The sequence below is a fragment of the Durio zibethinus genome, chromosome 24 (assembly GCF_047325235.1).
Source record: "Durio zibethinus cultivar Kanyao isolate XHJ-2024 chromosome 24, ASM4732523v1, whole genome shotgun sequence".
NCBI classification, from domain to species: domain Eukaryota; kingdom Viridiplantae; phylum Streptophyta; class Magnoliopsida; order Malvales; family Malvaceae; genus Durio; species Durio zibethinus.
The window spans coordinates 8,063,372-8,207,550 of NC_143185.1; the positions used below are offsets into that span (position 1 = coordinate 8,063,372).

The 144,179-nt window shown below is 29.4% G+C and overlaps 9 protein-coding genes and 2 pseudogenes across 16 annotated transcripts; 8 read left to right on the forward strand and 3 right to left on the reverse strand.

Moving 5' to 3' along the window:
• The first annotated feature begins 224 nt into the window (after positions 1 to 224).
• LOC111316045 (chitinase 2-like) lies at positions 225 to 1,046 on the forward strand (annotated as a pseudogene).
• Positions 1,047 to 2,064: 1,018 nt separating this feature from the next.
• On the reverse strand, positions 2,065 to 4,607 carry LOC111316353 (putative indole-3-pyruvate monooxygenase YUCCA10). Its single transcript, XM_022918334.2, has 4 exons — positions 3,999 to 4,607; positions 3,571 to 3,804; positions 2,766 to 2,888; positions 2,065 to 2,620 (listed from the first exon to the last, which is right to left on the reverse strand). Exons 1-4 carry the CDS (start codon positions 4,605 to 4,607, stop codon positions 2,438 to 2,440), a joined length of 1,149 nt encoding a protein of 382 aa, XP_022774069.2. The 3' UTR covers positions 2,065 to 2,437.
• A 30,248-nt stretch (positions 4,608 to 34,855) lies between these two features.
• On the forward strand, positions 34,856 to 42,672 carry WDR55 (transducin family protein / WD-40 repeat family protein). Of its 2 annotated transcripts, XM_022918985.2 has the most exons (16): positions 34,856 to 35,350; positions 36,186 to 36,397; positions 36,491 to 36,526; positions 36,667 to 36,731; positions 36,810 to 36,897; positions 36,986 to 37,058; positions 37,125 to 37,231; positions 37,712 to 37,754; positions 37,880 to 37,936; positions 39,939 to 40,015; positions 40,142 to 40,190; positions 40,281 to 40,327; positions 40,434 to 40,507; positions 41,367 to 41,422; positions 41,685 to 41,805; positions 42,318 to 42,672. In XM_022918985.2, exons 2-16 carry the CDS (start codon positions 36,303 to 36,305, stop codon positions 42,386 to 42,388), a joined length of 1,059 nt encoding a protein of 352 aa, XP_022774720.2. In that variant the 5' UTR covers positions 34,856 to 35,350; positions 36,186 to 36,302; the 3' UTR covers positions 42,389 to 42,672. The 2 variants fall into 2 exon arrangements, with proteins under 2 accessions (XP_022774720.2, XP_089609724.1); XM_089753598.1 differs by lacking the exons at positions 41,367 to 41,422; positions 41,685 to 41,805; positions 42,318 to 42,672 and adding an exon at positions 40,853 to 41,107 and having other exon boundaries at positions 34,891 to 35,350.
• Positions 42,673 to 44,058: 1,386 nt separating this feature from the next.
• On the forward strand, positions 44,059 to 52,340 carry LOC111316354 (eukaryotic translation initiation factor 3 subunit A-like; annotated as a pseudogene). The gene is made up of 12 exons (XR_016333164.1): positions 44,059 to 47,823; positions 48,362 to 48,577; positions 48,696 to 49,063; positions 49,159 to 49,188; positions 49,405 to 49,642; positions 49,776 to 49,927; positions 50,069 to 50,289; positions 50,392 to 50,599; positions 50,683 to 50,888; positions 51,194 to 51,274; positions 51,415 to 51,615; positions 51,723 to 52,340. The product of XR_016333164.1 is annotated as a eukaryotic translation initiation factor 3 subunit A-like (transcript).
• A 1,111-nt stretch (positions 52,341 to 53,451) lies between these two features.
• Positions 53,452 to 54,249, reverse strand: LOC111316048 (uncharacterized). Its single transcript, XM_089753533.1, has 3 exons — positions 54,017 to 54,249; positions 53,857 to 53,918; positions 53,452 to 53,735 (listed from the first exon to the last, which is right to left on the reverse strand). Exons 1-3 carry the CDS (start codon positions 54,108 to 54,110, stop codon positions 53,610 to 53,612), a joined length of 282 nt encoding a protein of 93 aa, XP_089609659.1. The 5' UTR covers positions 54,111 to 54,249; the 3' UTR covers positions 53,452 to 53,609.
• Positions 54,250 to 62,462: 8,213 nt separating this feature from the next.
• On the forward strand, positions 62,463 to 67,773 carry LOC111316827 (BTB/POZ domain-containing protein At2g13690-like). The gene is made up of 2 exons (XM_022918990.2): positions 62,463 to 63,455; positions 66,700 to 67,773. Exons 1-2 carry the CDS (start codon positions 62,736 to 62,738, stop codon positions 67,636 to 67,638), a joined length of 1,659 nt encoding a protein of 552 aa, XP_022774725.1. The 5' UTR covers positions 62,463 to 62,735; the 3' UTR covers positions 67,639 to 67,773.
• Positions 67,774 to 81,391: 13,618 nt separating this feature from the next.
• LOC111316828 (transcriptional corepressor SEUSS-like) lies at positions 81,392 to 92,245 on the forward strand. Of its 2 annotated transcripts, XM_089753364.1 has the most exons (11): positions 81,392 to 81,761; positions 81,998 to 82,284; positions 82,491 to 83,751; positions 83,834 to 83,953; positions 84,697 to 84,745; positions 85,829 to 86,043; positions 86,143 to 86,211; positions 86,692 to 86,789; positions 88,405 to 88,498; positions 90,148 to 90,217; positions 90,933 to 92,245. In XM_089753364.1, the coding sequence occupies exons 3-11, from the start codon at positions 82,723 to 82,725 to the stop codon at positions 91,871 to 91,873; spliced, it is 2,685 nt and encodes an 894-aa protein (XP_089609490.1). In that variant the 5' UTR covers positions 81,392 to 81,761; positions 81,998 to 82,284; positions 82,491 to 82,722; the 3' UTR covers positions 91,874 to 92,245. The 2 variants fall into 2 exon arrangements, with proteins under 2 accessions (XP_089609490.1, XP_022774728.2); XM_022918993.2 differs by lacking the exon at positions 81,998 to 82,284.
• Positions 92,246 to 97,780: 5,535 nt separating this feature from the next.
• Positions 97,781 to 104,023, forward strand: LOC111316829 (uncharacterized). 5 transcript variants are annotated; one of them, XM_022918996.2, is made up of 17 exons: positions 97,781 to 97,939; positions 98,012 to 98,164; positions 98,962 to 99,158; positions 99,357 to 99,436; positions 99,511 to 99,606; positions 99,721 to 99,844; positions 100,114 to 100,172; positions 100,273 to 100,341; positions 101,621 to 101,688; positions 101,788 to 101,884; positions 102,498 to 102,572; positions 102,731 to 102,829; positions 102,970 to 103,113; positions 103,192 to 103,221; positions 103,320 to 103,382; positions 103,481 to 103,558; positions 103,652 to 104,023. In XM_022918996.2, exons 2-17 carry the CDS (start codon positions 98,046 to 98,048, stop codon positions 103,727 to 103,729), a joined length of 1,476 nt encoding a protein of 491 aa, XP_022774731.2. In that variant the 5' UTR covers positions 97,781 to 97,939; positions 98,012 to 98,045; the 3' UTR covers positions 103,730 to 104,023. The 5 variants fall into 5 exon arrangements, with proteins under 5 accessions (XP_022774731.2, XP_022774730.2, XP_022774729.2 ...); XM_022918995.2 differs by having other exon boundaries at positions 98,025 to 98,164; XM_022918994.2 differs by having other exon boundaries at positions 97,781 to 97,922.
• A 10,807-nt stretch (positions 104,024 to 114,830) lies between these two features.
• On the forward strand, positions 114,831 to 119,111 carry LOC111316049 (DNA repair metallo-beta-lactamase family protein). Its single transcript, XM_022918058.2, has 4 exons — positions 114,831 to 115,277; positions 115,373 to 115,478; positions 116,412 to 116,623; positions 117,397 to 119,111. The coding sequence occupies exons 1-4, from the start codon at positions 115,089 to 115,091 to the stop codon at positions 118,672 to 118,674; spliced, it is 1,785 nt and encodes a 594-aa protein (XP_022773793.2). The 5' UTR covers positions 114,831 to 115,088; the 3' UTR covers positions 118,675 to 119,111.
• A 121-nt stretch (positions 119,112 to 119,232) lies between these two features.
• On the reverse strand, positions 119,233 to 123,862 carry LOC111316050 (NAD(P)H-quinone oxidoreductase subunit O, chloroplastic-like). Its single transcript, XM_022918059.2, has 6 exons — positions 123,604 to 123,862; positions 123,453 to 123,508; positions 120,968 to 121,033; positions 120,804 to 120,845; positions 120,332 to 120,391; positions 119,233 to 119,981 (listed from the first exon to the last, which is right to left on the reverse strand). The coding sequence occupies exons 1-6, from the start codon at positions 123,860 to 123,862 to the stop codon at positions 119,952 to 119,954; spliced, it is 513 nt and encodes a 170-aa protein (XP_022773794.2). The 3' UTR covers positions 119,233 to 119,951.
• Positions 123,863 to 127,153: 3,291 nt separating this feature from the next.
• Positions 127,154 to 130,673, forward strand: ABCI10 (ABC transporter family protein). The gene is made up of 6 exons (XM_089753632.1): positions 127,154 to 127,308; positions 127,427 to 127,597; positions 127,941 to 128,027; positions 129,433 to 129,611; positions 129,697 to 129,819; positions 130,242 to 130,673. The coding sequence occupies exons 4-6, from the start codon at positions 129,492 to 129,494 to the stop codon at positions 130,449 to 130,451; spliced, it is 453 nt and encodes a 150-aa protein (XP_089609758.1). The 5' UTR covers positions 127,154 to 127,308; positions 127,427 to 127,597; positions 127,941 to 128,027; positions 129,433 to 129,491; the 3' UTR covers positions 130,452 to 130,673.
• The last annotated feature ends 13,506 nt before the right edge of the window (positions 130,674 to 144,179 follow it).

The window sequence follows — 144,179 nt, forward strand, 5'->3', positions numbered from 1 at the left end:
TATATATGGCAAATCTAATTCTTTTGACGATTGCCGTCGGTTCCATATAGCTACATATCAATAAAATAGCAGGGCGGCTAGATATGCAATTTTCTAGAGAGAACTGCAGCACCAGCCTGAGCCTCGGCACTTTCACAAACTCTCGAGGATCAACATTGTGATATAAGCATCTAATGGCATCTGGGTCTAACTCCATTGTCTGATATGTTTCAGATAGCAAGGTGATAATGGAGTACATTGGAGCCACTGGCGTTCCTGTAAAATTTGATTCTGTTCCAACTGAAGACGTACGGCATTGACTTCCATTTCATACTTAGTTTTGCTATAGATGTTGATCCATCCGGAAATGCTCAGAACAGCAAATTCTCACCATGTTTGGCAGACACATTGACACCAGAAACCATCGCAGCAATCGAAAAGAGCCACCCCAATGTGAAAGCCTTAGCTAGTCTTTCTGGATTGTAGCCTGCCTAGGGGATAAAGTCCTCCGGTGATACAACCCTGTTGACATCCAGCTATGGATATCTAATGCCTTTTCATCATTGAAATCAATGGCAGAAGAATATCATCTTGATGGCATTGACATCGACTATTTCCGAAACAAAATTCAATCTTTGCTTATTGCTTAGGTGAACTCATCAGGCTCCTGAAGAACCAAATTGTCATTTCCATGGCCACCATTGCTCCATTTCATACTCCAACTACACCCTACATTGAGCTATTTGAAAACTATGGAGACGTAATTGATTTTGTTAACTACTAGTTCTATACTGATAAGGTTAGGAAACCAATTTAGTACTTGGAAGCTTTCAAGCTCCAAGCTGGACAATTCGACAAGGATAAGCTGTTGCCTAGCTAGCTATGAAATCAATGGAAGGGGAATTCAAGGTGATGCATTTTTGGATGCCTTGAGTCTTTTGGAGGAAAGTGGATTTAATGTTAATGGAGTTATGATCTTCTCAGCCGATGCTTCTTCCTCCAATGACTATTACTATGAGAGGAAATCCCAAGATTTCTTGCTAAATTAATCCGCTAGTGTGTGAAAACTTATTATCGAAAGTCGTTTCTAAAGTTTGCGATCTGCTATGATCCTGCAATAGGGAAGCAAACTATTTTGCTTAAAAAAATGTGATGGTGTGATTGATGATTAGTATTATTCACTTGGGCTAACAGTAATTAATTCGAATCCATTTTTATGTTATTTTTGCTTAATTGAAATTTTCTTTTTTTATTCAAAATAGAAACTAACTAAAACTAATTAGAATCCATTTTTTTATGTTACTTCTGTTACGAAAATGGGGTCCAACCTCATGTAAGTGGTTTTAGATCAACTAAAGGCCATGGGCCTTGATCTTTCATTTTACACAGAGCCCTAATTACTTAATAAAAAAAAGGTGGGGTTGTTTTAAGTGGGCGTCGAAAATCAAGTAGAAAAAGAAGAAAAGTCAGAAAAACCAGAAAGAAAAAGGAGAAGTGAGAGTTGGTTGAACGGAAGTCGCTCTGTGGTTCGATTGAGTTGGAACCCTGTCAGGAGGTTTATGATTTAGAGTTCTACATTCTGACCGGTGAAAATTAGGTTTGAAGCTCTCTAAGAACAAATCCATGGTGTATTTGTTGAGTCACTTATTTGATGAGATTTCTTCAATTATTTCTTTAGTTGTTAATTAGCTCTAATTTTAGCTAAATAAGAACTTTGTGTGCCTATTATTTGATAGTGAAGATTTTTCTGGTAGTCTATAATTTTTCTCTCTATACTGAAAGTTTTTTACGTAAATCTTGATGTGCTTTATTTTTTTTATGTTTTTTATTATTGATTGTTGTCTATTGCTTTTGTATTATTATGATTATTGCTTCAGGTCCAACAACTTTTGCTTAATTGAATTTTACTAATATTTTGCTTAATTGAATTGAATTCTCTTTCAAATAGAAGCAAGCTAAAGGCCGCAAAAAGAAAAAAAAAAAAAAAAAAAAAAAAAAAAAAAGGCACATATCTAAAAGTATAGTGTGATTTTACCTCCATATATACAATTGCGAATTTAATTTTATTTGAATTAACCGCTGATTTTTTTTTTTTTTTTTGGTTATTATTCTATTGCAATTTTTGAGAAAAATTAAAAAATAAATAGTAAATTGCATGCAATTAGAACAGTAACTATATATAAACAAAACAATTCTTTTTCTAAAAAAAATGGGTTTTATAACTATAAAAGGCCAAGTTCAAGAAAACTGAAATGAAATTCATTAAACTAACGAACAACAAAACAGCTGACAAAATTCGAAACATTACAAATTGGAATATTGAATTCCAACTGTTGTTTGAAAACTAGCACAATCAACATATATCACAAACATGAAAGGAAAATGAAAACACCAATAAACTACAATATATATCTCAGCAAGAAAGTGATAGATTTAAAGCCTAGCTTGGAAGACCTTTTCACTTCTCCATTTTTTCACTTATAACCCTCTTAATGTCATCGGCAATGGCCTTTGCATCCATTGACACACCAAACAGTCCCCTCCTTGATAATCCACAACAATACAGGTTCTTTTCTCCTTTCCAATGGTGTGGGAAATCAGTTTTAGGCATCCCATTTTCATTGAGAACATATTTAAAATCCTGTGGAAAAATATCGTTTTCATATTTTTCAGTCTATTAAACCAAATGGTTTTATAATCTTTTATGTCTAAACGTAAATAATCTGCAATACCAGAGAAGGGAAAAAATTTTGAAAAAGAAAGAGTGAGAGTTTAGAAAGTTTTACCTTCAGCCAATTATTAGCTATGCTTCTATAGCCAGTTGCAAAAACTATAGCATCAAACTCTCTCTCAGTACCATCCTCAAACAACACCTTCTTCCCGTAAATGCTTGATATGGCTGGAACAACCTATATATCAAGCATGAAAGAAAAAAAAAGAGCATGAGAATATTTAACTTTAATTTAATTTCCAAGTGATATTCCAATATCAAATCCATATCAATAATTAGCAATTGCATTTCTTATTTGGAAGAAAAAAAACACATACCTTAATTACATGATTTTAGTGTCCTTATTTTAATCATTTGAAGTAATAGGAATAGAATTTGATTCTAGCTTAGTAACAATAATATAATGATAAAGAGACAAAATTCTTTAGCCAATCAAAAAGGTTATCCCATTGATGGAATGGTAAAATTTGAAAATTTCTTGAATAGATTTAAATTTTAAATGCATGTCATGTTGCCGGCTTGTGAGAAAATACTCAATTAAATGCTTAAGAAAAAAATTATATACTAGTTCATACTATACGACTACAATTAGATAAAGTGTTTAATTAAAGAGATCCGATCCTATAAATTGGCAGTAAAATTTAAAAATTATATAAGCGGATTGATCAAATAAAAACTTTAGACATGTTTAAATTTTAACTACAGTGAATAGGGCAATAATACGTAATTGAATGGTTATGATTGGGAAAAGGATCTAGTAAATCAAATTAAGTATATTGTTTATAATCATCTTCTGATCAGGAATTAGGCAAAACACGATATTATTGGAATTAATTGGAACGGAACTTGAATTAATTGACCTTTATCTCTTTAGACTTGATCTTGTGGACGGTTCCAACATCAATTACAGGAGCTCTTCCCGTGGTTTCTTTGAGAAAGAAAGGACCTTTCTTTGGCCGACGGATTCCATACTTGGATAGATCGCCATATACCATTTTTGACATCAGTACGATCAAGAAATCCACCACAAAAAGTGGGATGTACTTGTAGAATATCATCCCTAGTCGCACCATTTCTTTGCTTACCACATGAAACTGCAAATTGAGAAGAGCCAAATTTTGAGATATGTCATCAAATAAAATTAATTAGATGTCCTATGAGGAATCATTGAACCAACATATTTTATAACCTTTGAGGAAAAAATTAAAGAACAAAATAATAAGAAATTAAATTTGCATGTCTCAATGTCCATTTTTGCATGCCAGAGATCAGAGGAATGGGGTCTTACAGGATTTCTGATAACAATGGAAGTATGAGCTCCAAAATTTGAGAGGTCATAAGATATCTCCATACCCGAATTACCGCATCCAACAACCAAAACATCCATGTTTTCATATTTTGCACCGGATTTATACTCATTGGAATGGATGATTTCCCCCTTAAAGGTACCTAACCCTGGCAGCTCTGGAATGTACTTGGCGCTGTTTTCGCCTGAAGCAATCACCAAAAACTCAGCAACATAAACTTCCACATCCCCTGATTGCATGTTCTTGGCTTCGATTCGCCATTTCCCATCAACTTCATGATACCAAGCCGATTCAACAGATCGATGATATTGAGGTTGGATGTTGAATGTTGAGACATATTCATCCAGATAGTTGACGAACATGTCTTTTGGTATGTAGGTTGGGCTATCTGGTGAGAGGGGCTTGAAGGGAAGGGAGCAAAATTCTTTGGCTAAATGGAGTTTCAAGCGATCATAAGCTCTTTTCTTCCAAAGAGAAGCATAAATATCCTCCTTTTCAAGGATGACATGGGGAATGGAATGAGCTGATAAGCATGCAGCAGTTGCAAGGCCAGAAGGCCCTGCTCCAACAATCACTACAACCTTCTGCATCTTCTGTGATCTTCGATATTTCTAGCGAACTTTCGTATGGTGAAATGACACTTCAAATTTCTGCTGTTTGTTAAATGAAGTGAACCGTGAAAGACAATTTATATTGAAATATAGGCTTTTGTATTTAATGGTGATGACACAAAATCTACGTTTCTTTTCCCTGGATTCTCAGTATTAATTGATTTCCATTATTGCAGATGCTGTTCAGTTCTTTTTTCAATCCTACGCCTCATGTATATGTTATGCGCCTCTACTGGAAGAAATTTGCAAGTTTTCTTACCATAGGGGGGGAAGTAATTAATGATATAAATATATATAGGGCTGTAAATGATTAGATGGAAAATTGTATGTGAATATATTTATTTATATATTATTAAATATATTTATTTAATATTCACAAATAAGTTTGTTTGATTCCAAATTGATCTCCAATGTTTTAATATCTAAATGAATTAAGCTTGAATATAATACAAAAATTCTTTAATGAACTCGAACTGATATCAAACAACCCTAGAAATAAATGAAAAGATCACAAATACAATAAAATATGCTCATGTTTAATTCATTTACACCCCTATATATTGATGTTTTTGAATTAAAATCCTACTTTTAACTTGATAAAAATGAGACTAGTAAGAAAAAGAAAAAGAAATAGATAACATATCAATACAGTTTTTTTTTTTTTTCCTAGCAAACCATATAAATTTATTTGAACTTAACATTCTTAGGCTAACAATAGGGTAGAAGAGTTTTATTAGCAAAAAATATGAAAATCATAATTTTGATGATTATTGGAAGTTTAAAAGGTTCCTTTCAAAGATTTAAATTATAGTCGCGATCACATTTTTGATCGCATAACGTTTATCACAGTTGCAAACATAATAAAGATTATTATAGTCATTACGGTCACTGCGATCGTAATTTTTTTTTTAAAAAATTTGCACAACTTAATACAAATATAGTAATTGTAATTATAATTATAAAAATTTTTATTTTATGATTTTTAAAGTAGTTTATGATCTTTTATTTACTTAGAAAAAAATTATTCATAATTTTGTTAAGATTATACAAAGTATTTATATTTGGTTGAATTATAAATCTTTACTTAAGAAAAGTTCATATTTAATATTAATTTTAAACAAACCAAATATATATTAATAAAATAAAACATGTTAAATAGCAAGTATTCATCTATAATAATATTACAAACTTAAAAAAATATAATTTTAATAAATTATAAAATATTCAATTTATTAAGTAATTTATTTTTAGCATATTAATTGATTTAATATTTTTATCATAAATTACTTTTAATTTATTCTATAATAAACAATATTTTAAATTATTATTTTATTACACAAAAAAAAAATAATCTACTACTAAAAAAATTAACAACAAAAAAAAAACCATTACTAAAATTTAAATACAAAGTCATAAGTTAATAAATTTTCCTCTAAATAAAAAAATCCTTATTAACCAATAAAGTTTTTAAAAAATACTCTAAACAAAAATTTCCTCTAAATTAAAAGAAAAAAAAATAGTTAAATCCTCCGGCCCTTTACCCTGCCTCATCATCGATCACTCTTCTCTCATTATTTCCCTTTAACTTTCCCCCAATCCCCATCCCGATTTCCCTCACCTTTTCCCCCAGGCGACAACCTCTCATCCCGATTCACACAAACACCAAATCCCAAATCCCAATTTCAAAATTCTTACACACCCATAATCCCAATTCTCACTCATAGTCCCTCTATTTGCCTCTCATCACTCGTCTCTCAAAAGCCTCAATCTCGCACACAGAGCGACTTTCACTAGCCGTCAATAATTTAGAGTCCAGTTTCATTCAACAAAAAATCACAGCAAGTAATAAATTGCTTGTGCTTGTTGTTTTATCGGGATGAATTTATGGGTTTGAAGACTCCATCAGCCTAGGGTTATTTTCTATTTGAAGATTTTAACCTTTTTTCTTTTTTTTTTGCATTTTACATAAAATGTTTGAACCAAAAATAGAGCAGCAGTTGATAGCGGGCCGATATTGCTGCTATTCACATATTTACCATTTTTGGCGGCTGTTATCTACCGCTACTATCATTATTCAAATGCTTGTTCGCTTTATCGTTAATAGCGTGGCGCATGGCAACATTATCGCGAAATAACGGCTGCTACATCACTACTTCACTGTTATTTGAATCGCTGGTCCCTTTGATGCTATGGAGTGCAGTGGGAAGGGAAAGAGATAGGAAATAGAATCAAAGTTCCGAAAGTGAGAAGTGGTAAGTAGTTACTTGAGGTCCTAGGAATAGAAGAGTGATAAGTGCGAATGTGTGGAATCAATTTGGGGATGTTGACAGTACAAACTAGGAGTAACAGGATTTAAATTGATAGATTGAAAAATCTTTTTAAATAAATTAAATATGTAATTTGACATATTTTTAAAAAATTTGTATATTTTTTAGATAAGCATGTTTACTAAAAATTTTGACAAATTTTTATACTAATGAAATTTAAATTATAAATGGCATTTTCAAAAAAAATTTTGCTTATTTTTTATCTTTTTCTTGAATTTTATCAATTTATTTGTTTAAATTTTTTATTAATATTTTTGTTAAATTATTTTTAACAGGAAATTTTACAATTTCACTTTAAAAATGTCATTTGTCTTGTTCTGCAAAAATAAGAATTTGTTTGTTGCCAAAAATAGTTCTCAAAATCTTATATATGGATTAGACGTGTAAATAATGCAACTAAAGAGAAAACGTTAATAAATTGCTCTTCTTAATTTAAAATGATTTATGATAGAAAAGCATTCTAACGAAGTATATATAAGAGCTACCTAGTTTTCTACAAATATTATATGATGAAATTTACCTACAACTTTTTCTAAGGTTAATAAATATTTCAACATGGTTATACGTGCATTGCATAATTCATGCGAAGATATAATTAAATGATATTTTCAATAATATTATTATGTATTATTGACTTTTTTATTGATTTAAATTTTTTATTAATGTTTTTATTTAGTAAAAAAAAATGTATAATTTTCACCTATATAACATCATCTAAATAGAAATTGATTTGTTGCCAAAAATAATTTTTTAAATTATATATATGAATTAGACGTATAATGCAACTAAAAAAGAAAATGTCAGCTGATCACTCTTAATTTAAAATGATTACAATAGTTTACGGTAGGAAAAGTGTTCTAACAAAGTTTATATCAAAGTTATCAAGTTTTTCAACGAATATATATATATATATATATATTATAGTAAACTTTACCTAAAAATCCCACAACTTGTTCTAGAATTAACAAATACTCCAATATGGTTATATGTTCAATGCATAATTTATACAAGATATGCTTAGGAGCGAAAGTAATTTAATAAATGTTTAATCGTCCAAAAATCATCATATACAATAAGTACATTTTATTTTTTTATAGTTTCGTGAAACATTTAATAATTATATATTAAGCTATTAGCAAAAGAATTAATTTTCTCTTAAAAAATTTTAAGTACAAAAAATTTAGATATAAAAAATTTAATTTTTAACAGCATTTTTTTTCTATCATTTAACAGCTTTTATGAAGCCCGTGGCTATTCACTAATTTTCATGTTAGAGTTATGGGGTTCAAATCTTAATTTGTCAAATTGGATAGAAGGCAACTGTATAATTGACCATGACCAATTTCTTTTCGAGTACATAAAATTTTAGATTATTAAAATAATAAAGCAAAAGATGTTAATTTTTTTTACTTGATAGTTCATACACGTTGTACTCCTGATTACTCTGCTATTCGTGATATATAGAAACAATTAGTCAACTTACAGCTGTTTATCGTTTTCCAACTTTCCAAAATTTTACACAATTAAGATTTTCCTAGTGATATGTACTGGCACCACTAAATGGGATACATTTGTAATTTCATTTTTTTTTTTTTTTTTTTGCTTGATGCATGAATACTTGCATTATAAATTAATTATATTAATATATAAATAAATACTATTAAATGAAACTCTAATAATGGTATACATATATATAATATATAAAAGGTAAAGAAAAAGAGGGAAATTAATTAAGATGAAAAATGTCAATCATTGTGTGAGCCTAAACAATTTTGTACACTTCCATGAGAATATATAGAAATTAAGTTGACCTGTGGGGACATAATCAATAATAAATACAAAATTTGGTATGATTTTGATGAATGCTCCATATTTGGGTATTTTACTACATTGTAATTAATTTTCAAATCACATTATTCCAGTTTTTTCTAGCACTGGAGTAATTTAAAATCTTTATTCTTTAATGGATGTAGTTTTAAACTTGTTTACCTTGATAAGGTATTTTAAATCAGATTAATGCCATCTCAGCATTCATCTTTGTTTTTCTTTCTTTATTTTAGCACAAAGGAAACCAAATACTTGAAAAAAAAAAAAAAAAAAAAAAAAAAACTGCTCTTTTCTTTAAGCAAAAGCATTTTTTTAAGATCTAACATTATTTGAAATTTGTTTAAACCAGTAAAAATATCTTCATGAGTTAGCACTACCCATCAAAGAAAATCGTCAATCAGTTGACAAACTTGACAAAAACAAAAAAAACAAATGTTTTGTAGTTCAAAAATAAGCTTTTTCCTCTCTTTGTGCTCTTGATGAAGAATTTGCTTGAATTTTTTACTTGAACTTTGATCCAGCTTTGAAGGGTAATATTGAACTTTTTAAGTGACCAAAGTTCTTCTAAGCATCTTCTAGTTCATTTCTTTCATGAATGTAAAAAAACGTACGTGGAGCATTGATGCTTTCTCGTGGACATGAAAAAATAAATAAAAATAAAAAATAAAAAACACACAACATGAAATGGAGGTCCACATAGGGAAAAATGAAACATGCTTTTCGAATTCCATCTTCCTCTCTCTTCAAAACAATTTTCTAGCAGTTTTTTTTTTTTTTTTTGTTCTCCAAGAAAACGAAAGAAAAAAGATTAGTTAAATTTACAGTGATCGAAGTCAACAACAAATTCATGTGTGGGTAATTAATGGCCATATTGAAGTTCGAAGACCAACGTAACGACACCTCTATTACTTGAGAAAGCTTTGTAGCTAATAAATGTTGGGCTAAAAACCTCCAATCCAATCACACACAGCAGAAACAAATTCAAATAATAAATCAAACATACAAGAGATAACAATTTAATGTGGTTCGGTCCAACTGACCTACATCCACGGATGAGAAATAAGATCCACTAGTTGTAGAGAATTACAAACATACATCAAATCATCAACCTCACTCAACAATCAATACTCATAAGACACTCTCAATCTCCTCTAGTTTTATGGAGTATTCTAAACCCAAACAAACACAAACCTAAACCCTTGTGCACCCTTTCAACATAACCAAACACATACCCATATGCTCCCATACATCATACCTATGTGGACCCTCTCAGTCTCCTCTAGTCCACTCATAAACAAACATACACACCTATAAGACGTAGAGCCTCAATACTCCTATGGGGTGTCTATCCCATAAAATCCTACAACTCTCTTACATCTTTTTCTCATACCTAACCTTGTAGAGACTTCACCTATTTATAACCATACAAACTTGCCCATTAAGAATCCCTTTCCTCTTAGAATTCTTTTCCTGTAAGTCAAACTTGCCTATTAAGAATCCCTTTCCTTTTAGAATTCTTCTCTTGCAAGTCAAACTTACCTATTAAGAATCCTCTTTCTCTTGGAATTCTTTTTTTGCAAGTCTTCTTGTCCATCAAGCAATATCTGACAAATTTCAAACAAATCTCTAACAAATCTCTTATGAGATTTGAGTCAATATTCCCAATAATCTCCACCTTGACTCAAATTCCATCAATCACTTGTCTTCATGCTAGACATGCTTGGCTCCACCTGTAATGGAAGTCTTACAATCATCTTCTCTTCTCTTATATCTTCACGCTTTATACAAACTGATCTTCAATCTTCAAAACTTGAACTCGAACTTTTCTCTCAGATCGAGCTCCTCTAAGCTTACTTCGTCCCATGTCTCAAATCAAGCTCTTCCCACATCTTAAACCTTTAACTCTTCCCACATCTCGAACTTTCAGCTCTTTCACGTCTCGAACCTTCAGCTCTTTTCACATCTTAAATCTTTAACTCTTCTCACGTTTCGAACCTTCAGCTCTAATACCACTTGTTGGGGAACACCACAGCTCTGATACTATTTGTTGGGCTAAAAGCCTCCAATCCAATCATACCAGCGGAAGCGAAATCAAACAATAAATCAAACATACAAGAGACAACAATTTAACGTGATTCAGTCCAACTGACCTACATCAACGGATGAGAAACAAGATCCACTAGTTGTAGAGAATTACAAACATACATCAAATCATCAATCTCACTCAACAATCAATACTCATAAGATACTCTCAATCTCCTCTAGTCTTATGGAGTATTCTAAACCCAAACAAACACAAACCCAAACCCTTGTGCACCCTTTCAACATAACCAAACACATACCCATATACTCTCATACATCATACCTATGTGGACCCTCTCAGTCTCCTCTAGTTCACTCACAAACAAACATACACACCTATAAGACGTAGAGCCTCAATATTCCTATGGGGTGTCTATCCCATAAAACCCTACAACTCTCTTACATCTTTTTCTCATACCTAACCTTGTAGAGACTTCACATATTTATAACCATACAAACTTGCCCATTAAGAATCCCTCTCCTCTTAGAATTCTTCTCCTGTAAGTCAAACTTGCCTATTAAGAATCCCTTTTCTTTTAGAATTCTTCTCTTACAAGTCAAACTTACCTATTAAGAATCATCTTTCTCTTGGAATTCTTCTTTTGCAAGTCTTCTTGTCCATCAAGCAATATCTGACAAATCTCAAACAAATCTCAAACAAATCTCAAACAAATCTCTTATGGGATTTGAGTCAATATTTCCAACAATAAAAAGCTTTTTCCTTTCTTTGTGCTCTTGAAGATGAAAAAACTCAATTTTTGATTGGCAAATGGAAAAGGAAATGATGATGCGATAATGATGTTGATTGAATAAGAGTTTTTTTTTTTTGATACATATGAATATTTGAAGGAAAGACAGTAACCATTCTGTATCACGACCATGGAGATACTACCATCTCCTCATGGTTTGATATATAATAAAAAGCCTTCAAGACATCAATTGAAGGCAACCAGTCTTGTTTACGACGTTCTATAAGCACAAAACCATTATCCGTTACCCGTAGCTGAAAGCGAGCTATATTCCACCCCTCTTGAACCCTATGAAGAAAAGATGCAAAGGAAGGTGAAAGCCACCTTTAAAAATGGATAAATAAAACACAATCAATCTCCCATTCATCCCGGTCAAACTTATGAGACAAATAGAATATGACCTCTGCATATCATAACAGTTAAAATCAAACCCATGACTGGCTAATGTCTCTCCGATCTCCTGAGACTTAATGGTATTGCTAAACCCATCAGAGTACTAACTTTCCATTAGAACACCATTACAACGTCTCCTCCTACCTAAGGAGTAAACGGACATTAGTGGCGACAAAACCTCCTTTAAATAATTTTTCTTAGCCATAATTTTTCTAAAAGGTTTCTGACAACGAGCCTTTCCCAACAATTTTTCTAGCCGTAGTTTTCCTGCCTATAAATAAAACTCACCCAAAATAAAAGAAAATCGATACGTGCATGAGTATTGACAAATATTAAGCGAACACGAAGGATAAAGCTTCCAAATGAAGCAAAATGCTAGAACCAGTGAAAAAGAGGTTGATTGAATGAGGTTAATTTTATTTTCTTCACAAAAACAAAGTGAGGAAGAAAAAAATGATGAATTGACAATTATGTTAATTGAATAAGATTGCTTTTCTATCTGTATTGAAACAAAGGAAAACGGAGAAAAAGATGGAGTCGTAAAATAACATTTACACGTTTTAAAATATCCTATTAAGGGAAATAAGATTAAAACTATCCTTGTTAAAGAATAAAGATTTTAAATTACTCGTGTTAGAAAAAATTCCACATTATTCTAATTGGGAGCAGGTAGAAAATCTTTTTTTGGAAACTCCTTTGACCATAAGCAAAAATTGACAAGGTAGCTTTGACCATTGTCCATCACTTTGGACTTTATTTTCTTCTCATTACTTTTTTGAGTTGCATAGCTTCATTTTTAGTAGGAGATTTTACCATTGCTCAACATTGTTTATAATTTTGAAAAATCTTTATTACATATTCAAAATACTTTTATGAAGATCAATTTATTGTTTATAAGTTTAATGAAAATCCACTTTCATTTGAAGGTTTCAATTCTGTCATACTGTTTGACAAATAAAAAACTTTTCATATAAACTTTCAGTTTCGTCTAAATGTCAAGAAAATACTTCTTTTTTTTTTTTGTTATTGTGCAATTTCAATAGCAAGGTAGATTTTTCTTTAAATGAACTCATCCTTGTATATTAAAGCCCTTGCGTTTGAGTTTTAAAACGTAGTTTTTGAATACAAAAATAATGCTAAATATACTATAATTTGGTTTAAAAGTGTTTCCTTAATCAATAAAAGTGAGCTAACTGCAAAAATTAATTGAGGGATATAGTTGTAATTTAAAATTTATGATTTAGAAAACAAAATGATAAAAACACACTCAATTATTTATTATTGACAAAAATTACATATTTTTTCCTTTCTAACATCATTTTTTTTTAATATTTTAATTTTTTGTAATAAATCTTCATAGCAATACCATACATTTAAAATTCATAAACTATAATTTTTTATATTAAGATTTTTTAGCGCACACTTTTTTCAAATCTGAGTTTTTTTAAGTCACAACAACAATGCTAAACTGGATCTAAATCAATTTGCCAAATGGAAGTATTTAAATGCCAGAAAGGAAGAGAAAAGCTGAAGGTTTGAAAGCATGGAATTACCAAATGCCAAAGAAACAAAAGTAGGTGATGCAATGCAACACATTGCATTGGCATTTAGCCACACGATTTCAGGCCATGAATGCAACCTTCTTTTCTTCAATTCAAATTTCTTGATAAAAGGAAATTTGTTAGAAAAAATAATAAGAGAATAGAAATAATTGGAAAAGAATTTTGGTTTAGAGGTGTGAAAAGTAATTTTTTAGGGCAATTATATCTCTAAGATACAACAAAATCTCAAAACTTTTCAGGTAAAAGTAGTAAAAATTGTTATACTAAAAGATCTCTTTATAAAAAAATAAATAAACATAAACTTCTATTCAAATGGTTATAACTTTTTATATAATCAAGACTTTTATAAATAATAATCTATTTATCTTCAAATAGTTATGATCATTTATCATATGATAATTGTTTCTGTTCAAATATAATTATTTAAAATATGAATAAAATTAATACAAAACTTAATTTTATTCATCAATAATTAAATCTTTCTATCTAATGTAGGGTGCACCTAGACCTAGAATTTTGAAACATGACACGATGACACGATACAAAAATGATACAAATAAATGACACAAAAATAACACGACTTAAATTTTTTTTAAAAAAATCATAAATCAATTTAATCAAATTAAAAAATTGTATTTTATGTTTTTGTGTCAACATGAACTGTGACACGTGATTTTCATACAAAATATGACACGAATACAGTATTTTACACAACACAATAACACAAATTGCTTGGTCACTAGTTTGGAATGTTGATGCTTAATTTTTAACCTCTCACACAAACAAATATTATGAATATAAGAAAATATCTGTTGATTTAAACTTTCAATTAGTGTATATATCTTAAAATTCAAATGAAATTGATAGTGTTTGCAAATTAAACCTCAAGTCCTAGTGTTAGAATTGAAGATATAACACACATAATGTTTATTTATTCTTCTGTCAGAGCTTTATAACCGCTTTTATATGGCTATGTACTTATCATATTCATAAATATTTATAAGAGAGAACCCAATTCTTCTTGTTCAAGCGGCAACACTTCTATGATTATATAAGTAGAGTTTTATTATATCTCCATTGTTTTAGACATTTAAATAATAAACTTTGTCATAATGTTTAGGTTGGGAAACCCTATCAATTAGATACAAAAATAATGGAGTCACCATCAACTTTTTATCTAGGTTTGATTGGCCACCTATATGAATCTATCTTTTCTATGGTTATCCTAAACCTAAAACAAGGGTCCCTAAAAAGAATAAGTTATGGTCGTATCAATAGTGTTAAGGTTCGGAAGTCGGTTTTGTGCAATGAAGGTATTAGCACCCCTTTACGCAGAAAATTGATACCAAATTAATTATGTGTTATCTTACCTAAGCCTTATCAAAGATGGTTTAACTCCAATCCTTTTATTTATTTACACAACATGGTGATAGAAAAATTCTATCAAAATTAAATCAAGAAATCATGCAAATATCATGTCAAATATCATGCGAATATATTATAAATCATACCAAATACCATGTAATAATATCATGCCTAGATCATGCTAAAATATTCATGCAAAAATGTCATGTAAATAAATGAATTATCATGCAGTAATAACAATCATATAAATATATAATATCATGCAAATATATTAATTATCATGCAATAATATAAAATGCCATCCAAATATATTAATAACCATTCATACAAATATATAATCATGAGATCACACAAATATATTGGTAATTATGTAATCAAATATAATCATGCAATTATACACACAATAAATATAAAAACATGCAATTAGATATCATTCAAATATAATATTAATTATGCAATAACATGTAATATCATATCATGCAATAAATATGAAATCATGCAATAATATTAATAACTAAATAGCCATGCAAATAATCATATTAATAATTATATTAATAATCATACAATCACACAACTAAATTAATTAATTAATAATCATACAAATAGACATGCAATTAAATATATAATCATGAAATTAACAATGTAAAACATGTAATTAAATATATAATCATACAAATAATAATATAAATCATACAAATAAACATGCAATTAAATATATAATAACAATTTTGCAATCACACAGATAAATAAATTAATAATCATGCAAATAAATTAATAATCATGCAAACATATTAATAGTCATGCAAATATATTAATAAATCACACAAATATATTAATCATGCAAATAAAATATTAAGCAAATATAATATTAATCATGCAAATATAATATTAGTCATGCAAATTCATGCAAAAATAAATACTGTGTAATAAATATAAAAATAAGAGTAAGCAATTAAATATTATAAAAGTTATATAAAAATCACAAAAAAAAAGAAAGCAAACATTACCTTAATGGATCATGGGTTCCAATAATTTTTTACTTTTTTAAAACAGATGCTTCCTACCATAAATCTTAGCCTTCTTTCCAAAAACTCAAACTAAATCTTCTTGCAAATTTTCTACTTGATTGTTTCTTCCTTGTTGATTCAAAATTTTGCCCAATTTTTTTCTCTTTTCAATGAGCTCTGTTTGTTCTTGAAGTGAATTGCTTTTCAAGCCCCTTTTTAATCACAAATGCAAGGTACTTATATAGAAATTTAATCCATTTCGATTAGGAAGAAATTAATTGGATCGAATCTAGGATTTATTTTCAATTTTTATTCTCTATATAATCTTTCCTTTTTCAATAGATTAAGCCCTAAGTCTTTCCAAAATTATTGAACTATTAAAGTTAAAATCTAATATAAAATCCATTAGTTGAATTTAATCCAAGATTTTCCATGCAAAATCCTACATTTTTCTTTCTATTTTTTACCTTTTTTATTTTTATTTCTTACAAATTGACTTTGACCCTTTTGACTAAAGAAATAAAAATTAAACTAAAAAAATTAAAATACAAATAAAATTTAGGACTTAATCTTTGGGTTCAAAATTTATTTTTTCAATTAAGGGCCAATTACATAATCAAATCAAAATTCAAAACCCAATGAATTTAGAAAAATCTTCAAACAAAATGAAGTGTCTACAAACTCCATTAAGAATATAAAAACTTATTTTTCACATACAATGGATCACACTAGTTTCTAAAATTTGAATGGATTTTATTAGTACTTAACAGACACATAATAATAACTTATTTTTACCCATTAAACTTTGTAATTCGAAGTTACTACTTCAAAGTTGGGTTCCCATTATTGGTGTCTAATAGTAATGGTTTAAATCCATTCTACTTGTAATACTACTAACAAAATATCTTGAAATTCAATTTTTTTTTATGGTAATTACCCCAATTTGAGATTGAATTTCTAATATAATCACTTCAGATTAATGTGTCTAAACTTTTCATTTTGCATATTATTTATATACTCTAGACATTGTTGCCTCATTGTCATTTTAAGAAATAGTTAGTATTGGTTGTGGCTACAACTCTATACTCATAATTTCAATCATTTTATTTTCATAATTTTATACATATTTAAAATCAATGAATAAACCAAACCATTTTAGCCCTTTTAAGATATGTAAGGACTTTTTTTATGGTTTTACTTTAATAAGTGTGCTAAAATTATTAATTATATAAAATTATACTAAAATCTTACAATACTATGGTGGTAATTTTTTTTTTATTTCTTTTGATTCTTATCACCCCCATTATGTGCAAATATGCATTCTTTTATTAAAAAATGTCCCATTTAATTATTAAGATAATATATAACTTAATCAAGTTGCCATTTCTTTTATCTTTTCACTATGTGATGGTTTTGTTTTAAGTAGGAAGCCTCCAAATCCCCCCTTAGTGAAAGATAACTAATAAATATTTTATATCTTAATATTTTCTTTTCATAAAAGTTTCAAAACTTTTATATTTTTAACTCAATATGAGAGTATACATAAATAAGTATGATATCAAACATAATCATCCTCAAAATTTATTACTTTTAGTAAACTCATGCTTTCTATAGTCTCTTTTTCAACTTTCATACCAACTCATAGATACTTATAAAATTCTTTTATCATGGATAGTAAAGCCATATCCACAATAGTTTATGTCATTAAAAATAGTCAAAATTTCATGTATAACCATATAATACTATAAATTATGTCCAAATTATAAAATATATGAAATATTTGCACCCAATAAACAAAAAGCATTTTAACTAGTTACAAAGAATTATATAATTTCTTCAATTGAATTGAAGTTATCTTAGATAATATGTTAATTTCTTATTGAAATAATATTATATAAATCAAATAATATGAATCATGCATTATTCTCTTGTCAATAAAATCCAATCATTGAATATGGACCATAAAATATGATTTTATGATAAAAACATATATACTTGCTTCTTTCTAGAAAAGATTTATAAATTCACAATTTTTTTATACCTTAAAATAATTCTAGAGAATTATATCATTTTGATTTGATTGCCATGGTCTTATAAAAATATAATAAAGCTACAAAAGATTCATAACCAAAGCTAGCAAGTCCTCCATGTCCATTTTATGCTCATGATCATTCAATACCATGATCAAGAAAATTCACATATAAGATACTATAAAATCATGGATCATAAATTAAATTCAGAATCAAAGAGTAAAAGAATAGTCAATAAAAAAAAAAAAAACAAAATTCAATGACACTCAATGTTACTTATGAATTATTCACCAAGAAACTATTTGGATAATTGAAACTTTTCATGCTTGTTTTAAAAGTCAATTTTACTAACTTTGCTAATTTCTTTTCTTTATATCTTCCTCATGCGAAATATGAATTTCATAATAGCTTTTAAATTGTTAGAAAAAAATAATAAGAGAATAAAAAATAATAGAAAAAATTTTAATTTTGAGGTGTGAATAACACTTTTTTAAAGGTAATTTTGCCTCTATGATATAACAAAGGCTCAAAACTCTTCAAGCAACAGTAGTAAAAATAGTTATACTGAAAGATCTATTTATAATGAATGAAAAGACATTAATTTTTAATTAAATTGTTATGACCTTTTGTATAATCATAACATTTATAAATAATAATTTATTTATCTTTAAATAGTTATGACTATTTGTTATATGATAATTGTTAATTTTCAAACATAATTATTTAAAATATGAATAAAATTGATACAAATCTTTATTTTATTCATCAATAATTAAATCTTTTTTATCTAAAGTGAGATGTACCATATTTTAAATTACCAATAAATTAAAAAATAAAAATAGCTTTTAGATTGAAAAACATTTTTATATGGATAAGTATGTAAAGTTAATTATAAATAAGTTTTCATACCATATGAAGGTGATCATTTTTATAATGTATTCTTATGTTCTCTATTTTTAATTGTCCCTATATTACCCTAAACAACAATCAAACAAGATATCGAAATTCAAAACCAACAATTAAGAAATTACGAATGATCCGTATTTTTTAGTAGAAACAATATAAACCAAAAAAAAAAAGCCCTCTTAAAATCAAACCAGACAAGAAAATTCAAAATCGAAAGAGTGAACGAGCAGAGTTAGCATTGCAAAACTGAGAGAAAAGCGAGCTCGAAATTGGAGAGAAAGATGCAGTTGACTGCCTATTTTATAAACGGGAGATTTTTTTTTCCTTTTTTTTATAACTTTTAATTAAGCCCTAGGAATTTTATGTATAGTTTAATTTTTTAAATTATTTCTTAAACAGCTTAAATGTTTATTAACTTCAAATCGTTTTCAAGTTAAAAAGAAATAGCATACGTTAAAGTAAAATGAAGCTTATATCCATAAATTACAGGCAAGTATTAGGTGATGTTAGAGAGTTTTCTTTACCTTAGCTATCTTGGAAATCCAGAAGCTACTAACTTTTCTAAACCTCGAGATTCATATGCTTTAGTTTAGTTCTTATCCAAGTTTGCATCATAATTTTTGTTATTACTTTTCTAATTAATCACTCCAAATTTCAAAATTTTAATTAAAAGTGAAACTAAAATTTTATTTTACCATAATTTATTACTGATTAATTTTGAAAACAAATTTAATATATATTACCAAAAGCATCTTAGTTACTTATTTATTAACGTGAGATAAATAACAATAAACTATTCGCATGTGTACTTAATCTAATCAATAAGGAGTTATATTTTTCACATAAAAATATTTAAATAATTTTATATTTTGTACTTACAAATATTTAAATGGGTAAATTTTATGATTAAAAATAAATCAAATGGACAAAAATTTAATGGTTTATTCGAATCAATAAAAGGCATTAAACTAAGTGTTTATCAAATCAATCAAATATTTTATTGAATCGAATTAAATCAAATCGAATTATTTAAATAAGTTTTAAGGATAATTTTATTATTCAAAAAATCTTTATAAGATGTAAGATTTGAACTTCAACTTTTCTATTTTTAGATTAAAAACCAAATTCATGCATTTAATACAACGTCTCTTTTCGATTGGATTGGTCAATTAGTCCGATTGAATCGAAAATTAGAGCTGTTTCAAAAACATTAAGTAAAAGTATACAGAACATCACATAGATTACCATCTAGTTTATTATTCTTATTTTATTAAATACTGAATTTTAAAAATTTGCATATTAAAAAATCAAATTTCAAATTAACCTCCACACAAAACTTCAAATGAATAGATTCATTCATCAACTCTTTACATTCACAAGTTGTTAAACTAACCTTCTTTTTCCTAAATGGGTTTTAGCTCAAAATGACAAAATCCAATCCAATCTCATTGAGTTCAGCTCCACTAGTCAATTAAAGTTCAAATATTCCAATACTTGACTCAATCAATTAGCAAGATTAATCAACTTCTGAATTTTTTTTTTTAAATTGAACTATATTTTATATGGTCAAATAAAAAAAAAAAACTATGCTATTTTCTATTAAAAATACTATTTTGTTAATAGGAAATCTTTATGGAAAATTCAGCCTTCCCAGTAGCCTAGTCGGTGCTGGAGGAAACTTTTTGAGGACTAATACTCTTCGTTTTATCAAGCACCAAAATGGGAAGATTCTTTGGATACGTTCTGCTCACAAATACAATGCAGCCAAATTATGGTATGAGATGAGTCATAAGCTGGGGAAAGTGGAGTGGCATATGCCTATATGGTTTAAATATCATATTCCTAGGCATGCCATTCTAGCTTGGATGGTAATTCTTTGATAGGCTCTCTGCTAAGCAAAAATGAGCTCTCAATAATATGTATCATGCTTATTTCATATCAAATATATATTAAACACGAAAATTATTATATAATAATTTATATCAATATAAAAATATGATACAAATTTTATTTTTATCAAACTCATAAGATATTTATCAAATTTTTAAATCATTATCACTTTTGTATTTTTTTTCTAGGTGTCAATGTTTTTTGTTGACACTAATTGTGCATTGTGACAAGGTGCTGGAAACAAGGGGCCATTTTCATCTTGATCATTCTCAAAGCAGAATTGGCAGCAGCTGCTCCAAATATGTGGTATTCGTACACAGATTGGATTCAACAAAGACTCATCAAACAAAATATCAATGCCAACAACACTTTTTCTATATGAGTTTCAAATGAACAGATTTCTCACTGAAGAAAATGTGATCAGCAATGATATGATACAATCAAGCATCCTTTATTGAGAAACGATGTAAGGGAGAATTGCACCATGAAACAAATGGAACCAAAAACCATCGCAAACCACCTGTATATTATCCGGGTCTAACCATGCTTTTATCTAAAATGTATTGTCCGTCACATGTACAAAATCATAAATGCTTAACTGCTTTCCATTGCAAACTGGTTCAAAATAGCGGTAACTGCAATTTCAACCTGCAAAGACCTATATGGGAGCCATCTCATGTCTTGATGCATTGTCCATGTTGAAATCACTCTGTACAGTATGCAATGTTCGGAGATGGGTAGAAACATTCCACACCAACTCCTAGTAACTTAATCACAAAGAGCCAGCAGAATTCATGACCGGAGGATGCAGGATGACAAACCGAAAAAACATGTCTGCTAAGGCGGATTTTGCCTGCTAGTCTTCCCGCATTTATATATGCCGATACAATTATGAGCTCCTCAAACCAAGGCAAGACATGCCACAAACTGTTATGAATCATCCTTCCCCCAATCACAAAAATATCTTGTAGAAAAACTCTCAAGTCATTATTCCATAACAACCATCATTGTATCAAACAGTGAGTATCTTTTCCTGTGAAAATCTTCACTAGTTTGGCTTTACCAAAGGTACAACAATGTGGCAACAAATCAGATCTGAATTCACAATATTCCATTTTGATAATAATCATACTGCCGTGTCCACCATGCATCTAAACTGCTGCTGATCAGGGAAAGCACCAATGACACACATTGCTTTAATATCTACTATTTTATAAAATATATAAAAATCATTTTTTGAATTATTTTTATCTTTTCCTTTATTTTTTGTACAAAATATATTTGAAAAAAGAAAATAAAAGGTATTTAATATTTTAAAATATATATTTTATGGATATAAAATAATATTTTTATTATGATTTATGAGTAGAATAATATTTTTAATAGAAAATAATTTTTTGTTTTTAAATGATATTGAATTTGAAAAAAAGAATTTGAATTTTTAACTTAATTTTAATTTTTAAAAAACTATTTTTATTAAAAACAAAAATATAACTAATAAATTATACTATAACAAAAAATATAAATATATAATTTTAAATTTAATATTTTATAAAATAGGTATGTGAAAATTTTAAAATTTTTTAGATAGTTTTGTTTTTGGTCCTTAAATTTTGAGAAAATTCTATTTTAGTCCTTTATTTACCACATGAGATATTAGCTAATGTCATTATGTGGCAGTTAGTATTTGCTATCAATTTAAATGGTTCTATAAATGGAATGATTAAAATAGGATAACTTTGGACAATTAGAGATTCAATTAGAATTTTTTAAAATTTAGGGACAAATAGAATTTGAGTCAAAGCTTTGGGATTACAAGTACTATTAACTCTAAAATATTCTACATTTATAACCTCCAAAAAAGTTGCTTTTATTAAATACTACAAGTTCCACTTGATAAGGTAATAAAGCTTCCTCTTTTTGTGTATACTTAGAGAACAATGATAGCATGTTGGCCTTTTAATGCATCCAAATATGGGTTTGCAGGCACGGGCAATCATGCACCTAGCACCAAATTTTATTGATTTTCTTTAGAACAATCTATGTAGTGGAAATGAAACCCTTAGGTCTTTTGGTACCATGTACAAGTAGCTTGTGACAAAAATGGTCTTACTATTTTTATTGCCTTGAACTCTCATACTGAAGGTACATGTTAGGTTCGAAATAGATATATTAATTATTTTCTTTTATCTACTACAAGGAAGCAAACTATAGTGTTTGAAAATTATCTAAGCTATAATTGTCTATTGCAAGGAACCAACCCATGTTTCGATATGATGTAGGTATTTGATGTAAATTAGTACTTTTCATTATGTGGTTAATGCTATTTGGTTAAGTTGTACAAATATATCATTTACTATGAGAATCTGACCTATGTATTCAACATTAGTTGAATTAAGTGTTAGAAAATCTTGTTATAATTTTTGGTGTTTGTGTATGTTTTATAGTGTATCTTTGATATATTTAACCTCACCTAATATAGCTGAAACTATATATAATATCGCAAAAAATCATTTGCCTATGGAATCCAATAGATAACTGATACTATTGCAACATATGGACATATTCTTTGTTAATTCTTTGCTCATCTTATGGAGTTGTAATTATTAGTTTAAGACAATTGATAAAATGCTTTTATTCCTTGAAAGTTTATACTAGAAAATTTTAAATTGAACTCTAATATCAAACTTTCAGCCAACATGTGTAGGTGGACAAAAAGCAAATATGCATATTTAAACAAACTAGCTGTTGAGTTCAAAAACAATCTAAAGCGAGAGGCATCCTTTTATATTTCCAAAATTTTCAATTATAAACCTATTCCTTTATATCCCACATCACTTCATATCTTTTAAACATAGGATTGCGAAGCTTTGTCAATTTTCAATTAATTACATTAACTTATATCAGGATGGATAATTGTTATGCATTGAATTGTTTGTGTCATTAAGAATTTTGTTTATTTATTTATGTGCTTGCAAATAAGTATGTTTAGTACTACTTCATTATGTTCTGTTATACAAATTAGTACTATTGTAGGTGTTTTATATTTCAAAATGTTATAAGTAGTTTTCTTTTTTTTTTTAACTTTTGTAGTAAGTCACTTCAGATTATATTTCAAAATCCAAGATTTGTAAAAATGTTTGATGTAATGCTTTTACATGATTGAGTTTATAATTTTTTTTATTGTTTCAAATTAAAATTAAAGTAAAAAAAAAAAAGCATAATTTATGAAACACAAAAAAAAAAAAAAAGAATATAACACCCACGGCAATGAGTGGGAAGTAATCTTGTGTTAACTGTTCTATCCAACATTATTTATAAAAAGAAACCAAAGTCAAATGTGAAAGAAACACAAAAATAAAAAGTTACATGTAAATACAATTAGTATGAAAAAAAATAAATCCAAGCATTTGTTAATAATTGAAAAAAATGAAGTCAACATTATTCTTTTATTTTAGTGTAACAATCATTAAACATGATAATATATCAAAACAATTTTGCTCTAAAAAAAGTCTCAACTAAATATATCACCATATTAGCCATCTATTTCTATATAACAATCCCTTTAAAATGTTGCCAATGTTATCGATGCAATTGCTAGATAAACTAAGATTATATATAAAATATAAAGGATGGAGTTGTTAGCAATTTCACTTACATAAAATCCTGGATGTACTTGATAAACTTAGGAACATCTTTTGTTTTGTTTTCAAACAAAGTTCTTGCAATAGATATCATTGATATTAATGCTACAATGAAATATAAAATGGTACAATATTTTTAGCTTGACTTATAAAAAGCAAATTGAAATGCCTTGAATAAAGAAAACAACTAACATCAATAATTAGTTAACACTAAAAATTAACAAATGTACATAGTGCTCTTCTACTTTGAATTAAAAATATATATGTAGTTCATTTATCAAAAAATTATAATAAAATTGTAAGTACAAATAATTTCACTTGTAAAGAACCACCTCAACCCTTGAAACTCAAATCATTATTACTCATAAAAATACCAAGTTTAGTGATTATGAAATCAATGCAAAAAACTACATAAGCAATAAAGGATTCTTTGGTTTGGTAAACATATAAATCTACTAAGCTATCATTTTATATGTTTAAACACATAAAAATGATTATGGTTGCATTACTTGGTAAACATGTCTAGCTATTAGGAACAATTTACTTCCATAACATGTCTAGCTATTAATAAAACAAAGTGGAAAAGGCCAGAAATTACAAAAGTATAATGAAACAAAAGCTTTTCTAAGTTTCACTATTAATCATTCATGAACCTTGTAAAACATTTTTTTTTCTAACTACTCATTTTTTCACACCCTTTCACTTTTCAAAATCCGTTCCTGTATCAAATCAATCCATCATTCATTTAACTTACTTAGAATTATAATCCTACATCAATGTCAAAGCTTATACATGAGTAAGAAATACATGAATGACAAATAAAAATGAATTTTGACCTTAGTGTCCAAAAGAAGAAAACAAAGATTTCCTAGAAATAAAGTTTAGGTTTACATGTCATTCCAAATGAAAAGCTACCATTTGGTCTAAAAGCATAATGCCCCTATAAATTTGTTAGGATCAAACTCAAAGTAAATCATTATTTTCTTTAATTTTCCATCCATTTCATTTAGTAACGTATTTAAACTTTCGTTTGACCCTCACAATGTTGAAAATAACTCATCTTCCCCATCAATAGAGAAATTTCATAAATGTTCTTTAAATTTAAGACTATAAAACTTTTAAAGAGAACAAATCGTAAACTCATTAGACTTCACTTCCTTAGAACCATCATAAATCCATTAAATCAAAGCCAATGGTTCTAAAGATCATAAAACATATGATTGGAAGACAAAAATTCAAAAGAAACCAATAAACATAATAGAAAATCAATTTAACTAAAGAATTTTGCATAAAAATTAGAAAAAATAAAATCTAACTCACTAGAGAAATTTGCACAACTCACTTATCATAGAGTAAAAAAGCTACAACATTAAGAGATGTTACCATAAAAATTAGATTAAATTCTTGCATCCACAAAAAATAAAAACATTAGTACTGTTAGCTCACAAACTTAAAATAAATCAAGAATTGGGTAAATTCGTTGATAATAAATTTTTCAAAATTTAATATCCAATAAGCACAAGTTTCACAAATCAATTTTTTTAAGCAAATAAACACAACAAATATGAGTGTACTAATAATCTTAAAAGCTAAAGATAGAGATTGAAATTAAACATTGAAATTTATAGTGGTTAGGTTTTTTCTTTTAGGCCTTTACATTCTCTCTCAGCCTCACTTGTCAATGAGTTCAATCCACTATTTGTTGAATATTACAACCTAACTCTTCAAAGCTCTATACAATCAACAATATAATCTTTTAAGGGTTATCATCCCCTTTAAGCTTTCAACCTCACAATATAAACTTTTAAGTATTTTGCAAACTCAAAGAACCTCTCTAAAGTTAAGTGTTTGCTAATTTGAAATACAAATTAAGAATAGAAAAAATGTTTAAAAAAAGATACAATATGAATTTTGTCACTTTTCTTTCTCACTAAAATGCTCTTTAATGCTTTGAGAAGGTGGTAGATGGAAGTAATAAGTTTTCTTAGCTTTTCATGCACTTTAAATGCAATTGGAAACTTTTATTTATATGTTAAGAGTAGAAGATAGCCGTTGCTTGTATTTAATACTTGGAACCTGTAAAATTTCAGACAAAATAATAGTAATTGAGCTTTTTTAGGCACTAGGGGATCGATTGGATTAGTTGAAATTAAAATCAATTTTGTGCATTATTAGATTACCCAATCGATTAGGTAAAGGACCTGATCAATCCCTTATCCCAAATGATCGATCCCTTGTATAGGGGGATCATCCATTTTGCAAACTTTGAAACTTGTTTTGTTTTTGAATAAAAAAATGGATGATCCCTTTAAAGGGGGATCAATCAGTTCACTTAGAAAACCTAACCAATCAAATCCCTACAAGGTAGGGATCGATTGAATTTTGAAAAACTTACACGAGATATGCTATTGGAAGAAAAATGGATAGATCCCTTTAGCCAGGGGATCAATTGGGTCATGTGTGAGGATCGATCCCTTTTATCCCTAATTGTCCAAAGTTCATTTTTGTTTCCTGAACATGTTTTGTTTTGGTTCAAAAACATTTTTGGCAAGATAGAAGGCTAGAAAAATGTTTAATTTGAGATAAAATAAATTTGATTCAAGTTAAGCAAATTTTTGTTTTGTCAATTCAAAATTTTTTTATAGTTCAAAGCTAACAAGAACCCAAAATTGCAAAAAAAAAAAAAAAAAAGATAAACAACCTAAGAAATATTTAAAGAAAAAAGAAAGTTATTGTGTTTTATTGCTTCCCATAATCAAACAAACAAATAGAAATTAATTTAAATCATAATTTGAAAGTTTAAGAAAAAATTTAATTATATAACATTGAAAAAAAAAAGGTAGATTTTATGAATAAAAAAATGAAAGGGAGTACTATTCTTCTCTCTTTTTGATTCTTTCTATAATTTCTCTCTTATTGCATTTTTTTTTTCTAATCTCTTCATGTATTTTCTTTTTTCTTCTTCAAATTTTATTTCTCTTGACACTCTTAACCTTTTTTTCTCTTTTTTCCTTTTTCTTTCTTCTTTCTTTCTCTTTTTTTGGATTTCTCTTGATCCTTCCCGCCTCTTGTATTCTCTTTTTTGTGTTTCAATTTTTCTCTGAAGCTTCCCACCCCATTTTTCTCTTTCCCTTCTTCTTTATTTCTTTTTTTTTTCTTTCTCTTCTCTAGATTTCTCTAGATCCTTCCTTTCTTTCATTTTTCTTTTTAATTGTAACAAACGAGAAATAGTAAAACATAATTTTACCATGTCTTCCTTGCACTTTCACTCTTTGCTTCTTTATCATTCTTAATGTTTCTTTTTCTTTTAACAAATTAATATCAAATTTTATTTAATTAATAAATTAATTTAAAATATTTAAGGTAGCTAATCAAATGCTGCCAAATGTCAAACAAAAATCCCTTAGGGGATTCTTTTCAATAGATGGTATAAATTTTTTTTCCAAACTTTCAAGTAATGATTGACCAAATTCTACTTTTATAAAATAAGTTTTTTTAAAAAATTAATAAATAAATCCAAAGACGATTTTAAAAAATAAAAGACCTAAACCAATCAAGAACTAAGAAAAAATAATAAATAATTAAAAAAATCATATTAAAAGCTATATTTATATTTAAAAGTTAAGTACATGTTACATGGTTCATCATTCTTCGATTGTCATTTGGCTCATAAGAGCATGAAAAATGATTTTCCTTTATTTAAAAGTTTTAAGAATACTGAAATTAGACTTATGTTTTGTTATGAGATTATTTTTTATTTTCTAAATTATGTTTTAAATATGAGAAAAATAAAACTTTTATGTCAAGTTTTAATGAATGGCAACTTACAGACAAATATAAGTGTATTTTTTTAATATAAATTATAACTTTGTTACATATAAATGTAGTTTTTTATTCAATGGGTATTAAATAATATTTGTATTAATATAATACATATATAAATATAAATTAAATATAAATAATAAAAAATATTTTTTATTTATCTCAAGGAAGATCGAGTTAGAGCATTCCAATTTTGATCTCAACTTAACCCATATTATTCAAAGAGACAAAATTTAAACCAATCCTTATTTTTAAAAAATCGTATCAATTGGATCATGATGAATCAAAATTTATCGAATATATGTTATTTGTCATCTATACATTCATTGACTTTTTGCTTTACAAAATTTATCAAACAAATAAAACTTTAAAAAACAAATAAAATAACCAAAAAAGAATTCATATGTGAATTTATTAAATTAAGATATTATATTTTTTTAATAAAATATATATAAATATAGAATTAAATAAATAATAAAATATATATTTTTAATATATATCATGGTCAAGATGTAACACCTAAAATCTTGCTCTTATCCTAATTAACTCGATTTAAGAAAAAATCAACCTTATAATTTTGATTTAAAAAAAAAAAGCATACCAATTAGATTGAGACAAATCGAAACTCATATAATGTGAATTATTTTTTTATTTCTATCTCAATTGATTTTTTATTACAAAATGTATCTAATAAAAAACAAAAAAAATTAAAAAATTAAAATGAAAAAAAGCAAACATAAAAAAAAGCTTTAAAATAAAAAAAAAAGTGTCATGTAGACACCCGAAAATGACGTAACACCTTAATTTCGTCTCTAACCTAATCTCATTAAAAAAAATTGATCTGATCTTAATTTAAAAAAAAAAAAACTCCTATGTTAAATTAGTATGAATCAAAATCAATTGAATACGAATTATTTTATCATTCCTATCTTTATTGATTTTTTTTTTTACAAAATTTATCTAATAAAAAATAAACATAAAAATCCAAATAAAAATTTTAAATTGTACAACTAGATTTTTTTCTTAATTTTGGATTTTATTTTTTTTACAAAAATGCTTCCCTCGCTTAGCGTGGATTATGTCTTCAAATATTCATATTTTTAATTAATAATAAAAGGAATAATTTAAAATTAAAGGATATTACAATTAATATTAGTTAATAATAAATAAAAAATAATTATTTTAATTATTAGTTTTTAGAAATTTTTATTGACGTATTATTGTGAAAGTAATTTTTTTAAACAAATTTATTTTCGAAAAAATCTTTATTTGTATGTATATTAATATATGCTAATATTAATATAATGTTTTATTTATTAATTATAAAAATTAAATATAAAGAAAATAATTATTTATAAATTATATATAATATATATGCATTTGTAATCGTATATAAATGTATAAAAGCTTTTATTTTTTCAAAATATTTATATTTTATTACATAACCTTCATTTTTCTTTTTTCTGCAAATTAATTTTTTCAAACAATATCGTTTTGGAAACGTAATATACATAGTAAAAATATCTAACCTAATTCATTGTTCCCTTTGTTTCCCCTTTTATAGCTTTTCTTCCTTCTCTAAAAAACCCCGAACTTCATGCTTGTGTCTTTTTCCTTTCTTCTTTTCATTGCTTCCCTTCATTCTCTCTCTACTCTCCTATCTTTCTTTGCTTTTTCTGTCTTTGGATTTTACTGATGAACTCATCTTTGTTTTCCTTTTGTCCTCCCTTCCATATAAGGTGTTCCCCAAACCTCTCATTTAAAAATATATATTTTTTTAAATAAATCAAGCCTAAAAAACCATAAAACTCTCCCAAAATTTCAAGAATCCCACTAACCACATCTATTTTTATGTTTAATATTCTTGAATTTTTTTAGATTTTTTTAGGATTCAAATAAATGGCTTTAAAAATATGAAACGAAATCTTTTTTGAAATGGTTGCTTTGCATTGTTTTTTTGCTGTTATTTTTTCAATTTTTTAAAAATCTAAGATCTCAAAATTTATAAATTTTTTATTTATATAGGAGACACATTTAAAAAAAATACTTAAGAATCTAGATACGATGGATTTTTTTAAAGAATTTTTTGTTTTATTTTTTAGAGATATTTCAATTGATTTTAAAAAAAAAAAAAATTTAGTTTTTTTCTATTAATTTTATCATTATTGTTTTTATGTGATTGTGGTTTGGCAATATTAGTTAGGCTTAGGGTTTTTGAGATTATGTGTTGATAATAGTTGTTAGATATATTTTCAGTGTTTTTTTTTATTTAACTGTTTGATTTGATATTTTTTGCACAATTTTTTTTACGATTTAGGGGAGGGTGGGTAGTATTATGGTGATCTAGTTTTTTTAATTTTTATTTAGATTAAAAGGTAAAACAATAATTTTGTATTATTAAGTAGTGCCATGGGTAAAATGATAATTTTGTTACGTAGACAGGTGTCAGTGCTAAAATCCTTAAAGAGATATTTTTCTTATATAGGTATAGATTATTAAGATAAATTAAAAAAAAAAAAAAAAAACAAAACAAAACCAGTTTTCATTTGTTAAACGTGAAAACATATAGATTTTAAAAAAAAAACCTTAAACATGATAAACAAACAAATTTAAAGAAAAAAAAAAATAAAACTAGCTTTACTTACAACTTAGACAAAACAAAAAAAAAAAAAAAAAAAAGACGCATAGAAAAATGGAGAAAAGGCAGAGAAAGGTGGTGGTCGACGAATGAAAAAAAAGGAAGGGTTTAGAGACTGATTGGCAACATGAATCTTAAGGTTAATGTGTAATTTGGTACTCGAATTATACATTTCTTTTACAATTTGATGCCTAATGAATAAAATTCATAATCAGGTTAAGATTTCTTTACTCGAATTATACATTTCTTTACATTGGTTGGAAAGAAGTGTAACAGGCTTTTGCAAAATCTATTTGGAGGAAAAAGATCTTCTAGAGATAAAAAAGAAAATAGGGATGGAAGGGATTGTCCTTAGAAGAATATCTAAATATTCTATTCTTATTACCTTTTAAAATATGGAAACATTTGAAACCATGAAGAAAAGACAACAACCAGCAAACGAGGTGCGTGGGTAGTTTGCTTTGGGATTCCATTTCATACCTGGTGTATAGATATGTTTCAGAATATTGCACATTGTTGGGAAGAGTTTGTATGTATGGAATAATGATACATTGAAGTTACAGTCTTAAAATGGGGGTTATATGTATATCATCACCTATTCGTTATTAAAAATTGAAGGAAGAATACATCTGAAAGGGGGCGATTTAATATTTCCAGTCAGTGTCTCAGAAAGAAAAGTGAGCTACAAGGGTACAGGGAGACGCCAAGAGAGCATAGCCAATCACCTGAAACGGTGCATAGTAGGCTAGAGATGGAAGAAGACAAAGCATCAGTGGAAGTTGAACGCAGAAGGAGGAAATGGTGCAAAAAGGAGTAAAAATCCAACTGGTAATTTGGAATCTGCTTCGGGATCTAGTAGTGAGTCGGAGGAAGGTGAAGAATCAAGAGAGGTGGACAGAGGATTGTCAGAGGAAGCAAGTGAAACACAAGTATTGAGCAATGTGGAGAGATTTTCAAAAGGCAATAATGCACTATGGAGGGATTTTCAGAAGGCAATAATGACACAGAACAGATGGGTGATAGAGACATTATAAACAATACTGAGGAGTTTATAGAAAAGCATACGCCGGTGGATGTGAGTTGTCTTATTAGGTATGAGATTTTAAAAAGCATGGAAGGCATGGGCTTGGATAAAATTGCTAGCTCCTCTATTAGGCTGGCCCAAAGCTCAAACCCATATTTAATTAGAGAGACAGAAGAAACATGTGAAGGAGGTAAGGGATCTAATATTTTTTCGAGAGTTTAAGAAATGGAAATACTTCGAAGCAATCGAGGAAAGTTGACCGGAAGAGTAAAAAGGAAAAGAAAGAAAATAGGCAAACAGAGCAGAAAGGGGAAAACATTAGCAAATCTACAAGAGGCTGAAGATCGAATGGTGAACGAATCAATCTCAGATGGAGATTTCGTCAACCATAACAGGACGTTGGCAAATAGATTGGTTGAGGAAGATATACGAAAGGAGGCTGAAGCTATTTGGGCAGTGGGAAGGTAGCTTGGAATCTCGGCGATTGGCAACGAAGAAGTCATTAGGAAGTTGCAATAGATGGAAGAATTAGCTCAAAGACAGAAGGCACAATAAGGTAGATGGCAAATGGTGGTGGAGGTACGCGGTGGGAAAAAAAAAAAAGCTCTATGGAGAAGACTTGTTAAGTATGGTGAAGATTTTGTTGAGTGAACACCCTATGTTTTACATAAAGAGAAGATGTCTAGTATCTGGAAGGATGCAATATCTGTTACAAGCATTGAAAACATTGATAGATTGGTGGGCTTTGGTAGTTGTTGACGAAATTTGAGGACGGTGTTTTTGTTACTTTTGACTAGAAAAGCAGGCGACTGTTTCTCGAAACTATCCCCCTTGGCTGTAGACAAAGAAATAAAAGTGACGGAAACCGTAAATGAAGAGGATAGATAGGAGATCAAGTTTTGAAGGCAATTGAGGAAATGGGCTAAAGAATCCTTAAAGGAGATATTGGATGAGCTAAAAAGCTTTCCATTACTGAGCAGTAAACGTAATAGGCACATTTAGGAGGTGCAAACCAATCGCACGTTGGAAATGCTTGATTTCCATTCTCTATCTTGGATCAACAGGCATGGTTTATTTCAATTTGGAAGTATATATTCCTCATAAAGTGCAATGCTCAGGAAAGTTTCATGTCCTTGTTCCTAAAACGTATGGTCTATGGTTTTTAAGTGGTAGAGCTTAGAATGGGTGATGCCTAACTCTGTTGAAGAATTTATTCAACAAAGTGAAGGAGTTTTTCTTCACTGTAACTTTAGAAGATGGTTAGCAGTTTATGGAGCTATATTCTGGTCTTTATGGCTATTTAAAAATGAGACTGTCTTTAATAACAAGAAATGTGATTGGGAAAAGGTTTTGTTCTTGATTGAACTAAGGAACTTACAGTGGATCAAAGCCATCGAAGGCTATTCAGAGATTGCTGAACCCATTTGGACAGCCCCAATTGAATTGGCTCCCAGTGCCCCTATTGGTAATTTGAGATTAGTTGTATGGGTATGTCCAGCTCCAAATAAATTAAAATTCAATGTTGATGAATCTACTCTTGGGTCCATGGCTAATAGGTGTTGAGAGACGATGCTGGTATGATTTTGGGAATTTTTTATGGTCCCCTTGAAATTTAGAACTCGAATTATGCCAAAATTGTTACTATCAAAGAAGCTCTAATGATGTTCCATAAATCACCTTGGGTAAAGCTTAAAAACTTAGTAAATGAGTCAGATTCAAAGGTGGCTTTATCTTGGATGGTAGCCTTGGAATTATTGGCAAATCTTCAATGAAGGGACGTACTCAAAAGTAAAATAAGAAGGGTTGAGATTAATCATATTTTCAGGGAAGCAAACTCCTTTCCAAACTCATTAGCTGATATGGGGCAACAGAACTAAGATGTATTCATGCTTGGATTTATATATCTATTTCTAATTCATGGATGTTTTATGCTTTGATTTAGATATGTATTTCTAATTTAGTGATATATGTTTTGAATTGTTTGTCTTTTTGGAGTGGTGTTTGTAGCCCTTTTCAGCTTTACTGATGCTGCTTTGTAATTCTCTCTTTATGAATAAAATTAAATCATGGATGAGGGAAAAAAAAAGGTATTCGAACTTTAATTCTGTCCATCATATCACCCCGCTGAGTAACACTGTTAATATTAAATTGAGTTGACCTCAAAGTAGTCAATAAAATTCTAACACGTGGTTAAAATCAAGTGAACCTTTAAAATTTTTATTTTTTGAAAAATAAAAAATTCAATATTAAAAAAATAATCAAGAGGAATGGGAAAGGAGAAGGGATGAATCCTGAGATGCAAGCTCAGGAAATGGGCATTTGGACTTATCATAAGAAACTAACTACTAACATTTATCATCAAACACTTTACCACCACAAAAAACTCCGAGGAGACTGCAGTCTGCAATGATTCCCTGAAGACCTTTCAACACTAAACATTAAGCAAAGATGCTAGACCTAATAAAACTCCAGCTCAATAATATTATAAATTAAAAAATATAATAATTTTAAAATTTATTAACTATAATTATTGATATATATTTTAAAATTTTATCATATGATAAAATAATGAGAGGATAAATTTATTTTTCATCATATTAATTGATTTAACATTTTTTATGACAAATTAATTTCAATTTATTATATAAAAAATGATATTTTCAATAATTACATAAAAATAATACTAATTTAATATGAATTAAAATTAATAGCAAAAAATTGATAGTAATACAAATATCAAAATAATAAAAAAATTATTACTAAATTTCAAATATAAAATTATAAATAATAAAATAAAAATATAATTATTTCTCATTAACTTATATAAAAAATTTACTAATTTTTTCATCTAAAATCTCTATATATCATATTTTTTTATTTTTTAATTATAAACTTTCTTAAAATTTCCTTTAATAAAAATTCTCATTAATTAAAATTTATCAGATTACCTTTTAATAAAATTATACACTAAATTAAAAAAAAAAAAAAAAAACTATGTGACTGCTACCCTGATCACCGCCGCCGCCAGGTACAAAACCTCAGGCTTTGAAACAAAGGACAGCCAGCCCACAACACCCCCCAGCCTCTGCCCACGAACGTTTATACCCTCCAGCCTTCACTCCTTCCACACGTTTTATTCTTCTTCTTCAATTTTCATTGCTTCTTTCTCTCTTCTTAGTCACTCTCTTGCTACAATCTCGCTCTTCGTCTCTCTCTCCCACAAAGAAAGAGCCAAACTCATATAACCCAAAATCAGTAAAGTGGTAAATCCCCTCTCCTAATCGATACATTCACAAAAATCTTTGCCTTTCTTGCCCTCCGCTCCTTCCTCCCTCACTGACACAAACTTAGGCAAGCCACAGCCTCTCTCAGTAACAAATTCAAAGATTTTTTTCCAACTACATTCAAGTTCAACAGCAATTTGTAGCAAGCCAGCAAATTTTTAACAAAAAAAAGGTAATTTTAACTTACTCTTACCTTCAAATTTCTTGTTCTTCCACATTTGATCTCAATTGAGGTTGACTTTGAGTTAATTGAATTGATTCAATTGACAAAAAGTAATGGTTTTGTGATACAAAATTTATAATAAAATATTTAAAAGTAAATGCTTTAATTAGTTTTATTAAATTATTATTAATTATTTTTTAAAATGATTAATTTATTATTGATCTATTCAATTATTTTATCAAATTAAAAAAGAAAATAAAAAAAAACTTTATTTATAATATACCAATAAACATTAAAATTAAATTGTATTGTATTCTAATGATAGAAATAATTAGTAATAGTGAAGAAAAAAAAATTTAAAAGATAATTTAAAGTTTTAAACTTAAAATAAATTAATAATTTCTGTTATATTTATTATTTTTATAAAATTAATATTTATAAAAATAAAATTATATGTAATTTAAGTTACAATCCTTTGGATTTTTTTTAATTTGGGTTCAAATCAATTTAATTTTTGGTTATTTTCAGATTTAAATAATTCAGATTCCGGTTGTTTTTAAGTTCGGATTGTACAAATTTGAATAATGAACTTTTGTGATCAAGATCAAATGAATTTAAGGAAATTTTCAAGTTAGTATAAAATAGACAGTCTAATAAAAAAAATTGGGGTGAGGGTGGTGGAGGCCGTTTGCCATTTGGCATGTTATTGTGGCGTCTTTCGTATTTTGGGCTTAACTGGAGTAACGGTGCAAACGGTAAAAGTTTCAATCTTGCATTTTGAGGGAAAAGGGCACTAAGTATTTTTTTAATGATTTAAGGGTTTGTTTTTTATTCTGGATTTTAGGCCTGAAAAGCAGTATTGCTTAAACCTTGGCGCAGCCATTGAAGGTCGAAGGAGAAGAAGAAGGGTTTAAGATTTTTTGCCACGTTCTTACTAGAAAGTGGTGAAATAATCTCTGTAATGGAGGCTAGTTTAGGAGAAATCCCCTTTGGTCTCGATTTTCATCCTTCAAAAGAACTTGTTGCTGTTTCTCTCATTACCGGCGACCTTCAACTGTATATTTTTCCTTTTTTTTTTTTCATTTTCTCCTCTATTTATATAATAATTCAAATTCAATTATCTATTGAGTTATACTTCGTCTTTTACAGATACAAATATAACATCGATGATTCCTCACTACAAAGGTACAAAATTTAAGTTTTTCTCTTTTTCTTTTTTATAATAATTTCCATTTCTAAGTTCTAACCATAATAAGTCAATACAGCTGAATGAAATTGACTGGTAGGGAATTTCTAAAAGTTTTCTTTGATTTTTTGTTGTTAAGATCGCTGGATGTTCATGCTCATACTGAGTCCTGTAGAACAGTTCGGTTTATCAACGGTGGACAAGGTAAAGCATTTACTTTTTTCATCATCATTTCACTCCGTGGATTCTATCAAATGATGTTGAGTGTGTCTGTGAGTTCAGCCGTGGCGACAGGTTCAAAAGATTGCTCTATTTTAGCTACTGATGTTGAAACTGGATCAGTAATTGCTCGTCTTGAAAATGCTCATGAGTGGGTTCTCACAGCTTCTCTGATTATGTTTTTTTTTTTTTACTTTTTTAATTAGTTATTGAAATATGAGTTTATTTGGATTGTTCAGGAATGCCATTAATAGTTTGATCAACCTTACAGAGTCAACTGTAGCCTCTGGAGATGATGAAGGCTGTATTAAGGTTCCCTTTTACTTCGTGTTGTTAATTTTATGTGGTTCTGTGCTTATCTGCTTTCCTTCTTTGCAGGTATGGGATACCAGGCAACGTTCCTGCTCGGGTTCTTTTAATGCTCATGAAGATTATATTTCAGATATGAATTTTGTATCAGATTCCTTGAAATTGCTAACAACAAGGTATCTGTTTTTCTCGTTTTATTGAATATTTCCCTTTTCAGTACTTCAGTTATATATTTAAAAAATTATTCTGATTTAGCTCTTTTGTTGATTACAAGGAACTTCTTTTTCTTCTGTTTTCCAAGTAAGAGTTACATGTGCTAAAGAAATGTCAAATTTTCAAATTATGTGTAGCTTAAGATGATGCTTGTCAAAGCATGAAATGAGCTTGTTTTGTTAGGAAGATTTTGCCCAAAAGAAAGAATAAAAATGATAATGTTATTGTATTTTGTTTCCTATGATTCCTTCTTTCATTACCTTCATAGCTCCTTTTGCAATAAACATGGTAATGAGTGTCCATGCATGGGCACATGCAAATGTCATAGAATTTCTTTCATTTTCCTTCTTTTCAGTGTTCCCTAGCCCTTGCTCTCTCTCTCTCTCTCTGTCTAATGGTTTTTTAGGTGAACCTTAACACATGTTTATTCTTTCATTCTTAAGTGGAGATGGGACTCTTTCTGTTTGCAATCTTCGAACATATAAAGTAAGCTCTTGCTTCAAACCTTTTTAAAGTTCTTGATACTTCTGATTGCAAAATTTTTTAAATAGACTGTGCTTGCTATGCATTTGGACAGTTGACTCTTTGATCCATTTCTTTGTTAATCGTAGGTCCAAACACGCTCTGAATTTTCTGAAGATGAGCTTACTTCTGTTCTAGTTATGAAGGTAGATTCATTTAATTGCTGAATAATCAGATTTTTTTTATGTTTGCATCTAATTTACTTTTGGCCAAACCTCTCTTAAACCCACACTACCTTTAATAAATTTGCATTTTAACCATTTTTCTTTCTTTTATTTATTTAATTTATGCCATCACACTTTCATAATTGGGTTAATTAAGCCGCTTGGGTAACAGAATCTGTTTAGCCTCTGCCAAATATGGTGGAGTGGATAAAAAATGCTATTTAACTAGTGACACGAGCAGGAAAAAAAAAACCTTTTGGCAGGTGATGTGGTGAAATGAGAAAGAAGAAATGGCATTAAAATTAAATTGTTTTATATAAAATAGGCTATGTTTATAATTTAATGCTTGTATTTCTTTGATATTCTTTTTTTGAAGTAATAGTCATTTAATCATATATCAACTTTATTTTTTCATTAAATAATAGTTTAACTTAATTAAATGGCTTAGTAAGTAAATCTACTCTAATTTAATTGTAATTAAAGGAGGGTTGGATTAAATTTTAGTTCATTAAAAAAAGTGAAAGGAAAAGTTAGAAAAAAGATAAAGGGATGAAGCAGTGGAGGGTAGCGAGTGAGAAGAGGGAGGAGGTGGAGGAGGTCCAATGCTGGACCAATGAGATCTTGCAAGATCTTGCATTATTGAGGTCTTGAAATAATCTGCTCTTTCACCAATGAGGAAGTGTGATGCCTTTAAGATGGTAGATAGCCCAGCCCCCCCCCCCCCCCCCCCCCCTCCCCCTTAATGCATGCCAAACTTATCCATTGCCAGAAAGAACAAATTAGCAATAGCAAAAGCATATATTTTCCAATCAGTGCAACAAATATAGAATCTGACTTGCAAAGATTGAGAGTCAGATTCTTGGAAGATGCGAGGCTTTATTCATCTTCAAAAATATTCCCTTTGAGATTCAGTGAGATACATGTTAGATCTTGCCAATTTTCATCCATTCTTAGGCATTGGTCACCTGAACAGATCCATTTCAGGCCCTTTATCACCCCCTTCTCTCTTTTCTCCCACAAGTCCTTCTCCCCCTTCTTTTCTCTCACTGATCCTCTCCATTTCTCTCTTTTCTGGCTCTTTCTCCCCCTTTTTAATCTTGCTTAAATTAGATTTACCTGTTAAGCTGTTTTAATGAAGTTTAAATAAAGACTATTCCTTTGTTATTGATTTATACAATATATAATTGCTATTTAGATGAATTTATCTTTTTTATTTTGCCACATCTATCAAAATTTTTTTTGAAGCTGCATCATCAAACTTAACGGAGAGTTAACTGTTTTTGTTTTATGTGGTTTAATTCACTTGTATATAAAAGGGTAATGATAGCTTAAATAAAAGAAATATAAGAGGGGTGGCATAATTACAAATTAATGAAAGTAGAATGGCTTTATAAGCGTTTAGCCTATACTTTTCATTGGGAGTATATCTAGAGCATATTATGGTGCCATAGTTGCAAATGTTAAAGGTATTGGTTTTTTGCACATTTTGCCACTGCAATTACCATAAAAGGATAAATTCTACTTTGTATGGAATCCTAATTTATGCTGTACATCAACATATATTTTTATGCAACTTAATTGCAAAGATGACATGATTTTTTCCTTTTCTTTTTTCTAGAGGATTATGACTGTAAGGTGGATAACAAGTTTGAATGGACAAAACAATAACTTTGAATGGACAAAACAAAATGTAGGATTCAGTTGTGACGAATCCATTTATGGGATTATTTTGGCAGTTCAACTCTTTCTCTGTCTGAAGATTAGGGAGAAGCTTTTTCCTTTCTCTAAGAAAAATTTTTTTTTTAATTCATCAGCAGTATGCTTCATGATATTTGCTGTTAGAAAGCAAAATAATGCAATTTTTGTAATAACTCATATTTTAATGAGACTTCATAGATAGTTTTAATAACCTTGCTCTGCTTTCTTGTCCTTACTTTTGCTTTCTTGTCCTTACTGTATCCTGGGATGCGTTGTATTTTGTCAGAATGGTCGGAAAGTTATTTGTGGATCACAAAGTGGAGCTTTGCTGTTATATTCATGGGGATTTTTTAAGGACTGCAGGTATTGTGCTTTGAAAATCACCTTAATTCATTTACGAGAATCCTTCATCATTTGACTTTCTCTCTTTTTCTCTCTATGATGTTTTCACCAAATGTTGTGCCCTGAATTTTTCATTGGGTTGTCTAGTGATCGCTTTGTTGATCTCTCTCCAAATTCTGTTGAGGCTTTATTGAAGGTAAGCTGGTTTCAAAATTCTTATAATATCAATTGGTTTCTAACAATCTAGAAACATTCTCTACTAAAATTTTTCAAATTATTGTGTCAGCTTGATGAAGATAGACTCATTACAGGATCTGAGAATGGACTCATCAGGTGAGAAATAAGCACAAAAGGAGACATTTATTTGGTGTTGATTTTCATCTTATCGTTGCCTACCTGCTCTAACTTTCATTTAAAATTCCTTTGATTTTTTCTCCAGCCTAGTAGGCATATTGCCTAACAGAATCATACAACCAATTGCAGAGCATTCTGATTATCCGGTTGAGGGCCTTGGTATTATATCCCTTTCCCCTTTTCTGATCCAAGTTTAAGTCAACTATGTCCACTTTGAGGTAGAATTAATAGGATTTTTTGGCATAGGTAACTTTTATGAAGGCTCCTTTAGGTTTGCCATTTTCACCACCTGCTTTTGCTTTCAAAAGCAAAAAGAAAAAAGTAGCATTTTGATACCAAAGGAATCTCTCTTTTTAGAATTTCAAATTTTAAAATTTGACAAAGAAAAGCACCATTTTACTTCTATCTGCAACCTTTATATTCAGGTTGGTATGCTTTTTTTAACTATTTACTTCCTTTTAGCTAAATATGAATTTCTTTTGTTTGCGTTTGTTTTGGAAAAAGGCAAATATTCAAAAGCTGGTGGCAAAAGCGACAACAAAACAGAGCCTATGCTTGTTATGCTTGTAGGCCGTTCAATATTGGCATGCTGTGTATGCTTGTTAATGTGAACAAATATCAGCTGCATTTGCTTTATCATGAAAACTAGGAAAGCAAAAGGCAAATATCAAAAGTTGGTGGCAAAAGTGACAACAAAAGAGTGCAATGCTGGTTATGCTTGTAGGCAATTAATATTGGCATGCTGTAAATGCTTGTTGATGTGAACAAACATCAGCTCCTCACACCCCTTGAACCTTACTTTTATATGATGGTATGGATGGTGTCATTGGTAATTTGTGTGGTGCTCCCTTGAATAACCAACTACCATTAGTTCCTAACTCAGATTTGTCCTTTAAACTTTGTTTTTATTGCTCTTAAAAAGGTTGATTATTGTTTTTCTGTGCTTTGCCAAGCTGGACATTTTGTTTTGTGATTGCTGAAGAATGCTTATTTGATGAAAGTTTGTTTGTTCTTGTAGCTTTTTCTCACGATCAAAGGTTTCTTGGTAGTATATCACATGATCAGATGTTGAAGGTGCATATTTCTCTCCATATTTGGTTGCCATCGCTTTTCTTTGTGAGATTGCAATGGTGTGGTGTATGAAATTTTAGAAATTTATGTGGTATGTTCGCAAGTGTACAAATGATTGCTTTTGTATGAGGAGGTTAATGGTACAAAAGTAGGCCTGATGGTTTGCAGTTGTATCAAAGTCATTTGGTAGATTGCTTGGGATAATCAAGTGCTTTGGTGCAAGACTTTACACTGATGAAGGTCCATTTATTTTTTTTTAATGCAGTTGTGGGATCTCAATGATATATTGCAAGGTGCTGAAAACACTGTAAACGATAAAGTTGCTATTTCAGACAGTGATACTGATGATATGGAGGTGGATGATAATCCTTCTCAATCCAAGACAGGTATGCTAGTTCTCTTTTCTGCCCTTCATTTAAGACTTCTGCATAAATTAATAAATTACATATCTCTGAGCAGTATTGCTAAATCACCCAGACATAATTTTGCATCACTATGAACCTTCAAATGAAGCTTTTTTATTAATTAACTTCCATAAGATTTTTTTATTAAGAGGAATGATATATAAAAATAAACCTTGAAGCATCAGCTTAGAATGTTGAGATTCGATTTTCCAATCAATTAAAGGTGGGTTTGCAGACTCCTGTCAACCAGCCCCAGTGCTGATTTTTCTTATACCAAAAATTTCTAAAGTTGGCTTTCAGTGCAATGAATAATTTCATACTATGTCTTTGGTTTCAACCGCAGCATATTATTTCAAATGCCATGTAGAATTCAATGGTCTTTCCAACTTTAATTTCGCCAGATCTCCAGCTTTTTATTACCTTTGGTAATTCAAGTTATGAAGGGTTGCCAAGTATGTAAGTTGGTTTTTTTTTCCTGGTTTCAATTTTTGCAGGGAGCAAGGTGAAAAATGCAAATAAAGGAGCTGCTTTTAGCAGTTCAAATAACTTTTTCGCAGATCTTTAGTTGGATTGTCAAATACTTGCAACAATTATAGGTAATTTGCACTGTTGGCCAGTGTGCATATCTTTTCATCTACCCTAAAAAATGTTAAAGGATTCAAATGAGTTAGGCAATTCATCTTGTTTTGATGTGAAGAGATCCTTGGTGAGGTTTGATGCATTATAGAGGCAGATTGATCCAATTTCAAGGTGCCATAAAATGATCTGTATGTTGGAATAACTCATTATCTTCTCATTGGAGTGGGCAAATCACTTCATAAATTTAGAACCATATGACAAAATTTTAAATGCCGACTATGCATGACAGCGCTTGATGTTTGCTGTAATTAAAATCCAAAGATGTTTGCTCTAATTAAAATCCGATGATTTTGCTGTAATTCACGCTCAGGATGTATGATATTTTGTTTGTTTGTTCTAATATTTAAAAGAATTTTTAGTTTTAGTTTACAAAATAGGAAAAATGAGAATTATTTGGAAATGACATTTGATTTTTTCAATTAGAAGAAAATGAGTTATAGGAGGTGATATTTTAGGCAATTAACATAAAATAACATGATTAATTCATGTTCTGTTATATAAATTAATGCCTTCATTAACCTACTGTGTGATAAACTGAACAAATTTAATATTAAAAATTAAATATTGAATTTTTAATCCTGAAAATTTTAATTTATAAATTTATGATATAAAAGTTTTTTGATATTTTATTGAAAATTAGATGTTAAATAAAATTTTTATTAATTTTTTTATAAAAAATGAGATAATTTTATAATTATTTTGAATTGATAAAATTTTAAAAAATTATAATAAATTGTTAAAAGCAAAGATTATGAAATTAATTGAATTATCTAACTTTTTTTTAAAATAAATTGATATAATATATTAAGCAGCAGCTAAAAGCTACTTAGATTTTCAACAATTTTTCATTGAAAATCTTCAATTAATTGATTTTTTTAAAATGATTTATCAAATGCATTAAAAATATAAAATCATTGAAGATTTTGATTGTCAACGATTTAAAATTTTTCACTGGTTTATCAAACACACCTTCCCAGGTTAAAGTAGCATTAATATTATAGAAATCTTTAGGTGGGTTTCATTCAAATTAAGGATGTGAATGATATATTAATACTCGTAAGTTATTCGAGTTCGATTTGAATAAAATTCAAATTTGAATCGGTTATTATTGAGTTGAACTCGAATAGTTTGACTCATCGATTGAATTGAGTTTGAGTATTTTTATATCCGATTCGAGTAGTTTGCGAATCTAATCGAATTTTTATATTTAAATATATTTTTATTATTTTAATTAATAAAATCTCTCAAATTCGAGTTCGGCTCGAGTACAAATAATCGAATTCTTATTGAGTATACAAATCGAGTTTATTTTTATATATTAATCGAGTTTAATCGAGCGAGTTCGAGTGATTCGATTTCGATCATGAATCGAGTTCAAGTAGTTCGATTTCGATCACGAATCGAGTTTGAACTAAGAAAATAAAATTTGATAAAATTTGAGCCGAATATCGAATCGTGAGTTAAGAGTCGAACTCAAACTCGAACTTCTCACTGTATTGATTTCACTCGAGATTGCACTTTTAATCCAAACTCACTGTTGCCCAACATTACAAAATAATCTAGCAATATTATGAGCTAGGTAGTTTGTAACTTTGTTTGCATGAATAAATTGGACAACTCAGAACTGGGATGCAACGTCCAAAATATCCACAGTTATTCCCACCCATTGCCAGCATGAATCACCAGCCTTATGAATCTCTTCTACCGCTAATTCGGAGTCACTTTCACCGAAACTGAGTCAAAACCCTTTTCCTTTGCCAGCCTAATTCCAAGAAGAATTGCTTTCATTTCAGCATTAAGAGAGTTTTGAACATGGATTTAATGCAATTAGCCAAACCACTCCCCTTTCGTCCCTAGCGACCGTCCCTCGTTTAGCTATTTCAGTTGATAAACTTGATTATGTAAAACACAATACAAATATAATACAAAAAATATATATACAATTGTGGCACGATTTAAAATTTTAATATTAGTTATATATAAATTTAATAAAATAAAAAATATATTTTATATGTTCAATACCAATTATGATATAAACGCATCAAATTGAAAGGCAGCATCCACATTTATTTTAACCTCATGAAACGAGGATGGCTTTCAGTTATTCACCGAGTCGCTCTTGTGCTCTCCCACATCATTTATCCTCAAGATATTTATATTAACAGTCATCCTGATAGCTCTGTTAATAATCTCTATTATTGATCTACAATTTGCTTCATGATAATACCAATTTCGGTTCTTCCACAATAGCCATAGGGCATGAAAAACAATTCCATAAGATTCTCTTGCTGTGATTATATGAAGAAATTTAACAAAGAGTCGGCAGGCATTGACCAACTTTCCAGGGAAGCAGTGACCCAATTGCACAAACTTTCCCACACCTTGTGACTGAAAGCACAATCGAAAAAGACGTGGTGAATTGTTTCCCTTTCTCACCACAAACACAGCATTTGTTATCCATTTGTAGCCCTCGACCTCAAAGCACATCTTTAATTGGTAGTATTCACCATAGCAGTCTCAATGCAAAGAGTTTTGTCTTTGGTATAGCATTCAACGTCCACACTGCCTTCCACAATGGAGAGCGTGGTCCCTTATCCATTACCTTTTTCCCTACTAGCCTCCTTGCTACAAAATAAGCAAATTTAACTATGAATTGTCCTAGCTGCAAGTCTATCCAGATCAACTTTTCTAGTGAATGACAGCCACTTAAAGGCACTTGAAGAATTAAATTGATGGCTTCGTGTCCAAACATGGAACACAGCATGTTTCCATATACGATTCACAGTTCGATATTTAAACATGTTTGTAGGTAGGGGGTTTGCTAAGCCATTTGTCCCGTAATATGTCAATCTTCATTCCATCACCTGCACGCCATCATGACCCTGTTAGTAGAACTTCTCTCCCGCCCATCAAGCTACGCCACATAAATGATGAATTGGTCCCTAACCGTGCATTCAAAAAGCAATCATGAGGGAAGTACTTAGCCTTCAGTACTTTGTGACATAGTGAAGATTCCTCATGTACAATTCGACAACATTGCTTTGCCAACAAAAGCTAGATTGAAGGCTTCAAAATCTCGAAAGCCAAGCCCCCATCAAGCTTGGCTTGATAGAGTGACTTCCTATTTATCCAATGATGAGTCTTTTGCCCTACCAAAATCTGGTAGTAATATGTCTAGTTCATGAAGCAAATTCTTTGGAAGCCTAAAGCAACTCATAGAATACAATGGCACTACTTGTGCAACCGCATGGATTAGGACAGCTTTTCCCGCAAAGGATAGTAGTTTACCTTTCCAGCCTTGAACCTTTTGCCAAACTGCCTCTGATTCTTTGAAAAGCTGCTTTTTTATCTGCCAATCATGATCCGCAACCCAAGGTATAAGTTTATAGATAAATCTTTAAAAACACCAAAACATGACTTAACCTCACGTTTTATCCTTTCACTTGAATTTGAGCTAAACATGATTGCAGATTTGGCAACACTAACCATTTGCCCTGAGAGGTCATAATGACGAAAAATGTTCATGATAGGCCGGCCTTCAGTTACACTTGCTCTGAGGAATAAGATACTATCATCAGCAAACAGAAGATATGACTCACGGGGAACCCCAAGAAACAATCATGCCATGGATATCATTTCTCTGTTCTGCCCTACTCAACAAGGAAGATAATCCCTTCACGTGAAAAAAGTACGGTAACAATGGATCTCTCAGTCTGAGTCCCCTCGTCAGACAAATCCGACCACATTGGCTTCCATTAATAACCACCGAATGTGAAACACTACGTACACAAGTCATTATCCAAGACATCCTTCTATGTGAAAAACCAATTTTCAGCATTACCCCTTCAAGGTAGGGCCATGCAACTCTGTCGCATGCTTTACTTATATCTAATTTGAGGGCCATATGACATTTACCACCACTTCTCTTATTAATCAGGGAGTGAATCGCTTTGCATTGTCAAAAATCATCCGTCTAGTCACAAAAGTACTCTGATTTGCCCTAACCATTTTTTTATAAATGAGGCTTCAACCTGTTCACCAACATTTTTAAGATGATCTTGTACAACACATTGCACAAACTGATAAGTCTGAAATCCTTCATGTTAGTGTTACCTTTGGTATTAGGACAACATCAGTGTGGTTTAAATTCAAAAGAAATCCATAATCCAAAATGGCATTTTTGGTAAAAATATGCAGTCATACCTCCGATCCTGGCGCATTGCTAGGATGAAATCCGTGAAATCCCTGTGTACCTGCAACTTCATATCATTTGTTACCCGTTGCTCCAATGTATCAATGACACAGTCCACATGTATAGGAGTAGTCGTAGAGAAGATGTTTTGGAAGTAATCTATCAGTTATTTGGGACACTCGTAGTTTCGAAATGAAATTATTTCTCCAGCGACTAGAGGAATGAAGCAGCATGGAAAAAACCAGTGTTTTTGTCATCTTCCTTGAGCCAAAGAGCCTTTGACCTTGGCCTCCACATGGTCTCTTCCCTTAAGAGTAAACTAGTTAGTTCTTGCCTGCACTTAACCAACTCTGTCTCCTTATAAGCAAAGCACGTGGCTCCTCCTTTTTACGCATAATCTGTGTTTAAACCTTCCAGCACCTTAGCTTACGATTGCAAGCTCTTATAGAATTCATCCCTTCCCCTCATTCAAGGAGTTAATATGTGTATTATCCCAACTTTCCTTTTTTCTTCAGGAATTTGATTCAAAAACATGGCAAATTTTCCCAGAGCCGAGAATGCATTAAAAGGAGCTGACGGAAATCAACCAGCCTCCTTTTTTTTTTCTTTAAATTTGCACATTGCTTGCAGTTTTACTTTCTTTATTTGAAATTTTTGAAATAAATTATTTTATTTTTTGATGGATGCAGAGTTGATAAATGTTGGGCAAAAGCATAATGCATTGCAAACTCTTCATGATTTAATTACGTCCAAAAGATATCGAGCTTGGCAAAAAACACTGGAAAGAATTATGTTTAAATGCATACAACTTGGTGTTGATATGCGAAAAGGTCGGTTTGCAAAAGATGGTTTGATTCAATATCGAATTGTTTGTCAGCAAGTGAACATTTGTTCATTGGAGGAAGTGATCAAACACTTTATGCATCTTTCCACTGAGAAAGCGGAGCAGGCTTGTATCCAGGCACAAGCTTTGGAAGAAGCTCTTGATGTGGATGACCTTGAGGCGGATAGAAGACCCAGGGATTTGATGTTGAGCTGTGTCAGTTGAAAGAAAGGAAAGGATAGGTCACCGAAAACTTGTTACACCTTGGTTTAAGTTTTTATGGGAGACGTATAGAACTGTGCTTGAAATTTTGCGGAATAACTCCAAGTTGAAGGCACCATATGCGGTATTTCAATCAATTGTTGAACTTTTATTACTTCTACTTACGTATAAATCATTGAGTTTTGGATATCGTGCTGATTGGTTTTTACTCTCCACAAATAACCTTGTAAATGGCTGAACGCGGTTTGCTTGGATTTATGTAGAATATCTTTGTGGGATGATCTGAACTGTGTAATTGATTCCAAACGCGAATTTACGGATCATTTTTTCAATTCCTTCATTTTTATATATTTATAATGGACAACGTAGGATTTTAGTTGTTTTCAAATGAATTGCCAAGACTTCCTTGATTGTGGATAAAACAAATAAAACAACTGATTTAGCATTTTGATCTTGGCCTGTAGACATGATCTCTGCTGGCATACATGGAGGAGTATATCATGTTTTGTCTTTTACCCATAGAATACTGCAACCTAACTTGCAGTTCAGGTCCTTGAGGAATTTGTTTGATTTATCTAACAATAGCAACATGATGTGGTTTAACACTGTTTACTGTTGCGATTCAACTGGTGGAAACTTATTAGGCTTTACATGTGTTATAGATGATAGCACACCGAGCATTCCAGTTTTGCAAGCAGTATAAACGAACAACAGAGTTCCGAAGGTTGTGTGAGATTATAAGAAATCATTTAGCAAATCTCAACAGATATAAAGATCAGAGGGACAAACCTGACCTCTCTGCCCCAGAGAGCTTGCAATAGTATCCTGATACTAGATTTGAGCAACTAAAGATAGCTACAGAACTCAAACTCTGCCAGGTCTCTGAATTTCTTAATCTCCATTTTTGTTTATCATAGTGGATATGCATTTCTGTTTGTGTCTTTTAATGGATAGATCTTACATGCTTCCAGTTATTGCTTGTCATATTTCTTACAGGAAGCTTTTCGATCTGTTGAAGACATTCATGGATTGATGTGCATGGTTAAGAAAACCCCTAAATCTTCATTGATGGTTGTTACTATGCCAAGCTGACTGAAATCTTTTGGATTTCAGCTGGCCATCTCTATCATGCTTATGAATGGTTTAAGCATTTTACACCTCAAAACAACTTCAATAAGAACTTAAGCCAGAAGGATTTGCAATTGATAGCATCATCAGTTTTTTTGGCTGCACTATCAATAGCCCCTTATGATCAAACACGTGGAGCATCACACGTGGAACTTGAAAATGAGAAAGAGCGTAAACTAAAGATTGCAAATCTTATAGGATTTAATCTAGATTCTAAAGTTGAGAATAGAGAAGTGGTATGTGTTGTTGCATTGAATTAGATTTTTTCCATGTTATCTTTCATGTTACTTTGATATTACAATTTTTTTCTAACACTTTGCACATCTTCCAGCTTTCAAGGTCATCGCTTCTCTCAGAACTGGTAAGTTAAAAGTTGAGTTGTTTCATGCTTTTCTTTGGGTAAAACATTTTTTCTCTAAGGATTTTGAAGCCTTCAAGTATGTACCATTAGCGTGCTTCAATCCTATTTTCTTTCCCATTCTATTTAGATGCAAAAGTAGTGTCGGCTTTATGCTAATTCAAATTAATGTATTTTTCAAGATGTGTGAAGGTTAAGACAATCTCATTCTTTTATTAGGTTTCCAAAGGTGTGCTTAGTTGTGCAACTCAAGAAGTGAGAGATCTTTATCATCCTTTAGAGCATGAATTTCTCTCTCTGGATATTGCATCAAAGATAGAAACTTTGTTGACAAAAATCTCAAAACTTGGCGGAAAGCTGTCTTCTGCTTCATCTGTACCAGAAGTTCAACTCTCCCCATGCATTCCTGCCATTGAAAAACTTGCTACTCTGAGGTTGCTTCAGCAGGTGAAGTCATGTGTTTGTTTGGCTTGTTTAATTTCATTTTATTTTATTATTTTCATTTTTCTCTCCATGTGCTATACACTTTTTGTCATTTATGTTTTTCTTTTTATTTTAAAAATTTCCCCTTGGCAACTTCAAGTCTCAAGTTTATCAGACAATGAAAATTGAGGGTTTGTCTCAGATCATTCCCTTTTTTGATTTTTCAATGGTGGAAAAGATTTCTGTTGATGCTGTGAAACATAATTTTATTGCTATGAAAGTCGATCACATGAAGGGGATCGTGGTTTTTTGTGATATGGTAAGATGGTATCTTAGGCTTTTTATGCATTTCTCTCTGTATGTTTTTATGTACTTGTTGCAGAGTTTTTTTTTTTTTATTATGGGTATTAGCACAACAGAGAATTCAATCACTTTTGCTCATCATTTTTTACTTTTTCAGGGTCTTGAATCTGATAGGCTCAGGGTTCACTTGACTAATTTTGCTGAATCTTTGAATAATGCAAGAGCCATGATATACCCCCCTGTTGAGAAAGCATCAAAACTAGCTGAAATCTTTCCAGGTTTGGGGGAGGTTGTAGATAAGGAACACAAAAGGCTTCTTACTCGAAAATCAATCATTGAGAAAAGAAAGGAAGAACAAGAACGCCAACTGTTGGAAATGGTAGGAACTAGGAAGTATGGATTTATTAGTTATCAAAATTCTAGATTGAATTAATGTACTTAAATATTGTTGTAACTTTTTCTCCTCATTTTGATCTTCTGGGAACGAGAGGAGGAGTCAAGGAGGTTGAAAATGCAGAAGATAACTGACGAAGCAGAACAGAAGAGGCTTGCTGCGGAGTTTGAGCAACGAAGAGCTGAAAAGATTTGTCAGGAAATAGAGGAGCGGAAGCTTGAAGAAGCACAGGCAAAACGAGAGGAAACTCAGAAGCGTATAAGAAAGGGCGGGAAGAAGAAAACAATTTTAGGAGTGAGTCTGCATTTGTTTCTTTTATATTTCTTTTTCATTTAGAATGATCTTTTTTTTTTTTTTGACATTGCATGTGGGTATAGGAGAAATTGACAAAATAAGTCTTGATGGAGAGGGCCTTGACTGAGCAGCTTAAGGAGAGACAGGAGATGGAGAAGAAACTGCAAGAACTTAATAAAACAATGGACTACTAGGAGAGGGCAAAGAGAGGGGAGGCCGCTCCCTTGATTGAAGCTGCTTTCCAACAACGAGTAGTGGAAGAGAAAGTGCTTTTGAACATGAGCAACAGGTAAATTATTGAATTGTCCTATTGTTATTGCATCCCTTGTGTGTGTGTGTGTATATATATATATATATACACACACACACACACATAACAAGTTTCAAAACTTCCCCTTTATTTTACCTTCTCTCAATATGACAGTGACCATTTCTCTTTTTTTATCTCTTTGGACTGCTGCTTTACCTTTGTTTTACATTTTCTGGCTTGTGCAGTTTATGAAGTGGTTTTGCTGTCTTTATGGAACTTGGTTTTTTGTTTTCTTGCTTCTGCATTTTACAATAGTGACTGTAATTCCCTTTCATGTCTTGCAGCTGAAAGTTGAGCTGAGCAGACAGTGCCATGATGGGGATCTGAGAGAGAAGAACAGGCTGGCATGTATGCTGGACAATAAGGTTAGAGGCAATTTAGTGTTCAGCTTTGTGCTTGAGGGAACTTTGCTTGCCAGAGATTTATTGCTAGTAGTAAGATTTTCTCTTTCAGAGATCACATGCTATCTGACATAAACTAATTTGATTTTGTTGTTTTACCATAGATAATATTGCAGGAAAGAGTGATGAGTCATCGGCAAGCAGAGTTTGACCGAAGGAGAGAAGAGAAGGAGGAGAGAATCAATTAAATAATTCAGGTTCGGAAGTAGGAAAGGGAGCTCAAGAGAAAGAAAATATTCTATGTTAGGTCTGAAGAGGAGAGACTGTCAAAGCTAAAAGAAGAGGAAGAAGCCTGTAAACGTGAAGTTATGTGTCTGTGTTTCTATTGATTATGTTTTCATATTGCCTTTTCCTTATAGAGCATTCTTTTCATACTTTGCTTCATTTATTGCCATTTTGAAACTTTGCAGAGGTAGAGAGACGAAGGAAAGAAGAAGCTGAATGCAAGGCAAAATTGGATGAGATTGCTGAAAAGCAGAGACAGAGAGAACAAGAATTGGAAGAAAAAGAAAGGCTGAGAACAGAAGCTCTTTTGGGAAAATCAACTGAGGGGCTCTCCAGGCCTTCTGAACTTCCTGCTGGGTCCCGCCCATCTGCGCCGACCCCTGGGAAAAATGTGCCTAGGTTCAAGCGAGACAGAGCTGAAGGCTCTGGTCCACCTCCACCTTCAGAACCTGATCTCTGGGGCAGGGCAACTGCCTCACCCTCACAATCTGATCTCAGGGTTAGTGTTAGCAAGGCTCCTTCTCAGGAACCTGAACGTGTAGGTGAATACTAATTATTACTAAATCGAGGAAATATGTTAATACTAATTATTACATCAAGACACAAAAAAAAACTACATTAATTAAAAAAAAAGCATTAGTTGCCATATTTGGCATACAAAATTAATTGTACATGTAATTTTCCTTTTTTTTTTCCTTCATCTATTTCATATTTCCTATTTAGCTTTTAATTGTTTAAAAAATTTTGTACTGCTTATTCTATCTTTAAAGAAGTAATTATTTACTTGAAGTTATTTTTTATTCAATCTTTTTATATGAATAACATGAATTACAATATGAGATTTATAATTTTTTTAGGAAGGAAGATTTGAACTTTAATCTTTTGAACAGGATATCATGCATCATATACTAAACCAACTAATTTTAAACTTTTGAAAAATAAATGTGTACAAGACTAGAAGAAATCAACTCTTTAATTAAATTGTTTTAATCGACAAATATTTTTTACCTTTTCGAATAATTACCGAGGTAATTATTTATGTGAAAGATCATGTTCTAATCCATAGGAAATCTTTTAATTTTTTGAAAAATCATGACTTTCATACTAAAAATTCGAATACTTTATATGGGTATTTAAATATCCTTTCTTATTCTTGCTTCCAGACTACAAACAGAAAGTTAGCATTCAAATGTCTATGTTAAGGCATTGAATTTCTCATCAAATAAAATTTAGCATTCAAATGCCTTAAATAGGATATTTGAATGCCCAAATTAGATTATACGCTCCCTTCAAACAAAAATGTAAATATCCAAAATTTTTCTAAGAACATTCGGATACCCTTATTAGAACTTTAAATCTAGCTATCAAGTTCGTTTCAAAATCTTAGGTTTTTTTTTTTTTATTTCATTAATTAAATAACATACTTATAAAATCAATTTTTTTTCATAGTCTGAAAATCATTTCTAAACTTATGCCATTAATATTAATGCGGCAAGTCAATCTAATTTACTTTTTGTTTTATATAACAAGTATTATTTATCCAAAAAAAAACTCAGCATATTACGGCAAATTTTTTTAATATTTTGGAATGATAAAAAATTGAAAGATATGATACAATTGATTAAATAATACTCTTATAATTATAATAAAAATAAATAAATAAATATTAATTGACATAAAAATTAAAGAAGATATTTTTTTCAAATAGAATATCGAACTTTTGTTATGAATTGTTTCAAATTATGTTCATTATTACCTTAAAGGATTTTTAAAAGGTCAATTCCTTACAATAAATATTTTTATTGTATATTATTTATTTAAAATAATTCTTTAATTAAATATTATATTATTGTATTTGTATAAATTTTTTTTTAAAAAAAAAGGACAAGTGAAGCGGGGCATAACTGAAGTTCACATGAAAAAAAAAAAAACTGAAATATAATTTTAGAGAAAAATGAAATGATTAATATGATGGAAATTAGTCAAAATTCCATCCTGTACAGTAACTGAACCCAAGTTACAGTAAATAAAAAAAAAAGTTGAAATAATGAAAAAAAACTAATGAAAAATATGACTAAAAAGGTGCAGAAACGACGTCCCGTATGCCTTGTAGTTGTTCTTGTAAATCTTGTAAGCACTCTATTTGTTTGAGATCCATCATGTTATCTCTTGCTGCCACGCTAACTACAGGCTTTAATCCCTGTTCTCACCCATTTTAATTATCAATTTACTATTCTAAACATACATTCATATATATATATATATATATCACCATAAAAAATAAAAAAAAAAAGAAACCAATGATACTAATTGATAATTACCTCTGTGAAAATACTCATGGCTTCTTCTATGCTTCTCGTACTCACCACATACATCGCTGCCTCTTGCAAACAATTTCTCAGCAAAACCCAGCAATTATAATTAATATCCAAAACTCATTAGAAAATAATAATAATAATAATTAAAAAAAAAAAAACCTTACTCTTGCACATTGAATTTGATCAATGGTCAAAGTCCTCGGCTCGCTTTCTATCGAAGATTTTCTATCAATCCCTAAGGCCGATTTCCCTTCCATTAATGATCAAAGACAGAGAGAGAAACAACCTCAAAACCAAAGCCCAAAACAAGGACACAACTTTCCTTAAATTTTGAAAGGTTGGCTGTCTGAAGATGGGACAGATCATGCAAGATTTTGTTGGGGAATTAAGACGAAGTATGGGGCTAATCCTTTAAATACAGGGGTGGGATTTTGGTTAACTGCACTACGTAATCTAACGTGGCAACCTTTGCATGGCTTGCGTGACACGTGGCTGTTGATGAAGAAACTCATGGTCACACATTAGATTAGATTTTTCCAATTGCGACATGTCTCGGTCGGTTCCGTTGGTTCGGTTAATTACGTATTGTTGTTTGGCTCTTGAACCAATGACAGACCGCCACGAGTCCTTGAGGTGACGTTGGGTGTCGAGGTTGGATTGACTGAAGGGGAATACGTGGATGGATCGGATGGGGATTTTGTTCAGTTGACGTGTTTGAAGAAGGGGTGAGGAGCATGGAATATTTTGCACGTGAGCAACATTTTGAGTGACTGTTTTTTGTTAAAGGACATGAGATGAAAGTAGGAATTGCGAGGGGAATTCTGGTAATTAATGTGAGGAAAGATAATTACAGGGAACATGTCACAGTTCGTGAAATTCTTGATATTTAATTATGAGCATATCTGCCATGAGATTCTGGATTAACGGTGAGGAGAAGGCTTTAAAATTTTGAGATTTTATATCCAGTTTTATAGAAAGAACAAGTTTTTTAAGTTAAATTCGCAAGTTCTTTTAAAAATAATTAAATAAAATAATTATTTAATATATTAATAATAAAATTTTTTAATTTTACATATAAAATAAAGATGATAACGTATGTTTTTTAGTGTGTATTTAAAATAATAAAAAATTAATTTAAAAAATAAGACATATGTCATTATTGTAATTTCATTTTTAGAGTTAAAAAATTTTATTATCAATGTATCCAATAATTTTTTTAAATAAAAATAAAAATTAAATTGAAAAATTAATAAATTAATAAATTGAAAATTTTTATTACATAAATCAAATATGAAAAAATTTTAATAAATTTTGATATATTTTTTAATTAAACATTTTAGTAAAAATATTGATAGACTTTTTTACCATTAAATAAATATATAACAAATTTAAATTATAAATAATAATTTTAATAATATTTTACATATTATTGATTTTCATATTAAATTCTATCAATAAATAGATTTGGATTTTTATTAAAATTTTTATTAAACTATTTTTATGAAAAAATTTCACAAATTTCACTTAAAAAATTTCAATTAAGTTTTGTCCCTCACGTTATATTGATGTAATATTTGATTATTATTATTATAACATGTATTTGTAGTTTCAATTAAAAAAAAAAAACCATAACCATATCTTAGATGCCAAAAATATTTATTAAAATATCATTTGCAAATATTTATTTAAATTTAATAGAATTTTTGAAATAGTATTACTTTCCTATATGCATATTTATTTATTTATTTTTTTCTAACTATAAAAAATAATCTTTGGTTAGTTGACAGTTTTTTACAATTTTTTTTAACAAATCTTATTTTAAAGTATCTTCATATATTACAAGTTTATTTATATTTATTTTTTCGTACATTGCACGAGAGATTAAAGCTAGTATGATATAAAAAAATAAATAATAATAAAAAATCTATCGGAGTTTATATTTTAAAAGATAATTAAATAATATAACAACATGTTATGACTTCTTGTTTTTCTTACAAATCCGAGAGGTGAAGTTAGCCATTTGAAAACTTTGTGCCATGTGTCTTCAATTTGTCGTCAGTCAAACATTATTTAATGATCCCAGGTTTGGATATTACAATTGGATCAAACAAAACCCAATTCTTTGTTTATGAAATTAAAGCATTATGTTGGCATTTTTGTTAAAAAATGAAAACGAAAAACCTTTTGCAGACCTCCTTCCTTTTGAAAAGGATTTCTAATGTCCAGGATTTTATTTAATGAAATCGAGGTTTTTCCTTTGTTATTTTGAAGTAAAAAAAATTCTAAGCTAAGGGTAATCGACAACATCCATTCAATTCCGATGACAATATTGATTGTTATGAGGTTTGAAATCGCTATTCTGATTACTCAGTGTCCAATAGGAATTTAAGCCTCTGATTATAGATTTTTTTATTCTTTTTCATTTCTCTTGACAGTTTGAATGTTATGGCTCAATACAGATTTTGTAAACGTGATTATAATTTTCAAGTAAAAATGTTTTATTTTTTTGGACAAAATATTTATTATTATTGATAATTCTTTAACAATGTTTTATTTTTCAAATCTGTAGAGTTTCATGGATTACAGGTTAGTCATTATTCCTAATAATTGCAGATATTACTGGTGAGTAGAGATGGTAAATCAACCCAAAATCATTGGGTTTCAACTTGATCTAATCATCTAGGGTTGGATTGTTTTTTAAAAGAAAAGGGTTTCGGTTCGGGTCGGTTTGGTTTTATTTTTTTGAGTGGTGGATTCGGGTCAGGGTCGGTTTATATGAAACCCAACCCGACCTAAGATATTTACCAAAATATCCTTGATATATGTATGTAATTTTTTTTTAAAGTTTTTCATTTTTTTTTGCCTTATTCATGATCCTTTGAACTTTCAAACCAAGGACACTCTAAGTTGGCAAATGAATATAAAAATTCATAAAAAACATAAAACAAACTAATTAAAGGATATTTCAAGTTCTAACAGCATTCTTCGTACATAAACCCCATAGCTTTTATGCATATTCTTTATTATTTCCTAATATGTTAAAGAGATCAAAACATTCATTGGTTGTCAAAGAATATACATATTTATCCTTTAAAGGGCATTTATTCCCTCAACAAAATTTATAAGGGATTAGTAAATGCATTTTTTGCTAAAAACTCCTTCAATAAATAATCCATACAAAAAATTTTAGAAGAGATTTGATTATTAAAGGTGTTTTTGGCATATTGAAAGTATTTTTTTGCCAAAAACACATTCAATAATCCCTTTCAAAAATTTTTGTATGGATTATTGAAAGCGTTTTTTACCACATACAAAAAATCCTTCAGTAAATAATTCATACAAAAAATTTTATAAAGGATTTGATTATTGAAGGCATTTTTTGTCAAAAATACCTTCAATAATCTCTCTCAAAATTTTTTGTAAGGATTATTGAAAACGTTTTTGGTCATATATGCCTTTAATAGTCCCCTTAATAAATTTTTATGAGAGATTATTAAAGATGTTTTTAACCAAAAACACCTTTAATAACCTGTACAAAAAATTATTGAAAGCATTTTTTATCAAATACGCCTTAAATAATCCCTCATACAAATTTATTGAGGGATTATTGAAAGTATTTTTTGTCACAAACACCTTCAATAATCCATTCAAACTCAAAAAATTTATCAAGGGCTATTGAAGGCATTTTTGGCAAAAAATGTTTTCAATAATCTCTTCAATACAATTTTTTGTATGTATTATTGAAGGTATTTTTTGTAAAAAAATGCCTTCAAAAATCCCTCTCAAAAAATTTTGTATAGATTATTGAAGGTATTTTTTGTTATATACACCTTCAATAATCTCTCAAAAAAAATTTTGTATGAATTATTAAAGATGTTTTTGATCAAAAATGCGTTCAATAACCCCCTAAATAAATTTTTATGAGGAATTACTAAAGGTGTTTTTAGCCAAAAACACATTCAATAATCCTTCATATACTTAATAAAATTTTTTGTATAGATTATTAAAGGGCCCTTTAATTATTATAAGATCGATTAATTCAGTTATCAATTTTAAAATTGATAATCGATCAATTTAACCAATTTAACCGATTTCAAAACTGACTATAACTGAAAACCAATTAAACCAAGCTAAAATGACCATATTTTATCGGTTTCGATCGGTTAAATCGATTTAAACCAATATCTGCTCACCCCTATGTATTTTATAATTCTATTATTTATGGTAAAAATTTGTGAGATTTTACTAGATAAAAAAGTTTTATGCACTAAGTTTGAATTTGTGAGTGATTTAATTTAATTTAATTTGTTAATGCTTGTAATATATTTAGACTATGATTTGTTAAGTTTTCAGTAAATTTAAATTGGTAATAAATTAAATTCGAACCGGGTTAATTTAGGTTGGATTTGGGGAAATAATATTCTTAACGAGTCGGGATTAGGTTTTTCAATTAAAACCTTTGAGCGGGACTAGGTTGGGTATAAGGTAAAACTATTAAAGCTTTGAGTCAGAGGTGGGAAAAACAAAAAATCAATTTATTTCACCTCATTGCCAACTCTACTGGTGAGTTTCTCCGAGCATAATCAATTTGATATGTGTAACTCTTGAAAATGAATAGCCATCTTTTCATTAATTTCTACTTAACTAATAAACACTTTTCATTTTTTGTCCAAATTCATTATTTAGGAGTGGAATTTATTACTTTATTTGTAATTGCTCGTTTGCCACATTTAAGTTTTATGTCATTTAAAAGTTAAATTTACATACCTTTCATCATTTTTTTTGCAATCTTTCCATTCTTTCCACTGGTAAGGCTCTTGTTTCATATTCTTATAGTTTTGTACCACATTTTACTAGCTGTTCATGATGTTCTTGATCTTTTCTAATTTATTATACAAATCTATTTCTGAGTAATTATAAAAGATTGTCTCATGTCATATATTCTTCTTATGTTGTTGCTATGTTTTCTATAAACCCCTATGTTTCTTTAGGTCTTTGAATTTGCTTGTATATAATGAAATTTTAAAAATACTTCCATTATCAAATCTTGTATTTTTTGTTATACAATTATGCATTTAACCAGTTATGAAAAATAAATGTTAAATATGTTATTTTTTAAAAAAATAAAAAAATAGACAATAATTACTAAGCATTTAAACATGTCGCTTACAACCATTAATATTTCACTAACCATTAATATTCGAAAATTGCCTCACTTCTCAAGCCATTTAGGTAAACAAAAAACTAATTTTCTTTTGCATAAACAAAAGGATTTTAAATTGTTTTCTTTACCTTAGAATAGAACGATTGTAATTATTTTATTTTGACATAAGCTTTGTTAAGATCTATTTCAAAGAAAACTTTGTTGTTTCTACATTAATCTTATTGTTCATTTGATTTTGTACTATACCTTAACTGTGTGTGATCTATCAACATCTTAAACTATTAAAATATAACTCATGAGAACAAGTCAAAATGAAATAGGATTGAATTCTAATAGATTTGTTCTACATAATGTATCTATCATTGTAGACAAGGTTAGTCACGATACTTTTAATAGGCTTTGAAGACTCAATAACATAAAACAACCAAGGGCATACTTCATATCCTATTCATACCCTAAAAAATCAAAGAAGTTACAATAATTGACGTTGATCCATCCACTAGACAATTTTATGCTATATGCAATTGATATTTGAAATCATTTTTTATGTATGCTAGTACATTTTGTTGCCCAAAACATGAGAAACGACATCAATACTTATGTAAGATCCATTTTTTTATTACATTTACATCAACTTATTTTTTAAAACAATAAAAAAAGAATTATTATTTGGTCTTATAAAATAGAATTGGGTAGAACATGTTGATAGAAGATTGTAATGGCAACATGGAGATTATGGCTTTTGCAAAACCAACTGAAAAGTTTATCAAGTTAACCATAAAAGAATTCACAATGGCAAGAGAGCTTAATAAAATGATATTCCATACACTTGTCAAACAGGTTGTTCACATTGGTCTAACATAAAAAAGAATCATAAAAAATGTGTTATCTTATAAAGTATCTGACTTAGAAAACCCATTGAAACCACAAAAAATTTAAAATTTATTGGATTAGCTAAAAGACATGACAATCATTCATAAACAAATTAAACTTCAATAGAAAGAGTTGAAAGCTCATTACTTTTACTCCCATCATCAGAACATAAAGAACGTCGAGCACCCAAAAAAAATGTACAATAAAATCTCTCTATTTCAAAAACAAAAGAAAATCTAACATGACTAGAAATCTCCACATTCTACAAGACTTATTTCCATAAGAAAGTTCAACAAAAAACCTATAGTATATATGAAAAAAAATTATCATAACTTTAATGTATTTAATATTAAAATTAATTTTTTTAATAAAATTAAAGTTCTATGATTTTTAATATCAAAAAGTAAAAAAAATTATAAAATATAATTTTAAAATATAAAAAATTAAGGGTTTTAGATGTTTAAAAAAATTAGGACATAAATTTGAAATATTCCAAAAAAGAAAGATGAACAAAAAAAATTGAACAGAGAAAATATTATTTTCTACATAAACTTTGCATGAACAATTTAATATTTATGGATTTATAGACGTGTGTTTTGCTTTTATAGTTACTTGTCTAATTAAGAATCAAGTATATATATTAAGGCTAAAATTACAAAAACATTTTTAAATTTCTTTTTTGAAATTTTATAGAATGAAACGATTATTAAAATTTCTAATATAATGTATTATTTTATTGTACTAATGCATACACTAATAAAATAAATAGTACATCCGTAACTATTTTTAGTTAAATTTAATGGTTGGTAGAATATGAAAAAAAAAATTAAATGAAATTGATTGATATTCCTTTTTGTTCTCAAAATAATTTTTAAATCATTAATTAATAAAATATAATAATATTAAAATTAAAATTAATATATTAATATATATTTTATGACTTTTCATTTCTCATTTTACATAGAATTCAGTGATTAGAAAGTACAAAATTAAAAAAAAATCTATATTTATTTTTAAATAATTAATTAATGAAATATGAAAACATTAAAATTAATAAAATAGCTTTAAAATTTTAGTTTTTAATATTAATTTATTAAAAAATTCAATCCTTATTTGTGTCATTTCCTTTCAAGGTTTTTTTTTTTTTTAATTTCTAAAAAATAAAATATTTATTAAAATGTAAGCATATATTTATTATTCAAATCTCGATTATATATGTAGTATATATATATTTTAATTTTACAAGTAAAATTAAAAAGTTATTATATGTCATATTTTTAATTATATCTTAATTTTATATTATATTTAAGGATTATTTATTTTTAATTATAATTATATTTAAAAAATTATATGTCATATTTTTAATTATATTTTAAGGATTATGTATTACCTTACTAATTTTGATAAATAATACAATAATTTTTCATATATTTATATATATATATTGTATAAATGATTCATTAATGATATGGATGGACAATAATTAAAGAGTGCAACATTTGCTTTGCCTTTATAATGTACAAAACAAAAATGTAAGTACCATGTACTTTATCTTAAATAGTGGTATTTACTTTAATAATTCTCATAGGCCAAATAAAAAGACAACCACCAAATGACCTAAGGACCTTGACCACCAACTTTTGTCGTTTGTGTCAATTACTCACAATTTTCAGATTTTTCACTTCTTCTATTCTTTTTTATTGATTTGGATACAAATTTATATATTTTATTAATTTTCTATTTATTTATTTTTATTGAAAATAACAATACTTATTTTTTTGGCAAATATTTGAGCAAGTTTAAGAAAATCAGTAGCTTCTACCTTGAAATTTTACACAACTCGATGGTGCACAGATGAAATATCTCCCCGAGCAATCTTAACATTTTATCATAAATTAATTAATCATATAATATATCCACAAAGTTGATACATTTAATATAAATTTTTATTAAATTAAATTTACTAAATATTTGTGATTAATTTATTATAAAGCCATGTAATGATTCGATTTTAATTCGATTAATGTATAATATTATAAATTTTTAAAAATTAATTTAAATTTATATCAAATTTTATTTAAAATCGATTTAAACGTAATTTTATTAATTTAGTTTAATTTATCAAATTTTAAAATTTTAATATTGAAATAAATTTAAATATAAAATAATTTTTACAAAAATTTAAAAAATTATCTAAAAATTTATAATTCAATTAAAATGTTTTTTTCTATTTTTTATTATTATAAAAATATAAAAAAAAACTAATAGGGAGACATTAATTATGAATATCAAAATATTAGTAATTTCATAAATATTGATGATTAAAGAATAACATTTTTAAAGATAAGTTATTAAAATAAAAATTTTTAAAAATTAAAAAATAATTTATTTTTATTTGAACTTTTAAAATCTGTTATACCACATTTACAGTACTTCATTTAATATATCAAATGATGTGATATTTGATGATGACATGAGAATTTCACGTTAGCATTAGTGTCTAGCGTTAATTAAAAAATTAAAAATGATAATATCAAACAGGAACTTTTCCTGAGTCAACCAAATAAAACTCAGTTAGAGTTGGAGTTGGATGATTAATGTGTGATTTACTCGGAAAAAAAATCAATTCATCATTCCTAAGAAGAAATTAAAAAAAAAAATCCGATATAAAGTATAAACCAAAGGCACTTTTTTATTTTCTTTTTCTCAATCATTGTACAGAGAGCAGAAAAAGAAAAAATAAGAGAGAATATGTTTGCTCTGTGCTGCTGTCTTCAGTCTCAACTCCACTCCTGACTCGTTATTCTCCTAAATCGACTCAGTTCGTAACTCAAGTCTTTCCAATATGGATGATCTCACTCGTCGGAGACACGGCTCTCGCCGCCGATCGTGGTGTTGCACGTTCACTGTACCTCCGTCGAGTCCTGAAAACCCTCATTTGTCTCGGCATTACCGTAACAATAACAGCAACTGCAAAACCAAACTCGGTCCACAAAAGGCCGACTCACTCTCCAAACTCAAAACCTCCAACTCTGTCCCCAACTCACCCCAGAGTTCCAAATCCGGGTTAACTGTCATGGGTCGGCTAGACCCGCGGCGAATCCTTTCACCCGGACGAGTCTCCCCTATAGACCACACCGATTCCTTCGAAGAAGATCACCACTCTTGGCACGCCATACCATCCGCCGCTTCCGCCGTTGATTCCCTACCCAGGTCACGATCGCAGAGTTTTAGGGCCAAAATAGAAAGCCCGGATGGTCATTGGGGTCTGGATCCAGGTCGGGTCCAAGGAGGGGGAGGAGGAGGGTACGATGTGAGACTGAATCTGAAAGGGAAAAATGGTGGGGTTTTGGTGTTGGAGCTGAATTCACGGGTTTTGGCTTCGAATTCGGATGTTTTTGCGGGTTTGGTTGCGGGTTCTTTGGGTAGCAAAATGTGTAGAATAGAGGTTCCTGAGGTGGAAAATTTAGGGGTTTTTAGAGAAACGATTGAGCTTATGTTTGAAGAAGATATAGCCAAGACGCTTGTCAAATTTGGCGTTTATAGAGCTATTGATATACTTGAGGTAAGCCTTCTTTTATTTTCTTTTAATTTTTTTTTCAAGAATTTTATCTAAAACTTAAATTTTTGGTACTTTTATTTTTATCTTCTTTCTTTGGAATAATTAGTATGTGTTGAACTGTTGATATTGTTTTAAGAAAAACATGTACCAAAAAAAGATCATTGTTTTAAGAAAATAAGAATCTTAGGAAAAATTATGTTCCTAAAAAAGACCAATATTTTCAAACAAGTGACCTCCCCTTGGAAAATCATGAGTGCTTGTTGAAATCAAACAAGTGAACTCTTTGTCATTTTTTTCCATAATATTTAAATTTTCAAGTTTGATCATGTTGAGGGGATAGAAAAATATGGAACTGTGATTCTTTATCATGTAGAAAATCATTTTGATATGATATTTGCAAACCCCTCTATTAGATCCATATATCATAATTGGAGGATTGTATAGGAACTCTCTATAGTACCTTTTGTATTGTTTTTGGATAGCAGATTTCCCCTGCTTCTTTGGATGATGAAATATTACTTGTCCGAAAAGATATTTGCTGTGCGAAGCCAATGACTTGGAAGTTCTTAGTTTTATTCTTGGTTGAACGTCCTGTCAGATTTCAAAGCATATTTTGAGCATTGTTTCATGTTCTAGTTTGACAAATCATGGACTTTTAAACAGAAAGCGAATAAAAAGTTGTTGTCTCTGCATTTACATCTTGATCAAGAAAATTTATTCTAGGGGCTTTCTCAAAATTTTGGAGATTCTGAAGCTCATTTAAGAGAACTTTGTTATTATTATCAAGTTTTTTCTATTCCTTTTTTTTGTCTCAAATTGGTTCCTACTGCTCAGTCTGCTATAGCCTTAGCTATTAACTAACATAGATATCAGCCAGTGCAGAAGATATATCACAAGTGTTTGAGTAGGATTATAATGAGCAAAATGTTACAGCATTCTACTTTACTGATTTCAAGAGAATTTGTAAGTTAAAGAGCATAAATTGGCAAAGTAACTTTATGAAAGATATATTTTACAAGGACCATCAAAAAAGTAATTCTTGATACCTAATTTTTACATAAAGCTCTAGAATATAGTAAACATTGATAGCATTGCTAATAATTTCCGTCCTCAAAAGTGTAAATATGCTAACAAGGAATTATTTCTCTTTACTGAAATATAATCCAGTGGAAAATATAGAATGCTTCTTCTCATGGAGGTTTATCAATGATACATGCAAAGGTTTTTTAAAGGCCTTTAGGTGACAAGATGAAAACAAACTTTTTCCTCCTACCTCATTGTCATGTAATTTTTATTTCAGCAAATTAATTTTTATTTTATGAGTTGTGCTTCTTATCTCCAATTCCTGTTACTTTTACTATATGGTCTATTCTTCCTTGCTGCAATTTTCTCTAGATGTCTTTGCATTCCTCCTTTTCCAAACCATGAAACCATAATCACTGATCATAATTGTCAAAGATCATTCTAGAAATTTCAATTTTCCCTACAAAACAAACCCCAAAGCCTATTGAATTGGTTGCTGTTCTTGAGTTCCAGAAGATATTTTTCTCTATAATTGTAACTGCCAGCAATTAAGTTTTATTTCATGTAAAATGCTTAATTGCTTTTTCTTGCATAACTCTAAGACCAAAACCTTAATTTTTTTTTTTAACCTTAGCCCACCAATAATCACTTTGGCAAATTAAGCCAAACAAGTTATTCCTTATCTTTGTCCTGTAAAGTCACCAAATAGTATAAGTTCACGCTTGAATGTTTCGAGTTTTTCTTTTGTATCTTTTAGTTGGAAAATTCAGAATTAATATTTTTAATTTATTTCGCATGTTATCTGATTTCCTGATCCCCTTTTACATTTTTGCTGCATTTTGACTCTTTTTCTAAGTGCCAGTTCCTAATAATATTATTTATACTTTACATATCACACATTTTTTAAGAATAAAATTAGATCTCGTAGGTATTTAGGATGCATGCTAAAAGTGTGACTTAGTTAATGACTACTTTTTCATGAGAAAGTCAAAAGGCTTGGCTCGCAATTTGGGAATTGAATGCATGCTGGTGCCATGATGGTAATAGATTTAGCAGCTGAATAAATTTTATCTAAATAGGTTTATTCTGTTAATTTGTATTTAATCTTTCCATTACCATCATCATTATACTATGGACTTGGCCTGCATTCAAATGGTTGATAAATCTATCAGGCTTATCATAATATTCATCAAGAAATATGGACTAAAAAACCTTTGGTTATCTTAGTTTGGGTGGTAAATAATTGGGCTTTAGGTAGCTGTAGCCTGTAGATCCCAAGTTGAAATAAATCAGTAAAAAATGGGAAGGAAAAGTGGTGCTGTCACCTACTTGGTGTTAACAAAGGAACCTGCACCCCATAGATACCTATGAGAAATAAGTTCCTAAGAACGTGTTATTTTGTTTTTATCTAAATAGGTTTATTCTGTTAGGATTTGGTGGTTTTTTATTTAATCTTTCTATTATCATCATCTGTATGCTATGGACTTGGCCTACATTTAGCTTAGTTTTCAAATGGTTGGTAAGTCAATCAGGCTTATCAATAATAACCGGCAAGAAATATGGAGTAAACCCTTTGGTTATCTTAGTTTGGTTGGTAACTAAGTGGGCTATTCTAGGTCAGTCAGCTTGGTAAAATGGTTGGCCATGATACTAAATTGGGTTCAGAGTCCATTAAGTATGTGAATCATCCTCAGAATAGAGCGAAAAGATTGGATATGGATCTAGATGGTTTACAGTTCATAAGATATACTGAATGGTTAGATTGGCTACTAAAATTGTCTAAAATAAAAGAATATAGTAACCGTTTAATTTTGGGTTCTTTCCCCTTTCTAGATTGCTTATTCATATATATTCATCTTGATAATTGTAAATGCCCTGTGGAGACAACTTCACTATCGCACCCTTATTACATTTAGTTCATTCCATTGGATTGAACATTTGTATGGTAATGATTTGCAAATGGAAACTTGAAAAATGTTGGCTTTAGTGGATTTTTCTTCCAAGAGACATAATTGTGGAGAATAAAAAGTTGCCTCTAAAACCGAGGCAAGATAGATGGTGAAAGATGTGAAACCATCTTTACAAAATCATTATTCTTTCTTTGGTATAAACTAATTTCACTTTGCTTGATTGCTGCAATGAGAACTTTGAGCCTCCTCTGTTAGATATTACTTTTTTTTTTCTCTTATCTTAAAATACCAACATCATTTGAAATTGCAATTAGGTATCAGCTAGCATTATGTTTAGCAGAGGTGTTCTGTCTTGTTTAAATTACCTAGAAGCTGTTCCTTGGACCGAGGAGGAAGAAGAAAAATTAAGGAGCCTGTTTACAAGGTTCAAGTTTGATGATGCAACAAGTAGAGATATCTTGGCTAGACTATATTCTCAGCAATCAACAGACACGCACCAAAATTTAGCCAGACGTCTTGTTTCATCCATCACCACCTGCTGTGATGCCAATGCAAGAAATGAGCTGAAGTCACTGGTCAAGGGTCTCCTCTGCAAAAGTTCAGTCTATGAGAAGGAGCAACCTGATGTCAACAAGGAGGATTTCTATGCTGTTTGCCAATCTTGTGTTAATGTGCTAGTCAACCTGTTTGAGGAGGCCTCTGATGCTATACCCCATGAAAGAATGGCCAAAAAGGAGATGGGTAAGCCTCTAATTGAACGCATCTCCAGACAGGTGGATAACATCAATTGGCTGCTGGAGATCTTGCTTGATCGACAGATGGCAGAGGAATTTGTGGATCTGTGGGCCCATCAAGGGGATCTGCTTAAAATGCACGAGAGATCATCTCCTATGGTTAGGTATGAGCTAAGCCGTGTTTCAGCAATTTTGTTCATTGCAATGGGTACACGAAAATTGCACTGCCACTCAGAGGCGAGGTCAGGGCTTCACCAAGCATGGTTTGGTCCAATGCTATTGGACTTTGGTTGGCTGCAGAGATGCAGAAAGGGGCTTGACATGAAGGCATTGGAGGAAGCTATGGGTCAGACCCTCCTAACACTACCATTGAAGCAACAATATGTTCTATTTATGGAGTGGTTCCGATGTTTCTCCAAGCATGGCACTGAATGCCCTAATCTCAGCAAGGCCTTCCAGATTTGGTGGCGCAGGTCTTTCCTTAGGGGCTCTGAAACATATGGCATTGAATCCAGGTAATTGAGTAATATTCTTTTATTTTTATTTTTATTTGTTTCCCACGTGTGTGATATTGCAATAATGCAGTTTGAGGTATTCACAAACATCTGTAAGTGAATAATGCAGAATCTATGTAGAATTGTTGTAAGAGGAAAATGGCATCCAATTTTCTGTAAGAGCAAAAATTGAAGCCTCAAGTCCAGCCTACCTTTAAAATCCAATTAGGTAAATGATCTAACAGGACTAATCAAAATCCAAATTACTCGGGACGAAGCATAAAATTTTGAATTTTTTCTGAAAGATTTTACTCGGGAATAAAAGGTCAAATCTCACACAACCTTTTTTTTTTCAATTTAATAATAATTGACAAAAAAAAATGTAATATCTTCAAAAATCAAATAAATAAATTTAAAAGCGTAAAAAATAATATAATTAATTTATCATGATTTTTATAAACATTTAATCTAATCATATGATATTTTATTTAAATGAGTATTTTTTATATAAATATTAAGATAAAAATAAAAAATTGAAAAAAAAATTTAGATTTCATGATTGTTAAACTTTAGAGAGAGTATAATAAGAAAGCAATTAAAATATTTATAAACTTTGCTTTGAAAAAAAAAAAAAACAATTATGAAAGTAAAAAAAAAAAAAAAAAAGCTAAATCCTAAATCACTAACAGTCAGTCCCTTAATCCAAAATCCCTACCTCTCAGCCTTAATCGTAGGTGTTTAAGGTGTCCGATTTTTCCCTGAAATCACCACTAGCGAAGGAAAGAGAGCTATTTAGACAACTTAGCTTTACTCAAGTAGGAAAAGGGAGCTGTTCGAAATCTTGAAAGTGATGAGAAGCCATTTCTGTGTTTAAGGTATTGAAGGCTTTTTTAGTCACCTCAACAAGTGACGAGAATCTCAACTAGTTTGGAGAATCTTAAAAGACGTTTCTTTGGCTGCAGCAATTAGCAGGTCTATATGAATTAAATGTATATTTTGTTATTTTGAAATTGATTCTAAGTTGTTGTGAAGTTTAAAACAATTTAAGAATAAGACTGTGCGAGTGAGAAGGATTTTGGATTTGGGAACTAAGTTCTAGTGATTTGGATTTGGGTGTTCTTTTCTTTTTTTTTTTTAAAGTTGTTTTTCCTTTTTTATTTATTGTTATTAATGATTAATAAAATAAAACTTGATTATAATGGCTTTAAAAGTTTAAATTTGACGTGGACTAAAAGTCAAATGACGCGGCACGTTATTTAATCTACATTAGTATCCATTTAAATATTCATTAATCAAAATGTCATATAAGCAAAGTTAATTGTTACATTAGTATTTTTATTAAAAAAAGTTAAATGGAGTTAATAATTTAACTAAAATTATTAAATAAAAATAATATAAATATTATATTTATACAAATTATAATATATTGATTAAATTTTAAAATTTAAAAAAATATAATAACTAATAGCAAACAATGTCAATGGTTATATCAATAAGTCAATGATTATATCAATATTTTTAATAATAAAAATTTGACGAAATTAATTATTATATTAAAATTATCAAAACAAAATAATATCATGATTATATTTATATAAATTATAATAAAAAAATAAATTTTAAATTTTAATAAGGTACAAATAACATTGGTATAATTTGCCCTTTACAATTTATTGTACTTGATGAGTTTTTTTTTTTTAACTAATTTTTAATTAAGTTGGTATCATTTGGTTGGATGTGACATCAATTCAATAAAAAATATAAATAATTTTGGGTTTGGCATTAGTTTAAATTAATATAGATGTTGTGAATAATATCTTATCTCTACTTTAGACAAGAGTTGTACTTTTTAGATTTTTTTTTTTTTTTTACATGTGATGTTTTGGTACACAACAAAAAATATTCTTTCCCATCTCACAAATCTTATTTTATTCGTATCAAAATTGAAATTGGTAATTTCAAGAGTCAATGGATGCGGTGTTCCCTTGAGAACTAGACGTGTCCAAGGGACCATGCATTTGAAATTAGTACTAAGCTACTAACAAAGGATGATTGCGGTGAATTAGGAGTTTAATTTCGTAAATTTATATAATTATTTATAAAAAATAATATTTAAGTTTAAATTTTGGTATTTGTTACTATTTCTCCTGTTAAAACTATAAAAAGATGATAGTAATATAAACTAAAGATCAATTGCTGTCAAGACTAAATGAATATATGTAATGTTGATTTGTATTAAATAAATAAATTTGACGTTGGGAGTTAAAACTTTTTTCTTATTACAAGAAAGGGAATTTTGAAAAAAATTTTTGAATAATTGAACTTATTTTTGAAAATAAGAAATGCATTTATATATGATTGAACCAAATGTTCATATATATTCAATTGAATAAATAAAAATAGAGTAAAATATAGATAATATCTTATATTTGAGTCATATTGTTACTTTTTTTTTTTTGCTAAAATAACAAAAATGCTTTCAAATTTTATCATCTTATTTTAAATAAATTTTTATACTTTTATTACACTCAAATGAGTTCTCAAACTTTAATTGCACTTAAATAAATCTTTAATTTTTAATTTTTATCCAAATAAGGCATTAACATTTAATTTATTGCTAAATAAACTCTTAATATAAATTAATTTTTTATTATGTTAATAGCATGCATAGTTCCTAAACTTTAAGACAGATTTTATATTGGTGCCTAAATTTTAAAAAGTTTTAATTGAATCTTTAATTGCTCAAACGTATGTTAATATGATCCATTCATTTGTTGAACCGTCTAAATTGACAACAAAACCTATATGGCATGACATAATCTTCCAAACTTTTATTATGTGAAAATTTTTTGTTATTTGAATAGATTATGTGGAATTTTTTTATGATTTTTAAACAAATCATAAACCAAAAAAGACAAAAGACTAAAAAATGAAACTTAAACCAAATTAAAACAAAAAAGACTAAAAAAAATAGTAAGTTTTACTATAAAAGAGAGAAAAGTCTGTGTAATAGTATGAAAGAGATACGAACACAAGAATGATAGGACCCTGCAAGTGTAAAGATTTTGCTTACCTTGTGAGAGAGGATGAATAAAAAGGATCACTTGTCAACAAGGGGATCAACCAAAGAAGGTCGCGTGGTTTGGGGTTTCAATAAGGGGATATCATGAGTTGGAGGTTGAGAGAGAACGATAGTAACATTGTTTATGGTTAGTTTTTTTTGCTTGTCTATTTATGATTTTTAATAATTTTGCATTGTTTTTTATTTGGGTTGTTTATTATTGCTGTTTGATTTGTGAATTTTTTTAGGGTTTTTCATGTTTAGGGTTCTTGTTTAATTTGTTTAGGGTTTTTCATGTTTGAAAATTGTTTGATTTATTTATTATTCCTATTTAATTTTTTATGAGCCTAGTTTAGATTTAAGGATTATTTTATGGTTCAAGTTTTAGGGCTTCATTATTTTAGGATCTCCTACCTACTTTGTAAACGACAAAATTTGACAAAGTAAATAACATACACTTTACATCTTAACCATTTGTCTGTCATTTTGAATTTACATATACTTAAAATTTGCCTCTCTTTGCATAAATCATTGACAATCTCATAAGTCAAAGGCTAAATAACAACTAATGTTATATAGAAGTTATTGCAAATGAAAAGATCTAAGTGGAAATATAACTCACAATGAATGAAAATAATATTTTAATTTTGTTTTGTTGACAAGAAATGGGTTGGAACAACAAAAATGCTCAGTGTTCTAGTACACTAGTGTCAGTCTTTACAGTCTTAACAAGTAAGAGTAACTTGATCCTTGACAAAACTAAAGTCCAATTAGTTGTATCAATTAGGATATGTTCAACAATAAAACAACAGTAATAAATATCAAGAAAACTACTTTGCTACTTGAATTATCATTTTACATTACAAATTTTGTTCATCAACCAGAGGAATAGTAGTAAAACCCAAACTCTAAAAGATTAATTAAACAAAATAACTGGTAAGATTAGCCCTCATTCCCCACCTCACAAAAACTTTTAAAAAAAATAATCGATAAAAGGAATAGGAATTATTGATAACTGTCATAATTGAATTAAAGATAAAGTATCATATATAAGTGCCAATAATTACCTATGCAAGAGCTTGAAAAGCAACAAAATGAAATTATTTAGTTGAGCAGTCCTTTAAGTCAGAACCTTTCAATAAGATCACCATTGCAAAGGCATCTATCAAAGATAATCATATTGACAATTGTGACCTACATACATATTAAATACAACTTCAATGAACCATTTCAACAAACACAAGTCATCATTCAATCTAGAATTATATTTTGCATAATGGATTTCACATCGTATAGAATAAACAACAATAAACAACACTTCTATGCAATAAAATCATACAACAAACAACACTCATATACAGGACCAAACATAAAAAAACTAAAACTAAACATATTGATACAATATCACTTAATAATGCTAGAATTTTTTCAAACTTACAATTCTTATTTACAGCCATTAAGGGTGAGAAAAAAGTCAAAAAATCTAAAAATCAATTTGAAACCATAATATTTAGCTTGGTTCGATCGATTTTCGAATTGAGAGGTGAAACATAAAAAAAAAATGAACCAAACTGAATTATATATTTTTTAGTTTTATATACTTTTTAAATTTTTATAAAATAAAAGTAATAATTTTATATCAAAATCTACTTAAATATATTAAAATTTTATGTTAAAATAATATATAAAAATTTAAAATTGATAAACCAAATCGAACCAAATTGGTAAAATTCAATTCGGTTTGGTTCAAATTGAATGAAGATTCGAATCAGATTTGAAATTTTCATAATATTATGTAATATTCGAAAAAATCGAACATAATTTGTTCAAAATCGAACCGTTATCACCCCTAACAGCCACCTCAACCTCTAGCAATTAAATTATATAATCAAACTTTAAATTACAAATGAAAACATTTCACTAATTCATTAATCGACACTACTGGTTTCTACTGAATCCAGATAAAATTTTCAAATTGACAAAAAGGTTATAACCTATACTAGTTACAAGCCATACAAAAACCAACTTGCTCAATGATTCTGTCTCAACTTTATAAACAATAAACTAACTTGCTCATTTATGTCATGACTTTGCTCAATGTTGATTTTGTTTTTAAATATTCTGTCCTTAATAGTGTTATGTCTTTTAACAATATCATTGTTGGTTTTATGCATGGTAGATGATTATTCCCCTTACTTCACTATAGTTATGCATTATGGGGGTTATTTTTTAGGTAGTCAATATAAAGAAGGACAAATAGCATATTTTAACTTGTGTGAGGTTAATAAAATGTGTTTGTTTGAACTTCATAGCATGGTAGATATGACAGGGCATATTGGATTTAATATGTATTTTTGAAAAATCCTTTATAGATAGCATGGATTAGTAAAAATTACCATTGATGTTGATGTGATGAAGATGTGTAAGCATATGCCTCAACGTAAGTACATTATTATTTACCAACAATCTAAGATATATGTTGAGTCTAATGTATAAAGGCCTAGTATCGGTACAGAAAGGTGTAGTGTAAAATAATTTTATGAAAATGTATCAAATGAAAATAAAACTAAGAGTGAGGACTTTGACTATATGGATATTGAATATAAGTTGGATCAAGATTAAGATGATGTGAATTTTAAAAATTATGTGGATCCTAGCTTTGAAAGTGATAGAGATACTAGTCATGAAGAGTTGAAAGAATTAGAAGTAAGTTTTGATGATGATCTTTATAGTATTATTGGATTTAATAATGATGATAATAGAAAGAAATGACCTAAATTTCAAAACACTAACATGGATGACCCTATATTCTGTGTTGGAATGTTATTTAGGGATAAGAAGCAATTAAAAGATGCTATGAAAAATGCCAACATTAAGGATAGGTGAACATTAAATTTAAGAAAAATGACAAAGTAAGATTGAGGTTATATGCAAAAAAAAAATATGAATAAACCTTATATGGTAAGAAATTTAAGCATGAACTAAGGGATCCTAACTTTCAGATTATAACTTACAAGTTCAAGCATTCTTGTTGTAAAAACTATAAAAATTATGCCAATAGGAATATGGATTATAGGTGGTTGGCAAATAGGTATATGGAATGTTTCCTTGCTAATACAAATTATCTTTTGACTTCGTTTAAGAGGCAAGTGCACAAAGATTATGTGTTGATTGTGTCCAAGTTGAAGTTATGGAGAGCAAAACAGTTGGCTCTGATAAATCTTAGTAAGACTTACTTAGAACAGTATTTCAAGATAAGAAGCTATAAAGAAAAAATTAGAAAAACTAATCAAGGAACTACTGTTCTATGTAAGTTAGATGGTGGTATCCTTCAAAGAATGTATGTTTATCTGAAAGCATGTGTTATTAGAGTTAATTATTATAAGTCAATAATTAGTGTTGATGGCTCTTATTTGAAAAAAAAAGTATGGAGGCCAATTGCTTGCTATTGTAGGACTGATGTTAATAACTACATTTATCCTATTGCATATATTATGGTAGAAATTAAAAATACTAAAACATAGACCTAGTTTATTGAAAGATTGATGGAGGATTTGAAGATGAAAAATCAATACAGTTACACTTGGATGTCTAACAAGCAAAAGGTAAATTATATGTTTTTGGTTTAACTTATATATTTGTTATATGCTATTTACTCTGTTTATTTATTATGTTATGTAATAAGTATCATCTAATCAATTGTTTTTTATCATAAGATTTGTTTCATTCGAAAGGTCATTTTCAAAATCAGAGCATAGATATTGTGTGAAGCATTTATATAACAACTTTCAAAATGATAGCCATAGAGGGAAGGCTTTAAAGGATATTCTATGGGTTATAGCAAAGGCAAACCACGTACTAAAATTCAATGTAATCATGGATAAGATAAAAGATAAGCACTCAAAAACATATGGTTGGCTTTTAGAAATGCCAACACAGGAATGGTCAAGGTTTTATTTCAGCACATTTCGTAAATGTGATATTCTACTTTACAACCCATGTAAGTGTTTTAATAAGTTCATTTTGGATGCTAGAGACAAGCCAATTTTGACTATGTACAAAAAAAAAAAAAAAGATGCAAACTGATGAATAGATTCTATGTAAAGAAGAATGCTATGGATAAGTATTTTAGATTGATTTGTCCAAGGATTTAGAAAAAACTTAACAAGAACAAAGAATTGTTTAGAAAATACTAGTCACAACCATCAACATAAAAAACATTTGAAATAAAAAGCTTGATGTACTAGTATATAGTTGACCTAGACAAATAGCCATGTGGTTACAAAAAATTGGAGTTATTTGGTATTCTTTTCCTACATGCAATTTCTGTAATTTTGTTCAAAAATGAGTGGGCTAAAGACTATGTGCATGAATATTACATTATTAACAGACAAAGAAAGATCTACAATGAAGTCATCAATCCAATCAGGGGTAAAAATTGTTAGTCTCCATCTAATTACAAGCCAAAACCTTCAGAGGTACAAATGAAACAACCCGATATCTAAGACCAAGAAAAAAAAGCATAATGAAGTAAAGACTACATATGCTAAGGTTAAAAAAATAGGAATCTCAATATCATATTCAAAATGTGGACAGAAGGGTTCACAATAAAAGGTTTTACAAGAACATTTCATAGGTACAATAAAATGCAGTTAATAGTTACAATTTCATAATTTTGTGTAAATGTTATTATTTCTCAAATAATCTTGAATTGATACTATTTATTTCTATTTTTTTTTTGTCTAATAGCAAGATATACCCAAATCTAACCAACAAAGCATATTTGTCCAACAGTGGCAAACCACTAACAGCACTAACAACAATCAGTTCCAATTCTAGCAATAAGGAATACCAACAGCAACAAACCATTAACAATAGTAACAACAATAACAACAATCAGTTCCATTGCATAATGTAACATTTAGATGGATGTTTGATGCAAGTGTTTATATTTACATTGGTTAATAATGACTTAGCTATATATTAATTTTATCTAATCATCATTGTTTGTTATATTTAAGGATTCAAGTCAAACTATTTATCATAACAATCCACCATAGGTACACAACATTCACAAAGTGATACATAAAGTACAATGTTTAATTTTACTTTAACTTTAGTTTCTAATGAAATAAACAATAAATTTGGTTTTTTGTTGGCTTTAGGGCTACTACCAGATTAATTTTTTTTTTATAATTTATATCTTTGTGTGCAGTTTAAGGTTTAATATCTCTTTCATATAATTTAGCTTCCATGAAAACTTTGTTTAAGTATGTTGCCTGGAAGCCTATGGCTAAGCAATATGGTGTCCAGAAGTTTGAATAGTGAATGAAGCTTGTTTTGTCCAAAACAGTATTTTTTGTTAAAGCATTATGTTTGATTGTGTTGGTAAATTTTAGTGTAGTTAAAACATTTTGTTTGATTTTACTAGAAAATTTCAATGTAGCCAGTTTAGAATATGAATTTACTGGCGATGAAGTGTACACAACTTTATAAAGTGCAACTTATATTTGAGTCATTTGAAGTGTAAAAACTTTACAAAGTGTACAAAACTTTACAAAGTGCACAAAGCTTGTTGGCAATGAAGTGCACAAATTTATATTTTGTTATCATTGAAAATGAAAATATGAAATTATTACTTTTGTATGAAAGTGTTATACAAACTTGTAGTCATTTCTACGAACTTATAGTTATTTCTACAAACTTGTTACAAAGTATTCTATTTTATATGAAAGTGTTCTACAAACTTGTTAGTAAACAATAGTCATTACTTATGTGATGTGAATATTAGTCATTACCTATGAAAGTGTTTTACAAACTTATTGCTAGCAAATAGTAGTCTACAAACTTGTTTTATTCTCAAGATCATTCCATTGATTTAGATGTGAACATAATCATATTACACAAAATATGTAAGTTTAGAAATATGTAACTTTAGAAACAAACTTGCATTAATACTAATGAAATATATTCATATTACACAAAATATGCAAGTTTAAAAATATAAACAACTTCCAATTGATAACATACATATTACAAGCCAATTACCCTTAATACTATACTAAATTTTATTCAATTTCTTTTTAACGATAACATAAAAATAACAAGTAATACATTGTAATCCACTTCTAGTTTTTATTATTGCAATTGTTATTGTTTGCATTATCTGAACGGACTTGATTTTAATGTTCCATTCTTCGTAGCCTCCTTAGTAAACTTAGAATGATTGTCTTGCTATGTTCTTCTATTAGAAGATCATACTATTGAAAAAAAATCCATATGCACCAAATTGTTGCAAATTTAAACAAAAATCATCACAAAATTAAAGGAATAAAAAACAATAAATTAAAAAAATAAAAATCATAAAAACAATAATTTGCTAACCATTGTTGCTACTTGTTACCCATATTTAAAATAATACACTCTAACTTGTTATGTTCTTAAATATCTACAAAGTTCAAAACCAATAGTTGTGTTCACATATTCTAAACCCATATTCAAAATCCATTGCACATTTGTTGTATTGTCAAAACCCTACTCTATTTATAAAACTTAAATTCTATTAATTAAAAAATAAAATATTATGTTCTTATCCCATAGTTGTACAATCAAAAAATTGACAGCTTATGTTATTGTCAATCTACGATGTGCTAATTCAAGCTTGTTAACCACGATGACAAACAGATAATAAGCCTATATCTTCCAAATGGTAACTCATAAGTCATCTTTTTCAACCCTTAATTCCTCATTTTCAAACCCTAGCTCTTCTCTTTCAAAATCCCTTTCTTTTTCTTTTCAACACTCGAAAAATTGCAAAAGTTTCTTTATTTTTTTAATTGGTTTAATTTTTTTAATGGACATTACAAAAATATCTTTAGCTTTTTTTTATTTGCTTAATGGATATTAAAAATTTTCACGTAATAAAAGTTTGAAAGATTATGTGTTATGCCACATAAGATTTATCATTAATTTAGATGATCTAGCAGATGGAGAGTTTATATTAACATACGTTTGGGTAATTGATGACTAAATTAAAATTTTTCAAAATTTATAGACCAATATAAAATTTGACTCAAAGTTTAGGAATTACACGTGCTATTAATTCTTTTTGTATTTGAAACAAGTGTTTATTTGGATACAAATAAAACAAAAGAGTTTATTTAGATACAATGAAAATATAAAAAACTTATTTAAGAGTCTTTTTTTTTAATATTTCAACTTTTTTTTCTTAAATAACAAACAAATATATATTTTTTAAAAAGTTAATGTTACAAATAATGAATGAATTATAATGAAGTATTTAATGTGATACTTAAATTTTAAAAATATATAATATGATATATGAATTATGAATTTATTAACTAATGTAGCATTTAAAAAATTGTTTATTCTTCATATATTATTGTTTGAAGCTAACCAATTAAGAGTAATTACTATTTTAATTAACATATTTATAATTTAGATATTACATTAAAAGTTTTAAAATTCAAGTATCGAATTAAATATTTTACTATAATTTAAGAATTATTTATAACATTAGCTTAAAAAAAATAACAAAACAATAATTTCATTTTTCTTTTATAAGAAATTGTTAATGTTATAAATAGTTTTATTTTACTATAATTTTAAGAATTATTCATAATGTTGACTTTAAAAAAATAATAAAACAATAATTTCATTTTTTTTATAAGAAATGGTTAATATTATAAATAATTTTTAAATTATAATAAAATATTTAATTTAAAAAAATTTTTAATATAATACTTGAATTATGAATTATTAACTAATGTAATATTCATTATCAATATAATAAACTTCAAAATACGTAATAAATAAATATTTTTTAAATATTATATTAATTAATAAATTTATAAATTAATTATCATATTAAAAAAAAAAACAATTCTTTTATAAAGACTAATAATATATAAAAAAATTATACACCAATCGGTGATTCGGTGTTCAGTATTATGATTAAGAAGTGTCACGTCAAAGTAGATATTTTCTCCGGTCGTTTTGTTCTGACTAAGGGCAATTATAAGTTGTTATCAAACCTCGAAATTATGAAGTTTATCGACCCTTCCGTTTGTCTCAAGACGCTTACTTTTTCTACAGCCACTAATCCAGCGTCCAAAAACCATTAGATGCAAACATTGGCTAGTAGAGATGACCGCACCGAAATGGAACCCAAACAGAATTATATTTTAATTGAGAATCTAAATTTAGGTTGCTGGAAAAGGGCTAAATGTCCCAAGCGTCGGGCTGGGGCCGTTATGTGTTTTCTTAAACGCTGCATGGGCTTCTCTGAGATTGACACGTGGCACATCAAAACAAAGGCGTGTAAGTTTGTGGTTGTGATTGTGATGCTGCGGGGACCACCTCATCATCTATGCTAGGCATTTATGCTTCACATTCACATGCATTCCCCATCCTATTTTTGATGTTATTATTATGCCATGCCAATGCATGGAAAATATTACTATGTTGTGATTTATCTTTTATATTTAAAAACAAAATAATACAAACTAAAAGTATATTTAATTAATATTATTACTATACTGTAATTTATCACTAGAAGTTTGTTATTTTTTTTTCAAAATTTTTTAATATAAAGAATTCGTAATCTAAAAATAAAAAAAATAATTATAGATATTAAAATTAAAATTTATTAAATTATTAAATTAAAAATTTAAAAATAATATATAATTTAATTGACTTAAAATTTGAATTTTTCTTCCAATTTTGAGGATAGTAGGAACTATATATAAAGAGAATTTTGGAGAAAACTATTTAGAAAGAGACAATAAGTACAATTTAAAAGCCTTCCAATCATGATAAAAAGGCAATAATTCCTTCAATAGGCCCATTTGATAGGGATCTTTATTTTGACATCCAAACTAAATATTTTACTTGTTTCAAACAGTTTCAATTTAAATTTTAATTTCTTATTAAAAAAATTTTAAGTCTAAAATTTTCTTGAAATTAGGAGTTTTATTTTCAATTTTCAGTGGCTCTTTTCTGGAAATAGAAGTTCAATTGGCAGCCTTATTTTGTGCACTTCCCTTTGAAAAACTTCAATTTGGTTGAATAAAGCAGGGAAAATAATTTCCAAGAATAAATGTATTGGTCCAAGCATCACATAATTTAGACAGCTTTTTCTAAATTATTCTGTTCCATTATGAAAGTAGTTCACAGCTAGAAAAAAAATCTAATGCAAATGGACCCCTTCTACTTTAATCCTTAGTTTTCTTTTTGATTATTTTCTTTGATGGATTGAATCTGCCATTTTTCCATTTAACTTTTCATTTTTGAAAGGAAAGGATTTTTCCTTGTAACTTAATATCAAAGAATATTTCTATTTTTTTTTTTTTAAATATACATCCTTGAGATTCATTTCCCCTTTGGGGATTTCATTTTATTATATTTTTTTTATGACCTTTTTGCATTTAGTATGGTACTTAATAATTTTTTTTTTGTTTTCTTTTTTGGTACAGCTAATTAGCACATTCTTATTTGAATTATTTTAGTTTATTTGGTGATTCATCTTTCATTGTTCTTTTCCTTATTTGAATTGAAAATGAATTTACATGCTCTATATAACATTTTGCTACCAATTCTACTAAGATTTAAATTAAAAAAGATTATTAATAAACAACATAATATAATACCAAATAAACCTTTTTTTTTTTTTACAAAGGTGTAATTGAAGAATATTTTTTTTAGAATGCAAAATTTGATTTAATTAGTTTATATGATTTTTAAATATATATATATATATGAAATTTAAATTTCAATATCCGATTATAACTTCTTTATATATATATATAAATACTTTTTTTAACATATAACTTAATAAGAGACATGCAATTATTCAAATATGATGTGGTAAAAGTAAAAGAGCAAAATTTAACTTTTATTTGGTTAAAAAAAAATAAAACTCTAACTTTACTCAGAATTAATATATGTTTTAAAAATAATTGTGGGGATTATTCCATTAAAATTAAGATTAAGAGTATTTTCATGCCAAAATTTAAAACTTTTTTTTACAGAACAAAATATTTATATTTATATTTACATTAATATTAATGAGAAGTTGATACAATAGTCAAGGTTTAAAAAGATTTTGACGATAAAAGTTTTAAATTTCAAAAGATGAAAAAAAAAATAAATTTATACGATTTTAATATTTAAGTTGCACATTTTGCAATTTATTTTTGGCCGAGGACACATTTGCAATTTATAAATATATATATTAAAAGGCAAAAATATTGAAAAGTTGCGTTGGTGAAGATGGTTAAAGCAAATGAAAAAGTATATTAGTTTATCAAATTTAAAGTTTGGCTTAACTGTATAATTATTTTAAAAAAGTGATGTTTTCGGTACTTGTAATTTTTTAAAATTTTTATTAGGATTTTTTTTAATAAAAAATACATTAGATGAGTGAAAAGATCATCTTCATCATCATCATCGATGGGTGATGATGATACGCAGCATGCATGCACATTAAAAACAAACATGACATGTGCTATGTTATATTAATATTTTAGTAGTACAAGTGAACTTCCTCAAAATAAAAAAGAAAAAAAATTGACTTTATGATATGAAATGAATGAATAAAAATAGAAAAAAACATAGAAACCAAAAATTGAATTCAATCCAAAGGAATTTTGACGTCCGCAAGAACATACATAAAAGCTACTCGTTACTCTCACTCTCTGCTTCCTTCTGTCTCTCCTCCTCTGCCCTTTCCAAACAAAAGAAAACAGAGTGAAAAGAAAAAGAAATGAAAGAGCAGAAACTGCAATAAATACCCAAAAAGGAAAATAAAAATAAAAATAAAATTGTACGGAGCTATAACTGATTACTATAAGGATAATCTTATATGACATTTTAATTCTAAATAAATCCAATGGGAAATAAGCTTTAAAACAAAATAAAAAAAATCATTACTTTTTCATAAAAAAATATACATTAAAATTATTATATTCGGCTTTGTTTGGAGTTGTGTTTGTTTTCTTTTTGGGCTTTTATAGGCAAAGATCGAAATTTTCGTCTCTCAAGAAATTTCAACACTGTCACTTAACACTGTAAGTTCTCTCTCTCCTTTCTCTTTTGTCAATGGGTTTTCTTTGTCTGGGAGAATTAAGAACAGAAAGTACTTCACTTTTTCCCACTCTTTTCTTCTATATATTCTTTTTTGGCTTTGGGTTTTCATTTCATTGTTGAATTATGGTTTTTTTTTCTGTGTTTATATGTGGGTTTTCATTGATATCAAGCCTCTTTTATTTATTATTATTTTTTTTTTTTGTTTTTGTGGGTGTAGGTAACTGGGTTTATAGAATGCGAGAAAGGGTTCAAATTTAACAGACTTGGGTTCTAATTTTAGCCTTAAATTCAAGGATTTTCTTTCTTTTTCCAACGTTTTCTTTGCAACCGTTTATAGATGAAAACTTCATTTCTTTTGTTTTGTGAATTTGGGAGATGGAATCATTTCAATTTGCTTTTTTTTTTTAATCTCATATTTTCACTTAGTATATGTGACTATCATTTTCTTTTAATACTATTATATGTCCATAGCATTTGTGCCAAGCAGAGACGACTTATTTGATGGTGGGTTGGCTTTGTGTTTTATGATTTTGTATTTCAGGCCTTAAATTGTTCTAAATATCGAATAGAATTTTCACTAAATAGTCTCAGGTTGTCACTGAAGTTCTTAGTTGTGAACAAGTGCTGAAATTCTTATAATGGTCATGGGTCATTACCCTATTGTCTTGCTTGGAATTAACTCTTTTACTCTTCTTGTGTCTATAATTCAGGTTTTAGTGGTCAGAATGAAACCGTTGTCACTTTTCTTCTGAAATGCTGACAAGCTTGAGTGTCAAGTGCTAAGTATGGCCTGTGTTTTGCTTATTGGTTGAATATAATTACGGCCTTTCTCTGTCAAGGTGCCTGGGGAGGCTCAACAGGATATCTGGGTATGGTGAATTCAAGCTTTGTTAGCTCAGTTTGGTGAATTTGTTGAGCTGTTGCAGTCTTAATTCGAGGGAAATGGTGCCGTCTGGGCCACCGACTCCAATTGGTGGTGCTCCATCTGTTTCACCAGCACTTATGCGAACAAATTCTTCTATTTTGGGATCTCAAGGTGGTTCAATGCCTCAGCAAGCAACATTTTCATCAATTGTCTCACCAAGAGCGCAGTATAACATGAATTTGCTAGGCAGCACAGCGAACATTTCATCACTTCTCAATCAGACTTTTGGCAATGGGGGTTTGAACTCTGGCCTAGCTGGCGTGAGTGGTTTCCAACATAGAGGTTTTGATACCACAGCTGAGTCTGATCCTCTCACTGCTGTAGCAAATGAGATTGGTTTTAATGCACCTTCTTCATCGTTCACACCATCAAATGTTGCAAATTCTGGGTCATCAGGCCAACTTCAGAATCAGCAAATTTCAAACTCTGCTGGAAATCCTGTACTGTCGGATCAACAGCAATCTCAAGTTCAACAATCTGAGCCGCAAAAGTTTCGGCATGGTCAGCTGTCAATGCAACAGTTCCCTCTTTCCCACAGTCAATCACAGCAGCAATTTCAATCAATCCGAGGAGGGATAGGGGGTGCAGGTGCAGTGAAGTTGGAGCTGCAGACTATGAATGATCAGGTTGGTCCTCAGCAGCAGTTGCAGTCATTCAGAAATCTTGGACCAGTGAAGCTAGAGCCTCAACAGAACCAAATTGGAAGAGGCATAGGACCTGTAAAATTGGAACGTCAACAGTCTGATCAAGCAATGCTTTTGCAACAGCAGCAACAACAGCAACAGCAGCAGCAGTTCCTCCAATTGTCCAGGCAGTCTTCTCAAACTGCACTTGCACATATGAATCTTTTGCAACAACAGCGTATTTTGCAGATGCAACATCAGCAACAACTTTTGAAATCACTTCCTCAGCAAAGGCCTCAACTACAGCCACAGTTTCAGCAACAGAACTTGCCTATTAGATCTGCTGTTAGACCAGCTTATGAACCGGGAACTTGCGCTCGGCGTTTGACTCAATACATATATCAGCAACAGCACAGACCTGATGTAAGATAATTTCGCTTGTGGAATTAATCATTCTTCTGGTGATTGCTGTTTTACTTGCTAGTAACACTTGTTCTTGATGCAGGATAACAATATTGAATTCTGGCGGAAATTTGTTGCTGAATTTTTTGCTACTAATGCAAAGAAAAGGTGGTGTGTTTCGTTGTATGGAAATAGTCGTCAAACTAATGGTGTTTTTCCTCAGGTATGTTGTCTAAAGAAATTAATTGACTTACACTTTACTCTCCATAGGGAGAGGAAAAGCTGTTGCTTTAGAAAAAGAAAGGGGAGGTGGTTGCAATGGAGTATCCTTGATATACTCTCTTCCAGGAATTTTAAATTTGCTAAATGATGTCTTGGAGGATCACTGTTTGTTAATGTTTGATGAAGTTGTGAAATGTCAGTAATGAGGATCACAGATAATTACCTTTGTGGTTCAGTTATGCTATTTTGGAAAACAGTCAGGCTCATAAAAAAAAAAAAAAAAGAAAAAAGAAAAAAGGGAAAAAAAACACTATCAGGTAATGTGCTGTAGCTTCCACTGAAGCCCTGGCCACATTCAAGGATAAATATAAAAAATTTATTTCCTGTTGTGAGATATGTGCGTGTTGTGCAAAGTTGTGCAATTTCAGAAGGGCTTTATATAAATCTCAAGTGGGCAGTTATCAGAAGTAGTAGTTGGTTTTGGGATGTGATAATAATTTTCTCTATATATGTTATGTAAGATTTGGATTTGTATGCTTGGCAAAAACAGGTTTCTATTGTTAGTATTTTGTGGTTTTTCAGGGTAGCATGCTAGGATCTTGTTTGCCTATCTTTTTATGTCTCATTGGAGTCTTGGCCAATTAAAATGATACTTTCCACTTTTTAGAATGCTTCACAAAGTTTAAGATTTCGCTGTGTTGCCATTGTGAGGAAATATTAGAAATTTAATTGTAGATTTTGCAGGATATATGGCATTGTGAAATATGCAACTGCAAGCCTGGTCGTGGTTTTGGTAATTTATTTCTTTCACCTCTTCAATTTGATATTTTTATGGTATTTTAAAGTTTCCTGCTTTTGAAGCTGACTATATCTTGCCATATTAAGTGAAGAAAGTGTTCTGTATTTTATGTAAATGGTCCTGCTGCTTAACTGATGTGTTTATCAAGTTCTGCATCTATGACTATTAGGAAAATATAGGAAACTTCTATGGATTCAATCTTTATTGATTCACTGTCCTTTGGCAAACAATTAGTGGCAAAGCCTGAATCTCCTGCTTATGCATAAAAACTTCATATCTGAATGCAATCATTTGAAACATATAATAAATACTTTTGATGTGTGCTTTAATCAATATCCAGGCTTTCTTTGCATGGAAGAAGAAAAATTCTAAACACTTTACCTAAAGAAGCAGTTAATGCTGCCTTTCTTAGTGATTGTCTCTTTGGATATGCATTGTAATTTAGGTACATAGGCTTCATTTAGAGAAAGAATAGAGGACAAGTTCGGTCTACAATCTCTACTTTTATGGTCTGAGTCTTATGTATCAGGGAGACTAGTCGATTGCACTATCCATTCTCTCTCAGGTGGTCTACACTTGAAATGCCATAAAACAATCTTATACATATGAATCAATTATAGGTGATTCTGTATTGTTTATTTAACTTTTCTATCCCATTTTGTAAAAGTTTTAGGAATAGAAAAGGAAGCAGTAGAATGGTGAAACTGTTGAAAGTAAGATAATTGGTGATTTTAAAGTAGTAAGTCTACTTTCTTTGGACTCCATGAAGTTGGTACCAATAGGAAAATGAACATTGTAGTGGTTTCTACTGTATGTCATTTTGGTCCATGGTGCAAAAGTGTATTACTATTCAATGAGTGGTTCATGTTGAAGGAATCAAAGATATACCTTCAAAAGTAAGCAGCTGAAAATCTAAGTAGAATTTCATTTGTCTTCTCTGAGAGAGTAAAGAATATGACTTGTAACTGTATGAGAAAAAGTTTTATTATTTCACGTCCCAAATTACACAAAATATAAACATGAAAAGAGAGTAAATGTCAAGTTCTCACTTTTCAAACGCTCTCTTTGTACTTTCAGAGACAACTGTTGAGGTTCTACCCCGGCTATTTAAAATCAAATATGACAGTGGCACTTTGGAGGAGCTTCTTTATGTTGATATGCCTCGTGAATATCATAATGCAAATGGTCAAATTGTCCTTGACTATGCAAAAGCAATACAAGAGAGTGTTTTTGAGCATCTTCGTGTAGTACGGGATGGTCAACTTCGTATTGTTTTCACTCCAGATTTAAAGGTTCGGAGATGCTAAATTTCTGTGTTAAGGGAGGTTATAACTTCTGGAACTTCTAACTGGTTGAAATGCTGTTTATCTTATCTTGTTTATGCTATCTAGATTTGCTCTTGGGAGTTTTGTGCACGACGTCATGAGGAGCTTATCCCTCGAAGATTGATAATATCTCAGGTATACAAAAAGATGTAGATTTATGTGCTTAAGTTGTCTTACAACATCCTCTCATGGAGTACTTATGAAATGTAAATTAACTTGATTTTGTTATGCCTTACTGTAATGGTGGCACATTAAAAGTCATTAGTAATTTCTGGGCAAGTTCCTCTCATCTTTACTCTAAAAGAACATAGATAAGCCCAATGTTTATTTTAGAAACGAGGGACACAGGGAGTAGGAGAAGGTGAAGGAAAAATATTAAGCATCTCACTCCCACTCCCACTTCCTCTCCACAGAGGATGTGGGTGTGATTTTTTCCACTGCTCTTTGTGTTTACTTTGACTTATCTTCTCTGCTGGAGGCATTAAGGGTGGTGAAATGGATTTTGATGAACTGAAGAGCATTCTTTCATAGATTCAATGAAGCCTTTTACCTGATACAAGTTGGGTTAGAGCTTCATTTTCATAGACTTCATTAATTGATTAAAGTGGATTCCAGGTAAGTCAACTTGGAGCTGCTGCACAGAAATACCAAGCATCGGCACAGAATGCATCATCCAACTTATCTGCACTGGACTTACAGAGTAACTGTAACATGTAAGTTTTATATTCTTATTATATCACTTATATTTAATGACTTACCATCTCTGTGGTCTCTGTAACATTAGAGTTATTAATTCATGAAAGTGACATGGATATAATACTAAAAAGTCTTTTAAATCATTGTAGAGAAATTTTGTTATAAAAAGGTATCAAAGTAATTTTTTATTATCTTGCAATTGTTGTAAAACAGCTGAATACCATTGAACTTTCAACTTTAAAGCAAGGAAAATCAAATATCAATATATGGCCTGATAGGCTTAAAAATCTGTTATTGGCTGGATCTTGCCCCTTGCCCTAGTTATATGCCCTAGGGTATATAAGCTTATTTTTGTGTCACTGTGGCCACTTGCCCTTCTCTTCCAAATCCTGCTGCCGCCTCAAGCATCTCTTCTCCCTCTCTTTCTCCTATTTGATTTGAGGCATAGATCAGCATCAATCACATGAGAAAAGCAACAATGGCCATTGTGACACCCTGGCCAGCCTCACTTCTTTTATTTCTTTTGCTGTACTTCCTCTTTGTGAATTCTGATCTTCTCATCTCTCAGGCCAAGTCAGCACCATCCCAGATGGCTTTGTCGTTGATGGTGTTATATTAGTTTCTTCCTGCTTTTGTTTTGAATTCCCTGTACCCAGCCATGTGTGTATTGTGTCTGAATTTAACAAAAAAACGTTAAGTCTTTTATTCTATGCTATATAAAACTGTTTTGATTTGTATGTTGGCATATTTGAGGCATGTCCTCATCCAACACAGACATGAGAGCTGTTTCCATTTGTGCTTCCTAAATTGGTTATGAATTGGCAATAAGAAATTCTTTATTTTTATTCTTTTTGGTAGTACTAAGGATTTGTGATAGAAGGTGTCATCCGTGGATTAAAACACCGGGTGAATTGGAGAAGTGCTATGCAGATGCCTGCCTGTTTGAAAGGAAAGTATAGTAAAATCATAAGGCCGTATAAGCTCTATGGTATTGGTTTCTGTAGGGTAGTTAAGAGGACAAAAATTCCATTAGATGGGTGGAGCTGAAATGGAGATGTTGAAATGTCATTAAGAAAAGCTGCACTGAGAAATGAAAATATTCATGAGAGTGTGTGGGTGGCATGAAATGAGGTGAATTAAGAGAAGGATAACTTAAATGTATTATTTGTGATCAATATAGACCTAGGGATGCTTCCATTCTCCCATTGACAAAAGTTATTTGAATCTATTAGGACTGAAGTAGAGGTACACAAAGGATGATGTTAGGGAAGTGATGAGAAACGAGTGTAGTGATGTCTTTGAATCTTTTGAAAATTATAACCTTAGATGTAGTTGGCTAAAGAAAATGAATTCATTTCTGTTATCTCAAACCTTTTGGAATCAAGACTTAGTCGGGTTAAGTGTAGATGATAGTTCAAACATGTTTGAATTATGCCCCCCTATGTTACCGAAAGGCGTTAAAAGTGGCGTACTTGGACATCTAACTGAAGATGGTGTAGAAGTGGTGTTCTTGCAATAAAGGCCATTCGATCTTTACCTGATTCACATATTTCATGCATGACCTTTTGTACATATGCATACTTTTCACATGTCACCTTAGTTTACTTTGTCAGTAACATGTGATTCTTGCAGGTTTGTTGCATCTGCTCGCCAATTAGCAAAGGCCTTGGATGTTCCTTTAGTTAATGATTTAGGGTATACAAAGAGATATGTTCGGTGCCTTCAGGTATTATAGGTTGCAACTTTATTATCTGTCATTATGAATTATAACAATTTTTATGGCTTTTCTTCTTCATTACTTACAAAAATAATTTTTTTTTGTGGTAAAGCCAATCACATGGAATGGTATGGCATTAAAACGTGAAATATTACAAATGCTTAAAACATCATATTATTTTTCATTTTCTCTGTATATTTTTTAATAAAATTCTTCTGTTATGCCTAGAAATATTTGTTACTTCCATCTTCCTTTTTTTCTTCTGTTATTGCCTTTTATATCTTATCTATTTTTTTTTCATACAAATCCAGTAGTTAAACAAGATCTAATAACTGAACGAGTAAATGTGACTTGCAACTGAATCAAGCCTTAATATCCCTTTTTGTCATGTATTAGAGCCATGTAACTAGTTTTTACTGTATAAAGAAACTTAGTGGTTTGAGATTTATGGGGGTTGGCAATTTTACTTTATTGTATGAAATTCTATAGTATGAGATGAAATTTTCTGTAATAAAACTGCAGGGACCGATCTAAACATTTAACATAATTAGAACAGCCCTTTGCAGTCATTTGACCAGAATTCTAGGATTGCCATTCGGAAAATAAAAAACCATGTTGTGATTTTTACTATAGAATGCACATGTTAGCACTGCTAATAAGTTTCCTTAGTGATACATAATAGCGGTGGCCTTTATGAGTAATTTTGCTGGAGTCCGCTAAATTTGAGAATACAGGGATGTGTTCTTCACAAATTAATGTACAACGAATGATCTGAAGATTTCCTGGAGTATAGAGACTAAATTCATAATGGGACTAAACCATACTAATTATATGTATATATACATATATACATATATATATATATATATATATATGTATGTATACACACACACACACACACACACACATATATATACATATATGTATATGATGAGGGATCCACTTACACTAGTGTAATTTTTTACATTTTTTTGGACCCTTGGATCAAAATTACTAAATTTAATGATATTATTTTGATTCAAATGAGTTATGGAATTAATTTTGATATAAGGATCCAAAAAAGTGTAAGAGTTACACTAGTGTAAGTGGATGCTTACTCTCTCTCTCTCTCTCTCTCTATATATATATATATATATATATATATATATGTTTTTGTATTTTGGTGGTGATATTTATTAGGTATACCTGTCAGGCATAGGGACATAACTGCTGTACTGATTGAAAAATGAATTACTAAACAGATGAGCCTTGTTATAATAACAGGGATTAAGCTTGATGAGATTTATAGGCCTTTTAATCAATGGAAATGATTAGCTGCAAAATTCTTTATAGGTTAATAATATATTATTTTTGCCCCCCCCCCCCCTCCCACCCCAACCTCCCCCTTCCCAAAAAAAAAAATTGTTACATGGGTGGTCACCCATAGGCTGTCACAATTCTATGAGATTTTAGACAAGATTAATAATATTTCTTGTTATCCTGCTTTTCTCTTTGTCCACAAATTTACCTTCCCTGGCTGATGTTTTCTCGATTCTCTATCATCTTACATGAAGCACAAATTCGGAGCTAATGGATGGATAGCTGATAGTTTACAGCTTAGCTTATGTGGGATTTTAAGTTACTATATACCTGATCTAACTTGTGTTTTTCAATTGCAGATATCCGAGGTTGTTAATAGCATGAAGGATTTGATTGATTATAGCCGAGAGACAGGCATGGGACCGATGGGTATAGTTCATAAATTCTGATCTTTCAATATTTATTATCATTATTCATGTTTGCTGATTTATTAAGAAGCATTCTTGTTGATCAATTGGTGTTGTGCTGATGCTGCTGATCTTCCTAGCCTATCTGAGCCCTGAAAATTAGGTAGAGCCACAAGAAACCTGGGAAGACATTGGCTCAGTTTGTCATCCCCTTGCAAGAATCCCAAAGACCCGCAGCTTAAGGAGGCACCAAATGATCCCCACCCAGATTTCAAGTTCTATTTAATGAACTTTGGGTGCCTCGTTGATGTGCCCACGCTAATGGGACAATATTCCACCAGAGAGCAGACACCTTGACTAGATTTTACCACTGGATCAATACTAGTTATTTTTTTTGAAATAAAACTCAATTCAGTTATAACTAAGAGATCAAACCGGCTTCATGGGTATCTTATACCAATTAAGAGGATTACTTGCTCCCGATTAACACTGACTGAGGTTGAGGCCGAGTAATACATCTATTGCACTGACTTATTTTATTTTTGTTTCTATATTTCTCTATAGTTTTCAAGACGGTTCTCATAAACTTCTCTTGTAATATGACTATGAATCAAAATTATTTTGGAAACCTGGAAATCACTAGTAGCATTGTTATTGATATGTCTCTTTTCTCTTTTAATTTGTTGTAGTTTTTCCTATACCTTGAAACATTGGTAATTATTTTGGTACATGTTCAGAAAGTCTGGCCAAGTTCCCAAGGAGGAGTTCCCCATCATCTGCACGGCATAATTCAGCTCAGCAAACTCAGGGGCAGCAACAAGTTACTGGAGAAAATGCAAATAATGATCCTCATTCAATACAATCTACTGTTCTGCAGCCTTCTTCAAGCAACGGTGTTGCCAGTGTAAACAACTCCCAGGATGCAGCATCCACTTTTACATCTGCGTCCACCATTGTTGGGCTTCTCCGACAGAATTCCATGAATTCTAGGATTGAAAACCAGATGAACAATCCAAACAGTCCCTATGCTGGAACCCCAGTTCAGATACCATCAGCAGGGTCCTCTACTTCTTTGCCACCCACTCAACCAAATCCATCTTCACCCTTCTCATCTTTGACGCCATCGTCATCTAATCTCCCTCTCCAAAGTTCTCATAATGCCATGGCTTCTTCAACTACTGCAAAGAATGTCAATTCAGCAAATTCATCTGCACAGATTCCACCACAGCTGTCATCTCAGTCAAGTGAGGTTGACCCAAATGAATCTCAGAGCTCTGTTGAAAAAATCATTCAAGAAATAATGATTTCATCACAGTTCAGTGAAGCAGGTAGCAGCGTGGTCAGTGTTGGTTCTGTAGGCAGTAACTTGAAGAACAATAATGGATTTCCACAGGTGAGTGGCAGCTGCCTGATGGGGAATAGGTTCATTAATAATAATTCGGGCACTGGAGGTGGAGGATTCGGGAATTTGAGTGATAGCATGGGTCTTTCTCCCAATCCCACTGCTATGAGATCTGCCATGGGGAACAACTTTATGAATTTCACTGGAAGGGTGAGCATGCCATTGGTGCCTCAAGAAGCTGTGACCCATCAGCAACAAGAATTAGCTTACAGATTACTCAGTGGACTTGGAGCAGATGGATTTAATAACCTTGAATTTGATTGGAAGTCCCCATAATTAGCTTTGTTGACTACTCTTTTATGAATTTGCTGAGGTTTGTGGTGTTAATATCAGATAGATTACGGAGTGCTTGTGCCATGCATCCTGGTTTGCCATGAGTTTGGGGTGGGTGATGCATAGTTAAAAGAGGATTTCTTCAATCCGGTACTGACTATAGAGAGAAGGATAACGTGTAACTCAGACCTTGGCAGTTGAATAGTTAATTGTTTGCATTTCTTATGATCCCCACCCCCCCTCCACTGTCTAGAGTGTACTTGTAGGGTACCCTTTTGGATGTTTGTGTCGTGTGTATATGGTCATAATACCATAAGGAATCTTCTTTCTGTGTAACAGGTGCCAAGGGATATGATTGTTCTCTTTCTGATGAAATTTTGTATACATAATTGAATACATATTGTATGCAGCAAATGTTAGAAAAAATAAAAACGAAAAGAGAAATAATAGAAAAAATTTTGAGAGGGGTGAAGAATACTTTTTGAAAAATAATTATACTTTTAAGATATAAAAAAATCTCAAAATTTTTAATAAGAAGCAATTAAGATGATTATATTAAAAGATTTATTTATAATGAATGAACAGATATAAATTTTTATATAAATAGTTATAATTTTTTATATGATCATGATTTTTATAAATAATAATTTATTTATATTTAAATAATTAAAGTTATTTCTCATATAATAATTGTTTAAAATATGAATAAAATTAATATAAAAATTAATTTTATTTATCAATAATAAAATTTTTTTATCTAGTGTGGGGGACATTACATTTTAAACTACTAATAATCTTTCACTATTTTGAAATGTTGGTGTTTAATTTTTACGTTTTAGACAAATAAATATTATGAATATAAGAAGATATTTTTCGATTTAAATTTTCAATTAATGTATATATCTTAGAATTCTAACGAAATTGATGGTGTTCGTAGATTAAATCTTAATTTCTAGTTTTAGAATTAAAGATATAACGCATATAATACTTATTTATTTTTCTATTAAAGTTTTATAATCGCTTTTAGTACTATTATGATCATGTGCTTATTCTATTCATAAACATTTACAAGAGAGACCTTAATTTTTCTTGTTGAAGTAGCACAACTTTTATGTTTATATAAGTAGAGTTTTCATCATATTTCCATTGCTTTAGACCTTTAAAACTTTATTAAGAGTATAATAGATCACACTAGTTTCTAAAATTTGAATGGATTTTATTAGTGTTTAACAAATATATAACAAAAACTTGTTTTTACCTATTAACAAACATATAACAAAAACTTGTTTTTACCTATTAAACTTTGTAATTAGAGGTTACTAATTCAAAGTTGGGTTCCTATTATTGGTATCTAATAGTAAATGTTTAAATCCATTCTACTTGTAGTACTAATCAAATATTTTGGAATTCAATTTTTTTTTATGGTAATTACCCCACTTGAGATTGAATTTTTAATACAATCACTTTAGGCTAATATGTTCGAACTTTTCATTTTGCATATAATTTATATGCTCTAGATATTGTTGCCTTATTCTCATCATTTTAAGAAATGGTTAGTTTTGGTTATGGTCATAACTCTATATTTATTAATTTCAACCATTCTATTTTCATACTTTTATACATTTTTAATATAATTATACTTCTAGTATAATTGGATAAACTCAATGAATAAACTAAACGATTTTAATCCTTTTAAGATTTTTAAAGACCTTTTTATGACTTTACTTTAATAAGTGTCTAGACTTATTAGCTTGTATAATTTGGTCATAAAATTATACTAAAATCTTACAATACTATGGTGGTAATTTTTATTTATTTTGATTCTTATCACCCTTACCATACACAAATATGCATTCTTTTATTAAAGAATATCTTATTCAATTGTCAAGATATCATATATACTTAATCAAGTTACAATTTCATTTATCTTTTCACTATTTGATTTTTTAAAGTAAGAGGCCTCCAAATCCATCATTAGTGAAACATAACTAGCTGATATCTTAATATTTGAATGGAAGTTTCAAAACTTTTATATTTTAACTCAATATAAGAGTTTATATCAACAAGCAGATTTTAAATATAATCATACTTCTATAATCTCCTTTTAAGATTTTTATATCAATTCATAAATATTTATATGAATCTATTTCATCATGGACACTATTAATAATTTTTTATTACCATGAATAAAACCATTTCATCACCCAAATGGATAAAATAGCATTCTTTATGCTATTATAAAATTTTTCAAATTCATAAGATCTTTGAATCTCTCATGGCTTCTAAAGTAAATATACTTTAAAATTTTCACAATATAAACTCATAGATGATAAATTGTTTGTACAATCTATGAATTAGACTATATACATAATAAAAAATTACCATAATATGATCAAGATTGTGGCATCAATTTTGACTTATGGCTATTCCAAGCCAACCATAATAATCCACCTCATACCTATAAATCATGTAAATTTAGCTATTGAAGTTATCTCATTTATAATGATAGATTTTAGTGTAAATCATATGTCAAATGTTATTACGAATTTTCCATGCATATAGTAATTACCCAATGACCACTTCCAAATTCATGATTATTGAAACATTTAAACTTGATTTCAAAGTTTTATGAGAGCTTTATTTATTCACCATTGTGTAGCCTATATATTTATGTTATTTATCACTTTTAATTAGTCATAACATTTTTGGATATATAATAAATTCAAACTTTTCTCATAAGAACAATATGCCTATATACAATAAAAGTCTATAATATATTTAACTTCAATTTAAAATACTTTCACAATCATTTTGTGATTAATATATTCATATCTAAATCACCATATCAATGCAAGTCATGAAACATGAATCCAAAGAATCATTTTCATAAAATAGTATAAACAACAATTATTATATGAGTTCTACTCATATGTCATGTAAAAATTCATAATGAATTTGCATTGGTTAAATCATTGATTGGCTAACTCTAAGGCTTATGACTTTTACAAATCAATATTATTATCTAAGCCCATATGTTGATATAGTATATAACCAGCCACATCCTTGCCATTGTCATAAAATTATTGAAAATCTCAAAAACTTGTTTACTTTTCATTTTAATAGCTTACAAAAAGCTATTTTTTTAGGTACAAAAAGCAAAAATACATTCATTGTCTTTAACCAATAATTTATTAATTGAGTGATGGCATTCTATCTCCATAGTCCATATATTTCTTATATGTATAAGAAAGAAAATTTCGTCCCATTCAGTTCATTTTCATAATATATGGTAAACTATACCAATGTTCTTCATGCCATCATAAAATGGAATTAAACACATGTATGTATTTGTGTCTTTAGAACATTGAATTTGCATGTTCTTTTCTAATTTATAAACATGCCTAATTAGACATGATAAGCATCCTTCAAAATACTAGTAATCGACAAATGCTTCAATATTTTTTTTTAATGATAAGCCTTTTCATTTAATCAATATCCCATGTGCAAAAAGCAACAATGTTTTTTTGTAACAATTGATTAACTTTTTGATAGCTTTTTATGATTTTCACTTTGTGATTGTTCACAATAAAATTTTATTTTATAAAATCACTTATAGTTTAATACACCTAGCAGGCGAAATACATGTTATATCGCCCACGTTTTTTATAATAACAATTATTTTGTTTAATATTCACCAATTAATCCATGAAACATTATATCTTAATAATAATTATTCACATACATCAATTTAATTTTAATTGGTTTTCATGAAAATTGAACCTAGTCAAAATTTGAACCAATAATAAATTTAAATATATATATATATATATCAACATTTGATTTATAAACAACCAACAAATATAGAATTATACAAATAGCTTAACTCAACTTATTATCTCAATTTTGGTACCATGATTTAAAAATAAAACTAATCTTACAGTCAAATCTTATTTTCTGCATATATTCTCCACTTATATTTAATTTTTTATGGTAAATACCTTTACTTATTTTTAATTATTTTTATAGAAACCATGGGATAATTTGCCTATTTTATATATAACAAAGACATGAGAATTAAATAATTGATCATTCCATTAGAACTTAATTTAATTCGTTGCTTTATAACAAGTAATAATTCTTTTGGTCGCAAATCAATTCATGTGTTTCTCTTATATATTTTCAAGCTATTTCTCATTTCAGTCTTTATAACCATCGATTTTTCAAATATATATAATATAATTCATTAAATTCAATTGTGAAATCAATTTCAATATATGTATAAGCTTATACAATGTAATCGATATTTTACATATTGTGTTTTGATTTTAGATACTAATAAAATAAATTATTAACGTGTTTATTTCATTTAGTCAATCCTTTTACCAATAATTATGCAAAAAATAAAATACATACCTCTAACGAAGATTTTTATGAAAATGAATATTTTGGTCCATAGAAACATTAATCATTTGATATCTTGAGCCTTCTCTAATATTGATTTTCAAATTATACCAAATTCTTTTTCTTGTATTTTTTTCATGTGAAATATAACTTTCTCATAATTATCATTAAATTATTAAAAAAAATAAATAAGAGAAGAGAAATAAAAAAAAAATTGGCTTTGATACCTAAAGAACACTTACTTAAAGGCAATTATGTCTTTATGATATAATAAAACCTTAAATTCTCCAATCAAAAGTAGTGAAAAATAGTTATATTGAAAGACTTATTTATAATGAATGAATAGATATAAACTTTTATTAAGATGGTTACGACTTTTTATATAATTATGACTTTTATGAATAATAATATATTTATATTCAAATAGTTATGACCATTTGTCGTATGATAATTATTTTTGTTCAAACATAATTATTTAAAATATGAATAAAATTAATACAAAAAATAATTTTATTTATCAATAATTAAATCTTTTCTATCTAATGTGAATGCACCCCATTTTAAACTACCAACTAGGGATATAAATAATATATTAATACTTATAAATTACTCGGGTTCGATTTGAATAAAACTTGAATTCAGCTTTATTATTATCGAGTCAAGCTCGAGTTCGAGTAGCTTGACTTATCGATCGAGCCAAATTCAAGCATTTTTATACTCGGCTCGAATAGCTAGTGAGTTTAATTGAGCTTTTATATTTAAATATATTTTTATTATTTTAATTAATAAAATATTTCGAACTCGAGCTCGAGTATAAATAATCAAATTTTGTCGAATATAAGAATCGAACTTATTTTTACATGTTAATCGAGCATAATTGAACGAGTTCGAACAGCTCGATTTTTATCTCGAGTTAAGCTCGAGCTAAAAAAATAAAATTCAATCGAATTTAAGCTCAATTTTGAACTTCAAATTTCGAATCGAGTTCAAGCTTAATATTGTATCGACTTGAACTTGATCGATTACACCTCTACTACCAACGGCTAAAACAAAAAGAATATTATTGCTGCTATATGTAATGGATGAAGTCTTAGTAGCTTGTTTGAATGATCTTTCTTAGCACTGACAATGCCAAAATTTGCAACAGCGCATAAAATGAATGCATTAAATTTAGAACTCATCGCTTTTATAGTATAAAATATTAATAATTTGTATATTTATATTATATTTTATAAATAATTGTTATAATTTATATTAATATAGAAAATATGATATATATTTTAATTTATAGATAATTTTAATTAAAATTTTAACTAGTATATCTGAATTACCAAAACAAATGAAATTTTTATGTTCATATAACTTATATGATATTATATTTACTATATGAATTCATTGGAATTAAATTTAAAAATTATTTATAATATTATATCATTAATTAACATTAGTCATATATTTTTATTATCTTCTCTATTTTATACAAAAACCCTTTTTTTTTCCCATTCAATTGTAGCGCAGGAAAAGTGAAATCTAAATAGTAGCGGTTCCGCCGCACGGTTAGGGTTTTAGCCTTTAGGCACAAAAAAGAACCCTTTTCAGCTCTCTCTTTCCCCCTCCTTCGCTCCTCTTCTGTTTCGTGAATCTTGTTTCAGTAATCATCTTCAACTTGTACGTATAATTTCTTCTGTTAGCTCTTTTAAATTTTGCGTTCTAATGCTTTTTTTTTTTTTAATTTAAAAGAAAATTTATTTAGATAAAAAGGCGAGTGCGAAGAATGATATCAGCAATCGCATGGGTGCCGAAAGGGGTGTCAAAGCCTGAACCCGCGGTAGCTGAGTTACCTTCCAAAGACGAAATTGAGGAGATGATCAAGTCCGGTGCCTTAGATAGAAGGTACTCTTTGGCCTTGCTGCTCAAACTAAACTCAACCATTTGCTAATATCATCATTCAATTTGAATATTTGCTTGTTACAACGTAGATATGAATTATTGGATTGATTTAATCAACATAAAGAAATTACTCTGCCCCTTTTTGTTGCATAAATTTGTGGAGTTTTTCAAGTAAAAGAGTATTTTTTCGTTAAAATCAAGCTAAGTACCATTGTTTTGTTTAATAATAGGTTTTCTTTGCATCAAAATACTTTTAGCCGCTGTTTGGTTTTTTTTTTTTTTGGTACTGGAGATTGTCAGGATTTGAACCTGGTCATTGGAATTAAGCATCCAGCACTCTACTGACAGTCCATATGCGGTTGGCTGTTTGGTCGTTGGTTTTGCTATTTGTTTTTTATGTTATTTACTTCTTTAAAAGTTGCTAAAAGTAGAAAATCATAATCTGATTAAAATATAACACATATTCAAACATAATTGTTCCATATAAATGTGAAATCATATATTTTTGTTCACAAAAAATAATTATCTTTACTTTTAATTGTTTCAAAATATTATTTGCATCTATATCCAAACATGCTTTTTACTTTCTACTTCCGGAAGAAAAAAAAAAGGCTGAAGTAATGATGAAATGTAGCCTTAGTTTATTGTGTCTTTTTTTATCAGATATGAGTATATATTTCTCAAGTCATATGCCATTAGAGTGTTTGCGAAATATATGTGGAAGGACCTAGCCATTTTAGGTATGAAAAATGAGTTCATTGGCATAAACGAGTTAGATTCATGCAGCCTTTTTTATACAGTGAAGATAATCCCAGTGAGGAAGAAGATGAAGATATGGATGCCGGAGCTGAGAATCAAACCAGGGAAGTAGCCCAAGCACTTGCTGTGGCAGATGCTCTTGGAAAAACTTCCAAGAACAAGTCAGGGACTCATGTAGAAGATCTTGCAGATGGGTTGAAAGAACTTGACATGGAACGTTATGATGAAGAGGATGATGGTATCTCTCTGCTTGGATAATGTACTGGTTTTATTTGCTTCTTCCATTTATTTTCTTCTTGTTGAGAATGGATGACTTGCAGTTGATCTTCAAACATGTCCAAATTCTAGAGTTTGATTTTATTTATGGCTGGCTGTGCCTGGCTTTATGTGTGTTTGATATATATCTAATGAAGGATCTATTCATTGTTGGTGTTAGGTATTGAGCTATTTAGCAAGGGGCTTGGTGATCTTTATTATCCAAGCAATGACATGGATCCATATTTAAAGGATGAGGATGTAAGAATGAGAACTTCCATGTATGTCCTGGCTTTTATAACTTTTTTAGCTTCTGATGCTAGAACAATTTTTAGGATGATGACTCAGAAGAGATTGAGGACATGACCATTAGACCCGTGGATGCTGTCATAGTTTGTGCACGCAATGAAGATGATGTCAGCCATCTTGAGGCATGTTGCCATCTCTCTCTCTCCCTCTCTCTCTCTCTCTCTCTCTCAATCATTCTCAAAAATCAAGACACAAACAGCCCAGGCATTAATTGTTCCCTGTTTCTGTACAAACAGGTTTGGATATATGAGGATTTAGGGGAAGTTGAATCCAACATGTATGTTCACCATGATATCATCATTTCAGCATTTCCGCTTTGCAGTGCATGGCTTGACTGCCCACTTAGAGGGGGAGAAAAAGGTTAGACGCTTATGCCCGTTTGTACTTTTAAATTTTTTGTGGGTGTATTTTTCTGTCTTTGTGTGCATGCATGTGTGCTTTCAAGAAGTACTTCAATTTTTTAGGCTTGTTCTGGTGAATTTACATCCTCATTTCCAAGGGTTTTAGCTCAAGTGGACATGGTCGTATGTTGGTATTTTTTTGGAATCTTAGAAATGGGAAAATCAATGCACCCATATGTTGCCACTTTTTTCAGGTACTAATTCACTTGATACCCTTTTTTATTGCAGGGAATTTTATGGCTGTTGGTTCAATGGAGCCATCGATTGAGATATGGGACCTTGACATTGTATGTTATTACAGATTTTAGTCTTATGTAGCTCATAGATTATAAAGTTACTGAATGATGAGTTTATTCAAAATCCCTTATCATATTTTACTCTTCTCAGATTGATGAAGTACAGCCATGTGTGGTATTAGGTGGCACTGTGGAGGAGAAGACAAAGAAAGGAAAGAAGGTTTACTACTGAATTCTTTCCCGATTTGTTGCCCTTAAAACTTCTAAAATTTGATCAGTTTTCTCTTTTGTCAAAATACTTCATAAATTTATAGTGGAAATACTATTTCTTTTTTTTGGTTGTTTGATGAACATTAATTCTTTTACTTCTGGATATCTTAATGCATGTTAGCATTGGCAATGTTGAAAGTGGCAAAGAACAAATTTTTGGTCCATCTCTAAGTGTCTACTTTATTTTAGTTGAAATTCATTGTATGCAACTCAGAGGGTGATTTATTGTCATTTAATGTTATTTATTTTATCATATGATCTTCATAAATATGACCACATAGTGGTAGTCTGTCCTTTTTAAACATTTTTGAAAAATATCACTTGAGGTATCTAGATGAATGTTATCATGTAATAGAATGGATAGTTGTGTATAAGCATCATTTCTATGTTGGATGTATCATCTATAGATATTAAGATATGACTCCAAGTTGTCTTTCTAATACATGTTCTTATATGAAATGATATATATGTGGTAGTGGGGTTTCTTTTGGTGACGGACATGTCAGGGGTAGTATTATTGTCTTCTTTTAATGGGAACAAAAAGGGGAAAAGAAGGTGGTTGTGCTATGGTGGTGTGCTTATGAAGGAACGTTTTTAAATAGAGTGGGGTAAAGCTTTCAGTGCCTGTACAATCAAGTTCAGCAGGTCCTGTAATCATTAGCTAATATGCTTTTCTCATTCTTCCTTGCCCTTTTTCTTTTGTGGTCCCTGATATTCAATCCTAGGCATGGTGGAATAACATCATATTATCAGTTCATTCTGAACTTAGTCGCTAAACTCTAGTACTGTGACATTACTATGAAGAGGTCCTGAACAAAAATAGCTCGGAGCTGAGATGGTAGAAAGATTATGACCTTATTACCTTCATAAAAATTGCTGTGAGTTCTTTTGGCTTCAGTTGCTGCTTAGTAAAAATCTCAGGTCTATTTAGTTTTTATTTTGAAGAAATTTGACTTGAACTAAAATGATATTTATGCCATATTTAATGTGGTATAAACATAATTTTAGGAATTTGTATCTGTATAGTCTTTGTATAAGCTATAACCTAAGGTACATATATATATATATCATACTATACATATGATTTATAATGTGTTAGGAAATTAGGTGATGAGTTTCCCCTTTTCTGTAATAAATCTGTTAAAAATATTCATATCAGTTAACTAAAGTTTAGATTTGAGAAAAGCAACTTATTATTTATTTCACTCCCTTGCCTTGCTTTGTGTTAGAAATTAAAATACAAGGAGGGCAGTCATACTGATGCAGTTCTTGGTCTAGCTTGGAACAAAGAATACAGGTTATTTTGATCTTCCTGGTTTTTCTTGTTCTTACTTAATAGAAATCTATGATGCAATTAGTTGTTCTTATACTTGATGTTTTCTTTTAAAAACAAAAGGAATATCCTTGCTAGTGCAAGTGCTGACAAACAAGTTAAGGTTTGGGATGTTGCTGCTGGAAAATGCAACATAACCATGGAACATCATGAGGGCAAGGTAAGAATTCAGTTTTACTAGCACCAAAGAAGTTGTCTTCCAAATAGATTTGGATTATGCATGGGAAGAAAACAAATCTCCATCTGCACTTAATATTCATATATGCTACATATGTTGTTTGAATCTAGGCTTCATCTCCACATCTCATTGTAGTGGCAAGTTGAGTAGATATTGCCTATGCAACTATTAGATGAAAATTTTAGGATATTAAAACAATTGAATGAATATTATCTACAAGATAGGGTCAAGCTAATGCTGGGCCTGTATGTGTGTGTGCACCTGAGCAGAACAAGCATTGAGATGATGCAGTGCTCATGTGTGGCGCATGCTGATTTCATCTTCATTGTAAAGCTTTAATAGATATTAAACGAAAGATGGTCGGAACTTTGGAAGTGGGTAATTTGTAAAATTTGTTTATTTTTATGTTTGAGTACTCTTAATTTGTTCTTCATCCTTTAGATTGTTATATTAGATGAAAAATATTATATGAAAACCACCATTGTAATTTTGCCTTCTACAACTATCTCAGTTGTAACTTGTAACTACTTAATTGATGTTGAATTTTGTTATTAATTGTTGCTCTAAATTTAATTATTCTTTGTAAACTTTGCAGGTTCAAGCAGTTGCTTGGAATCATTACGTGCCACAAGTTCTTCTTAGTGGATCTTTTGATCGTTCAGTTGTCATGGTAATTAAATTGTTTTCTTGCTTAAAATTTGTGCATGCTTTCAGCTGTTCTGCCGAGGCAAATTGTGTTTGGTTTATGCTGTTTTGTTTTTGGTTTTTCTCCTTTAATTGCTTTCAAGGTATTAAGACTTACAGTTTTACCTTGGTTATACATTGCAGAAGGATGGGAGAGCACCGTCTCATTCTGGTTTCAAGTGGTCAGTCACTGCTGAGGTTGAATGCTTGGCATGGGATCCACACACTGAGTACTCATTTGTGGTGTGTGCTTCAGCCTTTTACTTAGGGCTTATGTCTTAGAGATGCTGCTGCATTTATTTATTTATTCCATTTAAAAACCCATAGGAGGAAGGCTATCTTTGTTAACTGGATGCATATTAAGGTATTTTTAATTTTAATAGGTGAGTCTTGAAGATGGTACAGTCAGAGGTTATGATATTCGAGCTGCAAAGTCTGATCCATCTTCCAATTCAAAACCTAGTTTTACTCTCCATGCACATGACAAAGCTGCTTCCACCCTTTCATATAATCCTGCAGCACCAAATGTACAAACCTCTCTCTTTCTCATTCGTTGTTCAGGTTATTAATTTCCTGTGCGTGACACTTCTTTTATTTTCTCACAGCTTCTTGCAACTGGATCCATGGATAAAATGGTAAATTAAGATTTTTTTTTATTGCTTTCATATCCTATATATGGAAAGTTATGAATATAGTTTAGGTGGTTTCATTGGTTGATCTTCATTAAATATAGGTAAAACTTTGGGATTTGTCAAACAATCAACCTTTATGTGTTGCGTCCAGGAATCCTAAAGCAGTAAGTGTGATTTAGAGGAGGCATTTGAGAAGTCATGTGTTGTTTTTTTACTACTCCTATATGCATTCATTCTCATACGCTATTGTGAATGTTATTAGGGAGCTATCTTTTCCATTTCCTTCTCACAAGATAGTCCCTTTTTGCTGGCTATTGGAGGCTCTAAGGGAAAATTGGAAGTGAGTGGAAAATCTTGCAATATTTATATTTTACTGTTACTGAATTTGGTAGTACTAAATGGAGGATGATTAATATTACTAGCTGTCATGCAGGTTTGGGATACATTATCTGAAACAGCTGTCTCTGGAAAATTTGGGAACTACAGCCAACCAAACAGACCCAAAACTTAACTTGGAAGGTGAAAGCTTTTGTGGTTTCTTTTATACGAGTTTCATGGGTTGCAAGAAGAGTTTTCAAAGTTTTAGAATCATGTTGTTTTGTTTTAGGGAGCGTAAATTTTGTAATCCAATTCATGGAAATCTTATAGCTTTATTATGCATGGTGAAGTTGAAAAAAGAGGAAATGAATGATTTGCTTTGAAGTTGAAAGGAACTCTCTTAGATGATCCAGGAGGTTTTATTTCTTAGCGTTGTTGAACAAATGATCAACATTTGCCTGATAATGTGAAAATCCTGCAAAGTCAACGAGGGTTTCTTTATTTTTTTACCAGCTTTCCATCATTACGCGTCAGAGATACTAAGAAAGGTGATGAAGCAGGTTTATTGATAAGAGTTTCAAATTCTTAATGTCAGTGATTAGGATTAGATTCAAATTCTGGAAACTTTAAGTACAGAAATAATGCAAAGCTATTTCCCTCACATTGCAAGAACAGCACGGTTCATTTTGAACAAGCGTGAGACCCTCAAAATTTAACCTACGATCAAGAATCTTCCGATCCACCTTTGAGACTCTAGATATGGAGCCAGAGCTGAAGCAGTTCATAAAGGAGGACCTTGACTCTTTATTCTTTGTTGCAAGCAAGGATCGCTTGGCGTAGACACCCCAATTCGTACGGAGTTTATTTGTTTTTGTTAATTAAAAATAAATAAAAAATAAAAAAGGTGGTTGAATATGTGTTGGATTTAAGGTTGGAAGTAAAAATCTAAAAGGAATCAAAGTTTTTTTTTTGAATTAGGGATTTTTGGTTTTTTAATTTTTAAATACACTCTAATCAAGCCTTAGAGAACATAACAAATAAGAGAGAGAGATACACACAAAAAAGCAGAAAGCAATCAAAAAGTGTGAAAATTTTTAAGTGAATTTTTAGGGAAAAAAGGTTTTTTTTTTGGAAATTTTTTGAAATTTTTTCAAATTTCAATAAAATTTTTTCACGAGTTTTGAATTTTTTGACGACTTTTCAATGAGATTCCCAATTTTCGACAAAGTTCTCCGTTTTCAACAATAGATTTTCAGAAATCGTTGAATTTTCGGCGAATTAACCTAGATTTCGACAACTTTTTTCAAAATTTGGTGAAGATTCCATTGGAGTTTTATGGTTGGTAGAGAGAGATGAAGAAAAAAGGGAAGAGGAGAGAGAGAGAAGAAGGAAAATTTGAAGGAAAAAAAAGAATTCGACCTTTTATACTACTGTCAAACAATGTTGTTTTAGGTGTTTAAAAAATTCAAGATCTGCCTGTTTTGCATTCAGGTGACCCGACACGTAGCGTCGACTTATTTGTGACTCGCATCACTGTCTTTGGCTCGAGTCGAGTAGAGCTGCAAGTCGCGCCATTCCAACCGCTTTTCTTACCTACAATCGAGTTGAGTTCTCTAGTCGAGCCGAGCTGTTTTTCTATTTGGTATTTTTTTATTTTTTATTTATATTTTTAAGTATTTTTGTTTGATTAAATTTTTAAAAAATATAATAAAAAAATTAAAAAATAAAAATATTTTTTTAGAATAAATAATAATTACCCAATGATGAAATTTTTAAAAATTTCAAATGGTAAATTTATAATAAATTCTTAGGTGAGAAATTTTTTCTAAATTTATTTTAAATGGTGGAATAATTTAGATAAAGTTTCAATAATAATAATAATTAATATTTATTTTCAATTAACAAAAAACTAAAAAAATAAAAACTAAAAAAATAAAAATATTAATAAAAATTTTAGAATTAAATACAAATTACATAAATATGAGATTCTTAGAAATTTCAAATGGTAAATTTCTTAAGAAATCTCTAGGTGAGAAATTTATCTAAATTTGTTTCAAATGGTGAAATAATTTAGATGAAATTTCAACAAAAGTAATTGTATTCTTTTGCAAATAAAAAATTTTTTGTTGAAAATATTTGACTATCCAATGATAATAATCATAGAAATTTGAAACAGTAAATTCATAAGAAATCTCTAAGTGAGAAATTTCTTTAAATTTGTCTCAAACAGTGGAATAATTTAAATAAAATTTTAATAAAAATAATTGTCATATTATTTTCTTTCTAAAGATAAAAAACAAAAAAAAAATTTCTAAATAGGTCCAAATGGTGAAAAATTTAGAAATTAAAAAAAAGAATATATTTTTAATTTGGCTTAAATGGTGGAATAATTAGATATATTTTCAATAAAAACCAAAATAAAAAATAATTAAACTTTTTTCGCCAATGAAGTCTCTTCAAGAAAACAAATGGGATTCTTAAATATTTTTGAGATGAAAAAATATTTTTAAAAAATTTACCAGATTTATGAAGAATCCTAAAAATAATTTTCAATATTAATTAAAACCATTACAATCAAGACTTTAGAATAATTTAAAATAAAATGGTACCATCGTTTGGGTGGGCATGTGGAGGTGCTATAACTTTTTTTACATGTAATCGAACTCTCGAACTCTATTCTAATTAGTAGACTAGAACCTATTCTTTTGAGGACCTTTAGTCAAGCTTAGGAGTTTCTTAAAAGGATAGATTTATTCGGTACTCAATCACACATAGTTAAAAAAGATTGGTAGCGACTCCATTTGTTAAGTCTAACTATATATTTTTGGATCTATATGTTATAATAGTTGTTAGGGTTTGGAAATAAGGATACCTTCTATGTGGTCCACTAGGGATAGGGAAATCTTCACTTGTTGCAACAAACTACTTGAGATACAATATAAATGATCTTCAGGTCCAAATTAAGTGCTCGAAATGATGCTGACTTAAGGCATATAGTAACCTTTACGACAAACTGGTCTATTCTCCGTATTGGGGACATAAACTGTGGCACAAAAGTCTCTCATGATCGTTCTAAGCTTCAAGATGATCAAAAAGATAAGAATGAAAAGCAACTAAATCACATTTCTTTTAATGATCCTGGGGTAACTATTTGCATGATTCCCTTTCACTGCTTTTTCATATAAATGTGTGTATATATATATATATATATATATATGCTTACAAAGGAGGCTGAATCTTTATAATAAATGAAAGCTTATGGGTGTTAAGGATACTTACTAGATGTTGGTGGCCTATCGTATGAACTAACTAACTAAGTTTTGGATTCTTACTTTTTTAATTATTATTTCTTTTTCCATCATTTCCTATTTTATGTCCTTTGTAACTTATGACCTGTCAAGTCAGGAAAAAAGTTAGGCTGAAGACTTTCGAGATTTTTAAAAAAACTTTTTTATTGTAAAATTTATACAAATTTTGAATATATTCACATCCAGATTTATCATTGATGAAAATAAAATGATAAACCTCTAGGATTTAGGCAAGAACCACCTTGGCCTAACTAGCAAGATCAGCCTGATCAGCAAATTAAGCATGAGGCTAATTATGTTTCAATATGAGTAATATCTATATTTATTGCTATTTCAGTGACAAGTTTACTTTTCGTGCATGATTTTATAGGTAACATTTTCAGACCTATTAAACTTCCTTTATGGCTTAGGTTGAGTTGTGAGGATGAAAGGATCATCATCTTCACCATAAAATCATAAAGAGAAGTTGGATCTAGCTCTGTTTCATGCACCCAGGATAAATGGATGTTCACATTTATATACATGGTCTATTGCATTCTTGCTGGATTTAGAAAGCCTGCAGCCACATATCTAATTGGAATCAGAGAACATTCTTTCCTTCTTACTAATGAAAATATTTTAGAAAGTATGATAGTCATATTAGTAGAAGTAGCACAATAGTTAGTGAACATGAAGAGTAATGATTCTAAAGCTATACTTGAAAGTTTCATTAATTGAATTTTATCATATGAAAAGAAATGAAGAGATTGGAGAAGCTGTAGCTCCTCCAATTCGAAAACAGGATGGAAAAGAAAGCTAAACATTTTTTTTTATTAGTATTCCAAACGTAAAACCTTGATTAATTTAGTTGTTCTTAAAGATTGTAATAAGAAAATTGTAATGATTATTTTAGACTATACTAAATTACAAAAGATACAAAGTTGCAAGTCTTACAAACAAGTTCAAATTCTATCAATAGAGATGAACAGTTGGAGACAAGTTATTACTTTTAGATATTTATAAAACTCAAGAGATATTTTAAGGGTATTTTTTTATCATAAGGGTATAATTATCTTTTATCTTAATAAAGTAGCTCGCAATTGGATCATGAATATTTTGATCATTTAGTCTTAGCTAACTTATATAAATACCCCCACTCTTAAGTAAGGGGGGTCAATCCTTCTTCCAACTCTCTCATTTTTTCTTTTGAGCTCTTCTCCTCAACTCTTTCTTTCTTATCTTTAAGCTTATCTCTAAGCTCTTCTTTTAGTCCAAACTTAGCACAAACAAATGGTACGTTAAATAGTGATTTTTCTCAACTTGTAAATGCTTTGTTCAACCACCTTAGCCAAAAAGCTTATTTCGATAAATTATCTTCGTAAAGGCTTAGTTCGGCCATTTTGACCAAAGAGTTCATCCCAATAAAATGCTTTCCTAAAATCTTAGCTTGATCATCTCCGCTAAAGAGCTCTTCTCAACAAATTACCTTAATAAAAGCTTAGTTAGGACACATAAGCTAAAGAGCTCATCTTAGAAAATGCCTTCATAAATGTTTAACTCGACTACTTCATCCAAAAAGCTCATTTTGACAAAATATCTTCTTAAAGGCTTAGCTTAGTCACCTCAGTCAAAGAACTTATCTCGATAAAATATCTTTATAAAAACTTAACTCAATCACATTTGCCAAAAAAGTCATCTCGATAAAATACCTTTCTAAAGGTTTAGCTTAACCACCTCGATTAAAGAGCTTATTTCGGTAAATTACTTTCATAAAAGCTTAGCTGGGTCACCTCGATCAAAGTGATAAGCTCAGCCAAAAGAGCTTAGTTTGATTAAAAGAGCTCAACTTGATTAAATTTTTTGACAAAAGATTAATTCGACTAAAAAGCTTTAATGATTAGCTCAACCAAAAGAGATTAATTCGACCAAAAGAGTTCAAGATATAAAAAAGCTTAGTTCAACCAAATTTTTTAGATACATTATTAACTCCATCAAATTTTTTTCATAAAAGGTTAGTTCAGTTAAAAAGCTCAGGTCAACTAAATTTTATTAATAAAGTATTAGCTTTGTCAATTTGGTAAAAAATATTCAACTTGACCAAAAAAGATTAGCTCCTTTAAAATAAATTAACTTAACTAAAAAAGCTCGGCCCAGCCAAATTTCATTGATAAATTAGCAGCTTTATCACATTTTCTTAGAAAAGAATTAGCTCGACCAAATAGCTCAAGTCGGTTAAAAGATTTTAGATTGACCTAATTACTTAATTCGATAAAAGAGCTCACTATAACAAAAGTTACCTTCAAAAGAGCTCATATTGATAAATTTTTTATAAAGCTTCACTCAGCAAAATTATCTTTGCAAGAGTTCAGATTCACCATATTCACTTTGGTGAAAATCACTTCAACACAAATTTATCTCGATAAAAATCACTTTGACACATTTTTTTTTGTTGGCTATATCAATGTCCTATCTAAAGTTAAAAACATGAAAAAAAGTACCAGACTACCTATAAGTGATATATGTCTAACTTGAAACAAATATGAATAAAAGGCCTTAAGCTTTTCCTATTTTCATAAATCATGTAAACTTATCTTGACATGGATGATGTTTGCCTAACTTGTTATCATATATTACCTACATCTCTAACAACTCGCATGTAAAAGAAATGAGACAATGCCATATAAAGTGATGAAGCTTTAGGTTTCAGTACATAATAATAGATAACTGACCTCATACAGAAAAAAACATAAACCAGATGCATGACCCTAACCAAAGCCTTAGGTTTTCACAAATAAACCCATTTGGACAATAAATGAGAAAACATACAAGCTTTAAACGCTTCATAAATGGACCTCTATCATTTTCTATTTGTGGATCCTACTTCGGCTATAAAAAAATTTTTTTTTTTTTTTTCATACGTTAAACTTGAGAACTTAGGTCTAGAAAATGCTACTTATAAAGCTTGAAAACAAGGATGGACCATGACTGAAAGTTATAGGCTTTCTATACATATTTTTTTATTCATTCTTTCTAAGTACAAACAACATTTATATTTCTTAAATCGGTTAGTTTTGATTTTAAAAATAGTATGGGAAATGTATATTAGCTATCTATGAAAGGTAAAAAGACTTATCTTTTTTCAAACTTCATAACTCATATGCAAGAGAAAGGAGACAATGTCATATGAAGGGATAAAGTTTTAGGTTTCAATACATAACAGTAAATGATCGATCCCATGTAGAAAAAGTATGAACCAGGTGCATAACCCTAATCTAAGCCTTAGGCTTCCATAAATAAACCCTTTCGGACAACAAACGAGAAAATATACCAGTACCAAACCCTTCATAAACGGATTTTTATCCTCTCTTGTTTTAGGATACTATCTTTGGCCATAAAAAAAACTTTCTTTTCTCTTCTTTTCCACTTTAAACCTGAGAACTTAAGTATAAAAAATGCTACTTATAAAGCTTGGAAGTAAGAATAGACCATAACCAAAAGTTACAGCCTTTCTATACATGTTTCTTTATTCATTCTTTCTAAACAAAAATCATGTTTATCTTTTTTAAACCAACTAGTGTTGATTATAAAAACAACATGAGAATTATATATTAGCTATTTAAGAAAAGTAAAGCAATTACCTTTTTTCAAACTTCATAGCGGTTGTTTTCATATTTTTAATAAGTTTCCTACTTTTTTTTAAAAAAAAAAAATCTTAAACCCGTTTAGTCCCTTAGATTTTGTCATCCTTTCCAAATCCATTCTTTTTTTTTTTTTGTTTGTAAGCTGCCTCATCTTTTTTAGTATTCTTTTTTCTCTCCTTTTATGCCCGAATGCTTTCCCTTCAAGTTTCCTCTTTGTTTGTTTTCATCTTTCTACTTTTACCAGTTGTTTTGTCAGCCACTAAACTTGTCATTTTCTTGCAAGAGGTTGGTACTTAGGTTTTCAACTTATCTCACACTGAAGATTTTCTTGCCTTTTTTTTTCTTATTTCTTTTTGCCTTTGTTATTAAATCCTTGTTTCATCAATTTTTTTTATTACTTTTTTCTCATCACGTAAACCTTCCCTCTTTTCTATTATCTAATGAAAAACCTATGAAAATAAAAATTATACAAAATCTTTTTAAAAATCGAATAGCCCCTTCATTTTTTTTATTTCATTTTGTTTTGGTCTTTTGTCTTTATGGTTTGGGTTTATACCAATTTTCCTCTTGGACCAAGTTGGGTTTTAGATCTAGGCTTTTGTTTTTGCTTGGGTTCTATTATTTGGACTATCATTTAGGTTTAATCTTTTGGATCATTTTGGGCTCATACCTTGAATTTCTAAATGGGTCATTTTATAGACTTCAAATAGGGTTTCATTGGGCTTTTCTTTTTATCAACTCTAAGCCTTATTTGATGGTCAACTTGGGTTTTTAATCTGACTAGAAAATGAGACGTTTTAAAACTTATTCATTTTGATGTCCATTTTAATATTTCATAAAACAAGCACAATTTAATGGTGTTAGATCATTCCGAACAAAATTTTGTGTCTACAAAAAGTTATCTTCATTTGAGTATAATTTTTATATATATGATTAATTAATTTATGTGTGCAAAAGATATTAGTAAACTCACAGTATCAATCTAAAAATGACACCAACTAATTTTATACCCTATCTAAATGATTTTTTTATTGTTAGTTAAATTTTCCATTACTAATAAACCTATTTAAATTTTTTAATTCAATTTTTTTTTTCATGCAAAAAACTTTAAAAATAATTTTTGATAAAGTATTTTTAACGAAAAAAATGTAGTGCTTTTTTTTGTCAAAATTCTTTAAAGCCAACTATTACCAATCTTGATTAATTTTAAGTTTCAAATAGACCTAACAATTATAAACATGATATGATGACACGATAAGACACCACATTATTCATATCGTATTTGTGTCAAACAGCGATGACAAACTTAAAATACGATATTGTTTATACAAACATATATATAACATATAAACTATAAAAGTTATTTTAATTTATTTTTTAAATATATTAATAATCGTATTTATCATATCATTTCAATGTTTAAATAAATTATAAATATTTAATTTTTAAATATTTTTTATTTAAATTCTAATTTAAATGTTTTTTTGTTTAAATAATTATGTTATTCGTGTTTAATTATATTTTTAACTTTAAACATATTAATGGTATCATATCACATATAATATGTATAATAAATATATTATTTTTATATTTAAATTATTTAAATTATTTAAATATTTATATCAAAATTATTTATATGGTGTCTTAAATTATGTTCGACACCAAACACATGCAAATTATCAAAATTGGACTTCAACATAGTTAAATGGCAAAAAGACCTATCAACTCATATTTAATGAGTTTTTTTTCCTGTACTAAGGTGGATTGAAATTTTTATTCCTAAATTAGGGTTCTTTTAAACTTTTTTCTCTAAGTGGGACATTTAAACCACGTCATCATTATATCACTCCTTAGATGGGTAAAATTTCCAAATCGACTGAATTTTTCTTCTCAATAAAATTGCATTTAAAACATTCAGCTCTGTCTTCAAATCATACAGAATATTTTTCTCTTTCTCTTTGAACCAACATATTAACAATCATAAATAGGTTTTTTTACAGACGCTCGATATGTGACTTGTAGTTGATACCGCTGAAAGTATGAACTAGGGGTAGTTTTAAACAATGAGGCAGCAGATACCGGCAAAGGCGTGGCTTCCCTGAGTACTGGAAGCTGATATTTTTTCCCCTATATCTTATACTTTGTGTTTCTTTGCTCTTCGTCTCACTCATCTCAGCCATAAGCTCTACATCTTGTTAAGAATCATCAATTCTTATAAATGCTACCACTTGGTTTTCGTTATTGACAGCTGTAGCTTCAATTAAAAAGGTTGTTACATATGACTAATTTTCCAACCTTTTGTTTTTATATGTTTGTCAGCTTGGTTAAAAATGTGTGTAGCTCCATCTGTAATATTGTACTATGAGTGTTGTGTGAAAAACACCTTGTAACTATTGTGTAAAGTGTTGGAAGCCTTTTTTGTATGTACTAAGGGTATTGTCTTCGCAATGTTTGATAAAATGGCTAAATGAATGTATAGCACATTATATTTGCAGTTTGCTAATATGCTCAATGTTGAGAATTGTGTTACTTTTTGAAACCATATAAAATATGTAAAAGTGACTAACCAACATAAAATATCTCATAGTAGCGGTATTGAGGCTTCCTTTTCAAGGCATTTTACTTCAAAGAGTAGAATCAAAACCCTTTTCTATTTAAGGCATTTTCCTTCAAAGAGTAGAATCAAAACCCTTTTCTAATAAAACAATTGGTTCAAAACTTGTTATCAATATTTGAGCATAAACTTCAGAACTTGCGTTTATACGGGTAGTCTGCTCAAATCTCCCAACATGTTTCAATTCACCATACTTCAATTATAGTCTCACTGAATCGAGTCTAAATATCGCTGCCTCCATTCTTCCCTTTTTTAGCATTTGCAATTTGAAATTGAACCAAAAAATTATTAAAAAAACCATTCCATAGTTTTTTTAAGGAAAAAATAAAGAAGTGACAAAGAGCAAAAGATGGAACTATCATGTTCAATATCAGGTCATAAAGTTACTTAAACAAATGAAAGAAACTCCATAAAAGCAAGGTTCAATACAACACGCTTCGTCACCCTTATGATCAAATACTTAATAGATATAAAGAGAACATTTATATCTATTAAAATCTTGTTCAAACAGAGGACAAAATTAAAATTTCGGTCAAAATTTTCAATTCATCAATAGCTATCTCTTTCTCTAAAACCCAGATTTCGACTATCTCTTTCAGCCTCCAACAACCACCGGTCGTCACACTCCACCGTGACAACAACCAAATCCCTAATTTCTCTCCTCTCACTCTCCTAAACCCTTTAATCGACTTAGATTTTAGAAAAGCATCTTAAATGTTCTAACGTATCTGGCGAGTTGAAAGGTTTCAAATGAAGATTTTGATGGAAAAAGATGTGGAATTTTATGATTTTCTGGCATCTCTCCCATGATCTTGTGAAATTTTACGTCTTCGAATATTTGTTTGTAAAAGTTCCTCTGACCATGACATGGCATAAAAATTTTTAAGGATATGACGTGTCATTGACATGGCATAAAATATCTTATTTAAGTAAATAAGTTAAAAGAATAAAAAATTAAAATACTCAATATGATGATTTGCCAATGGATTTATCAAAACATACCATTTAGTCAAAAATATATCATGTCATTTTTTTTTTAATTTAATGATTAAAATATACGTGATAAACAAATAGATCTTCTTTAAAAATTTTAATTGTTTAATTTAAAATAAAAATTAAAATAATTTTTTAATTTTAAAATAAAATATTTGTTTTTGACAATTTGAAAACTTTATTAAATAGAAATAGATACTTTTAAAAATTGTTTCCTTTTTTTTCAAAATTTAAAATTTTATTACTTGTAAATTTATAAACCAAAATTTTAAAAATATTTTTTACAAATTAAAAATAAATTTTGAAAAATAAATTTTTATTTTTATAATAATTTGCAAAAAAATAAAAATAACAAAATGGAAAGTAATAAAATTAAGCAAAAAAGTAATTAATTATCATTCGAATAAAATCTTAGTATTTTTTTGTGTAAAACGATGAGATTTTGTTTTATTATATTTTTTCTGTATCACAATTAATGTTTGAATATAATTTTTTTAGTTCGACCATTTGTATTAATTAATTTTTAAAAGTATTTATTAAAATTTAATTATATAAGATATTTAAAATAATTAAAATGAAAATGAAAAAAAATCAAACTATCTTTTTTTTTTTAATGAAACCAAATAAAATCAAATTATCTTTAGAACAAAGAAAATATATCTTTAATTAAAAATTAGCCAATTTTTTCATAATAAGAAAAAAATTATGAGTAACCGGCTGCAAGTTTTATCATGCAGCCATGTTACAATTAGTTTGGATTATGTCATTCAAAAAAAAAAATTCATGTTTTTTTTTAAATAATAAATTATAATACTTAAAGAAAGTTGGTTGTAAGCATCTACAAAAGTAAGCAGAGCTGATCACTGCTCTGCTTCAATGCTTAACTCCAGTTTCCCACCCAATTCCGAAATAACATTTTCTCACTTTTTCTTCCTGCCTTTAGAAGCTTTGAGGGAAAATCCAAATAAAAAGTAACATAATTTTTCTCACCCAAAATCAAATAATCATCAAGAAAAGATGCCAATTGAAATGCCTAAAGGGCTGCCTTTCTCAGTGGACACATTCAGTCCATCTTCGAAGAGAAAGAGGCACCATTTCTTGACCCATGCTCATAAAGATCATACTTCCGGCATTTCCACTCATTTTTCTTATCCAATTTACTCTACCCATCTCACCAAATCCCTTGTTCTTCTACACTGCTCTCAGGTTTTGCCTTTTTTTTCATAGTTTTGAAGGAACTTATTTGTTTTTTTCTTTTTGTTTTCTGATTTTTTTTTTTTTTTTTTTTTTGGGATTGGCAGCTTGATGATTCTTTGTTCGTGGGAATTGAGGTGGGGGAATCGGTTGTTATTGATGACCCAGATGGAGCATTTCATGTTACTGCTTTTGATGCTAATCATTGCCCTGGTAATTGATGCTTTAAAAAAAAAATAACTGTTTTATTGATTTCTTGCTGTATTTTGTCATTTTCATATTGGTTTGTTATTTGGGGATTCTTTGTTGATCACTTCTTTGGTTATTTTAAATTTGATACTTATGATATGTTCTCTCATTCAAGCAAACAAATTATTACAAGATTCTGTTTGATTCTTTTTTTTTTTAATTTCAAAAAAAAAAAAAAACAAGTCACCTATTGTGTTTGGATGCTAGAGTAAATTCTTGTTTTGATTATTAAAATTTAATTGTCTTGCTTACCAAAATCAAAATGTATGTTTGACTTTTATTTGAAACAATTATGTTACAATTGGTTTTATATTTGTCCATGTTCATTTTTAATCAATTATCATTTTGCTTTTTACCATTTGCTTTTGTTGTATAGCAAACTCTGAAAAATGTTACAAGTTAATAACAACAAGCATGTAGCAGTAATAATCAATGGGAATTTATAATGGGTTTCATCTTAAACTAAAAAAATATGCTTTGAAGAGGATATTGATGTTTGCAATATTCCCCATATGTTTTCAGTATAGTGTGTCATCTTGTTCATGATTATTACTCTAATTGGTTTTGTTGATGATAAAGAGTATTGGATTTCTAGAATCACAGACAATTCTCTTTGAATTAAAAGGAGAATCTCTTCATCACTTACTGATAAACTTTTCTATAAGAACTGATCAAAGCATCTGATCTGTTCACTTGATGGTATTCTTTTTTCTCTTATGAGATTTGCTTGTTGATTGTGTTTGACTTTTAGAAATTTAGACATTTGAAGCTGGTCCTTTCTCCTTTCAGGAGGAAGAAGTTTGGGGCGTGGGTTTGGTTTGGTAATTTTCTCTATGTTTTCAGCTGTATGCATGTCCTATTTGAGAAAAGTCTATTGACAGATTGTGTGAACTTCAGGAGCAGTTATGTTCTTGTTTGAAGGCAGTTTTGGTAACATCTTGCATACTGGAGACTGTAGACTCACCCCTGAGTGCCTCCAAAATTTACCTGAGAAGTATATTAGCAGGAAAGGAAAAGAACCACGATGTTGTCTTGATTATGTTTTTCTAGACTGCACTTTTGGTACCTTCTCTCGAAATCTACCCTGCAAGCATTCAGCAATTCGTCAGGTAGTCCTGTTTTTTAAGTAATGTTCATTTTCGTTATCTTGTCAATGTAGGTGTAATGGGATTTTAGAATGTAAGCAAGCATTCAGTAATTTGTCAGGTAGTCCGAGTCTTTTTTTTAGTAATGTTCGTCATCATTATCTTGTCAATGTATGCCTAATTGGAGTTTAGAATGTTTTCAGTTTCTTTCATTTCTCATGAATGCATATACCAACTTAAGAAACATCACTAAGGTTGGTCTATCATACTGTTTTCTTTAGTCACTGGCATTTCAATGGTTTGTCTGTGCTGGGGGGGGAGGGGAGGGGACAATTCCTCTGCATCTTTTTGTTGTGAATTGTGATATATCTTAACTTAAAAGAAGGAAATAATTTACATTGGATGTTAGAAATTGCTTTTATTGGTAAGGCACTGAAGCAGGAAGAAGTAAATGTAAGCAGGTAGTCTCTTTGTATTTATATCTTAAGAGTAAAAGAGTGATAAAAAAACTAATACCGTTTGACCTAATTCCTTGACAAGCATGATATCATCAAGATAGATAGTGACAATATGTTTATAGCAAAATAATTGGGCTTTATTTAAAAATATTATTATAATGATTATCTTTAATTAGTTCTTTTATCGTTACTTGGATTAGTCTTAGCATGTAATAAGTTCTTGAGGTTCTGTTTATTTGTTGATATTGTTCTTATCTTCTGTTTGGCGTTTCTACAGGCTAACATATGCATGCCTGATGTTTAAGTTGATATAATATATATTTGTCATCCATGAATTAGGTTATCAATTGCATATGGAGGCACCCAAATGCACTCACGGTGTATCTGACCTGTGACCTTCTGGGTCAGGAAGAGATTCTGACCAGTGTGTCCAGAACCTTCGGGTCCAAGATATATGTTGATAAGGCAACCAATCCGGATTGTTTCCAATCACTGAAAACCATAGTTCCTCAAATCCTTTCGGAAGATCCATCTTCTCGTTTCCACGTTTTTCATGGTTTCCCTAAACTGTCTGAAAGAGCAACGGCAAAGCTTGCAGAGGCCCAAGCTAATTTTCAGCATGAGCCCCTCATTATACGACCTTCAGCAATGTGGTATGCTTGGGAGGAAGAGCATTCGGAAACAGATAGTCAAAGGAAGATAAGATTGAATGAAGCAATAAAGGATCAGTTTGGTGTTTGGCATGTTTGTTACTCAATGCACTCATCTAGGGATGAACTAGAGTGGGCTCTGAAACTTCTTGCTCCTAAGAGAGTTGTGTCAACTACCCCCAGCTGTCGGGCTATGGAGTTGGATTATGTTAAGAAGCATTGTTTTGATTCCAAAATAAGTTCCAATGATCCTCTTTGGAAGCTTCTGGACATTGACGTGGAAGCTTGTCCACAAGTAAACTCACCTGTCAAAAGTGTAGCTTGTTCTCCCATGGTTGAAGGGCCCACCCAAACTTATGCAGAATCTGAACTGCAGCCTATTAACGTATCTACTTGCAAGAAAAAGCTCTTGACTTGGTCTCCTCCAAGCAAAAGGCCACCTGTAACACTGTTTGGTCCAGCAAGGCTTAGTCTCATTGATTCAAATTTTCCACATAAGGAAAAAATCATATCTACAAGAGACAACCCTCTTTGTGTCGTCAATAAAATAAAGCAGGTATTCATAATCCAGGACACCAATGAAGACTCTGAGAATAGATTAGAAAACAAACTGGAGGCAGAAGATTCTGCACTGCAATGTAAGAAGTTGGTGAGAACGGAAACTTGTGAGAAAAGATTAGAAGACAAGCTAGATGCCAATGATACTTCTATGCAAAGTGAGGAGATGAGTTGGGATAATTATCATGAGTACAGATATGAAAACAAGCAGGTGGATGAGACTGCAATTCAATGCGAGCAGTTGACGAGAAAGGAAACTCGTAACAAGTGTTCTTACTCCATTGGATCTTCAAAGAGCTATAGTGACAGCTTTCGACACTTGTACAGGTCAATGAATGTGCCTGTGCCTAAACCTCTTCCCTCTTTGGTGGAGCTTAGGAATGCCAACAAACGGTCCAGGAGAGTTTAATTCTTTATGTCCTAGTAAGACACCATTCTACTGGCTTTCAATGCTTGCTTGCCTGGTGAAAATATTTGTTACTTGCAGAATGTTGCAGGTACTCATCACTGCCCAAAGTAACACTACACGTTAGAAGCAGGGCAAGCTCCCATGGGGTCACCATTGTTGTTACTCAAATTCTTTCCGCTTAGAATAAAGGGCGTATTATTTGTGATGATACTCCTGAGTGTTATACTACAAAGTACAAACACGTGGTAGGAGAAACTACTCCCATACTGTTACTCGTTTTTTTTTCTTTTTTTTTTTATGTTTTCCTATTGATGGAACAGACTTCTTAATAATGCTATGTTGTTATCTATACCCTCCCAGAAAATGTAATGTTGTTATTTTTTTTATGAATTTGTAAAAGTATAAATGTAAATTAGTTGTTGATTTTCATCTCTTCATCATAAGAAATCTTTTTTTTTTTCTTTCAATTGATTTATCCAATGCAATAATAGGCTATGAATTAGGATGACCAAAGGAAATAAGTAACAATGAGCCACCGTTCAGCTCCAGATGCATCCACTTCAAAAACATATTATTTATAATTATTGTAGTATAACTCAAATTGAATGAGATTTATGAAAATTTTATATGGATCTCATGTTTATAAGTTGGGCGTCAAAATGACCCACCTTGGTGAAACAGTGTCTTTTCTTTGACAGTAACTGCAGTAGCATCAACGCACCTTGGTGAGACAATTCTTGAGTTGTGCCCTGCTCTTTTAACAATCGGCATATTCAACTAAGAGATAGATAGCCATCAGGCATCAGCTCATCCAATAAGTTCCTTCAACTTTACCTTTCACTTATAATCCTTGTAAGCGCAGCATTGGTTGGTAGTACTATTATGTCAAAGTTATTGCTACAAAAGATTGCGCGGGGAGACGGGAAACTATGACTGCCAATGCTTCTTCCGTTGTCAATACCATCAACAGCTGCAGTACCATGACTAGTCTCCTGGTTTCCAAATATCTGCTTGGCTAATATTAAATCCGGAAAGCTTTTATGTTATACATTGAATTGGGATGCTACATGCCTAGATTTTACAGTAGTTCCCTTCAGGTGGGGTGGACATTAACCAAACTAATTAATGAACGACACAAGTCTATTGCATTGATACTCTCACTCTCTTGCTGTTGTACGATATTTGTAACTAAAGGTGAGTTAGAACCATGTTATACCATGGAAATGGAAATTTAATGGTATATATGAATCATTGAAAGTGTGGAATTGAAGACTGGCTCACAATCTCTCATAGTTGAGCTTCTCAGACTGCAAGCAAGAAAATGATCCAAGCAACTGCTTTTACTATAAATGCTTCCAATTAAAAATGTGTTCAACCACCGTTTTACTTGAGCAGTTTCGTTATGTGTGAAGGTCAAAAGAATAACAGGTCTGACAGATGAGTTGATTTAACTTAGCCAAGCCCATATGGTAACAACTACCAAGAGTTTTTGAGTCTAGGCAGGCATCAAGGTTATTGGATCTAGAAATGTCTGATTTTGAACCTTTATTACTTAACAGGTATTTAATTTGAATGCACTGTGGTAGCTTATTAATGGTATAGTTTTCTGACATGCTGTATATTTGGAGTGACCAATGAAACAAGCGGTTAACAGTACCTTGATAAGCATGTCCGTGGGAAGCCAAGCAGGTGCTGTTGGGATGCCAACCCATGCAACCTGTAAAATGGTCATATGCTTAGTCAGATTTAGCTTTAACTGCGCTATCTGCTAAGTTCATAATGGATCAGAATCTAGCGAAATGGGATTGAACAGAGTTCAATTGTCAAAACTAGCAAAAACGGTAATTTGTCAAAATTGGCTTGAGCTTAAGAAGGAAAACTTCATAGACAAGGAAAATTAATTTACATGATTCTGGTAGAGAACTAGCCGTACGTTTTCTATAATCATTATAGTCTAATAAATGAAAGCGAACCGTCCCCAAACTTTTAATCAAGTGATTAAAAGCATTTGAGGGGACATTAAGAGCTTAGTCTCTCAATTTTCGTTTACTTGTATTAAGATTTTACCCTCTTAATATAATAAAAGATAAAAAGTGAACCAAAGTAAAAAATGAAGGAAAATTTCTTACTAGTGCATATTCTCCGGTCTCAAAAATACGTAGATCCAGGACCTAAAATCATCAAGCAAGTTGCAAAAGATTTAATGGCCTCTGATGAGATGTCCTATAGAAAACACGAGGGGGGTGGGGGTGGGGGTGGGGGAAGATTTGGTACTCAATGTTCAAAATAGCACCTCACCACGGTCTTCGTATATGTAGTCCAAGCCTTTGTAATAGGGGGGATGCCCTACAGGTAGATACTAAAACAAAATCAAACATGCCAGTATCCCTAATTTTGTACTGATGCTAAGCAAAATTCGCTAGCTGAGGTGTATGTAGCTTATATATATTGATTTTGTGAAACCAAAAAAAAAAAGTTGTTACTCCCTTGTACTCTTTGTTTTACAATAAGGGAAGAAGTTGCTGATGCGAGAACCCTATACCTGTTAGATATCATCTCTTTGGTGTAGTTATATGATCCAACTGAGGTGAGATCAGAGAGTTCTGTAAATGGCCTAAACAAAGCAAAATTTTCATACCTCAAAATAATCCCTCGTCCGTAAAAGTAATTTGGCAAGCAAACCTAGTTACAGACTCTCTTTATTTTGATCACAGTCCTTGATAAATGGTGTCTGCTTTTTGTGATATATACAGTAACATTGGAAAATGGATTTCCTCAATTTGGAGTTAGGTTTCCAGGAAAACTACTGGGTGGAAAAAGATTGGCTGAGGGAACACCTATATAATCTCAGATTAATTAGACTTGAGACAAATGAAATTGAATATATAGTTTGTAAAAACAGACTCGATGATATATTTTTTTTTAAGGGTCCAATTGATTGAAGAAGCCATCAGCCTATATATATTGAAGAGAAATACCATTCATGTGCTATAGAGGAAACTCATCTAGTGTGGTGTCAAAAAAGGTTTAAGGTCTCTGCATCCAATTTCTTACACTTTTGTATCCTCTACCTCCTAGTATTAATTAAGCTAAATACTCAATTTGTGATTAAATATTTGAATGGTTGCTCAATTCAAGATTAAATATTTTAATTTATACTAATAAAAATTAAATATTATTAACTTATAATAATATAAAATTTTTTTAATGAAAACTATACTATAAATAATATACGTTGTTAAAAGCTCACGTGAAATGATAAATAAAATTAAATTTCTCACGTGAAATGACAAATAAAAAGGTTTTTGCCTTTTTTTCATTTCATTTCATTTCTTCTTTATCAAATTCAAAAAACTTAAAGTGTACGAACTATAAATATGTAAGTCTACAAAATGGATTATTTAGTAAGCACCCAATTAAAGCCTCTATGTTGCTGATTAGGGATATCTTAATATATTTTTTGCTTGTTTAGTCATTTCTTGTTTTGGGTTCTTCACCAGTGAATCCAAGCAGGAGTTGCAAATGGTCTACTAAAATTTAGCTTGATTAAAATCAGGTTTATTACTAGTTTTTAATCTCTTATTGTTTTCTCCTTCCAAATGATCTAAATGGGGGTCTAGTTGAGTAAAAAGATAAAGAAAGAAATGGAATAAAATTGATGTGAAATTGAAGTGGAAGATACTATAGATAATACATCAATTTAGGTAAAGCCAAAAGGATTTTGTTTAGGCTTAAAGTCATTGATAAATGGATTAAGATAAAAAGAAAAACCAGATTGATAAGAGAAATAGTGAAATAGATTCATAAAGATAAAAATTTTTGTTTTATGGTAAAAATTCTTGAAGCAATCTCTATGAAGAGCAACATATTACTATTTGTTAAAAGAAATTACAGCTTGCTTGATTGTTGGAAATATATAGAGCAGCAGGAAAAGTTGTTCTTTTTTTGTTTGTCAGGAAATTAAAATAAGAAGAGAGACAAAGAGAGAATGGTGTTGCAAATCTAACCTCAAAACATATTAGAGTAGAGACAAAGACTCAAAACTGACAACATCAAGCAGTGAACAGCTCCCATTTGACTCCCACATTCCTTCCTATTTTTGCTTTTGGCCAATCTGGAAACTAGCAACAACCACACTATGTATAGAAACAACCACAGTCGCAGCAATAAATTAATCCATTACACTGACAACAACAACTGCAACAAGTTGTTCAACAACTTGAGGTTCCAAGGCTCATTGTTTTGGGAAATCTACGATCTCAAGCACCAAGATTAAGAAAGAGGTAAACGACTAGGCCCTGTTTTTTGGGGTTCATTTTTCTTTTTTTTTTTTTTTTGTTCAAAAGATTGAATCATATGCCATGAAATAGCAGTCAGTATTAAAGTGCCAGATCAACTAGCTTTTAAGTTTTTTATGTATCTTTCATAGTAAATTTCTTATTAAAAAATATTTTATAATGTTACAAGTATAATGCTTAATTTTTATTTATATAAATTAAAATGTTTTAATTTTGATCATCCAAATGTTTCATCCCAAATTGAGAATTTAGCATATTAATTATCAATGCAAACTTAAATTTGAGAAGATGTAATGCAACAATCAGAAGAAAAGAACCGAAGCTTAACCTAATTGATTTGTGTAGCTATTTTTAATAGACAACGTTTAATAAATTTGAATTCAAATACCATTTTATGCAATCTTTTTTTTATTGACCTCCTGTGTACTTCAAAAAAATAATAAAAACACCCATAGCAAAATTTATCTCCTTTCCACTTACATTAATACCGTTGAGATACTTATCTTTGTCCACCCTCACAATCTGACCTTTCTTCTCTGCCCAAAAAACCACGAAATAATTACATCATTTCAAACCCAAGTAATTTACATCTTAGTAAACCATAATTGAAGGAAGTTTCGGAGAAACTCACTGGAATGCACAAGCTTTTTGGAAAATGGCTTAGTAGCTGTGCTTTGAGGTTGAGCATTGCTAGACCCTTCAGCTTTTTTGGTCTGTGTAGTAGCAGTAGTAGCAGTAGAAGTGGCAGCCTTTTCTTTTTCAGGTTCAACAGCAGCTTTTATGAGTGTAATTGATGAAAACCGAAGATGGTTTCTTCTTGTTAAGGATTGGGGGAATGAAGAGAGGCATGAGAAAGAGGTGTGAGAGAAAGCACCAGCAGAGAATGCCATGGAAACTGGACTCCTTCAACGGCGAGAGGTGAAGATGAATAGGTGATGATGCTTGTTCATCTTTTAATTTCTAACGGCCAGATTTCCAAAGACAAAAGTCCGTTGGTTCCTGGCAGAGGGAATTCTTTTTTTTTTTAAACAAAGTACTGTAATTTAAAAAATTATTCATTAGTTTTGTATTCTTATTTATTTATATATATTTATATTTATATTTATATTTATATTTATATACTAATTTTAAGCAAGTGCATAGTACACATAAATTTTATCTTTAAAATAATAATAATAAAATGCTAATAGTTTAATTTTGATTTCGATATATATAAGTAAAATTTGGATAATTTTTAATATAATTTTGATTTTGATAACATTTGATATGTTTTAATAATCTCTATTAAAAGTTTCATAACCTTTAATAAAATTTTGGTAACTTTTTTTTCATAATTTTTTATATTATTTTGATAACTTATGATATAATTTTATAACCATTGATATAAATTTGATAATTTTTTTATAAAATTTTGGTAAACTCTTAAAGTAATTTTGGTAACTTTTCATATAATTTTAGTAATTTATAATATAATTTTGGTAATAATTGAAATATTTTTTGTTATCATATATCTAATAATTGATTCCCATAGCAAAACATGAGTTTCATTCTAGTATAAGATAATTTGTTTTCATATAATAATATTATTATTTCATTCAAATTTAAAATTTTTTTAATGAATAGATCCATGATAGGTTTTTCTTAACATCTCAAGATGAAAGTTTTAGTTTCCTTTTTACTAGTAAACTAAAGTTCAATCCTTAACAACTTCAAATATAAAAAAATTATTAATGATTGATAATTAAATTATTATTGATTTACTGTCATGTTATCAATTATATACTACTAAATTATCAATAATTTACAATTAAATCATCAATAATTTACTACTAAATTATTATTAATTTACTACTAATTTATGAATAATTATACTAAATTATTAATAATTTATTACTAATTTATTGGTGATTTATTATAAAGTTATAATTTATTTAGTATAAATTTATCAATGATTTACTTTATAGTTATCAATGTTTAACTAATTTACTATTAAATTATCATTGATTTATAACTAAGTCATTAGTGATTTATTATTATTAAATTATCAATAATTTATTACTAAATTATTAATGATTTATTAATATATTATTATGCATTTACTACTATTATAACATTTATTTACTATTTAATTTTTGATTATTTAGTGCGAAACTATCACATATTTATATTAAATTATCTATAATTTACTGTCAATTTATCATTGATTTATATTAATTTATTCGTCATTTACTATTAAATTATTATTGATTAATTATTAAATTATCGATGATTTATTATTAAGTTATATTGATTTATTTTTAAATGTTTAATGATTAACTACTAAAATATTATTAATTTATTACTAAGTTATTTATGACTTACTATTAAGTTTATCAATTAATTACTATTAAACTGAAATTTATTTTTTATTAAGTTATTATTAATTTATTACTAAGTTATCAATTATTAATTACTAAACTATTACTTATTTTTTATTAAGCTATCCTTAATTTACTAATATATTGTTATGCTTTTACAACTATAAAATTTTAAATTTTAAAAATTCACTCAAAATATATGAGATAATTTTTTTATATAATAATATTATTATTTCAATCAAACTAAGAATTCTTTACTAATTTTTTATTGAATAGGTTAATTGTAGATTTATCTTAACTCCCATGATGAAAGTTTTGGTTTCATTTTTGCTAATAACCAAGATTAAATTTATGATAATTTTAAATATAAAAAAATTATTAATGATTGACAATTAAGTTATCATTAATTAACCACTATATTGTCAGTAATTTACTATTAAGTTATCAATGATTCATTAACAAATTATCTATAATTTACTACTAACTTATGAATGATTTACCATTAATGATTTATCATTAAATTATTGATAATTTACTACTAAGTTATTGATAATTTATTATAAAGTTATAATTGATTTACTATTAATTTATCAATTAATTTATTATAAAGTTATCATTGATTAACTAATTTACTATTAAATTATTATTGATTTACAACTAAATTATTAGCAATTTATTACCACATTGTTTGTAATTTAGTATTAAGTTATCAATTTACTACTAAATTATCAATAATTCACTATTAAATCATCAATGATCTACTATTGAATTATTATGTCACCACAAGAAAATGAAAAAAAAGTTATAGTCTTTTAGTGATTTTTCATTTAAAAACACAGCTAACTTATATGTTCTTATAAAGGTTATGATTTTTTTTATCAAAACATTATTAAATATTCAAATAACGATATTTGTACTGATATACATCACTACAAACAAAATTTAGCAGTATTTAGCCACAAAAATGTTGTAAAATAAAATACAAAAATTAATTAAATATAAACATAATTTTTTTGGTGACTTTTTTTTATAAGAAATATCGCTATATTGGCTCTTAAACTAAAAACACAACGTTTAAAAAATATTTAATGATATTTTAACTAATATACGTCGTTATTAGGAAGTAAATAGTAGTGATTTAGAAAAAAAAAAAAGTAGTGGCATTTTTTAAGTAAATGCCGCTAAAAAGAAACAATTAATATCATTTTTTTTAGATAAACGTCACTAATTTTCCTTCGAAATTGAAACTCAACCCTTTTTCTTCTCTTTGCCCGATTTCTTTTTCTTTTCCAAGCTTTTTCTTTTCCTACAAACTCAAGCCATTTCTTTTTCCAATTTGCCGTTCATCTCCATTTTCCTTCCATCTACAACAGTGGATTAAGGTTAGTAACAGAGTTCCTTTCATTTATACTAAATCTACTATTTAATGGCAATGAGTTCCTTGATATGTTTGTGTAATCTATTGATTAAAGCCATGTTTCAATATTTCTATACTAAAAAGTGCTGTATTAAAGAATAACACAATGTATGATAAATTTCTTTTATCAAAGTTTGAAAATGTGAATCAGGTCTGCAATATAAATCTATTAAAATCAATAATTAAAAGAATATAAAACTTTTTAATTAAGTTGATCCTTTCCAGATATATATATGGGGACAGGTCGCACATGACTGGGCTTAAAGTCAAGCCTGGTTAGTCCTGACAACGGGCCAATGCTGCCCCATAGACAATTGTCGCGCTACCCTTCAGTTTAAAGCCCAAAACAACAACGGTTTTGATATTAAACTAACTTTGAAATAATAATAATAATAATAATAATAATAATAACGATAATAATGTAAAAACGCATTCAACATAAGCATAACATGTAAAAAAAAAAAAAACACATAAGCGTAGCAGAGAGCAGCATGAATTTGTATACTCTAGTCCGTACCCCTATGCCTAATTTTCCCCCTCTTCACTCAACTTCTTCTACCAGGTTCAGCGCCCGCTCTCTTAGCTCCTGTTATGATAAAATTCTTTTCAGCTACGCATTTTCTCAAACAGTTTATGTTTTCTTTCTTGTGGATATTTCATTTTTTGTTGTTTGGTTGCAGGGATAATGCAACTGAAAATGTTGCTATCGAGAGTCGTAATATTAACTTCTCGGTTAGTACGAGGCAGGGCAAAATGGCGCCAATTCTCAAGGATTGTTCAATTCGGATTCCTTCGGGACAGTTATGGATGCTTCTTGGTCCCAATGGCTGTGGTAAATCTACCTTTTGAAGGTACATTCAGTCTCAAAATTTCTTTTTCCCTATTAGAAAACCAATAAAGGTATTGATAATCTAAAACAGAAAATGCTACTTGGTCCACCTGGCGCAATAATGGATCAACTTCAATTTCCCTACGAATTTGTAGACTTCACCATTAAAATTTTTCAATAACTATTTGCGCCGATAAGAGAGTGCAAATAACTTAGAAAATAGCTGCTTTTGTGGTGGGCAACTAGCATTGCTCATCCAAGAAAAAGTGTGCTGCCATTATTGGTTTGATAAACTATTGGTTTTCTTTTCGTTCTGAAAATGTAGCCTGCATTATTATGAGCTGCCTATATTGTGAATCATGCAGATCTTGGCAGGTCTTTTGCCCCCAACAAATGGAAGTTTATTTATTCGGAGTCCAAAGAGTTATGTATTCCAAAATCCAGACCATCAGGTTGGTTCTTTTCCTTGGGAAAAACTATTTATATTATTATATGTTTTGGATTTTGTTCTTGAATTAGTTTGTTACATCTATACTTACAGTGGTTTGAGGTTTTGGGTTGCTTATCATGTGGATCTTATAATTATTCTAACCTAGATTTGACCATGGCATTGCAGAAAACATATTGGTGTTTTTAGATGGTTAAACATCACTATTTTTGTTCATATTTGGTAACTAAAACAAGAAGAAGTACGCTTAGTTACTCTTTTGTGACAAAGGAATGTAAACTATTTAGGAATTTCTAGTTTAAGCTGGAAGTGGTTTTAGACTTCTAAGGGTTAACTTAATTTCACTTGTTTGAAGCTTCTGTGATTGAGGGTGCACTTACTTGCAACTATTATAGAAGGCGTGTAGGTGTTTTGAGAAAGGTTATGGACTAGGAAGATATATTTAGGAAGATATATTTTATATAGTTTTCTTCCCATATCTACTTAATCTGAAGAATTTGGGATCAGTTTTTAATGGTACTTCAATCTATTGTACTTAGTTGGGTTTCAGCAGATACAAGAGGGCCATCCCATTCTATGCCAGCTACTGAACCTGTTGTACCGATTATTATCTGATTTATTACAATGATAGCTTCTATAGTTCATGGAATTTTTTTTAAGTTTCTTTTCTGCTATTTCTAATTTCCTGCTTATCTTTTCCTTTGTTTGTCATCTGTTTTTTCTACTTAACTTTGTATTCTCTCTTTCATCAATATAAATCCCTCCTCCTTTAAAAAAAAAATAGGTTTTTGAAATAGTTTCTCACTTTTTTTCTTCATTTTAGGTTTCCATTTTTTCTCACTGTAATTGTTGCAGTGACTTACAATATACTCTGGTAACTGAAAGGACAGAGTCTGTTTTCTTGTATATGATATGATAAGATATGCTAGGTGTAATAGGCTTCCATTGTTTTCACAAGAATATATGACCTTTGCATCCTTTTTTCCATCACTAAGGAGCCATAAGTGAGCCAGCAGTGATTTTCTTTTCTGCCATCACCATCACCATTGTTACTAATGGAGCTACTACTCGTGCTCTGTTGAATAGCATTTCAATAGTTGTGTTCTGGGTTTTTATCTTCAGGATAAAATGTAAAACTGTGGTTGTGATTCATTTTTCCTTTACAGAAGAAATAACTTTTAGTAAATATGCAATCTTAATAACTGCTGCTGCCTTTTCTTTGAAGTTCTGCTTCCCTTCTGCTGCCTTTACAACGAATATGTGTGATCTTAATAACTACATTTAGTTCCATGTCTAATTTTAGGCTTTTGGCTTTTCAAACATGTCAATGTGTTGGAAAAAAATTTATGCCTCCAATGAATTTGTTGAGCTATAATACTAATATGATCAACTTTTTATATGGGTATTAGAGTTCTAAGAGGAACTATCCTGAGTTACACCAGTGGCATCTCTCATCAAGCAGGTCGTGATGCCTACGGTTGAAGCTGATGTGGCATTTGGCCTTGGTAGGTTAAACTTATCAAATGCTGAAGTCAGATCCAGGGTGTCAACAGCTTTGGATGCTGTTGGCATGTCTGAATACCTCCAGGTAAGATTTTGTATTCAATAGCTTTTGGATAATTGTACTGTATGTTGAATATTGTATGTTTTCTAATTATCGTGTTGCCCTTCAGAGGCCAGTTCAAACTCTTAGTGGTGGTCAGAAACAAAGGGTCGCCATTGCTGGTGCTTTAGCTGAAGCATGTAAAGTTTTGTTGCTGGATGAGCTTACAACATTTTTGGATGAAAGTGATCAGGTATGTAATAGTAGACACATGATAGATGTATATTAATATTTACTGGTATAAGTTTTTGGATACGTGTCCAACGTGTTGAAATGTACAAGGAAGAAAGAAAAACATGTGATAAGAGAAGCATTGTTAACATCGTAAATTTCTTTTCTCTTAAAGTCTTTCCCTTAGTTAAGATTTGTCTTGATAATTCTATGAGGGGACTAAAAAAAAGGGAAATGATCTGACATCCATAGTCTTCTTCTGGTCCATTAGATTGCAATTCAGCTTTAAAACCCGCATCTAATAGATGATGATTGCAGATATACTTCAATTTGAAGTTTCTAGATAACTACTTATGTCAATGAACATGACATTTGGAACAGTTTCCGATTCCTGTATACTTTGAGCTTTTTTCTGAATCAAAACTCTTCGCTTGAACTGAATAGATTGGAGTGATAAAAGCAGTTCAGAATCTTTTGGATATATCTGGAGAAATCACAGCATTGTGGATCACCCATCGATTGGAAGAACTTAAGTATGCCGATGGTGCTTTATACATGGAAGATGGGAGTTTGATTATGCATGGTGATGCACCAAGCGTAAGTAAATTCATCAAGGCCAAGCAATCTTCTTATATTAACCGTATTAATTCTTGAATATATATATATATATGTATGTATCTATGTATGTATGTATGTATTAGACTCTTTCTCTCTACCTTGATTCTATTTTGTATAATTTGTTTACAATGCCATAACTTACATTCTTTGGTAAAGGAAATCTTTAATGTGTTGCCCCTATCTTGTAAGTTTGTGAAGCTAGAAACTTCATGTATCTGTATTATATATCAAACATAGAAGATTTCTTTTCTTTTGAAATATTGCTGATTCTTGCACGTACCAAAAAAAATATAGAAATCAAAGCTTTGCACATTGTGCACTTGTTTTGAGTCCTTTGATAACTTTTTTGTTTGACATACAAGGAGTCCATGACCTAACTATTCTAGTATTCTATTATTGAAATGGTAACGTATCTAAATGTGGTCTCATTAATTTTCCAGTCACCCATCACCAAACTTCCTTAATGTTTGTATACCTAACTTTACTCATGCAAAAAGACCTTGGTTTTTCTGATATTTCAGCTCAAGGTGAGCCACACAACAGTCTTTAGGAATTAGAACTGCCAACTTTTCATGTTACTATCTGGAAAGTGGATTCTGCTAGCTCCATAATCCTGAATTTTTTTGGTCGTGGCCCCCGAAAAGCGGCAAATACTCCATTTTGAATGAGAAAAGAATAAGAGCATGTGCTTAAGAGATATTGGTTAAAAAGAAATTCAAAGAATATGTACGTTATATGGCCGAAATGTGGATTTCATGCTCTTCCACAGTTGAATGGATGTTTAAAGATAAGACTAACCTCATACCAAAAGTCCCGATTCCATGTATGTATTGAAATACCATTCACTACTTTGCCAGGAAAAGAAATTAAGGAAGGACATGAAAAAGACTTTTTTTTTCTTACTTTGGATGAATAAATTTAAGTTCTTTTCTTTATTTTTTTTCGGTTTCTGGGTGTGTAAATATCAATTTTAATATTTTTTAATACAGGGAAAAAAAACTAAATTTTGGGTTGAAGTTTGCAAGCATTGGCTGTAAATGAATTCGGGGTTTTGTTATTAGCATAGAATAGAAAGTTTCGTTGCTTTCTTTCTTTCTGCTAATTATTATTAATTTAAGATAAATAAAATCAATAATTAATGCCAAATCAAACATATTATTTAAACTATTTGTGAAACTAAAATCTAATTGGAAGACAAGTATCCTTTAATTGAACTGGGGTGGATAATTAGGGTATTGAATTGTGTTTCTGGGATTAGTTTAGACCTTCAGCTCACTTTGATTCTATCTGGCTTTTTTAAGGATTGAAGATCGACAAAATTTTATTGTCAGGATGGTGGGTACGTGCCTAAATAATGGGCACATGGCAAATTTTAGTTTTTAACCTGCCTGACCATTTGTTATCACTTGGGTTCATATGGGCTGTACCCTTTTCACAAGTTATTATAATTTTTAAATTTGTTTAATTGAGAACGACACAAAAAAAAAAAAAAAAAAAAAAAAAGAAGTCGAGCGGAGAAAACAAGGCGATCCTGTTTTAATAGTCATTGTTATTGCAAAAATTAAATCTGTTATTTATCTTGACAGAAAAGTTAAATTAAAAATTTCAAGTTTAATCCAATTGATTTCAATCATGAATTCATATTTAATAAATTTAAATTTTAAATTTTAATATTTAGAATTATTTTTTAATTCTAATTATATGTATATATAAACCTCAAAAATTAGGGTTTTTTTCTCATCATACAAAAAAAAAATGAAATTTTTATGCAAATCTTCTTACGTGCATCATTCAAGTTTTGTCATTATTAAAAACATATATATTTTTAAAGTTAATTGAAACAAAAAGAATTCATACATAGGATAGGAATGATTTAAAGCCTATTGCAGGACAAAATAAATTCTTCATTCTCATACTATTTATTTTTTCTTCTTTTTAATCATGAGAGATTAATTTAAAATCTATTGTTAGTATATTAATTTCTTATTTGGACATTTGCCCTAATGGGTATTTAACATGTGATTATTTTTTGAATGGTTTAATAGTAAAAGTGGATAATGAATTTCACCTAATTTAATTTCTTAAGAAAGATTTTCTTCCAATACCAATATAGAATTGTTCTAAATTGTCTTGATAAGTAAATTTATAAGAAATCAAAAGAAATTGCAATTTATATTTAGTGAAGTTTATGCAGTGTTTGGGCATTGTTTGTCCTTGTTTTTTTTCCTTTGAGCTTTATATTTTAGTATTTAGTGAGTTGCAAATGTCTTATATGTGTTATTTTTCTTTTATCTTTACGCTTTACTATTATATTATGAGGCGGGATCGAGTTATGTAAAAAAAAAGTTTTACACTTTTTATATTTTTTTTAGTCATTGATTTTAATAAATCTAAAAAATGAGATCAAAATTTTTTTTATTTGTCTCACTCATCTTTTGAATCTATTAAAATTAATAATTAAAAAAATATAAAATTAAAAAATTTTACATAGTTGTAAGTCGATCCCTCCCTTTATATTATTATGCATAGACATTCTTGCTTTACTTGTAAGATGAGGGATTTAAGATTAACCAATTCGTTTGAATAGAACTAAAGCTTCATTGCTTGACTTGATAGATTGCAATCAATAGTTGGAGATAATTTCTCATCATAAGTACTTTATGAATTAAAAATTTTGGCTAAAAATGTCTGTAGATATTTATGAGAAATTATTTTATATATTATCAGTGAAGTTTTTTAATTTCAAAAGTATGAAATTAAAAAAATTGATATATATTCTATTTTTAAATTAAAATTTTTTTTTTGTAATATACTTTAAGGTTGTATTTGATATTTTTTATAAGATGATTATGGTAATGTAATCATCGAGATAATCTTATTATCAAGATGATCTTATTACTTGTGATTTGATATTATTTTGTTTGATTAATAATTATTAATATATAGTAAATAAATATATTTATGTTTGTTATTTTATTTAAAAGTACAAAAATAACCATATATATTGTAATAGTTATACAAGTTAACTATTTTAATATATAATAATGTGTAAAATATAAGTAATATTTTATTTATTTTATAATAAAATATAATTAAATTATTAAATTAATAAATATATTTATTGATAAATAAATTAATTTTTATAATATAAATTATTTAAAAATATTTGAATTAGAAAATAAAATTAATGTATTAAATTTGAGATAAAAAATATTATATTATCTATAAAATATTAAAAAATACGCAAATTATTTTTTAACTTATTACAATGAATATTAGTTTTAAAATATAAAAATTTATAATAAAAAATAATTACAATTTAAAAAGGAAACATATTTTTAATTCAAATATTAAGTAGTTAATATTAATTATTGTTAATTTTACGTATAGTTTTACCTGAGTGATAAAAGTTTTTCACACCATTGGATAAGAATTAAATCACTTTCCAAAATTGTTATCTTATTACTTTTGGTGATTTTCATAATGTTTAAGTCGGAGAAATTGCCTATTAGATATAAAAAATATTAAATCGCCACCAATATTTTTTTTATTTGTGTGATTGATTATCTAAATGAAGTTATCTTTTTTTAAGATTATCTTAAACTTTAAACTAAAAAACCCTAAAAAGAATAAGTTTTGTTATATATCAACAGAACTAAATTTGAAAGTTAGTTATATGTTAAAATGATTTGGGAGTTAGTCATGTGTTGAAATGGTTTTAGTATCCCACAACGCTTACAAATTAGTACTAAATTAGTTTTATGTGTTCTTAAAGCTTAATTAGAATGACCTTTTATTCTTTATTTATTAATCTTAATATTTAATTATTGGAAACAAATCTTTAAGTTTTCCCTAATAAATAAATTTTTATTATCTCAAGAGTATTCAAGATAAACTAGTTGTTCATTTAAAGAGGCTCTGTTGTTGAATTTGTTTTTCATTTAATGAAAAGCAATGTATTTACATCCCTTTTATTTATTCACAAAATAATCATACAAAAATATTTTACATATATATTACAAAATTTAAAATTACTTTTTTTTTTTATTTTCAATTCAAAAGTAGATAAAATTATATAACATCAAATAAAATTTAAACCAAAATTAAAGCAATAAATATTTAAGGAAAAAATAAAAAACTAAAAAGAAATAGAAAACAAAATAAAGAGAAAATTTACAAATATAAAAATAACATAAAACAAAAAAACTTATAGCTGCTAAACGGGTTGGGTCACCTATGGATCAACATATAGCATGAAGCCAAAAAGCCTGCTTCTTCTTCTTTCAAAATGGTAGTGTTTTGCTTCTATATAAATTATAGTTTTTTGATTTTTTTTTTATTTTCACATTTGCTTTCTCTATCTATAAAACGATCCTTTCCTTTCTTTGTTAACACTCTCTTAACTTTTAACCGCTAGTCAAGCAATACTAAACCCATAATCCCATGACCTCGTTGTTGTTACTTGTCGAAGATTACCATTTGCCATCTCTTTCTTCCTTTTTTCCTTGTTCTACCAATTCTTAAAAAAACAAAATTTCCTAAAAGCTCTTTTCACCTAAACCCAAATATTTCCTCATTTTTATAATTTTATGTATATTATGCTCTTTTTTTCTATCATTGATTGATGTGTTCGTCTCTCTTTTAAAGGTTTAGGTTTACTGAGAATTAGGCTAGAAATTGCCTATAATGCTTCTGGTAGTTAGTTGTTTTATTACTAACCAAGGTATGAGTTTTTAGGTATTGTTTCTTGTTGTTACTCTATGTTTTTTTCTAAATTCTTGATTATTCTGTTAGGATAACTATGTATGATTGAGATCATTAATAAATGTCTTTATTGTTCAGCTTCCTCTAATTTTGCGCTAGAGAATTTTCCTCCTCAATAGAAATATTGAAACTAAAACAAAATTAAAAATCAATTTGGAGATCCTTCACAAATTTCACCTTGAGATTTTGACAATACATTTCAAATTATACCAGAGGTTTAAGGATAAGATACTCAAAGATTTTCAAAAAAAGATACCCAAAAGTTTTAAAAATGTATTTGGAGATTATAGAAAGGAAATACTTGGAGGTTTTGAAAAGGATGATACCCGAAGGGTTTCAAAAAAAGATACTTGGAGGTTTTGAAAAGAATACTCAAATGTTTTAAAAATGATATCCAAAGGTTTTCAAAAAGAGATACTCAAAGGTTTTGAAAAGAATACCTAGATGATTTTAAAACAGATACTTGAAAGTTTTAAAATGAGACCTAGAGGTTTTGAAAATGGTTTTCAAAATTTTTTAAAGATTATACTTAAAGATCTTACAAATCATACTCAAAGATTTTAAAGATTGTTCTAATTTTTTAAGAAGCCGTTCCTTAATAGAAGTTTTGAAAATTTTAAAAATAAAGGTACCCGAAAGTTTTGGAGATCATGCTTTGAGGTTTTATAGATCATGCCCAAAGGTTTTACAAATCATTCTTATCTTTGAAAAAGCTCCATTTCAATAAAGGTTTCAAAGGTTAAAAAAAAAAAAACTTAAATAAATGATCCTCCTCAATAAAGGCTTTGATATTTTAAAATTTTTTATTAAAACTCAAAACCATTAAAAATCTTATCTTGGAATGTTCTTGTAAGATAAATTCATGAAAGATATATATAAACAAAATCATATATACTTACTTGTTATGTAAAAGCAGAAGCGAAAAAGAACCTAGCTTAAATTATTGGTTGTTAAACAAGATCATAATACAAAAACTGTTCAATTTTACAGCATAAGTCCTTCACACCAAATGCAAAAATTCCTCATTGAAAGTTGTTTAAATGCCTACTTGACTCTTTCTCTCTCTTTTCTTTTTTTTTTTTTTGTCGTGAGAGACTTTTCTTATAATACTTTATATTATATGTTAATGGCTGAATGCTTGTTATTCAAGCACCAAAAAGTTGGTAGCATGTTTTACTTGTAAAAAGGAAAACTACCTAAGGCAATTTAATAATAAGAAAATAAACTGCTAAAGCAGTTGGTTTTATGGAGTTAAGCTCATTCTTTGCATCAAGTTTATAAAAAAAAAAAATAAGTCATGCGTCCAGCATACTTTGAAAGCTCAGTTGCTATGTGATTGTCAGGTGCATATACTAGCTCATAATCACATATAGTCATTTATATAACTGTTAAGTCTATAATAACTCTTAAGTATAAGTAAAGTAAGTAGGCAACAACTTAGACCTATTCAATCACATTTCAAGTTTCTTGTGATCACTCTTTTATCATATTGTATAATATACTTGTGTATTCACAATTGTATTTGATGTTTCAAACATAATTGGTTGACCTGTGAATACAACCAAATGTAATGCCAGAATGATTTTCCCTTATTCTAGAATCTCTTTATTTCAATGCAAATGCTTTCCAAATATGTCATATTAGATTGAATCATCCATAACCATTAGCAACAATCCAAGATAATTAATATTGAATTAAAACTTTAAAAAATAGTCGAAGGTCATTAAGGGTACTAAATATGAAATCCTTTAATCTCAAAGGTCTTATACAACAAGAAATAGAGACCTATTTTTTTTACCCTTATTGGTCGAATAATACAATGTGGTATGAAACACATGCTACAATATTACTCTTATTTTCCTAAGGAACGTATGTTTTTCCTCATTAATTTATCAATACCGTACAAGTAATAGTTTAGAAACTTGTAGTATCTAACTTAAGTCCATAACTCTACTTGATTTCATTTAATCAATAAAACTTCCACTTAAAATATTAAGACAGATAAAGTGAATTATGGATTTACTTACTTACGATCACAAATCCAATATCAAGTGATCTCATCTTAATCCCTTATCAAAATGATTTTGTTTTAAGCTTGAGCTCTTGATCCATAACTTAAAACTAATCTTATCTCCATGGTGACAAATCGTTAAAGCGATTGTATGTGTAAGAAGGCCAATCATCTATCTAACATGCTTTTCGAATCATATCGTATATATATATATATATACATATACATGTGTGGATGCATCTTGAAATAAAGTACTAAACTTAAATAACATTAATTGTATTCAATATAAGTCAACTCAAATGGAAAAATATCATACATTGTTCATATAGAACTATTCAATCAATACATGTGCTTCAACATCTACGAAATCCTAGAGATTTCATATGACCATTATACACATCTCTAGCTATGGGCTTAGAAAATAGATCTGCAATCATCTTATGTATAGAAAAGTACTGCATGTTGACTTTTTTTTTATGCAACCATATCTCTCACATAGATATACTTGGTATCCATATATTTAGTCTTAGAATGATATTTGGGATGCTTTGTAAATGCAATTGCAACTTAACTATCGCAATTCACCAACATTGAGTTGGACTTATCCTTCTCAAATCCTAATTTATTCAAAAATATTTTAAGCCAAACAACTTCTTGTACTGCCACTAAAAATGCTACAAATTTAGCTTTCATTGTGGATAGTGCTATACAAGTCTATATCTTATTGCTCCACAAAACATCCCATTATTCAGCTAGAGAATGCAACTAGAGGTAGATTTTTTTTCATTTAAATCTTATCCCTAATCAACGTTTGTATAGCCAACCAAATGTATATCATTTTATTGATAGCACAATGAATAATCCATAGTGCCTTTTAAATATCTCAATATATTTTTAACAGCTTTCTAATGGGTTTAACTTGGATTGGATTGATATCTGCTTACCATGCCCACGACATAGCAGATGTACACATTTGTGTATATCACACCATACATAAGGCTTTCGATAGCACTAAAGTAATGAACTCTTACCATTTGTTCATTTTCTTGTAGAGTCTTAGGATACATTCTCTAGCTAAGGCCTTCACCTTTCACCATAAGAGTATCTATCAACTTGTAGTCTTGCATATTAAATCATTCTAAAACTCTCTTAATGTATTACTATTATGAAGAGCTAACAACTTCTTAAAACAATCTCTCATAATTTTTATACCAAGTATGTAAGCTACTTCGCACATGTCCTTCATATCAAAATTTAAAGACAACCATGTTTTCACCTTAGTAATATACTCTTTATCATTGTCTGTCAATAGTATGTCATCTACATAAAGTGATAAGATCACAAAATTATCTTTATTTCTTTTGACATACACATAGTTGTCCTCATCAATCATGACAAAATCATATAAAATTATCGCTTAATGAAGTCTAATATACCATTGCCTAAAAGATTATTTAAATCTGTAAATCGATTTTAAAAGCCTGTATACTTTGTGCTATTGACTTTTATGAATGAAACTTATAGATTGTTTCATGTAGATTTTCTGTTCTAATCTTCATTTTAGAATTGCAGTTTTCACATCCATTTGATGTAGCTCTAAATCTAAACTGGCTACAATGATTAAAATTAAGCATATTGAGCTAAATTTCACAATAGGAGAGAACGTTTTTTCATAATCAATTCCCTCTTATTGAGTATAACCTTTTGCTACCTGACGAGTTTTATATGTTTCAATTGTCCCATTTGACTTATGCTTAATCTTGAGAACCTATTTGTTCACAATCGCTTTGCATCCTTTGAGAAGATCAACCAATTTCCAAATATGGTTTGATCTCATTGACTCCATCTCCTCTTCCATTACTTTCATCCATTTTTCTTTTACAAAAAATGAGAGAGCTTCTTTAACATTTTTTGCTCTTTTTCATCTTGTGAGGTAATAAAAAAAGTTTTCTTTTTTATGTCAAAATGATAAGGAGAATATTTTCATGATTACTTCGCTTGATTTATGATTCTTGAAAAATTGATTCACCAAATTCATCATTTTTAGTCATGCTTCTACTTGAATGAGATACTGTTGATTCTTGATCAAGAACATGCATTAATTGATTTAAAACTAACAAATCATTTGCTTTCTCAATCTCATAAAGAGACATTTCTTGATCTATCTCACCTCTTTTTAGAAATTCACTTTTAAAAAATGTGGCATCTCGAGATTTAAATTCAGTTACACTTTCACTTGGCTGTTCACCAATGAACATGTATCCCTTTGAATGCTTAGAGTATCTTACAAATATACTTTTTTTACCTTGAAGACCTAGCTTACCATATGGATTAACAGCCTTATGTACATAAGCAGCACAACCCTAAGGTCTCAAGTTATGGAATCAAGTTTTCTCCCAGTTCATAATTCATAAAAGGTGGACATAACCGATTTAGAAGGTACTTTATTAAGTATATAGGCAACAGTTAACAATGCATCACCCTAAAAGGTGATGGCAAATTTGCTTGGGTCATTATAGACCTCACCATTTCCAGAAAAGTCTTATTTTTTCTCTTCACAACACCATTTTGTTATAAAGTTTTAGGAATAGTCAACTACATATCAATACTCTTTTTATCACATAATTGTTTGAACTGATCAGACAAACACTCACGTTCTCGATCCATTCTTAATGTCTTAACATTTCTATCTAATTGATTCTTTACCAAGGTCATATACTTTTTAAAACACTCTAATGCTTTAGACTTGTGAGAAATCAAATGACAAACTCAAAGCATGTAAAATCATCAATGAATGTGATAAAATACTAATCTCTTTTTTGTGACCTAACATTCATTGAGTCATAAGTATCAAAATGTATTAACTGCAATGGAACTTTAGCTTTAGTTCCGTTACCAAATGGTTTTCTTACATTTTCTTTGCTAGACAACTTTTAAATAATGGTAGATTAACTTTCTTAACAAGGCCTAATAATCTCTTTTTTACTAATCTATCCATTCTTTGTTAACCTATATGGCCAAGTCTAGCATGCCAAATATTCACATTAATATTCACATCAAAATCAATCATATGAAAAAAACTTAGATTATTGTACAGAATAGTATCTAACATAATAAAACCATTTAATAACTATCCAAATCCATAATAAGTTAAATCCAAATACAAACTTAAACCAATATTGTTGAAATTCAAAATAAATCATAAACTAAAAAGAATAGTGATAGAAACCAAAATTTGTTAAATATTAAAAGTAAAAAGTACATCATGAAAGATAATCATTTTTTCACCATGCATGCATAACTTGCAGATACCAGTTCCTTTTACTTCAATTTGTGAATTATTTTCTACATAGATCCATTTTGTTTCACATGAAATTTGATGAAAATTCACAAATGCATGCCTATCTCATGCTACATGGTTTATGGCCCTTGACTCTACAATCCACAAAAGATGTGATTCAATAATCATAATAGTATTAGAAATAAACACAGTACTTTTAACATTACATAAAAATGTTTTAAAGGTTTGTACGTTCTTTAGCTCATTACATTCATGAGCAAAGTGATTCATTTTGTCACAGTTAAAGCACTTGACTTTTAGTTTATTCTTTTTAGGATGAGCCTTAGGACCTTGTCTTTTGCCAATTAGGCCACTCTTTGGCCTCTATGAAGCTTTCTCCTTGTTCTCATCAAATGGCCTGCGCTTGAAGCTGGAAGCTTCTTTTGAACTAGATGATGCCATATATGTATCAGCATTAAGCTTAGATGCTTTCATATGATCTTCCTCTAGTTAAAGATGACAGAAAACATTATCGAGAGTCGTTATACTCTCATTATGGCTAAAGTGCACTTTCATGTGCTCCCAACTATGTGACAAAGAATGGATAATAACTTGAATCTGTTGTTCATCCATTAGAGTGTGGCCAGCCTCATTCACCTCATTTATCTTGTTTAACACCTCTATCATATATTGCCTCATATTATGATTAGGTTGTTTCTTGTATGTGTTAAATTTGATAGTATGCTGCCTTAGTTTGGTAATTGAAGTTCCATCAAACTTTGCTTCAGGGCACTCCATATCTCTTTGGCTATTCCATGAGATTGAAACTCACACATAACATCATTCCTCATACTACTAAGTAACATAATGCATGTCGTAGAGTTTTTCTTTTTCCAAGCCTTATAAGCCTTTCAGTCTCTCTTATGTTGGGACGTATTCCCTTCTTCGGGCTCATTAAAAACATTGTTCAAAACATCAAGAATCTCTTGTTCTTCAAGTACATGTTGGATTTTCATACTTTAGATCTTTTAATTATCTCCATTTAGTTTCTCACCCTTGCTTAACTCAACAATAATTTTTTAAAAGCAGAAGCCAATTCAAAGTAAAATTCTATATTCGTGAGACATATGCACTAATTAATGCCTAGCATTGCACACTTTCAAGTTTGCCATAATGTCACAAATAAAAAAAATGATAATCATTCACATAAAAATAAAAATAAAAATAAAAATAAAAGGTCACTATATTTGCAATCAAACTCCATTATCTTAAGTGTGTTTGATTATTATTAATTTATTTCAATGTGCAAAATCAATCATTTAAGATAGAACGAATCAATTATTTTAGAACTCTCACTAACCATAAGATTATCAACATAAAATCAATAACATATATATATATATATTGATTTCAACAAGCAAGTCTTATAAACAACATAATTCGAATTCATAAACATGTTCATAAGAAAAAAATATATATATATAATAAATGTTAATAAAACATGTTCCTAATCATTTCGAATGACTTGTCTAAGAACAAGGATAGGTTTTAAAAATTTCTTTGATAATTTTGCATTCACATTATCCATCTGTGAAGGTTCAAAAATTTTATGTTTCCCATTAAAAAAACTTGGGCATACTGAGAGAGTCACACTCCTTTTTGCTCTCATTCTCACATATTCCTTCATAAAACCTTTAATTAATGTTTCATATTTAGGATCACTCCCCAAAGACATCCGGATATCTCTAAGAAAATTTTTTTATCTAGGATTCAAAAGTGTATTCATCAATATTTCATATTTGATTTGCTTATTTTTAATGTCCATATTGCCATGCCAAATAAATTATTGGATCATGCCATTGACCTTGATGATATGCCTCTCAATATCATCATTTGGATCGATTTGGTATTACTTCAATTCCACTGTCAGGCTTATTACTCTTAGGAGTTGTGCCATTATCCTCAAAATGATAGGAGTCCTCACAATAATATTCATAATTTTCTATAACAACATATGACAAAAAATCATGAATTCATGAGTCAACATAAGTGAAAAAAATGATTAAGACTCATCTTAATCATTCTTGTGTGATCTGACACCCTAAAGTTAACAAGGATAATTTTTTTTTTGCTTAATATTGAAAAACAAACTATCCAAAACAACAACATCAATAGCATTTCTAAAAACTATCACAACAACATTAATATATCAAGAACACAAAAAAGTGTCATCTCCTATGGATTCACAATCATGCAAACACATATCATGTTTTAATTATTAAAAACATACAAACAAACTAAAAAACAAGCCAACCTGGCTCTGATACCAATGTAAGATAAATTCATGAAAGATATATACAAACAAAATCATATATACTTACTTGTTAAGTGGAAGCAAAAGCGAAAAAAAAAAACCCGACTTGAATTACTAATTGTTGAATAAGATCACAATACGAAATTATTTTATTCCACAGCGTAAATGTCTCACACCAAATGTAAGAATTGCTCATTGATAGTGGTTCAAATGCATATTTGACTATCTCTTTCTCTCTCTTTTTTCTTTCTTTTTAATAGACTTTTCTCTCTATATTCTCTATTATATGCTAATAACCGAATGGTTGTTATTCAAGCACTAAAAAGTAGGTGGCATTTTTTAATTGTAAAAAGAAAAACTTCTTAAGGCAATTTAATGATAAGAAAATAAATTGCCAAGGCAATTGGTTTCATGGAGGTAAGCCTATTATGGGTGTTTATTTTTACTTCTCATTAATCAAAGGTCAAAAGTCAAAACCTCATCTTTGTTTTTTTTAACTATAAATTAAAATCTCATCTTTAAAAACTTTCCTCAAGAATTAAAATCTCATATTTTCAAATTTTCAACCTTGTCAAAATCTAAAGTCAAAACATCTATTTTCTTGTTATTGAATATGTAATGAATGCAATGAACACCATGCATATAATACAAATAAAAGCCAATGTCATGCACCTTTACTTGTGGTAGAAATGTCCTCTTTCCCTTTTTTCATTTTTTTTTGTCACATAGTTTTAGAATTGGCAAACAAGTTCTATCAACTAGTTTTCATGAACTTCAGCAATCCTTCACTAATTTCTTTTGACTCAAAGCATTCTATTTTTGAAAACCATTCCTTTTATCCCTTAGAGTTTTCTTGAACATTCTTTTTGTCTCAAAAAGTCACTTTTATCATAATGATCTAAAAATCTCTTATTTCTCATCTACACTAATTCATGTCAATTGAAATATGATGTATTCACAACAAATGCCCCAATATGTTCATTTTACCATCATAAATTTTGAAATGACAAAAAAAAAAAATTATCCTACATAACTATTTCATGATCAAAACGAAAATGCATATTCTTTTGAAAACATGAGATTGAATTTCTTGAAAGTTGATGATTACTACATAGAATAATGGAGGTAAATCATAATTTGATATTTTTTAAAGGTTGAAATGATTTAACACATCAAGATTTTAATTTCAAAGGAACTTTTCCACTAGGTGAGAAAAGTAAATAAATATTTGTTCATCTAGGCTCATAAATGAAATGTTATCTTTTAAAACAAAATATATTTTTACACTCTTAATTTCTTGATATGGCATTTTAGCAAATGTCAAGACCAATTGTGATAGGTTCAAAATTTTTAAGAAAAAGAGAAATAATCAAATTTTAAAATAAATCTTTCAAA

Excerpts from the sequence above, each read along its gene's own strand:
- LOC111316353 (XM_022918334.2), bottom strand. The coding sequence starts at position 4,607 with ATGCAGAAGGTTGTAGTGATTGTTGGAGCAGGGCCTTCTGGCCTTGCA. Across the intron at positions 2,889-3,570 it reads TCAAGTCTAAAGAGATAAAG|GTTGTTCCAGCCATATCAAG; the intron begins GTCAATTAATTC and ends CTTGATATATAG. Across the intron at positions 2,621-2,765 it reads TAGCTAATAATTGGCTGAAG|GATTTTAAATATGTTCTCAA; the intron begins GTAAAACTTTCT and ends ATTTTTCCACAG.
- WDR55 (XM_022918985.2), top strand. The coding sequence starts at position 36,303 with ATGGAGGCTAGTTTAGGAGAAATCCCCTTTGGTCTCGATTTTCATCCT. Across the intron at positions 36,398-36,490 it reads ATTACCGGCGACCTTCAACT|ATACAAATATAACATCGATG; the intron begins GTATATTTTTCC and ends CGTCTTTTACAG. Across the intron at positions 40,328-40,433 it reads TCTGAGAATGGACTCATCAG|CCTAGTAGGCATATTGCCTA; the intron begins GTGAGAAATAAG and ends TTTTTTCTCCAG.
- LOC111316048 (XM_089753533.1), bottom strand. The coding sequence starts at position 54,110 with ATGGAAGGGAAATCGGCCTTAGGGATTGATAGAAAATCTTCGATAGAA. Across the intron at positions 53,919-54,016 it reads TCAAATTCAATGTGCAAGAG|AGGCAGCGATGTATGTGGTG; the intron begins TAAGGTTTTTTT and ends ATTGTTTGCAAG. Across the intron at positions 53,736-53,856 it reads CCATGAGTATTTTCACAGAG|GGATTAAAGCCTGTAGTTAG; the intron begins GTAATTATCAAT and ends GGGTGAGAACAG.
- LOC111316827 (XM_022918990.2), top strand. The coding sequence starts at position 62,736 with ATGGATGATCTCACTCGTCGGAGACACGGCTCTCGCCGCCGATCGTGG. Across the intron at positions 63,456-66,699 it reads GAGCTATTGATATACTTGAG|GTATCAGCTAGCATTATGTT; the intron begins GTAAGCCTTCTT and ends AATTGCAATTAG.
- LOC111316828 (XM_089753364.1), top strand. The coding sequence starts at position 82,723 with ATGGTGCCGTCTGGGCCACCGACTCCAATTGGTGGTGCTCCATCTGTT. Across the intron at positions 86,044-86,142 it reads TTTTCACTCCAGATTTAAAG|ATTTGCTCTTGGGAGTTTTG; the intron begins GTTCGGAGATGC and ends TATGCTATCTAG. Across the intron at positions 88,499-90,147 it reads GATATGTTCGGTGCCTTCAG|ATATCCGAGGTTGTTAATAG; the intron begins GTATTATAGGTT and ends TTTCAATTGCAG.
- LOC111316829 (XM_022918996.2), top strand. The coding sequence starts at position 98,046 with ATGATATCAGCAATCGCATGGGTGCCGAAAGGGGTGTCAAAGCCTGAA. Across the intron at positions 100,173-100,272 it reads AGATATGGGACCTTGACATT|ATTGATGAAGTACAGCCATG; the intron begins GTATGTTATTAC and ends TACTCTTCTCAG. Across the intron at positions 101,689-101,787 it reads GCTTGGAACAAAGAATACAG|GAATATCCTTGCTAGTGCAA; the intron begins GTTATTTTGATC and ends TAAAAACAAAAG.
- LOC111316049 (XM_022918058.2), top strand. The coding sequence starts at position 115,089 with ATGCCAATTGAAATGCCTAAAGGGCTGCCTTTCTCAGTGGACACATTC. Across the intron at positions 115,278-115,372 it reads TTCTTCTACACTGCTCTCAG|CTTGATGATTCTTTGTTCGT; the intron begins GTTTTGCCTTTT and ends TGGGATTGGCAG. Across the intron at positions 115,479-116,411 it reads TGATGCTAATCATTGCCCTG|GAGCAGTTATGTTCTTGTTT; the intron begins GTAATTGATGCT and ends TGTGAACTTCAG.
- LOC111316050 (XM_022918059.2), bottom strand. The coding sequence starts at position 123,862 with ATGGCATTCTCTGCTGGTGCTTTCTCTCACACCTCTTTCTCATGCCTC. Across the intron at positions 121,034-123,452 it reads AGTATCTCAACGGTATTAAT|TATCTACCTGTAGGGCATCC; the intron begins GTAAGTGGAAAG and ends ATTTTGTTTTAG. Across the intron at positions 119,982-120,331 it reads CCACGGACATGCTTATCAAG|TCTGAGAAGCTCAACTATGA; the intron begins GTACTGTTAACC and ends TCTTGCTTGCAG.
- ABCI10 (XM_089753632.1), top strand. The coding sequence starts at position 129,492 with ATGCCTACGGTTGAAGCTGATGTGGCATTTGGCCTTGGTAGGTTAAAC. Across the intron at positions 129,612-129,696 it reads GCATGTCTGAATACCTCCAG|AGGCCAGTTCAAACTCTTAG; the intron begins GTAAGATTTTGT and ends GTTGCCCTTCAG. Across the intron at positions 129,820-130,241 it reads TTTTGGATGAAAGTGATCAG|ATTGGAGTGATAAAAGCAGT; the intron begins GTATGTAATAGT and ends TGAACTGAATAG.